The 141,411-nt window shown below is 50.0% G+C and overlaps 2 protein-coding genes across 8 annotated transcripts; one reads left to right on the forward strand and one right to left on the reverse strand.

The window, feature by feature from the left end:
• Nucleotides 1–579: 579 nt before the first annotated feature.
• SCMH1 (Scm polycomb group protein homolog 1) lies at nucleotides 580–60,346 on the forward strand. Of its 7 annotated transcripts, XM_068172691.1 has the most exons (16): nucleotides 582–785; nucleotides 15,065–15,171; nucleotides 18,948–19,032; nucleotides 21,633–21,701; nucleotides 25,893–25,963; nucleotides 27,196–27,430; nucleotides 29,940–30,028; nucleotides 30,584–30,827; nucleotides 41,608–41,840; nucleotides 42,398–42,524; nucleotides 43,536–43,736; nucleotides 44,381–44,566; nucleotides 50,473–50,604; nucleotides 56,264–56,467; nucleotides 57,483–57,625; nucleotides 59,902–60,343. In XM_068172691.1, the coding sequence occupies exons 3-16, from the start codon at nucleotides 19,008–19,010 to the stop codon at nucleotides 60,025–60,027; spliced, it is 2,085 nt and encodes a 694-aa protein (XP_068028792.1). In that variant the 5' UTR covers nucleotides 582–785; nucleotides 15,065–15,171; nucleotides 18,948–19,007; the 3' UTR covers nucleotides 60,028–60,343. The 7 variants fall into 7 exon arrangements, with proteins under 7 accessions (XP_068028797.1, XP_068028794.1, XP_068028796.1 ...); XM_068172696.1 differs by lacking the exon at nucleotides 56,264–56,467 and having other exon boundaries at nucleotides 580–785; nucleotides 59,902–60,345; XM_068172693.1 differs by lacking the exon at nucleotides 50,473–50,604 and having other exon boundaries at nucleotides 580–785; nucleotides 59,902–60,345.
• A 2,021-nt stretch (nucleotides 60,347–62,367) lies between these two features.
• On the reverse strand, nucleotides 62,368–80,051 carry CTPS1 (CTP synthase 1). Its single transcript, XM_068172699.1, has 19 exons — nucleotides 79,911–80,051; nucleotides 79,287–79,463; nucleotides 78,774–78,944; nucleotides 78,028–78,128; nucleotides 76,741–76,857; nucleotides 75,712–75,795; nucleotides 75,391–75,471; nucleotides 73,583–73,734; nucleotides 72,003–72,135; nucleotides 70,490–70,578; nucleotides 69,594–69,688; nucleotides 68,992–69,054; nucleotides 68,161–68,204; nucleotides 67,331–67,427; nucleotides 67,025–67,080; nucleotides 66,844–66,940; nucleotides 66,424–66,568; nucleotides 65,316–65,406; nucleotides 62,368–63,990 (listed from the first exon to the last, which is right to left on the reverse strand). Exons 1-18 carry the CDS (start codon nucleotides 80,005–80,007, stop codon nucleotides 65,322–65,324), a joined length of 1,884 nt encoding a protein of 627 aa, XP_068028800.1. The 5' UTR covers nucleotides 80,008–80,051; the 3' UTR covers nucleotides 62,368–63,990; nucleotides 65,316–65,321.
• Nucleotides 80,052–141,411: the final 61,360 nt, after the last annotated feature.

A 141,411-nucleotide genomic window follows, 5' to 3' on the forward strand; every position in this document is an offset into this window, starting at 1 on the left:
TGTCCCCGTCCCCAAAGGGTCCAGGGATGGCACAGGAGAGTCTGTCCCCAGGCTGGGGCTCACAGTGGGGGTCTGTCCCCGTACCCAAAGGGTCCAGGGATGGCACAGGGAAGTCTGTGCCCAGGCTGGGGCTCACAGTGGGGGTCTGTCCCTGTCCCCAAAGGGTCCAGGGATGGCACAGGGAAGTCTGTGCCCAGGCTGAAGACCATGGGTGGGGGTCTGTCCTGTGCCTGAGGGGTCCCTTGAGGGCACAGGGGTTCCTCCCCAGGCAGGGTGAGGACACCGCGGGTCTGATCCGTGCCCACAGTGCGGGTGGGGACATGGGTCTGTCCCTGCGTGAGGACGGTCCCGAGCGGGCGCAGCGACGGTGGGGGGTTTGTGAGGGCCGAGCCGAGCGGAGCCGAGCCGAACGGAGCCGAGCGGAGCCGAACGGAGCCGAGCCGAGCGGAGCCGAACCCGAGAGGAGCCGTGCCGAGACACGCCGAGCCGAACGCAGCCGAGCCCAACCGAGTGGAGCCGCACCGACCCCGCCGAGCCTCGGCCGATCAGCTGCCGAAGCCCCGGCGCTGGCCGGAGCCGTCCCGGCGGCGGGGGCGGCGCGGGGCCGAGCCGAGCCGGGCCGGGTCGGGCCGGGCCGCCGGTGCCTCCTCCCCGATCCCCCGCCGCTCCCCCTTCGCTCCTTCCCGTTCCCTGCCGTTCCCTCCCCGCCTCCCTGCGCAGCACGAACATGGCGGCGGCGGCGGCGGCGAGGGACTGAGCAGCGCCAGCGCTCGGCAGCCGCGCAGGTGAGGGGGCGGCCCGGGGCGGGCGGCTCGGCCGGGCTCGGTCCGGCCCGGCCGGGGAGGCGCGGCGGGGGTCGGGCGGGAGTCGGGCCCGCAGCCCGGCCCGGATCTCATCCCTCCTGTCAGCGCGGCCCGGCCGCCACCGCACGGTGCCCGGGCCGGGGGCAGCTGTCACCGCCCGCACCTGCTGGTGCCCGTCCGGGACCGGCCCTCCCGGCGGCCGGGCAGCGCCCCGGGGCTCTCTGGCCCCGCGGCTGCCCGGCCGGGCTGTGCCTCCCGGGGAAGCTTCTTCCAGGGCTTTGTTGTTCTGCCGGGTGTCCCCGGGCAGGGCCTCGGGCAGCCGCGGTACCGCCTCGCCCCCAGGCCTCGGAGCGGTTCTGGCTCCGGCCGGAGCTGCCCCTCTCCCGGACGCGTTTCGGTATCAGCCGGACGCTCCCGGCAGGAAAGGGGAAGCAGGACCGAGCTGCCGGAGGTTTGCAGGAGGTGGCCCCGGCTGCGGGCTGTGCCCGCGGGGGTTTGTGCCCTTCCTCCCCCACGAGCCCTTCGGGGCTCGGTGACACGCTCCTGTCACCCCAGTGTGTGTGTGGAGCTGGTGCCCGGTGCTCCGAGCGGGTCCCCACGAGATCCTGCTGCTGGAGGTAGCAGGGGTGACCCCGGGGAGCAGCCGGAGAAATCCCATCACCACCGTGCCTGGGGAAAAGCTGCACCCCCTTCGCAGCCGCCCCGAGCCGAGTGTTGGGATAGAGCTGGGAGCGAGACAAGATCTGAGCGTTTCGTGCACAGTGAGATGTTTAAAAATAACCCCGGTGACGGCTGGCTCCTGCCGCGCAGGTTTAATCCGCAAGCTCTTTGAAGCTCCCGTGTAAAACTGTGGCAGCACTTTGGAGTCTGGATGACGGAAGGTAGAGCTGGCAAATCCGAGCAGGCGGCCTGAGTTTGGGATGCACTGAGCAGCTTGGCTCCCTTGGGCCTCGGATGGTTTAGGTTCGACAGCTGAACATGGAGCTATTTCTATGGGGAACATCGGGATGTGGAGACCCAGCACCGGGGTCCCCGGCTTTGATTTTTTGGCTGAGTTTCTGTTTACTGTTGTTGTTTATAGTAAACAGCGTGCACTGAGTGGCTGGGAACAGCCATGTGGTCGCTGCAGTTCGCAGCCAGTAATATTGGGGGAAAATGTTCTCCCACCTCGGTTCAACGCCTGAGCGCCGGCTGCGGGCTGGGCCTCCTGTCGCCTTCCTCTCTTACTCTCAGCTTCTGCTGGCCAGACTGTGCTGTCCATATGTGTTTACTAGGAATATTGGGAGCATGGGGTGGTGGTTTCATTCCTTTTGCTTCATCTCAGGCACCGGCGTGTGGCGTGGTGTTAATATGGGGAACAAAACTCGGCTCATGGGGGTCTCAGCTTGGGACAAGCTGCTGTGGTATGCAGCCCTGCATGTGCTGGTGGGTAGTTCAGCATCTGCCCAGTAGATGGTATGAAAATGCAGATGGAAATCAGGGAGTCCCTTACAGTGGGCACAAGGGAAATGCAGGTATTTCTGTGCTATTTAAAGTATTTATTTAATTAAAAGTTTTGAGTGTGTTCTGTTTGTGAGAGATAGGCTGAGTCTTGGTCCTCCTGGTTTGGTATTTACATCTTAGCAAGCAACAATTCTGCATCTTGATAATCTGCTTTTCTTGGGGCACTTCTGTGGAAACCTGATGAATTTGTCAGGACAATATGGTATCTATAAGTAAAAGATGCTGTTAGGGTATTAAATTATTATCTTATTCATCAAGTAGCTGTGCTTCAGTCTAGACGGGAATGCTGCGGGAGCTGTGTCCCTGCCCTGTGTCTAATTTAAAGGAATGTCTGAAACTTTGTTTCACAATCTCAGACATCAGGGACCTCCAGAGATGTCCTGGTTGTTTCCCAACCCTGGGTAATGTCAGGTAGGCTTCTAAACCCTTCCTGAGTAACAGTTCTTCTTTTAAGCTCTTCATGCTGGCAATTCCATATCCTGTGCAGGTGATGTATGCCAACATTTAGGCCTCCTCATCATTAGAGAGATTTTCAGGGTGTTTAATCTAAGTCTGTGTCTTGCACTTTAAACCCGTTATTTTTCTGATGTTCAGAGCTCATGGAGAGCACCCTACTCCACACATCACTTCCTACATGTCTGCAGCTCAGTTAGAAGCATTTGAAGACTTTTTTTCCCTCTCCCTAAGCTGATCAAGATCAGTTTCTCCATTCTTGTCACGTGGACATGTCAGCCTAGCTGACCTCTGTCTCTGACTTGGGTTCTGCTTCCATTCACACTTCACCTAAAGTGCCATGCTCAGTCAGGGTAGGACTGTGTCAGTGGGGCTTTTGCAGAGCAGTTGTAATAAGCTGGGCCCAAATGACCCCATTTTGGGTATGTCTCAGCACTGTTATGTGACGAGGAATGCAGATCACGTGTTTGCCTATTTGTGCTTTTAACTGTGTGTTTGTGACAGAGGACTTGGCATGCTCGGTGAGCTCCTGTTTGCAAATCTGGAGTAGCGTGCTAGCAACGTAAGCTCAGAGCTGTGTTTGGGGCTCTTGTTTGAGCTGTAATGTTTGCATCTTCCACCCTGTCTTTTCTCATTTTCTCTTCCTTGCCTGCTACTGCAATTCAGTTTTTGATATGAGACAAAGAGATTTTGAGTCGTTTATGCATCCTTTTATGTTTGAGAAGTTTCCTGACAAGGAAGGGTCCCTGAGAAGTGAGGGAAGATGCCTCAAGGACAGAGCAGCAATTCTGGCTGCCAGCTTCTCTTGTGAGGTGGTTAATCTCCTACATATATGTAATTCAGAGACATGCCAAGGTAAAAATCATCTCCACAGTTGAACTCTCGGTGTAGCAGAACTGTAACTGTGACCCCTCCTTCAGCCCAGCACTACATCCAGGTGTAGTACCTGCACTCCAAGATGGGACATGAATGCTTTATCCCACTTTATTTGCAGGATAGCACAGCCTAATCCTAAAGGAAATGCTTTTTCTGGGTTTAATACAGTTGTAAAAAAATCCTTTCTTACCCAGCTTAAATATCTACCAGTGACAGCTGTTATAAAACATTTGTACTATGTTTAACCTGATAGTGCAAGTCTGAGAGCAGCAGGAAGCACAAGAAATCTTCCCTGTGTATCACCAGCTCTCACTGGGCTTGGAGTGAACAAATCCAGTGACCTGAACTAGTGGTGTCAGAATGGTGTCTGGTGGGGACACCTGAGCACTGGAGACCAGCACCTCCTCGTCTTTGCAAAGCTGTGCTCTGTCCTGGGTGGCAATCTCCCTTAGCAGGACACTTCAGAGGTGGTGTCAATTGTGAGCTGAAGGAGAGATCAGTACAGGGACATCACTGCAGCCTGGGTGGTGCTGAAAACACTTCATTCCCAGAGTTCTCTATTTTCATTCAATTCCCTTAAAAAATAGAGTAATCCTTAGCCCTTTTACTAAGGTTTCTTACATATACCACCTCTAGCAGATTTAGGCACTGTGATACACATTTTGCAGTCTGCATGGTTCACTCAGGCACCTACTAGGTGTTTCTGCCTCTCTAGCAGGGATTTAAGCAGAGTTTTTGTGTGCTTCTGCTCTTACTGGGCTGAATCTCACACTTTTATGCAGACTCATCCTGAGCAAAAAAATCAAGAATTTGGCTGAGAACTGAAGGAAAAGATGAACATCTGTTTTGCTGCCTCTGCTGTTTGCGTGGCAACCTCGTCCAACAGGCCAGATGGACAGGTGATGTCTGAGCCTCTGCAGAGGAGTCTAAATCACTTGGCTTCCCGAGAGCTGACTTGATCAGCAGAGGGAAGTGACCCCTGCAGCTCCATGGCCTGGTTGGTAATATGTCACTGGAGATGAGGAAACAGAGCAGAGTCGATGTGGTCATTGCCAACACAAGGGAGCTGACGTGGGAATTCAGGCAGGACTGTTTTTCCCTGGCACAAGCTTGTGCTTCTGCCGCTCTCCATTTCTTGCTCAGAAGTTTTTCTGTTTGTATTATAAATTGAATAGTGTTATCACCAGTCAGACAAGAAACTCCTGCTGGAGGTGCCTCCTTCCAGCCAATGTGCTTGGAGTTACCCAGCTCCAATTAGCTTGTACATTTTGCAGACGGCCACAGTGGGAACAGCCCAGAAACCGCCCTGTGGCTTGGGTTTGTTTTCAGCAACGGAAACTGTAGGAGTAGATGCCAGTGGAAATTTGCAAAGTTCAGTATTTGCCCATTGTATATCCTGCAATTCCTCCCCTCTCCTGGCCCTTCCAGGTTTCACTGGACACTAGTCCAGGTCCATTCTCCTAGATATTGTGGCAAGGGAGCAAGTTTGGTTCACCCATATCTGGAGTGACATCTGCTGCAGTTTGCTTGGGGGTGGATGGAAGTAGGTGCAGCCTTTTGATTCCTCAGAGTGCTGCTGATGTTTGACCACAGGAAAAGGTCCTGCCAGGAAAAATGGGTTTTGTGCCTGGGGGGAACTGGGGGACACTTAGCAGTGTTTGAGTTCAGTGTTGGCAGGGGCTGCAGAGGGTGAAGCCCATCTGTCCTCACTGAGTGAGCCACCATCCCATCAACTGCTGCTTGCCGTCACTCCCTGTTGCCTGCCTGGACAAGGCAAGGTGCTGGAACACCTGCTGCCAGCACCTGACTGTCTTCCATCCCCTCTGCCCTCTCCTGTGCCACTGCTCCTGGGCCTCCCTCCATTCCCGTCTGGAGCAGCCCCTGCCTCTTCCCCCCACGGCGAGCCCTCAGCAGTGGGATGCGCGTCCAGCTGTGTCTGCGGTGAGCGGGAGGGCAGCCTGTGTTCCCTGTTCCCCCTCGCTCCCTCCTGGCTGTGGGAGCCTCCCTGGGCTGCTGCCAGGGCTTGCCTGCCCTCCCCGTGTCCCCGCAGCTGCGGGGAGGCCAGGCCAGGCCAGGGGCCAGGCTGGGCCGCACACACCATGGGGACACAGGCGAGCAGCACTTTGGGCCAGGAACCCGGGCTTGGCTCTGGCTCTGGGTGGCACAAAACGTCCCCACAGTGCAGTGGAATGTCCCTGCAACCAGCTCTGTCTGCAGAGGTGACAGCTCAGGGTGAAGGCGGCTGCCTGAGCTCAGGCTGAATGCGCTGGGGAGCTCTGCAGCGTGCTGGGCATCTCCCAGCAGTGCTCTCTCCCTGCACTCGCTGCTGCAGGGCCCCTCGCTCCCCACTTTTGCCTTTTCTGCCCAGCTGCAACACATAAGGTAGGAGAAATTTCTGCTCTATACTAGTTAGTTAAGGAGTAGAGAGCAGGCAGAAGAGCTGATGGAGTCTGATGTGGACCGAAGAGGAAGTTGTACCAATTCTACTTTCTAAAAATAAGTTGAGTGGCTGTTCACACAGCCCAGAGACTGCTGTTCTCTGTACGCTGATAGTGGTTGCTTTTTGGTTTTTTTTTTCCTTGTCTTGTTACAGCAAATCTTTAATGCTGCAGTCCATTAAAATTGTGCAGTTGCTGTGTGATCAGGGAGGTGCCTATGGAGAAAGTCTTGTGGTTTCAGTGTTTCTAGAAGTGACCTTGAAGGATCACCCATACATAATGTTTCCTAGAGGTTTCTCTAGGGTGTTCTAAGATTTCCAGTGATGGTGATTCCTGCTTTCCTCAGCAGTTCACTCCAGTGCCTGATTATTCTGAGATTAAGGAGCTTTGCTTGATTTCAGGCTGATACTGCTGTACTTTAACACCATCATTTTGACATTTCACCTTCTCTTCTGGCAAGCTACCAAGAGAAGAAAAATGCTGTCCTGCTTGTTATGTACAGTTGACATTATCCAGAGGATATTGGCCACTGATGGGCAGCAGGTATCAGTTCCACCACCTTCCTGCTCACCTTAACTCTTACCACAAGCAGAGTAAACCGTGGCAGCTGGCTGACCTCCTGGCTTGTCACACGACTCCAGAGGTCATTTGTCATTGCCACAGCCCCACACTGGAGGGTTTTACGTGGCTGTACAATGCCACATCTCCTCCAGCATGGCAGGAGGTAGCAGCTCACTCGATGGTGAATTGCTATGCCTGGAGAGGGCAGGAGGAATTTGTTTCCCTTGGGCATTATCCAAGCCCTGCACTGTAGATCTGGGCAGTCCCACTGTTGTTCCAGCATTATGGTGGAGTTGAGGGATGGCTTTTGACTCTTGGCTTCTTTTCTGGCTCCTTTTCCATCACCATGAGCTTTGGTCACGTCTTGCACACTGCTGGCAGAGTCTCCAGCTCTGTGTGTGTGTGTGTGGGGTAGTCTGTTCAACATTATCTTGTCCCTGACCAGAGGACTGGGTGTGTTCTGGGGCTGCTCAGTTATTTCATATTGTTGTCAGCTGGAAAATCTGTAAATGCCCTGTGATATTTTACGGCTTTATAAGCTGTACAAAATGTCCAGCAGGTACTCAAATGTCGAGCAGATACCGTCTGTAAGAGTGCCTTGTTTTCATTAGCTCCTTGGCAGACACTGAACATACTTGCAGAGCTGCAGGATGGACTTTTGGTTGCTTGTGGTCATGGTTGGGGTTTTTTTATTGGCGTCTACTGTGTGCTGCACAGAAAACAGTGGAGGGCCTCACAGTATATTTTTTAGTTGTCCAAACTCTTGGCCCTTCAGGAATGTAAAGCAGCCTAACAACTTTTTCTCTACGTAATTAACAGGAATCTGTTCAGGCTTTCCTGCAGGAACTGGCTAGTGATTTTTCCTCTCTGGGAGTAATTCTCCTGAGCTAATATTTCTATCTATGTCTAGATTGTTCTTTTTTTTGTTATTAAAAATGAGTGTAATTTTGATGGGCATGTTATACTTTTTCTGTACCCAGACTTTGTACCCAGTAGAGGATATTTCTATTTGAATAGATACATGGTTTTGAATACTGGGATTTTATCTTCTTAAGTCACAGATGAGACCAGAGTTATGCACAGGGTAAAAATAGCAAGCAGTAATTAATACCCATCCTCAGTGAGCCTGGCTCTTCTGGTTTCTCTTGACATGTTGCACTGCAGCAATTTCCTTTCTTTTTCCTAAGAAATACATGAATTAATATCTCTCTACATGAGTGAGAAAATAAAACAAAGATGCTTGTTTCCTGCCCTGGCACACCATTCCCTTGGGGTACAATGAGTTTGTGGGAGCTCTTCTCCTGGGCAGCCCTTTGCTTTGATTGGGCTGGAACAGACCAGGCACCAGGAGGAATGGCTTCCTTTACTCTCCCAGACATCCTCCTTTCCCTCTGTCAGGGCTGGATTATCTCTGTCTCAGTGCTCCAAGCAGCAGAGGCTGACTCCTCTTCCGCTCCAACAAGGGTAAATCCAGGTTTTGTGGCTCTGCTCCATACCCTGAGGGTTTGGAGATTTTATCTTTCTCATTTCTTTAGCAGATGGGGCAGATCAGTAGGAACTATTTCTCATCTGTCCTTTGTTTGCATAAGAAGAATCAGCTGCTGGAAGGTTTGGAGGGGAGTCTGGCTGTGCTTCCTGCCAGGGAGACCCTGAGTTTTGTCACTCTAAGGGTAGATTCTTAAACATACACACACACACACACACACACACACACACACACACACACGTTAAAGGGATCATTCTACCTTGCCATCTCCGAGAGAGCAGGTTCAGGAGGGCCCAAGGAGTTGCACTTGGAAGGTTTGGGAAGGTTGGCTGTATGGATGTTGAGTCAGGGACAGGGATTTGTATGTGGATCTGTGAAGGATTTAGTCTTGAGTGTGAGTGGAGTTGTGCTCTCCTCCCTCCTTCCCTTTGTCAGTAGGGACATGTCTGTGCTGGTGCTGGACCTCAGGAAGGTAAGAAATGTTTAACTCCATGGAAGGTCATTCCTTTGTACTGGATGAGGAAAGGGAGCACTTCAGGCTTTCCAGTAACATGCTCAGTGATGGCTTTGATGCCATGTGAGGCTTGAGGATGAGTTTTCATCCCGTGTTTTTTTCCCAAGGGATATTGCTAAGCATTCAATTTAATTGTTAGGGTTGGTTATAGAAGGAAAGCAGAAGGAAAATGCAATTTTAGGTGTATGTAACCATGATCATCCCCCATGTCTCAGTATTTAGCTCTTTAGAGAGTGGTGATTTTGTCCCTCACCTTTTCTTCAAGGCTGGTTTGTTCTTCTCTGCTCCCTGAGCTCTCATCTCCCTCCCTGCCATTTCAGTGGAAACCCTTGCCCCGTGTGTCTCTCCCTGAGGATCACCCTCCTTCCTTGTGCTTGTGAGGTACAGGGTACTTGAAGGGATTGGGTCATCTCCTTCGCCTCTCTTTGCAAGGTTTTCCTCATTTACATTTCTGTTGTGTCCCCTAATTACCATCCCTTTGGTTTTTTATTCCCCCTCAAGCTGCCTTTCCCTGCTTATGGTCTCCTGAGGATGTTCTGCTGAAACTTTATCAAACTTACATCACTAGAAATAGTTAATGCAAAATTTTCTTTGAGGAATTCTCACATCCTGCTTGCAGCATCACTGCACAGTCTGTTGTGACATTTCCAATAGAGACACAACTGGAAGTCAGTCCTTTCCTTCTGGATTGCCTCCTGTTTCCCCTTCCATAGGGACATAAGAATACATTGTCCTCCCGTATCTTCCATCCCATAAAGAGTTTATTTTTTAATAGAGTCCAGTAGAGAATTAAGTATAAGGTTGATTAAACATGTTATACTTACATATATCTACTGGGTGTCAACCAGAGACCCGTGAAGAGTTTACACACTGGATCCCATTCTGGGGCCACATCCATCACCCGTGTAACTGCTGTCTGGGAAAGCAGCCACAGCTGACTGTGCAAGGGGGGCTGTACTAGCCTGTCTGGGGGTGGTATGGAAACCATGCACTGGTTTTTAATGTACTCCTGTTTAAATTCTTCTTTAAAGACTTTGAAGCATCCTGTTGTGTGCTTTTGTGGGGGGTGACTTTGTAAGTGCCCTGGGCAGAATCCCATTTCAAGGTCTCCTGTAAGCCATCTGCTTTCAGTAATAGCTCTTAGCTTTGGCATGTGGCTCAGTGCAGGCTGAAATAGCCACATTGCTGCAAAACTTTCTCTACTGCCTGCATCAGTTTGGGCTTCCCACTATGCCTGCACAGGCTGGTGCACCCTCAGGATGCCCTGCATCAGCCCTGTCCTGGAGGTTCACCCTCCAGCTTGTCCCCAGGCAAGCAGGGCATGACCCAGCACAGGAGTGTGGGGTTCACCATATCCTGCACCTCTCCATGTTCTGGGATTGCCATGAAAGGAAACCCAGGTACCTGCAAACCTAGCCTGTGGTCTGGTTCCCAGTCACCAGGGTGTCAGGGTACGGTCAGAATATGCCAGAATCGGGCTACAGAGCCCAATGTGTGATAAATCTTTTCTGTTTCACTGGATTGGGTACACTGCTGTGCCAGTCTATAACCCAGGCCATTCCTATTCTAAAGTCAGGAGACTTTAACTTTTAGCTATGGGAGTCCTGCTGACACAAAATAGCTGTAACACAGATGGTTCAGTGTTAGAAACGGCAGCCTTGGGCACACAGATTCAGTTCCTTGCTTTGGTATGTTCTTCCCATATGGCACTGAAGTCCATCAGTCCTTTGCTTTTCTATATGTAACGGGCACCTTACCTGCCCAAAAAGCAGATCTCTGTGTTGAGTTTTGTTACAGTGCATTTGGGAGAGCTCCGTGGAGGTACAGGTCAGAAATGTCTCTGCTTAACACCCAGAAACAGAGATCTGCAGCATTTCCCAGATCTCCTTCAGAACAGCCATGGAGAGCAATGGTGTTGGTGGCATCTTTCACACTGGGATGTAGGACATGGGCATTGCTCAGCTCAGAGGGAGAACCTCAAAGTGACTTCAACTCTAGGACCAGCCATGAAGGATTTGCTGAAATGATTCTGGAGCACAGTGAAGCTTCCTTACCCCCAGCTGTTACCACAGATTAGCTAAAGTCTGCGCCACATCAGCACGAGTTCAAGGTGGGCCACTCTCTGTCCATGGCAATGGGAGGCAGCCCAGGCCTTGGCTGCAAGCCTTGGAGGTGGTCCTGTCTGGGGAGAAGCTGCACAGAATCCTCTGCGTGCTGTGAATCCCTGCCCATGTCAAGGGGCTTGGAACAAGAGGATCTTTGAGCTCCCTTCTGACTCAAACCATTCCATGACTCCCTGCTCCCTGCATGGGAAGGCTTTAGGTTTTTGTTTTCTTTCTATTTGAGTGGGTGTGAAACCAATACCAGTCTTAGAAGCAGCTCTGATTTTTCAATAGTGTGTGAACTTCTTACAGCAGTCAAACCCCATCTTTCCAAGGAGGGTTTGCAGGGCTGGTGGAGTGCTCACCCCCCCTCACCACAGAAATGGCAGCCACGGAGCTGTAACTCCCAGTTCATCAGTAAACATGTCTGTACTGAGAAAACTCATCCTGTTAAGGGGCTTCCTTTAGCAGACTCAAGTCAGATTATCTTATTTGTCTTTTATTTGAAGCCCTTTCATCTCTCCATTTCTTTCAGCCTGGGTATCCTGTTCCTGGAGTGTGCCAAATATGTTGTCTTTATTGCAGCCTCTTCAGTCTTTGTGGAGAGCAAGGTCTGCTCACAGTGATACGTGTCACGATGTTTTTGGTTTGATCCAAGGCCCATGCTGTTTTGTTGGGTTTTTTTGTTTTGTTTTGTTTTTTGGTTTTGGGGTTTTTTTTTGTTTGTTTGTTTTGGTTTGGTTTTTTTTTGTGTGTGGGTTGGTTTTTTGGGGTTAATTTTGGATAGGGAAGGAAATCTTTATTGAAATCCTGTAAGGTTTTATTTAATTTCTTCCACAGTCATGAGCAGTGGTAACTGTTCTAGCATGCTCACAGTGGTGATTGCTCTCACTGGTCCCTGGTTTTTGTACTCACCCTCTGAGTGATCTCTTGAGCTTGACTCAGCAATGTCTGGTGGTCCAGCTGCCATTTCCTGGGAGGCTGAGTTATCTCCTCTCCCCACCAACCTGAAGGTGTTCAAAAGGAAGTCATAAAATCAATATTTTCATTGTAGAAACATGATCTATCCAAGTTTTTCATGTGTTTTTGTCTTTTAAAATATGTACTCCTGTGAGACTTGGCTCAGGGGCTGAGGAATTGTGTTACTTGTGATCACATCTTCGAGACACCTCAGTGTGTTAACACAAGAATGTGTTTGTGAGGAGCCTGTCATGAAGTCTGGAGTTCATCAGTCCACTTCTTACATGATAGAAGGATCAAATTAATTCCAGAGAATGAGAGATGTTGGAAATGACAGAAAATCCTTCTGGTAGAAAGAGTTTATGAGAGAATGGTTTACAGCCATCAGGTATTTCAGATCACACAAGGGGATCAGTGCTGCAGATGGAAATACTAGCATTCATTGTACAGTGTTACTTAGAAAAATTTCCTGGCATGAATGTAAGGACTCTCCTGACCTGATGAGGGGAGATGCTTCCAAAGGTGCTGTATCTTCATCAGCCTTTGTTTGGAGCTGCCAAAAACGTGACTTTGCACAGACAAGGAGAAATAAAACTCCAGTCTTCATCAGGAGGATGGTAACAGGGAGGTGGAAGGAACTCAAATCATTATTTAAGATAAATTCTGACTCACCTTTTCAAACTTGGAAGCTGATCACTCCTGAGAGTTTAGTCCACGTTCCACGTAAGCATTCATTTGGCATTTTGGTTTAGGACTCCTTGCCTGCATGTCTGGCTCCGAGAAGGCTGGTGCTCAATCCTTGGAGCTGGTCTTTGGCCTCTGCCCAGGAAAGGGGTCAGTCAGCTGGCTCATCAGAGAGTGCTTTGAGAGCAAAAACTGTGGTTTAGACCAGCAAAAGTTGTGGTGTCCACAGGTCAGGCAGAAATCTGAGGAGCCAAGTCTGGTGTGAAAACTAAAAGAGTCAGATTGTGCTCTGATTTCTCAGGTAGGCTGAAAGTGCTTTTCTTTCTGCACCATAGAAATTAAAAATGGCAAAAATAGCTGTTAAATGAGCAAGCAGGCTGAGTTTGGAGAAGGTTCTTCCCTTAGAGGGTTGTGGGGCTTCCAGGGAATGGTCATGGTTCCAAGGCTGCCAAAGCTCAAGGAACATCTGGAAAATGCTCTCAGGGACATGGTGGGTTTGTTGGGGTGTCCTGTGTGTGGTCAAGAGTTGGAATTGATGATCCTTATAGATCCCTCCCAACTCAGGATATTCTGTAATTCACATGATCTGCTTTTCATATGCCTCATTTTCTGCTTGTGTTGGGATGCCACTGGATGTGCCTGTATTACCCATGGTCACATAGGGGCTTGCAGAATGGAGCTGAAACATTCCAGCAGGGAGGCTGGAATGGCAGTGCTGCCATCACTCATGACTAGCAGGAGCTTACAGTGCTGCCCTCACATTTCCTGGGGGAATTTGTACAGGACAGCTCTTTACTGCTGGAAACATTGATGGTGTTTGATGGAAACATCACTGTGAAGAAAACCTCAGCTGAAGCAAAGGTTACATGGAAGGGATTTTTAGTGGCTGCAGTGGTCGTGGTGCTCCAGACCTGTGCTTTTGTGGGGAACAAATCAATGAGTGCAAGCACTTTGCATCATGAGAAACTGTCAGGATTCTCTTGTGGCAGCCCCATGGGATTTCCAAGAAGCATCATTCTCACAGTCCTCTGTCAATATGCAGAGTTTCCTTTTTTTTGTCCCAATCCTAATCTGTGGAGTATGTATCCAACCTAATAAAACCATTTTTCAGCTTCACTGTTGGTGGTTTTCTTCCTCTTGTCTCTGAAAGCCTCCGGCCTGCTGGCAGCGGCATTGTCCAGCGAGGTTTGAAGCTTGGCACGCTGTCAACAAACCTTCAGGTTCCCTTTCAATCAAACATGGTAGTGCTGAGATCCGACTTGGATTCCATCCCAAGGTTCACCATAATCATCCTTGTATAATAGGAAGTCCAAACAACCCCAGGAAATAATTCAGATGTGACTGGTGCCTTGAGTGGAATAAAGAAGTGCCTAGAAGAGATGTTAAGAGCCTCAGCTCTAACTCTTTTCATAATTATGCACTCCGAAGGAGCGGAGGCTTTGGAGATAAAGGGATTACATGCATCTCATGAGGTCTGGAAAGATGGGACAGCATCTTCCATCCACATTTTCTCATTTTTGTTTTACTGATCTTGCAGTTGCCACATTTTGTGGAAGAATATTGCAGAGTAGGCTCCCCTGTAACCCTGCAGTTGCCTTCCAATCTGGCACAGGTAAATTGAATCTGACTGCCCTTAGGGATGAGCTTTTGGAAGAGCCTGTTGGCAAGAGCAGTGGGGGGAGAACTTAATTAGATTAAGATGCATTTCCGCAGTGTTGCTGCGGGCTGTGCGGCGCTGGAGAGAGCAGCGCTCGGAGCTGGGGATGCCCTGGGATGCTCTTCCAGCCCTGCCTGCCTCTCTGCTGCCTGAGAAAAAGGAAAATGCATCAGAGGTGTGAATCTCAGTGTAACCCAGCACAGGGCTCCCCAGGGTGTGAACAAACCATGTCCTGAGCTGGTGTCCTGCCCCGGCTGTGAGCTGGAGTCCGCAACCTGGCAGGAGGGCAAGGGCTCAGCTTTCCTTTGCCACAGCACAGCAGCTGAGGCAGTGATGTGGAGGGCAGGGTTTTGCTGGGCACCCAACATTCATTCAGCTCTTGCTTGTGGCCTGGGTGCTGATGGCCCATGGGTCTCATACTTTGATATCCTTACAAATGCTGGTTTGCTTTTCAATGTCTGTGTCATTTCTAAGGTTACTTGTTTACTTCTCTTGATAATTTCCTCCATAAGGAAGTTGCATGTCTGTTAATTTCCAATGAACTGTTCCTTCTCCCTGGTATATACTTGGGAGTTTTTTACTTTTGTAGGTTTGCTCTGCTGCACTGGGAAGGGATAATTTGGAGTCCCCAGTTCTCTCTCTTCATGCTACTCATTATTTTATATGCCTCTCCTGTGGTCTCTCTCCTTTTCATTACTAATCAGGTCTAGTCTTTTCAATCCCCCTTTGTGTGATAGTTTCATTTTACAAAAGCTGAACTAGTTTCTATCAGCTCAGTTGATGTGATCTTACTCATATCAAAGGTGTTTAACAGCCGCAGTCCCGTGTACTCACTGCAAGCTGAACTTAAATTGTGTCAAGTTCTGTGCTGCTTTGCGAGTGCAAGTGGGAATGTTTGTTACAGCTGTCTTTAAATTTAAATTTGGATGTTTTAAATGAATTAAATATGAACATGAATAATGCAGCTGGTAACTTAGCCTTTCTGCAATTAAATGCAAACTTTTTCATTTTGTCTCTCTGCTTTCAGGTTTTGCTATGCCGCAGTGTTTGTACTGACTCTGCTGTCTTGTAGGAGTGATGGGAAACTAGAGCCCATGACAGTTCAGTGGAGCCCTTGGCACTTTTGATATCTCGGTGAGTGAAAGTTGTTTGAAACTCTGGGAGAGGCACTTTATCTGCTACTAAAGGCAGAAAATTAGTTGGTCTTTTTACGTTTTTAAGGTAGCATCCTGCTGAAATGAATTTGCACATTGATCTGTCCTTTCAGGTTATAAATTCTGGAAACCAGCACTCTGTAATGCTGTAGTTCATGCTTGGGAGATTATCTTCATCTCCACAAGCAGGAGAAACACAGCTTTTGAAAACAAGGGGAATTTTAACTCTGGTGTGCAGCTCTGTGCAAGTGTCAGGCTCTGGAGATAGAGCATTGCAGGGTGTGCTGGGCTGTGGAAATCTCAAAGGCTTTATTTGATACAGCAGTAAGACTGTGTCCTTTGTGCCATGGATCCAGCCAACAGGTCCTCATAAGGGGCATGTTTGTGCCTGAGGTGATTCTGGAAGATCTGTCTCTGTGGGTAGCCCAGTTTTGCCCCTTGGATACCAGTCTGTACCTTCTGCTATTTATTACTTTCACATTTTTTCAATCATCAGTCCCTGAATGGAGTAAAGGCCACATCCATCGGTATCGTGGTGCTTCTGTCCACAGCTGCCTGTGGGCTTGTCTGTTCTGCCTTTGACTTTCTTCTCTCTACACTGAATTCTCCTCACTGGGGCATTTCAGCCTTGTCAAAACCTATAGAGTGATTCCTCTTGCCATGCAATCTGTTGTCAGTGAGATAAAGTCCCTGGGTGTTTCAGGTTGGAAGGAGCTTTTGGAGGTTGTCTGGTCCAATGCTGTATGCAGAGATGGGCTGACTTTGAAGTCAGAGTCAGCTACAAGGTTAGATTAGGCTGGCAGGGGAGGGAGCTGGTGATGTTTGGAGTATCTCCAAGGGTGTAGATTTTACAGCTCCTCTGGGCAGCTATAAATTGCAGTCAGTGGAAATCATAAGTTCTCAAGCCCTGTATTAGTAAAGCCCAGGGGCAGCAGAGGGGCAGCTCCTGCCTGTGCTCCCTGTGAGTAGGGACAGGACCCAAGGGAGTGGCTGGAGCTGTGTCAGAGGAGGGTCAGGCTGGATATGAGGAAAAGGTTCTTGCCCCAGGAAATGGTCATGACCCTAAGCCTGCCAGAACTCCAGGAGCATGTGGACAACACTCCCAGACACCTCCAGGGTGGGACTGTTGGGGCTTCTGTGACAGGCCAGGAGTTGGATTTGGTGATCCTTGTGGATCCCTCCCATTTGTGATTGTACAGTGTCTGTCTCCATGGCTGAAGAAGGGCATCCCTGCATCCTAGGGCAGGAACTGTCCCTGTCCCTGGAATGCAGTAAGGCTGGTGGCTCCCATCTGGCTGTGTAGGTCGAGCTGCCCCTGGGGCAGGCAGGCTGAAGCTGTGGATCGTGGAGGTTCACTCTGCCTCTTCTGTAGGCATTACATGACTGAGCACACAAATTATTTTGATTTTTTTTTTTCCTTGAGGTAGGATTTTGCAGGATTAACCCACTTGTTGCTGTCCTGTGATGTGAGATGTACAGGTGATCTGGGTGGTGCAGAGCTGTGTCAGAGGCTCATGAAGACTGGCAGGAGTCAGGCTGGGGCTGTCACATTTGGGCAGTTTCTGGGAAGCATATTTTAGACTGCAGTGTCCTTGAGCTGGCACTCATGTGGCTCTCAGCAAAGTGGGATTCCCCATGCAGCTTAAGTCTCCTCCTTTGGGGAGGAGTCATCGTTTGTTTATTTATTTATTTAAATGGGACATTTACAACATCTGATTCTCTTCCATGACATGAGCTCTTGCTGAGAGCCTGCTGCAGTGTTGGCTGAGGGATACGAGCAGTCAGCTCTGTGCTTTATCAGTACCACAGAATTATAGAATCATTAAGGTTGGAAAATACCTCTAAGATCATTAAGACTGAGCACCACCATGTCCACTACACCAGAGCACTACTGCCACGTCCAGTCATTTCTTCAGTCCACCACCACCTCTCTGAGCAGCCCATTCCCATGCTTGACAACCCTTTCCCAGAAGAGATTCTTCCTGATGTCCAACCTGAACTTCCCCTGGCACATCTTGAGGCCCTTTCCTCTTGAACTGTCCCTTGTTCCCTCAAAGAAGAGACTGACCCTCACCTGTCTGCCCCCTCCTGTCAGGGAGTTGTGGAGGGTGAGAAGGTCCTCCTGAGCCTCATTAGGGTTATTGGGCCATAACCTTTCACAAACCCTGTCTGAGCAGCTCAAACACAGTCACAATTTTTTTTCTTCCAATACTTCTGAAGGGAGAGGGTCACACATCCCTGCCAGCAGTGCTCTGAGGTGCTCAGGCTGAAGCAGCTTTTCAGAAGCCCTCAGAGGGGCACAGGAACTCCTGTCCCAAACACATGAGATTTATGTGTGTGGCTACTTGAGAAAGTCCCACAGACAGCAGAGGGGCAGAGCCAGAGATGGCGAAGGCTTGTCTGGTGCCTTTATATATAAACACCTTTCAGCCTGGGTTTTTATGTCTAGGGGACTTTTCCTGCCAGGACTGCTGGTCTTTAATAAAAATGACCGAAGAAAATTATGAAAAGAAGCTTTAAAAGTTGTAAATAACCTTTCACATGTAGGTTACCTTCTGCCATTGAAAGGGAAACGAACCTTACTCCTTTCACAAGTGTGTACAGACACACACACACTATTTAGGAGAGAGGCAATAAGTGACTACTGTGCACCTTTTGAGTTGGATTAAAAAAACAACCAGGATTTTTTTTCCTTTAGTATTTAATATTCCTTCAGTGTTTTTCTTCTCAGAGTATTGCTCACTGTTGCATGTAAAGAGGCTGTAGTTTGTAGAGCTGTTATAGAAAATTAAACTCTATTTCTCTTACATTTAGAAAAAGCCTTGTTTTCAAAACCCCAAATTCTTGCCAAGTTGGATCTGTAAATAACCCTTTAAGCAGCTACTCAGTGCTGTGTCCCGAGACAGCTTCCTCCTTCTCCTGACTGCCCCACTGTGAACAAAATGGAATTATATTGATACAATTAATCTTTCATTAGGTAGTGGAGTGTCGAAACATGCTATTCGTGGCTTTCCCAAGGGCTTGTTTGTGGCTCAGCCATTCATTTGGATGTTTTCTGGCAGGGCTTTATGGGTGTGGCAGGCCCTGCCTTGTGAGAGTGGTTGTGCTGGAGCGCTGGGTCCCCTACATGTGGTCCCTGTACACCACACATCTCCCAAGAGCTCTGAATTTTCAGGAATATTTCTTTATAACAAGAATGCAAATGCCTTTGCTTGTTGGGCACAGTCCAGCAAGTTTTCCTCCAACCAGGAAAAAAAAAATGCAGCACAACTTGGACACTCATGGCAGTACTAACAGCAAAAGTATTTCCTGGGTCATTGTCCAATTTCTCATCCTTATTCCCCAGAACTGCTGTGAGCAATTTGAATTGTAAGTGGCAAGCTGGGGGTTGCTGTGCTGCTTTGCCAGAGTTAATGTTATGTTTCCATGTGTTTTCTTTCATAAATTCCAGCTCTGCCTCCCTTTGTTAGTGAGTGGGAGCAGCCCCTCCCTCCACACACATGCTCTGGACCCACTGTAGGGTTAGCACAGAGACAGGCATGTGCTCCTTGTGCTTTTTTATGCTGCTCCTGCTGCCATGAATTTAGTGTTGTCCACAAATTGGAGAAAGTCTTGTAGTTTCAGGGGGTGAAATGAGTTGTGTGTGTTCTGTGCTACCCCAGGTGACAGAGCATGGTTTTCCCCCACTGTGTGATGAGCAGATGACTGTGTGCTCCAGAAGGGGGAATTTTCTCATCTTTATTTCTTTTGTCCTAGACATCTTCAGTTCTGTAAGAGCAGCCCAGTCCCAGGATAAGGACAGCAGCAGGTGGTAGAATGCGGAAACCAGGCCCTCAGAAAGGTGAGCAGTGATGCTTGGCACAGCCAAGGGCCCGGCAGTGAGCTGGTGTGGCCTGGAGTGCCTCAGGGGGCTGACAGCAGGGTGGGAGCTGAGGGGATCTGGTTGGAAGCCCAAAACAGAGTTGTGTGCGTATCAGTCAATGTGCAGAGAGCAGTTCATCAGTCCACCCCTGTGGCAGGAAGAGGAGAGTCCTCTTTCGGGCCATCCCTGCAGCTCGTGGGGCGCAGTGTCGGCAGCGAGGATGCCCTGCAGAACCCAGGGCACCATCTGGCAGAGCTCCCAGCATGAGGCAAACTGCCTGTGCTGGCACAGGCCTCCCCCCTCTAATGAGGCATGAAACCAGAAACCAGCCTGCCTTGCGGAGAGGAAAGCTGTCAGGAGGTTACCCTGCCAGAGTCCCTTGGCCCCTCACACAGCACGTGCTTCCTGGGTCCTGCATCCCCAACAAAAAGGGTGAAGCCAAGCAGGCTGCCTGCAGCTGAGCTGCTCTGGCTTCTTGTGCTTAACAAAAATATTGATTTCCTTTAGTGCTGTGCCATGCATGTGCGTCTGACTGGAGTGATCTCATCAGGGAGGAGGGGGAAGGGAGAAGCGAGAGGATGAGCATCCTCCACAGCTCTTTGTTCACATCTGCTCCACACTCCCAAGGTTTATTGCAGGAGATTTCTATGCTCAATTTCTCTCCTCCCTTTATTTTTTTTAAATGTCTCCTTTGCTTCTGTCGTGGTTCATCTTACAGCGGCATTATCCTCTTCCTAACACTGCTTGTCCTTTAATGAAGTGAAAATAAATGAAGGAAAGCAGGGAATGGGGGACCCTGCTGTGAGGCAGCTGGAGGGCTTGGCAATAAAGGAGGCTGGTTGATTAGTCAGCAGCGTGGCCGAGCCAGGGCTGGCTGGATTCAGCCTCACTCTCAGCTTGTTCTCTGTGCTCCTGGAGCCTCCAGCCAGCCTGCCTCTGTGACCTGGGCTCAGAATGCCAGGCAACACCTGCACTGTGCACATGTGGGTTTCTGTCCTACTTACCTGCTTTTTTAATAATGCATTGAACTTGCACGGTTTCTTTATTTGTCTGCAGAAATTCTTGTTTCGCTCTCTTTCTGCTGCTTGTGTATCCTGCTTAATGAGGATTTTTACATGTTAAAGGTTAAGAACAAAATCTACCTTCACCTGCAGAATATGGTGAGGAGCTCCTTTGAGTGCATGGATGCTGTTAGAGCTGTCCTGCAGCACTGAGGGGAGCCTTATGCACCCGGGGGGCTCTTTTGCTTCTGACTTAAATACTTTATGTTCTTTATTCTTGCTTTCTTAGGGACATGGCACAATACTGTGCCTCGTGGTAATGCATTTATTAGGAAGGGTGTCCTTCAATCCTTTTCATTCATTTATGTCTCTCCAAGGAGGCTCTTTGTCTGGCCCATGTCTAGTGACGCTGTGGCCACACTCCATATGTCCCTGGTGTTCATTTAAGGGATGCTGATCTGGCATCTCTCTGTTGGGCTGGAGGCTGTTGGAGGCAGGGTGGGCATCCCCCACTTCTTGCTCTGTCACTTTCCAGAGCAATAAAACCTACATGCTGTCCTGTCCATTGTGCTGAAAAGAACGTGTCAAGAAGAGAAGATTGTAAAAATGATTGTCCCAAAGCAGCTCCAGACACATCAAGACACCCGAGGTCACTTTAGAAGCAGCTTTTAGCCTGCCTCTTCCAGCTACTTGTCAGGAGATTTCAAAACCTTTCCTTTCACAAGGAACTGTTTTTCATGGGGGCAAGGCACATTTCACAGGGCACTACCAAGCTGCTGTCTACAATAGCCCTAAAAATGGTCTGTAAAATAAAGGAGCTGGAGTGCAGCAGCACTTCCAGGGTGCCCAGCCTGGCAGCAGCAGGTTCAGCAGGTTGAGGAGCTGGCTCAGCCATGGCACAGGACTGGAGGCCAGGATAAGCATTCCCCACTTCTTGCTCTACCACTTTTCAGAGCTGTCTTGAGAACATGTTTTTTTTGGAGCTCTGAGACCTGAAGCTGTCATGAGAAGCACAGCTCAGGTGAGCTGCTCTGCAGAGCTGGTGCTGCTTTGCTGTGCTCTCTTCTGAGCTGCAAGGGACATAAGGAAACCCGGTGTTGTGTGTGGAGAGGGCACTTGTGCAGATTTTCAGAGAAGTTCTCTCTCTGTCACCACAAAGGTTTGAGGTTGCTTGTGTGGAATAACCTGGAATAGATATACAAGGAGCCGTTCTGCACCAAAGATTCACATGAGCCATTTTTAGTGGCTGTTATTGTTCCTCTCAAGCCCTTCTTCTCATAGCTAAAATGATGGAGCTCTAGCAGTTTGCTGTTCTTTGTTATTGCTTGTCACTGAAGGAGAACAGTTGGGAACTAAACAGGGACTGAGGTGCAGATGTAGATCCCTCCTGTCAGGTACCTGCATGAGCTGTGGAGAGCAAGGGAGCACACCCCAGAGATAGAGGCAAATCATCCATGTTACTGGGGTCGTGATAGGGAGGTCACTGCTCTCCTCTGAAGTGCCTGGAGCACAGATAGTGTAGAAAGGTGCATTATCTGGCTCCTGTGCCTGACACAAGTGCTCTGTTTCTTGTCTCAGCCATAGACTGGAAAGATGGTAAAAAGCACAAGTACAGCCGCCCGTCAGAGTCTCCCTCCCAGTACCAAGGTAAGTAAGGTCTTCCTCCCTGGTTTTTTTTTTTTTTTTGCCCTCCCTTCTCCCTTTTGCAGTTTCTGAAGATTTTTTTTTTTTTGACAAGTGCATGGTGCAGCAGTGGATATTGGTGATCACCTGCAAGAAACTCTGAGCAGCTCATCACTGCCCAAAGCTTGGGCACATCCTTGTAGGGTCTGGGCCTGGAGAAGAGAAAGGTCTGAGGAGACCATAGAGCTCCTTCCAGTGCCTCAAGGGGCTCCAAGAGAGCTGAAGAGGGACTTTGGACAAGGGTCTGAAGTGACAGGACCAACGGGAATGGCATCATACTGTCAGAGAGCAGGGTTAGATGGGATATTGGAAGAAATTCTTCCTTGTTAGGCTGGGGAGGCCCTGGCACAGTGTGTCCAGAGAAGCTGTGGCTGTCCCATCCCTAGAAGTGTCCAAGGCCAGGTTAGACAGGGTTTGGAACAACCTGGGACAGTGGAAGGTGTTTCTGCCCATGGCAGGTTGAAAGGAATGGGCTTTAAAGGTCCCTTCCACCCCAACCATTCTGTAATTCTGCACAGTGAGGGGGTAAAATGGCAGCATCTTTCTGGCACAGAGCACCCTGTAATCCAGGCTGGAAGAATTTAGGGTCAAAGCTGCATTGGGACACCTCTGAGGAGAGCAGGACAGAGCAGACAGCACCTTGGTGTCAGAGAGCTGTTGCTTTTTACTCGAACATTGTCACATTTTACTGAGCAGGACAGAGCAATGGGGCTCATGTTAGCGATGGATGCAGCTGGATTGATGGCTGAGCAAAGTGCCTGGATGGGCTGGGGTGGGACAGGCAGGAGCTGTGCCTGTGGGAGAACTGACCCCTCGGGAGGGCATGCACAGACCTCAGGGACAGCCACTGTCACCGGGGATCTGCCAGCCCAGACGATGCTCTGCTCATTTTCATCCCGAGCTGGCTCAAACTGTGCTGCTTTCATATGCTGCCTTGGTGCTCCTTAGCAGCCCCACATATGGGCTGCAGACTCTAATGGGATGCCTTGATCTGGGTAGGGCACGTTCTCCTTCACAGATGTGACCTGAAACACACATGTATTGTTTCAGTTGGATTGACGACCCCTCGGGAGCCAAAATGCTAATGGAGCCCAAACCAGACTTCAGTTAAAGATAGAAACTCCATCTTCATTTAAGTTCTGGGCAAAAGATAAATGTTAAATGCAACATGAAGAAAGTCAAAACATAAGGGTGCAGAGCTGCATTGTTCACAAGTACTGCAGTTTGACCCCTTGGGTTTGTGGAGTGTTCTGTTTGGAGTAAATATTTTTGGAGGTTAAGACATCAGAACCCAAATCTGACTCTCTGCCTGGAAGTAATATCTGCCTTTGGCATGAGCACACGACAAGGAGCTTTCCCAAGGCAAGCACAAGTGACAGACAGTCACCCCAGTGGCATTTCCACAGCCAAGTCACAGGGAGTCACACGGATTCCCAATCCTTGGCTTTTGTTTGGCTCACAGACGGAGTTGCAAAAACAGGGTGTTTCTCATTTAAGTGTCTTTCTCTCATTTCTTCCTGTGAAGAAGATCCAACGTGCTGGAGAGAGGCAGAGAGGGACTTAGGACAAGGGCCTGAAGTGCAGGAATTCCTCTCATCCTAAGGGTGTGATGGCAGCTTCCAACTGCAGTCTGCAGTTTTACCTTGGTCTGAGGGTAATCTTGAAAAAGAAGTGCAGGTTCTACCTGTGCTTGCCCTGCCACCTGTGTGTAAGGGGATGACTGGTAGTGAACACTGCTGTATCAGCTCTATCTTTTCTTAGAAGTCTTTCTGCAGCTCCTGCTTTTCTTTGCAAAATAAATCTCCAGAATCATTAGTCATAGGAATAAGAGAATCACAGAATATCCTGAGCTGGAAGGGACCCCAAGGATCAGCCAGTCCAGCCCCAGGCCCTGCCCAGACCCCTCAGCAATCCCCCCCTGTGCATCCCTGCAGTGCTGTCCAAACACTCCTGGAGCTCTGGCAGCCTCAGGGCCGTGCCCATTCCCTGGAGAGCCTGGGCAGTGCCCAGCACCCTCTGGGAGAAGAGACTTTCCCTGAGCTCCAGCCTGACCTGCCCTGGCCCAGCTTCATGCTGTTCCCTCAGGTCCTAGAGAAGCTGCAGTTCTAGTGCTGTGTGTGTCTTCATACAGTGGTTGAATCCCAGCAGGCTTTAGAATTAATCTCAAATAAGTTCCATGTCCAAACACTATTTTTAGAGGCCTGCAGCTGTGTCAGAAATTCTCTGCTCCCACTGGGGTTGTGCAGCGTGGATCTCAGCGGTGGGGTGAGCTGCTGCAGGGAGCAGGATGGCCTGCTTGGTGTGGAGGGAGTGAAAAGTGGAAAGATTAAAACCATGACAACTTTTAATAGTGGTGGATTGAAACCAGCTGAAGGGAGTTTGTGTTTTTTCTAAATAAACTTGTCAAGCACAGCTGATCCTGTTCAGGCTGCTGGCTCAGGGCCTGGGGCTAAGACTGACACCGCTCACCCAGTACTGTCACCTGGGTATCCTCTGTGCTCTGGGGACAACAGCCTCTGAGGGCCACCCCAGCCTGAGATGAGCCCAGCTCAGCCACCAGAGTTAAGGGGTGGGATGCATAAGGCATTTCCAGGCCAGGAGTGCCCAGCTTTGCTTTGCCTGTGTGTTTACTCCACATTATTCATACAAAGAGTTTCATTGACAGAACCAAGTATAAAATCGTATCTTCAATTAAAGCAAAAGAATTTTTGTTTTGTGAGAGCATCATTGCAGTAACTCACTGAGTTTCTTCATTCACCCTGTGTGAGACTGTGGCTGAAAGAAAATATGTGCTAGTGGATGGAGCTGAGTACTCTGGGGCATGGAGAGTGCTGTCAATCTGGAAACAGCAATATTCAGCCCCTGTGGCAATGAAACTGTATTTTTTTCTGTTCATTTTCCCCATTTTAAACAGTGTACTAGTCATCTGCATGGGAGGTGGTGAGAAAGCAGCATTCCTTGTACTTATTTGAAGCTTGTAGATTATGAAGGCTCCTCTGTGCTCGAGGCAGGACTGAAGCAACGTGTTCTGACCTTACTGCCTCAATTTTCAGAGGTGTGGTGTGTACTGCAGTAGCTAAAATGGCTCTTAATGTAGCTTTTGTTTTGAAAATAGACTGATTAAGAACTTGCCTGACTCGGGGAAGCAGTGGCTGACTTTAATTGTGCTGCCACCAATGCTCTTGAAATGCCTTGAAAACAGTGGTCTCCAGGGAGCTGTTTGGATGAATACAAGCGAATGTCATGCTGGAAGGTTCCTCTCCCAGCTGCTCAGTTTAAATGGCAAAAGTCATGATTTGCTTAGATCACAGGAGCTTTTAATTCCTCATTTAATAACAGGTTTCCCTTGGTGGCATATTGCTTTTACCCTTCCTGCTGTACATGAGGAAGGTGGAGGGAAGGATGAAATGCACTTCCCCTGGCAGCAGCACTCAGTGGAAGGGGGCTTGAGGTTGGGTGTGAGGTATTGAGCTCAGTAAATCCCTGTTTGGAGGATCCCTTCTCCCATTCTACCCATCCTGTGGATTTCATGGCACTTCAGGAAGTTAATTGCTGACCTGTCCACTTACTGCTGGGGTTGGGCTGATCCCTGGCTCATGGGGTTGGGCTGTGTCTGTGCTGGACCAGAGAGACTATCCAGTCACCACAAAGCAGATTCCTGTTCCAAAACTATGATTTAGAATCATGGGATCACAGAATGGCTTGGGTTGGAAATGACCTTAAAGATAATCTCATTCCAGCCCCCAGGCTGTGCTGCTTGTAGCCCACGGTGACTGTTTGCAGTCCCCAGACTGAGTGATGTGTTTAATGAATGGTTTTTAAGGGACAGTTGTCTGGAGGACTCAGCAGATTCCCATCTGTGCTGGGTGTTTTCCATTAAGTTGTAGGTTGTTATCCTGACTCTGTGCAGCCCCTTCTCGGCAGCGCCGAGGCAGGAGGATGCCGAAGGCAGCGCTGTGCTTTGTTCTGCCTGTCAGTTGCAGTTGTAAATCTTCTGTGCTCACAAACATCAGAGGTTCTTGGTGAAAACATGTTGCCTGTGAGCACCTCCTCTGTGAGAAGTGCAGAACTGCTGGCTTAGGAGACTGGCCAGTTCTTTTGCTGAGAATTTTGCTCATCCATTCCTATTTGAATCCTCTTGTTTTTACTTCTCAGGTCACTTCACCTGGGAGAAGTACCTGAAAGAGACATGTGCCATCCCAGCTCCTGCCCATTGTTTCAAGCAGGTAAGAGGGTGAAAACAAGAAAGGTCAAGGGCTATGGTCTACTGGGGGCCCAGAGTTCTGTGCCTGGGATAGACCCCTGGTTTGGCAAGGAAGATACTTAAGGATATTGGAGACTTAACAGAAATCCAAGTGCTGAAGCAAAGAGTAAAAAGATATATTTAGAGTAGCACAGAAGATTTTCCTCTCAGATGTGCATGTTGGGAGCACGAGTGTGCTATTAACTCTGTCAAGTATGGGCCCTTGGAGAAAGTGTTCTGAGTAGGCTGGGATCCAGCTTTTGGTGGATCCTGCTTAATCGAGTTCACCCAATTGTTGTGACAGAATAGCAGCCCCTGGGCAGCAGGTATTGAGTCCAGAGGTGGTTGTGCGAAGTACAGGGGGTGCAGGAGTGAATCAGTGTGGGACACCTGGGTCTGGGCAGAGGGGAGCATCAGTGTCTGTGTGGGTCTGAGGTTGTCTGGGTGAGTCTTCCCAGGAGAGTATTAATCCCCTATACTGGGCACTGGTGGGGCCTCAGATCCTGGGATCAGTTTTGGGCCCCTCACAACACGGGGCTGGAGCACGTCCAGAGAAGGGAACGGAGCTGGGAAGGGGCTGGAGCCCCATGAGAGGCTGAGGGAGCTGGAAAGGGGCTCAGCCTGGAGAAAATAAGGCTCTGGGGGACCTTGTGGCTCTGCACAGCTCCCTGACAAGAGGATGGAGCCAGTGGGGTCGGGCTCTGCTCCCAGGGAACAGGGACAGGATAAGAGGAAACAGCTTCATCTTGTGCCAGGGGAGGGTCAGGTTGTATATCAGGAAAATTTCTTCACTGAAAGAGTGATCAGGCCAAGCAAATGTATGTCCAGGGCACTGGTGGAGTCTTCACCCCTGGAAGTGTTCAAAAAACATGTAGTTGTGGTGCTTAGGGGTAATGGGTTAGTGGTGGGCTTGGCAGTACTGTGGGAACAGCTGAAGTTGATGATCTTAGAGGTGTTTTGCAACATTAATGATTCTGTGATTCCAAGAGAACAGGCTTTAGTTGCCTCAATGATGCAGGATGGAAGGATGGGGGTCTGTTACAGACATGCCAGGGCTTGCTGAGTTCTCTGTGGTGCCTCCATGCTGTGCCTGGAGGGGCTGTCAGCCTTCAGCAGACTCGGTTTCAATACTCCTAGAGCTGAAAGCTTTGTGCCTGAGCTGGTGCATGTATTGGCAGTCCTGGCTCTGACTGGCCCCTGTTCCACTCTTTTCAGTCCTACACTCCACCTGCAAACGAGTTCAAGATCAGTATGAAGCTGGAGGCCCAGGACCCCCGGAACACCACGTCCACGTGCATCGCCACCGTGGTGGGGCTGACGGGCGCCCGCCTGCGCCTGCGCCTCGACGGCAGCGACAACAAGAACGACTTCTGGAGGCTGGTGGACTCTGCTGAGATCCAGCCCATTGGGAACTGTGAGAAGAATGGAGGGATGCTGCAGCCTCCACTGGGTGAGCTGGAGTTCAGCTGTCTAGCAAGGGTCAAATTGATGGTGGGGAAAGCTTGGGGGTTTTTAAAGATCTGCGCTTGGGACAGAGGCTCACGACCCACCCCTGCCTACTCTGGGATACACACAAGGTCTGTAAACCACACCTGGTCTGTATTTCCACATAGCACATGGACAGGGAGATCCTTTAGAGTGTAGATGAAAGAGGTCTCTGCACCAAGGTGAGCTGCTTGCCCTGGTTGCAGCTCAAGCTCTGGATTGTTGCCCAGAGAAGCTGTGGCTGCCCCATCCCTGTAAGTGTCCAAGGCCAGGTTGGATGGGGCTTGGAATAACCTGGGATAGTGGAAGGTGTCCTGGCCCATGGCAGAGGGATTAAACTGGTTGATCTTTAGGGTCCCTTCCAAGCCAACCTACCATGTGATTCTAGGATTCAATACCAGGTTACCTGGACAGGAAACATAATATCTGAAAAGGTTCACAGACAATAAAGTCCTGTCTCATGTGAAGGGACACTTGCAATTGTTCATACTTAGATTTATTTAATTTTGCTTGGATACAACATTATAAATAGTCTGGACAGTCGAACACTTCTTCCAGTCTTCTGTTAAATACACAACACTTTCCTTTTTCTGTGACACTAGCCCAGTGACAAGCTGATTTGCTGATTCTTTCCTGCAAAATTAACCTGCTTTTGCATTCTGCTGCCCAACAGTTTTAGTGTCTTCATAAATCTCTCTCTCAATTAGCATATCCCCAAATAATATTTTCAAGGCCAGGATGGCCAGGACTTGGAACAACCTGGTCTAGTGGAAGATGTCCCTGCCCATGGCAGGGGGTGGGATGAAATGAGCTTTAAGGTCTCTTCCAACCCAAGCCATTCAGTGATTCTGCTGCCCATCTCTTCCAAAGCCCTGTCCCGGCCGCGGTGCCGGTGCCGGTGCCGGTGCCGGTGGGTCGCTCCCTCCCGTGCCGTGGCCGGGTGTGGCCGGCAGAGGGCACGAAGCGCAGGTAGAACAGCCCTGGCTGTGCTCAGGAACAGGGCGGGGAGTGCTGCCCCGTGTGCCCGGCTCTGCTCTGTGTCACCCACATAACCTTGTGCCAGAGGAGAGGGCACGGTGAGGTGGGATAGCAGGAAAAAATTCTTCCCTGTGAGCGTGGTGAGGCCCTGGCATTGTGGGATCAGGGAAGGTGTCCCTGCCCATAGCCAGGGAGTGGAACTGGATGATTTTGCATCCAGCATGAAGACAGGTAACTGAACTAGTGCTGCAGTTGTCCTTCCTGCCTGCAGAGTTCAAGGGCCTGGAAAACCCAGTAAGGGTTTTCTCTTTCCTGCAGTATTTTCCATGTGCACACTGCTGCTGCTGCTCTTTCTTTACATAGATAATTCCAGTGACAGCAGCCAGGGGATGGCTGGAGCTGGGCCAGGGCAGGTCAGGCTGGAGCTCAGGGCAAGGTTCTTCCCCCAGAGGGTGCTGGGCACTGCCCAGGCTCCCCAGGGAATGGGCACGGCCCCGAGGCTGCCAGAGCTCCAGGGATGCCCAGGGTGGGGTTGGTGGGGGGTCTGGGCAGGGCCTGGGGCTGGACTAGCTGATCCTTGTGGGTCCCCTCCAGCACAAGATAGTCTGTGATTCACATAAAATGTTTTCTTTGCCACTGTGGGACCTGAGCTCTCCCATCCCCTGTGGCTGTGGCTATTTAAGGTTGGTTTCCAAGCTGATCTGACAAAGCTCAGGGCTGGCAGTGTGACCTGTGCTGAGCGCTGCAATCTTGGCAAAGTTTTGCCATGTTCTTGGTCCAGGTCTGGTGCCAGGATTACCTTCAAAACCCCTCAAACCACAGACCAAACACAGCTGAGCAGCAGAAATTGCCTGTGAAGGAAGATGCACGTTTAGCAAAGATATTCTGTGATATCCAGAGCCTTCTGTTGGTTGTATAGTCATAGTCAGTGCCACATACTTCAGAGCATGTGAAATTGCTTTTTTCTTCCCATAAGCCCCCTCTTGTTATTTCTCCACTTTTTTCACAGCAGGTGTTGAGCCAAAACCTGACATCCTTCCCTATAATGTTTTCTAGCCAAGTCACAGCCCTATTTCTTCAGATTAGCTTGCCTGCAGCTCACACTAGAGGTGGAGGAGGCCACCCAGATGCTGTGATTCCCTGTTGAGGAAGAAATTCCATAGCCTGAATGTGCACTTGCTGATTCATGTCTCCCCTGCAGCAGGATCACTGCAGCTGGCAGCACTGATGCTGCACAAAGTGCTCTGTCTGGATGGTCAATGGGATTGTTGTGATAAGTGAATATTGCAGTCAGACAGCTGTTTCCAGATGTTTCTTTTCAATAACACAAATGCTTTGCATTCAGAATATCTGGATAAAGTCCCACCTGACTCCAGCATGGGAGGAGGGTGGTATGGGATCACAGTTGTGAGAGTTCCCATCAGAGCAGGCATGTGCTGCCAGATCCATCAACCCCCACGTTCTAAAAGTCTCCATCTCCACTTCCCTCCCCTCAGGCTTCCGGCTGAATGCCTCCTCCTGGCCCATGTTCCTTCTGAAGACTCTGAATGGAGCAGAGATGGCTCCTGTCCGGATTTTTCACAAGGTATTTCACTGTTTGTGCAGATCCTTCTGGCAATGGCCCCTTGGCTGCAGAGCAGCAGACTCAGAGCTGGTGTCTCGTGAGAGATGTGCTGGTCCCGTAGGAGGTGACATTGCACAGCTCTGCCTCGGGGCTGCTCTAGGACAGACCTGTGTCCTCTCCAGCTGTGCCATAGCAATGTCAGGATGTAGCCAGAGGTCTGCCAAGGAAGTGCCTTGGGCTTCAGGGCTCAGGCTTGAGGCAGGAGCTGGTTTTTCACTGGAGCTGCAGGTGCTGCTCAAAGTGGGGAATGCAAGGTGGGAACATCAGCACCTCTCTGGAATGTCCCACTCCCTGGGTTCAGTCCAGCAGCGAGTAGTGAACTTTGCTGCCTCTTGCTTAAAGAGCAGTGGCTGTGTAGCCCAGCCAGTGTGTGCACACCTATTATTGGGGTTCAAATCCAGCCCACTAACTCCCTTCAACTGCTTGTGAAGGTGAGTTTGCTGGTGAGGGCGCAGCCCTGGTGTGGGGAGGCACTGCCATATCCCCTTTGAGCATATATTCCACTTCTTCTTGTAGGAACCACCATCTCCTTCCCAAAACTTCTTCAAGACAGGTATGAAGCTGGAGGCAGTGGACAGGAAGAACCCTCACTTCATCTGCCCGGCCACCATTGGGGAGGTGAGAGGTTCTGAGGTCCTCATAACATTTGATGGCTGGAGAGGTGCCTTCGATTACTGGTGCCGATATGATTCCCGGGACATCTTTCCCGTAGGCTGGTGTTCGCTGACTGGAGATAATCTGCAGCCCCCTGGTACAAAAGGTAAGGCCCACGTTGTTTTTTAGCTGTCTTGCTCCTCCACTCAGCTCTCGAAGAGCAGCCAAGCAGGCAGAGACTGGCAGCAAGGACACCTGGGTGCCCTGTCTGGTTTTTGTGCTGCTTCATGCGTGGTAAAGGTACAGGTGATCAGACATATAGCACTGAAACAGCCTGGCACCAACGTGCTGAGGAGTGGCTATCCATAAAGATGGGCAGGATGATGGCTCTGGGGAAGGATGGTGCTGTACAACGTTGCTGAGGTTTGCTCATCTCCAGGAATTTCCTTGAAGTTTTTCCTGCGCCTTTGAATCACATTTTCCTGTGCAATTTTTCTCAGGGGGCCTGGAATAATGAGAACTGTGAAGCTGCAGGGCTGCGCCTCTTTGTACTTTGGACAGTTTTCTTGGTCTGCCTTTGCTGTGATCGTGGACAAAGCAGGTGTGGAGCAGGTTGTACCTGCCTTGTTCCTAGGGCTGTGATTGTTGGGTAGGAGCTGTGCTGGGGAACTTGCTGCCTTGCAAAGGCCTGAACAGTGGCTGGTTTGATTCTCAAGACATGTCTCAAGCTTTCTCAGATCACAGTTGTGTTTGGGCCCAGGGGGGCTGTCACTGTCCCCAGGCACATCCCTCTGGCATTTGCTGGCTGGCAAGTCCTGCACACGGCTTGTCAATGAAATGAGGGGCAGGAGAACAACCTCTCTGCCAGAGCTGAAGGATTGCTTAGGAAATGCATTTCTCTGACAAGGCTGTTCCTCTTGGAAGTCCTGGGTCAGCTCATGCTGCCCTGGCAGGCTGGTGCTGCCCTGTGTCCCTGGCATGGGCCAGGTCTGTGCTCAGGGCTGCAGGGCTGGTCTCGGTGGATTGCCTGAGGTGATCTCACATGAGCTGTGTGCAAGCCAAGCTGTGAGCTCACCTTGGCTGAAGATTGCTCTTTATCTTGGATTTCTGCATTTTGCCTTGATGTTCCCAGCCTCTCCCTCTCTTCTTGCTGGTTGTTTGTGTCCCTCCTGCTGCTGCCCTGCAGGCTGTGCAGAGCACTGGGGCCCTCTCAGGCAGTGGCTGATTCCTCCAGTGGCGCCCTGGAGTCAGGGGCTCTCACCAGGCACCTCCAGGGTGCCTCTCAGGTACTGCATGAGTGGCTCAAGACATGTTTGTGTTTGGTGGGAGCTTTCCTGGCAGTAACCTGGGGGTGGAAGGTTTCAGGAGCATGGTGGAAGCTGCCTTCTCAGGAGAAGTGGGAGCCCGTCTGACCCTCAGCCCCAGCACAGGCAGCTGTGTTCCTCCCCAGCCTCCTCTTGCCAGGGGCTGAAGCTGGGAGTGGGCAGAGCCCAGTGAGTTATCCAGAAACAAGATCCCATTGTGCCATCCTGGGAAGCTTGTGCTTCTCCCTTGGCAGGTGGCTCTGATGGCTTCTCCCTTTCCCATGAGCTCCACGTGCAGTCACTCTGCACTTCCTGCTCGTGTACAAAAATAGTGACCCCTGAAAAGTTACATCTCCCCACTCACAGGCAGAGGCAGCCCTGCTCTCTGGCAGATTTCTGCTTTCTTTGTCCTTTTTTTTCAACTCCTGGGACAAGAGCAGGGGTTGGCAGGGGTTGCATGAGCCATGCAAAAATGCCAGGGAGTTGAGATCAGCCTTGTCTTTGTGCTTTTACTTCTCCCTCTGTGACTGTCTGCTCCCTCTCCTGACCAAGAATTCCTGACTTGCACTTTGTGGGATTAAACTAAAAGAACAGAGTAATGGGAACTTTCTCTAATGAAATTCCTTCCATGTTTCCTCAGCCCTGCTGTGGTGGAGGGTTGAGCACAGGCCTCTCAGACCTGAGAGTGCTGCTCTTGGCAGGGTGGGAGGATGCATCACCACAGAGGAATTGCCCCTTCCTTGAGCTGCAATAAACCTTCTCCATGTGCCAGCCTGCAGCCTGCAGGACCATGTGGTGGAGTCAGGCAGTCTCCCTTTCCTGGTGGGAATTCCTCTTAAAGAGAACTGGAGAGACATGCAGGCAGTCAAGTGCTGCTGTGGTAAACTGGTCTGTGCTCATGTACTGGACAGACTGTGTGAGGCCCTTGTGGAAGTTGGGGAATCCTGTGAAGAGTTAACTCCATGGAGAATGAGTAACCCTGTGGCTTCCTGGGGCTGAGCAAAAAGAGGCCTAGTGGAATGAGCTCATGTTCAAGGGAAGCAGAACTTCAAAGAGGGCAGCATGTTTATTTAATGCTGGTAACTCCAGTCAGCTCTAATCTGTCTCTGCTGCTGGCTGCCAGCAGAGGTGGAGGAGTGCCTTGCTTCTCCCAGGCATGGTCCTTCTCCATCTCCAGGGCCTCCCACTCCCAGCAGTGTTTGCTTAGCTGGAGTGGCTGGGCAGGGAGCTGGTGGAGCAGCCAGCCACTCCATGGAGCTTTCATTAGGCCACGTGTGTGTTAAAGAAGGAAAGGAAGGTCAAACAGCAAGGAGGAGCAGCCTGCGTGCCCCCTTGGCAATTCCACTGCTGCCTGCTGGCTGTGCAGCAGCCTGCTGGGAGACCTCTGTGGCCAGTAGCCAGATGGCTGTGGGCTCCTGGGCATCTCCTGGTGCTCCTGTCTGCATGCTGCACACCTTGGAGCTGGGGGATCCAAACCAACACACCACGTCGGGGACATGTAGCTCTGGGAGTGCCTGTGGTGGGTCCTGGTCCTCTCTCCACGCTGGCCACAGGCCGGGGATGGATGTTGGCTCTGCTGGGCTACAGAGCAAGGTAGAATGTGGAAAAGTTCATCCTGTGCACCCACAGCTTCTCCACCTCAGCCTGGCAGCTGCTGGGGGAGGCAGGTCCCCAGTGGCTGTCCCAAAGGAGGGGGAGCTCAGTGTGTGTGCAGCAAACTTCCCTCAGCATCCCACCACACCAGTGGGGTGCTCCCAGGAATGTCCATTGGCCAGGAATCCCAACTCCACTCCTCATACGTGGTGTACAGCACCTTACATGTCTTTTCATGCCTCTTATACATGGACTTTTTTACCCTTAAATACATATCTGGGCTTTTAGGAATATAAGGTGAAGTGGACTTTCTGTTCAACTGAGTGCTGGCTGGGAGCCTGGAGCTCTGCTCAGAGGGTGTAGAGTCAGAGAACATCCTGGGCTGGAAGGGATCCACAAGGATCATCAATTCCAACTCCTGGCCCAGCACAGGACAACCACAATCAAAGCAGCCTGTGACAGGACTTTGTGACAGGACTTTGCCCACACACACATACAGACACCAGTGTCCCTTAAGTCTGCTCCCATGTTTTCTGTGTTACTGCTGGAGGGCAGGGAAATGCTGTCACCTTGAACACAGGGAAGCAGGGACACACCTGCCCAGGGACACAGGTAAAGCCCTCAGTGTCTGGATCTCAGAAGTTGGCTGTGCTATTCCTCCATTTGGGCTGTGCCCTGGCTGATGCCGGGTTGCTCTGAAGTTCCTGATGGGTTTGCAACCCCATATTGCACCCTTCTGGATGCTCTGTGACAGAGAGAGGGGTGACTGTGCTGTGGGAGAGGGGCAGTGGTGAAAGCGTTAAGGTTGGGCAGGCAGAGCTGGAAGCTGCTCCAGCTCTGGAATCTGGAGGACTGGAATTGCTGCTTTGGCAGCAGCCCAGCTGGCAGAGAGCCCCAAGCCCAGCCAGGCAGGGCAGAGCTAACACAGAGCTCATCCTCTGCCACCGTGCCAGGGCTGGTGGGAGCTGGGCGAGGGCACTGGGGACACTGGTCAGTGCCTGCACAGGTCTGTGTGTGCTCCCAGACCCTGCTCCCTCTGCCTGGCCTTGGCTGCTGCTTGCTCTGCTTGCAGAGCGAGCAAATGTGAATAGTTTTAGGTAGTTACCATGGGGATAGGCTGAAGGGGAGCTCCATCCACCCTGGGCTCACAGCTCTGCGTTACCCTGGGACCAGAGCTGCCTGCCTTGGCTGCTGCACTGACTCCAAGATGCTGACCCTGGACAGAAAGTTCATGAAGTTCTTCATTTCTCATTACCATTGCTGCCATGTGATTTGTTGTTTAACTGCTTTGTCTCCTCAAAGGAAGATGAGGATCAGCTGCTAGGTTTCCTGCCCAGGGGCAAAGGTAATGTGTCTTTATTATTTTATTTTGGATATTGCCTGGTTTCTCTTCCTTCTTCAGGGTGAGAACATAGTGGTGGGAATAGGAGCCTGATCAGGAGTAGTTGGCAGGGTAACAGCTCAGGTGAGTTCCTGTGCATTCCTGCTTGGAGGAGATGGGAAAATATTAATTACTGTCTCTTCAGGACTGAGCTGGGCTTTGGGGCTCACACATTAAGCTGGGTGATATTGCTTTGCACTGGCATGGCTGGTTTGGGGACCACACAGGTAGAGCTTACACACCAACAGCAGGAGGAAGGAGGGTATACAGAGGAGTTCAGGTTTTTATCCACGAGTATAACACACAAGCAGTCCTGGAACCTGGGTGGTGCTGCCTCTGAGGCTGCTGTTGGAAGATCCCAAGAAAAATCTCTTGAGCTATTTGGATCACACATCCAAGGCTCTTAGCAGTGACCCTGGCTCGGCTTGGATGTGTGTCCTGGAATACACCTGGGGTTTGGGGACTTGGAAAGGAAGTCCAGCACTGCAAGAGGCTGTGGGGTGCTGACAGTGCCTGTGGCTCAGTAAATACCAAGTCTGTGGCTCAGTGGGAACCATGGCATGTCAGAGACGTGAGGTTACTGAGTGATGTCTTGAGGCTGGCAGGAGCCTCTGAGAAGAGGAACTGACCTGGGAAAAGCAGTTTCCTCTGGTCTCCAGCCTGTCCTTACTCTCAGTGTCTAGACCTTCCCCTCAACTTGAATTTTACTCATGTTTTATTTTGAAATATTTCATATCCCAGAGAATCTGGATTTTGTTTAGGGTGTTTCTTTCCCTTTTCCACCGTGCTTCCTGGCCCAAAACAGAGTTTCAGTATCTCAGGGTGTTACTGAGTCTTGGCAGGAGGTTTCAGCAGGACCCTGCTGTTGGAACCTCCCTCTCTTTGGCTGAACAGCACTCGGGCCATCAATTCATTTCTGTAGGATCTCTGACCAGTAACAACACTCCTATTCACTGGGACATGGTGCAGGGGTGTGCCTGTGCAGGCTGGAAGTGCTTTCAGGGTGGAACTGAACAACCTCAAGGAAGAAGAGTGTTCCAGGTTATTTATAGGGGTCTAAAATTCCTGACTGAGCTACTGATTGCAGGCAGGGCTGGTGGCTCTGCCCAACCATCCTCTGCTGTGAGGTTTGGAAGCAGAGTGAAGTCAGCCTAAAGTGTGCCCAGGGTGACAGTTTGTGTAGGACAACCACAGGGAGAGCAGAATTTCCCATCAGGATGAAAGGGTCCAAACACAGTTTTACAAAACACTTCAAGGATTTCACACTCCACACCTTGTTTCTGCTTGTCACTATATTCCAGCCTTGGTGACAGGAGCTTGTTCACCCTTTAAATTCCAGGATTTGGAGTCTTGTTCTTAACCCCTGTCTTTGCAAGGAGCCTATGTCTCCCACCCGTGCTCCAGCCCTTTGTCCTGTGTTGTGTCTGCCATGTCTACTGAGAGCTCAGGACAGTCCAAGTCTGGAGCCTTCCCAGGACCTGTATTTCTGTCCCAGTCATGCTCATGGTGGCCAGTGATGATGGTCTCTGGTTTGGGAAGAATCACTGGGCTTTGAAGCTCTCACATTTTACTCTGGGACAGGCAATGAGCTCTGGTTCCTGTCCAGCTCCAGCCTTCAAGATGTCTAGGATCGAAGTGCCTCACGCAGGGAAGGATTCAGCCGGATCTCAACAAGATTTCTGCTCTCTGGCAGATTTGCTTATCTTAAATGGGTCTGTTTAACCCACCTCTTTGAGTGCTGCTTCTGCCTGGGAAGTGCTGAAGATGGACGAGGGGCAGAGAGCACCAAAGGACACTGGAGGGGTGGCCTGCAGGACGTCTGTCAGAAGGGCTTTGGAGTGGGCATGAGTGGTGTGCTCAGAAATCTCCCCCTGCACTTCAGGACACTGCAGGGGCCATTGCAGAGATCTCCAGGCAGAAGCACATGAACTACAGCTGCATCTGAGAGTACAGAGCCCTTGGCACAGAAAATGGGAATTTGGGATTTGTGCTCCTGCAGCTCTTGGTAAATGAACCTTGTAAATATGAGAGAAAGGCAGGAAACCTTTCTGCAACTTCAGACTTTTATGTTCCATACTTTTCTACATGTTTTGACTTTGTAATTCTTGTCCCAAGGACATAATTTTGTCTTCTTCAAGCTGTGACAAGTATCAGATAAGCTGATGGGTGACAAATGTTGCTTCCTAGCATTGACTAACCCTCAGAGTGTGGATGGCAACTGAGCAGAGTCTCCTGTAAGCAAGAGTTTGAGTCACAGTGTGGTGGGCAGCTGCAGGTGCCCTGTATCAGCTGACAGGATATTTTGGCATTAGGAAGTAGAGCCTGAAATCAGGAATTCTCTGTCAAGTCTCTTTGTTTCTGCAGAAAGCTCAAACCTCTTGTTTAAACTAATCCTTCATTGATGAATAACATCATCAGTGGTGCCCAACTTCTCTTTGGCTCGGAGTTCAGCCATGTTTGAGCTGCATCTTCAGGGTGATGTTTCTCACTGTGCCAAATGGATCCAATCCCAGCCAGCCCAGCAAGGACCCAGCCTCCTCCTCCTCCTCCATGTCTGCCATTGTCCTGGATGCCTGTGTGACCCAAAACAAGACAGTTCAGCCAGCAGAAAATTTCCTATTATTAGTTTTCTGTCTCCTTAATGAGCTGAAATAACCATGAGTTCAGATTCAGGTCAGAAGGGATCTCAGGGTTGCATGGCTCAACTCCTCCAAAGCAAGGCCAGCTTTGGATGGTTAGATTGCTCAGAGCTCAGGTGAGCAACAAAGCTGTGGCACAGACATGCTGCTTTACTCGGAAAGAGTTGATTGTTTAAGTAAGAGAGGCCCCACTTGATTTTCTGAAAATGTGGCTCCTCTTAGTGGCTTGTACAAGGAAGAAGGTGAGGATGTCTCTGGCAGCTGCTGTCTCTGTCACCAGCTGAATCATAGAATCACAGAATATCCTGAGTTGGAAGAGACCCACAGGGATCATCCAGTCCAGCCCTGTCCCTGCCCAGACCCCCCACCAACCCCACCCTGGGCATCCCTGGAGCTCTGGCAGCCTCGGGGCTGTGCCCATTCCCTGGGGAGCCTGGGCAGTGCCCAGCACCCTCTGGGGGAAGAACCTTGCCCTGAGCTCCAGCCTGACCTGCCCTGGCCCAGCTCCAGCTGTTCCCTGGCTGCTGTCCCTGTCCCAGAGCAGAGATGGGAGCTGCCCCTCGGGAGGAGCTGCAGATCCCTGAGCTCAGCCCTCAGTGTGCCCTGCTCCAGCTGCACACACCAAGAGCCCTCAGCTGCTCCTTGTGTGCTCCTGGCCCTTCAGCATCTTTGTGGCCCCTCTTTGGACACTCTTTGATAGCTTTAGATCCTTAATAATTAAGATGTAATAATAGTAAGAATAAGATGCAGTAAATTGAAGCTTTTGGCAGTTAAAGAGACTTGTGCAGTGCTTGAAGCTGTGAGATAATCCTGCTTGCTGGGCACAGCTGTTTCCACCTCTGGAGCTCTGTGGGTGCTTGGGTGGGTGCAGGCAGGGCTGAGTGCTGAACACTGATCCCTGCATAGCAATCCTGTGTTTCTGGACCACTTCTGCATGACAGCAGGGGCTGAAATCCTGCAGGAAAATAACAGACACCTGAAAAGAAACTACAGGCTCCTTTAGGAAGCATCCGGTCACTGGAAGTGGTGCCTTGGAGATGAGGCAGAGTGTGGCCAGCTGTAACCCTGTGTTTTGGAGGCTGCACCATTGATGTGCAGGTACAGCTGGTGGGAGGACTCTGCTCTGGAGCTCTTGGTGTCTCCTCCTCACAGAGCTCAGTGCATCTGGTAGGGCAAGAGAAATGTATTAGCACAGGCTGGTGTTTGCTCAGATTCTGGTTCAAATCCAACAAAAAGCCAGGCAAGTCTGCTGGATCGTGGGAGGATAAGACCTCATTTCATTAAATCACTGCGGGTCAGAAAAATGTCTGTGCATTGCATCAGTCTGATGGAATCAGCCCCAGGGAAAACATCAGTGCCTGTCCAGGGCTGTGCTCAGGGCTGTGCTCAGGGCTGTGCTCAGCAGCACTGCTGGGCACAAAGCACCAATCTAGGTCACAGCCTGTGTCTCTCTGGCCTGAGCTGGCTGCACATTTAGATGTAATTTAGCCTGTTTCAGTGAACAGCCCCCCTTGCTGTGGCAGCTCCTCCATCCCTGCAGGAGCCATGGCTGTAGCAGGGACCAGGGATGTGCTGCCAGGGGCACAGGCACAGTGGGAACTCCTCTGGGTGGCTGAATGACATGATGTGTCCCATCACGGGATCTGCATGCACCTAGTTATGGGATTTTACTGCCCAAATCCCAAAACCAGTTCTTCAAGCCTGGCAAATTACTATTACATGTACTGTCTTTAGAGCTGAAGTGGGCAACAGATTTTTCTTGCATTTATTTCACCAAAAGATGAAATCACTTATAAGATTATACAGTGCACCAGGACTTCATCTGACAGCAGTCTCCTTTTTCCTGACAATGAGTTCCCAGTGATGTGGTCCCAGCCTGAGAGCGAAGGGTTGCAGTCCAGCTGCTCTGCCTACTGCATGCCAACTTCCCAAATGCACCGTTTCTCTGGGTTTGTTACTAGTAAAACTGAGAACATGGGTTTGCCTCACAGCTTGTTTGTAGAATTCTCAATTTTTCCTCCACCTTAGAGAAACTTCATTGTGGTGCAGCTTGGTTTAGACACTTGAGTGTTGTGCAGATCTCAGATTAAATGCTCCCTGCCCTAGCTTCCACATCCCTTTGATATTTAACAGTTTCTTTGAAGTATGGAGAGTTTTAGAATCATGGAATCATGGATTGGTGTAGGCTGGAAGGGACCATAAAGCCCATCCCATCCCACCCCTGCCATGGCAGGGACACTTCCCATTGTCCCAGGCTGCTCCAAGCCCCATCCAACCTGGCCTTGGGCACTGCCAGGGATCCAGGGGTAGCCACAGCTGCTCTGGGCAACCTGTTCCATTTGATCTGTGTTTTTCCTTGTTCTGTCAACCTGAGGGATTCTAATAAATAGTTTGATACAAACATTCCTCTGCTGAGATCAGTCATTGCACACCTGAAGCCAGAGGCCCCACGATTCCATGATCAGCACCTGCCTTACCTGTGCCATTCCTCCCTGCTGCTCAGTGCCAGATGTCACCTGGAGCAGGTGACACTTCTGGAGTACCATCAGCTGTAAGAAGCACCTGAGCTATCACATTCATTCTCCTAACAGCAAAATAGTCTTGCTTTTAACACTAACAGCTCAGACAAAAAGTAGTAAAACCCTGCTTCTGCCACATTGCCTGTGTCTGCCTGACACAAAAAAGTCTTTATTCAGGAAGTCAGATAGATCCTGATGACTGTGAGCTTCTTCCCAGCTTCTGATACCGATTGCTAATGCACAAAAGCAAGGAAATAAAATTAAAACTAAACATGCCCACATGGCAAGCAGAATGGAGCTGGATCCTGGATGCACTGTGTGATTTGGGTTGGAAGGGACCTTAAAACTCATCTCATTCCAACCTCCTGCCATGGCAGGGACACCTTCCACTATCCCAGGTTGCTCCAAGCCCCATCCAGCCTGGTCTTGGACACTTCCAGAGATCCAGAGGCAGCCACAACTTAATTGTGCTAGCAGAATAAATCCTTGCTCACAGTAACTGCTCCTAAAAGCTCATTACAGAAACCTTAAAAATCTCTGTATATGCCTACAGTTGTGCCATCCTGGTATCAATCTTTCATTGTCTCTGTTTCCCTGGCTAAGATTTTTTTTCCTTAACTACAAAGCCCCTGATTTCAAAAGTGTTTGCCTGTGTTTTTCCCTAATTCCTTGCCCCTATGTTGAGGTTTCCAGATGTGAAAAACAAGACATCGTAAAGATCAGTCTGCAGTTTTCAAAATGCAGCAGCATTTTGTTTTGTTTCTTCTTAGCAGAAATTTAAAACAGAAGGAAATCCTGGTCTGCTAGGCTGGGCCAGCATATCTCTGGCCTTTAGCAGGCTTGGGGAAGATGACTGAACAAATTTAGGGGATGTGTGGGCAAGTATACCAGAAACCTGTTTTTGTGATGGAAAGGGTAAGAAGATAAGAAGGAACACACCTGCCTCTGGTAGTATGTGGAGGAGCAGGGCAGCTGTTCCAGCAGAGATGAGCTGTTGCTCAGGACCAGGAGCAGTAATCCTTGCAGGCAACGAGGATGGAGCTGGTCCCTTCCACTGCAGTTTGCTGGAAATTTAGGGACAGAAGAGATTTGATGTCAGCCTTGAGAGAGGGGATTTCCAGTGTTTGCAGCACTGGCTCTGTGACTGTCAGACAGGTCTTGGCTGATCCTTCCCTAGGAATGCTCTCAGAGCCTTTTCTGTGGCCATTGGCAGGTCACCACTCACAGAAGGAAGAGCTGTAGGTGCCAGTTATTTTCAGGAAGGTATGGCTGCAAGCATGATCCTTCTGGAGTTCAGCCTATCCAAGTTAAGCCCCAGTGTCCCCTAGCTCAAGTTCTGAGCTGGGGATCCATGTGTTTGGTTTTTACTCTGGCATGGAGAGCAGTCCCCCACCCGGGGGTCTGGGAGTTCTCCAGGATTTTCCATGTGACACTGTATAAAGATGGAGGCTGCTCTTGTTTTGATTCTCACCTGATTTAATTACATTTGCTTTTTCTCTTTTTATTTCAGTTGTGATTCCAAAGAGCCCTTTACCTGCCTCCGAAGTAAACTCGGAGAAACCTAGCATGCACAGTAGCACAAAGACTGTTTTGGGGCATCAACAAGGGCAAAGGCGTCGCAAAACAGGGAAGAAGCGTGGTCGAACGACCAAAGCGCTAATCCACCACCCCATGCCTACACCCTCCAAGTCAGTGGAGCCTTTGAAATTCCCCAGAAAGAGAGGCCCCAAGCCTGGCAGTAAGGTAAAAGCTGATGCTGATGCAGGCGGGTGAACAGCAGGTGCTGCAGGTCCTGCCATGGGTTGGTGCATGCGTGTGTTTGTGCACGTTTGTCTCAGCCTCTGGCTGTGTGACTGCAGCAAGTAGGAGACCAGAGGGGCATGTGGGCTGGGAGTACCCTCAGAGCCCAGCCCCGGAGCTGTAGAGAATGTCTGTGTCCTAAAGATCATTTCCATCAAGAATCCGTGTCTTTGGAAGTGCATTGGCTGTGGAGTAGCATGGCAGATGCTGGGAGCATGACAGGATGGCCAAAGGGTAGAATAAGCTCTCCTGTACTTTGTGTGTGGCTAGTCTGAGTCAAACAGAGGTGGCAGATCCCAGGCTTGTTATTCTTCAGGGTTGTGGTTTGTAAAATACACACGTTTTGATTGCTAGGTTCTTGAGACACCCCGTCATCACCATCAGAAATGTGTCATGTTCCACGGTGCCTTGTCTGTTGGATGCAGAGGAGAGAGTGTAGTGATCATGAGTGGTAAAGGAGAGCAGGGGTAAAAGGAGAAATATCTCCTCTTTTTCTGCAGAGGAAACCTAGGACATTGCTGAACCCAGCACCCACCTCTCCAACAACCAGTACCCCAGAGCCAGACACAAGCACTGTGCCCCAGGACGCTGCTACAATCCCCAGCTCTGCCATGCAGGCTCCCACAGGTAAGGAGGGTCTTGGACCACATTCTTGACAGGATTGCACAGTTAGGAACTGCACCAGGCAGGCAGCAACACCCTGAGAGAGTCCCATTTCTTCCTAAGTCTGCAAGCCAGCAATCCTTACCACTCCAGAAAGGCTGGCCTGAGAGAGGCACGTGAGTCCAGAGCAGCTGGTCATTTATCTTTTTGTTGGAAATAATGAAGGAGGAAGATTGCAAGCACACCTGTTGAGTGCAAGGACCCCTTTCCCCTGCATGCTGGTGACTCCACAGCTCTCCAGATACATTTGTGGTCCATTGTGCCCCAGGGCAGTCAGGTGTGCAGCACCTCTTGTGAGCCCCACCATCTCTCCCACACCATGCAAGGCACAGCTGCTGGAACTGCACAGGGGGCAGAAGAGGTGCTGAAGGACTGTGATCTGCCCAGCTGCAGCCAGGATATCGAGGCACACAGGGACAGGAGGGAATAGGGGAGGAGGAGGAGCAGTAGTGAAGAGTGTATGCACTGCTACAGCTGAGGATGAATCTGGCCAGGAAAGTCTAATGCAAGGCTGCTTTTGACATGTTGAGTCAAGCACTGGATATGGGCTGAGCCCTCTGTTTCCCTAGAATGTAATTGGCCAATTTTCAGAGGAACCTAAAGAAGCCAGTTTCCCTAAAAAGGAAACACTGTGGGAACCCCTAGAAAGTGGGGGCTGCATTCCTTCTTCCCCTCTGAACATCACAGTCACCTTACCTGGCTGGCATGGAAACCACTTTACAGGCTGACTGCAGGGGAGAGCATGGGAGAAACAGCAGCAGTTTGGAAGGTGAGCATGAGGCAGGAAGATTTTGGAGGTGATTCCCCTCTAGAAGCGGCTCCACTGTGAGGATGCAGTCAGGCAGTCGTGGTGGATTCCACTTTGTGAGTGATTGGACAGTCTTAAAATCTCAGCATCTCTCAGGTTGGATTTTAGGCATCTGTTTCTTGCTTTCTTGAGTGGGTTAACGGCAAACACATTTCTCATCTTGGCAGTTTGCATTTACTTGAACAAGAACGGCAGCACTGGGCCCCACCTAGACAAGAAGAAAGTTCAGCAGCTGCCAGACCATTTTGGACCAGCTCGAGCTTCTGTTGTCCTGCAGCAAGCAGTACAGGCCTGCATTGATTGTGCTTATCATCAGAAAACAGTCTTCTCCTTCTTAAAACAAGGCCACGGGGGAGAGGTCATCTCAGGTGAGAACGGGCCCGCAGCACTTTGCCTCCAGAGAGGTTGTTGCAAGAATTCTCTCATTGGAAGATGTCTGTCCTGAAGCTCACTGCAGCCACAGGCCAGGGGCAGACAGAAGAGTTCTGTCTTCTCTTTCTTGCCACACATCTGTGTCAGTGAAGCAGCAGCTGGCAGCTGACTCAGAGCGGAGCAGTTCCCATGGCCCGCGGGCACAGCTGCTGGAGCAGGCAGTGCTCAGTCCTGGCATCAGCCTGGGCAGCAATCCTGCCCCACCGACCGGCCCCCCGCACTGCCCCAGCCCTGGGAAGAGCCACAACAGGGGGGATTCCACAGCTCCTCACGGAAAGACAAGAAATACCCCGGGTTTTATTTCTCCTTTAAGCCCGTGCGTAGCTGGATCTGCGAGCGCAGGCCCCTCCTGGAATCTTTTCCGTGCCCTCGGACGCGGCTCCCCGGCGCTGCCGCCCCGGCCCCGTGCTGGGTGCAGCAGGCTGGTCCTGGCCTGCCCCGGCAGCGGAAGGCAGTGGCTTTGTTGGCTCTCAACAGCCCAGCGATGCTGAGATCCAGGAGCTGGCTGTGCGGCCCTGGGCGTAGCCTCCCGCCTTGGCGGGGGGTTCACGTGTTGGGCTCTGTTTGTTTCTGTCTCCAGCTGTGTTTGATCGGGAACAGCACACTCTGAACCTGCCAGCAGTAAACAGTATCACCTACGTCCTCCGCTTCCTGGAGAAGCTGTGCCACAATCTGCGCAGTGACAACCTCTTTGGGAACCAGCCTTTCACTCAGAACAGCCACATGCAGCGCTCACACGAGTACGACCACGACAGGTATCTACCAGGTAGGAGCTGGGGCGGGGGCGGCACTGTAGGGACCCAGGTGCTCCGTGTCTTAACCCAGATTTTATCTCTATCTCTGAAGGCAGGCTCCTGTTCCAGAGCCCTCTCACAGGGTTCATTGCATCACACCCAGTGTCGTGCACATGCCCACAGGGCTCTTGTTGTGTAGGATTCCAGGTGCATTTTCTGCCTGTCAGTTTGGTTTCCATCTCCGCTGTAGGTTTCTGCTCATCCGTGCTATCACCTTGTCTTCCCTCGTCCCCCAGTCCTTCCCGCTTACTGTGATCTGATTATGGTGACTTCATACAGCTAGGAATTCAGGTGAAAGACTGCTTAGGAAGGGAGAGTGATAACATGCAGCAGATAAACTGTAATTAGACATGAATTAAAGCAGAGTGGTTTCCACGCTGGCCGTGGATCTGCTGGCAGCAGCCAGGGCATCCAGCCCTGGCTAACAGCGTGGCCTGTTCAGGGGTGATGCTCATGCAGCAATCCAAGGCAGAGGTGATTTTGTTTTCCTTGGCATGGCATTGAAGCAGCTCACCCCAGCAAGACAGCTCATGCCACAGTGCAGATTATTAGGCTGCAAAACTGCTCTGAAGTAGAAGAAGTGGAAAACGAGCCCCGTAGCTCCCCCACAGTGCTGGGCAGTGACAGCAGGCCTGGAGTCCCCTCAGGCTGTCTGGGGCTTCTGGGGGAGCTCCTGCTCGAGGAATGTCAGTTGTGGAGAGGATCAAAGCTGTCTGCACCCTCTTAGGTGGTTGACAAGTGCTGATCTCCTCTCCTGTCTTGCTTTCTTCCCCCTCTAGTCAGCAAATAGCTGTGGTGTTGTTTGAGGTCTTTCCAAAGTTAATCCTTTGCATAATTATGGTTCTGGCAAGAAAAGCAAAAGTTGTATGAATGTAAAAGGATGGGCACTTCGGAAGAACTGTTTAAGGAGAAGTTGCTAAGCACGAAGTGTAGGAGCAACAGCCAAATGCCACAGTGCTTCTATTCATTGCACCTCACAAAGCACCTTAGGCAGAGTCTAGAGAGCAAGAGGATCTTCCCATCCTCTGCCTCCTCCTGGCTGGAGCCAGCAGGGCCAGGAGCAGAGGAGCTGTAGGATATGCAAGGACAGGAGCAGCATGACTAGTTACTGGGACTGGAGGCTTTCCCCTGAGGAACCCTCAAATAGAAGAAATCCTCATGTTTCAGTACCCTGTCATCATGACAGAGAGCAAAACCTGAGTGGGAGGGAAAGCACCCAGCTCTGGGCATGGATGAGCTCACACACAGAGTTTCCAGCCTCCATGAGAGGTCAATGGTGGTTGTGCCAAGAGTTGGGCTGCTGGGCAGAGTGGAAAAGTATAAATCAGAATTCAGGGAAGCTCAGGCAGAGCACCAGATCTGACACAATGCTGAGACCTGCCCATCCTGAACTCTGATTCAGAGTGTTTGCAGCACTTAAAGAAAAATTAACCACAGTCAGAGGTGTGACAGCACCTAGTCCTGCAGTTCATCCTGATGTCTGAGCTTGTTGGGCATCTGCTCATGTAACACCTTTCTCAGGCACCTGAAAGAAGGTGGTAATCTGTACATTACAGTGGCTTCTGGTGAGGGCAGGGAAACAGTGCTGGTGATTTTGGGAAGTTTGAGCTGGTCATGGAGGAATGAGGGTGGAGTTGTACATCCTTAAATCACACCGGATGTCAAGGCTGCTGTGGTCTCACCTTCAGCTCTGCGTGTCCTGCCTTGTTTCCTCTGCAGTACAGGAATGTATTGTATGGGGCTGGTTCTTCCAGTAAACGGCCACTGGTTAGGACTGGGAGCTGGTCTGAGTTCCCAGAACGAACTGGCTTTGCAGGAGCACCCCTGTGGGTGCCAGGGAGATTTGGGGGGTGTGCTTGGGGCAGAGGGAAGGTCTGCAGCAGCCCTTAGGTCAGCAGTGTCCTGCCATTCTGCCTTACTAGATGTAAGTAAATGGAGTAAATGGAAATAAGGAGAAACAGACTGAGCTGTGCATCAGGAACAGCCCTTTGCAGGGAACTGGGCAGCTGGTTGCTGTTCATAGCAGCATGAACATGATATGATCTGGAGCCATCAGAAAACATGGGACTGGAGGGACCCTCTGGGCCACAGAGCCCTGGCTCCTGCTGCTACAGCACCGCAGCACATGGAGTTTCTTGGATTAGCTCTGGAGTTGTGGATTTTGCTTTTCCACTGGAGACTGCTCCAGGGTTTTATGCTGAGACTTTAGAAACTCTGTTGTAATTTCCAGCCCTAATTTATTCTTGGGCAACTTGGTGTCTGTGTCTCCTGGTCTTAATATTGTCTTTTAGCTTAATTTGGTTCTCTTTCTTCTGGAAGTAGTTGCAGAGTAGTTGTAGCCCTCAGAGGAGTTCATCTTTTGACTGCTTTTCACTCTCCTCAGACAGTGTTGGTTTGACTTAAACTTCATGGGGTGGCCAGAGTGCCACCCAGCACTTTGGGGAGGAGCTCATGGGGACCTGGTGCCACAGCACTGGCACCACCATGGTCACTGCAGTCTCTGCAGTCACTTTGAGTCACTGTGTCCTTGTAACAGTTCCTTTAATCAGCCTGTCCTGGTCACATACGCCGTTCTTGTCATCCACTGTTGTCACCTGCAGGTCACCAGCTCATGGGACAGTGCTTCAAGTGCACATCTGGATTTAGCTGCTGGATTTTCCTCCTTGCTGGTTCTTGGTTATATATATATATACATATATATATATCCTTCCTGCCTGATTTTAAATGCTACTTTGTCTGACCTGACATGGGAAGGCGTCAGCAGATTTCATTGGTAAATCTCTAAAATTTCTGCCAAAGTTATTACAGTGATTAAATGACCCTGGGCTCAAGGATGATCCTCAGGCAGATTCACTGGCAGTTGCTCCCAGTCTCATGTTCCTTCTCAGTGTACTGCCAACAGCTTTACCTCTCAAATCAGTTTTCTGTGCATAGAACAAGGCTCCTGGTAATTCATGTTCTGTCTCAGCTGGCTCTCTGTGTGGAACATCTTGCTGAATTCCAGGTATATGAGGTTGGTGTCTCTTCCCTCATGTGATCGATCGGGATTTCCCATCGCAGGGAGGCTGTTGGGTTGGCCTCCTCTGGGAGGCTGTTGGGTTGGCCTCCTCTGATGAACACCTGCCATAGAATGTGCCATGTGTATTTCCTGCCCTTTCCTTCAGAGCCTGCCACAAGCCTTGTGGTGCTGCTGAGGACAGGCATAGGCATTTTGTTGTAAAAATTATTTTTTCCACCTTTTTTTTTTCAAATATTGGCACCACATTTCAAGTGACTCTAAGGAATGCAGTGCTGAGTTCTGTTAGAATTTACTGCAGCAGACCCAGAGTTTCAGGTGCACTGTCATTCTTGGCTTCCTCTGCACCCTTAAGTCTCCAGTTTGAGGACATTCAGTTGTCTGACTTAGACAGTGGTGGATATTTTGGTTCCTGTCCTGTTTCTTTTATCCTTAGAGCCTTGCCCCCAGTGCCCAGCATGGCTGCAGCTGGAAGTGAATCCCAGAATGGTTTGGGTTGGAAGAGACCTTTAAGCTCATCTTGTTCCACCCCCTGCCATGGGCAGGGACACCTTCCACTATCCCAGGTGGCTTCAAGCCCCATCCAGCCTGACCTTGGACAGTTCCAGGGATCCCAGGGCAGCCACAGCTTCTCTGGGCAACCTTCCCAACCTCAGGGAAGACTTTTCTTCCACAAATCCAGTCTAAATCTACCATGTCTCAGCATACAAGTGCACTGAGTGCAGGTGGATGTCAGAGATGCATCAACACCTGAGCCAGGTGTGCAGGTGTGCTCTGCAGCCAGGGGGGAGGTGCCAGTGCAGTCAGTGCAAAGCGCATTGTCCTAAAAATGAGGTGAGTGACTGTCACTGCTCGTAAAGGTGTCCATGCTGATGGCTTTGGGATGGCCCACAGCACCATCCAGGCACAGCAGGTGAGCTGCACTTCCCCCAAGCAGCCTCCCAAGGCAGGGGAGGTGAAATATCCCTCCCAGCTGTCCTGTCATTTGGAGGCAAGGACAACCTTCTTTCCTTTGCTCCCAATCCTCACCTTTCTGCACTGGGTCCCCTCACTCTGTTCCTTCTGTAGCTGAAACACAAGCCCATCTTTGCCTTTGCACTGTCTCAAAACACAGAATGAGTTAAAAACCTCCCTTCATCCCTGCACTCCCCACCCTGAGGTGCACAGCTCCATCCTGAGCAGGGCCTTGGATAAACAAGTAAATGATCTGCTTGTTTTCAGCATCCTTCTCAAAGTGAGCATTTATCCACTGAGACTGGGGGTCCTTCTCTCTCAGATTATTTCCTCTTTGGTGAGATACATTCATGAGGTTTATGTCATTTTTGAACTGGAGACGTTTTCCTTTTATTCCTGATAATCTGAGTACAGCTCTGTCTGTTACTCCATTTCTTTATTTTCTTAAAACTTGTCCTTTAAAAACAGAATTCTGTTTTTGGTTTATCCTCTCATTAATTTACACCAACCTCACTTTTGATTCCTAGAATTAACTTTTATTACCTGACTCACTGTTTTTTTAACATCTGTGTTTTTAACTAAAAATAAAAAAAGCCTAAACCAAAACCTGATGACACCTTTGTAAAGCATCACCTTGTGTTGTTCTGTGGCTGTTGGGTGAAGAAGGCCATGCAGTTTGACACAGGGCTATCCAGACACATTACCAAGAGCATGTGTTCCCCCTCTGGGCAGTGAGCGTTTCTTACAGGGATTTGTCTTGAGGATGGAACTTGTTTCTCTGGCAATGTCACAGTGAATTTTGGTGATACTCCTATGGAGTCCCAGGGTCTCAGTGCAAGCAGCTCTTTCATTTCCCTGAAGGCTACTGGTTGAACAGGTACCTTCTCTACCTTTGTGTTTCTCCTTAATCAACTCAATTGTGCCCATCTGGTGCTCCCCTCCACCTGTACCTCCGTTTGTTGGGCATTCTGCATCTCCCTTGGTGTCAGTCCCGTCGCTCCCCGCCGTACCTGTTGCCCCTCCTGCACTTGTTCCTGCCCTGTACCAGCTGTCAGGGCTGCTCCTGGGCTGCTCCTGTGCCAGCTGTCAGGGCTGCTCCGGGCTGGTGGTGGCTCCTGGCATTTGTGCAGGAGCATTCCACCCCTGGGTGCCCACCCCAGGAACGCTGAGAGCTCTCAAGTGTCAGCCGTGCTCAGGGTGGCTGCAAGGGCCCAGCTGGCATCTGCTGGCCTGGGTGGGCAGGGGGCAGCAGGAGGGTCACCTCAGCTGGGACAGGGTCTGCCACCCCTGTGTCACTTGCCTGGCTGCTGTCCCCATCAGTGTCAGTGCTTCCATTCCTTGTCCATCCACCCAGTGACGCCGTGTGTGCAGAGACGTCTCAGCCCATCCCGATGTCCCGTCTGCTGCACAGGGTGTGGAGAGTCCCATCCTTGGGATGAGCTTGGAGAGGAGCAGCAGTGACAGCGCCTGGGGGCTCCACAGAGGGAATTGAAAACTGGAGTAGAGTTTAATCCAGCACTGGGTATGGCACAGAGGGGTTGCAAATCATCAGAGGCTTGTTTGCCAGTTGTCCAAGGGTTACGTGCATCTGAAAGGTGACTGTGGGATGAGCAGGAATTGTGTGGGATGAGCCATGAGGAGAAATGGAATTAAGTCAATTAGAGGTACTATTTGGGTGAAATACGGCAAAACATGGCTAAGATTCTTTGTTAGTTTTCTCACCAACCCTTTTTCTCTGATAAAACCTGCAAACTCTGCTCAGCTGAGCCCTGCAGATGTGCTGGATTGCAGCTTGAGCAGGTGGTGGGTGCCCAGGCTGGCGGTGCACGCAAGGCTCAGGGGACTCTGTCAAGACTGCATTTCCCAGGACGTCTCCACTCCTAAAGAGGGCTTGTTCTCTTTTCCTAGACAGAAGCAGTTCGTTAGACGGCTCTCTGCAGGGACCAGGCCGGGGTACAAAGCGCTTTTCCCAAGATCCCCCTCCATACAGTGCTCCTCTCTCCCCCAAGTTACCAAAGAATGACCATCACCCTTTGGAAGGTGAGCACAGCGTGTCTCTTCCCAAAGCTGGCTGTTCCCAGCGCCCTGTCCCAGATCTGCCGTGCCGAACCGAGCCGTGGCTTCAGGGAGCTGCTTTGCTTGTCCCTGGCATGGGTTGTGCTTGGTATTCCAGAGGGGAGTGGATGAGCTGCTCTGTGGTGAGACAGGTTCCCCACACAGATGTGTCAGGCATGTGGAATGCAGCGGGAATTCCTCCTAACCCTGGCAGTCATCATCTCACACTGTATAATCTGGTTTAGCTTCCCTCTGGTTTAGCTGTGCATGGGATTAACATTACTCAAACTGCCCAGCTGCCTCAGTCAATCTGCCCCTGGATTTTTGGATTTTTCCCTGAGGGTTTGCTGCAGCCTGTTGTGCAGATGCTGATGTGCAGCTGTACAGCCAGGAACTTGCTGCCCTTTCCCAGGATCTCATCTTGTTCCTCACAGGCCTCCCTAAAACAGCTGGGGGGTGTCACTGGCTCCACCAGCTCAGCCACACCATTCCCATCCCACACTGCTGCTCCATCCCAGAGTCCCTCGGGATACCACTGGTGCAGAAGCAGGAATTACTACTTTTATTCCTTACTAAGCACAGGGACATGTAAAACCCTTCACAGCTGGGATGCAAGTCAGCAGCAGAATTCATCTTCCCAGGAAAAGGCAAAGTTTGCCCAGTTCACTTTATCATGAACTCAGTTATTTTAGCTGTGGGATCCATAGGTGACCCTTGCATGCACAGGTGGGAGATTTCCTGAAGATCCAGGTAGCTGGAGGACTCCCTGAACTGAGTAATCCTCAATAAATACACCCCCACTTTTGTTCTGAACTGCAAACCCTTTGTAATGAAGAGTGAAGATTTAATCTTACTGAGGCTTTTAATTAATGGATGGTGAAATCTGCCAGCGTGTTAGTCACAATTCCCTGAAAAATTGCTGGAGGCTCCTGGGCAGGCTCACAGTTCAGTGGCTTCATGCTCTGTTTCTGTCCCTTTAGAATCCCCATTTCCCTGGTTTTGCTGGGGTTGCTGTTCCCAGGTGTGAGTGCCCAGCCTGGCACCACTGTGGGTGATTTTGGCCTGTGCCCATCACTGACCCTGTGCTCTGCAGAATCACTGACCCTGTCTCTAAGCACAGCTGCTCTGAACTTGCCCAGAGCAGCTGTGCCTCCCCCATCTCTGGAAGTTTCCAAGGCCAGGTGGACAGGGCTTTGGAGCAACCTGGGATAGTGGAAGGTGTGGCATGGAGTGGAACTGGATGGGCTTTGAGGTCCTTCCCAACCCAAACCATTCCATGATTCTCTGGTGGCCTCGTTATCTGCAGTGATTAAAACTGTACATTTGTCACAGAGCTGAAGACAGAGCTGGTGTGTGGCAGTGCCTCATCTATTCCAGCATAGTGACAAGTCAGAAACTGTTCCCACAGGCCCCTTCTGTTTCTCACCTCCAAATGGGTGCTGGTCTCCTTGATTCCCCTCTGATGCATCAGCCACTGCATTTGGGTAACTGTTGGCACAGCCCAGCCCCTCCTCCTTCCCCAGCAGGTGGGACATGCAGTGTTCAGCCTGTTCTTGAAGAACTGGATTGCTGCAAAGGTTCAGATGCCTTGGTTGGGTGGTGAATATTGCCCGCTCTGTATTGTCAGTGAAGAGAGAAGGCTTTCATAATGGGTAATTCCAAGGAGGAGCCTTCATTAGGTTTCTACAAGAATGATTCTTAGTCTGCTTCAAAGTCTATTCAGTTATCCCTTGGCCTTGGAATGGGTTGTGCCATCTGGATGCCAGAATTCTCCAGCCTCTTCCAGAAAAACACAGACAAGTGGGCAGGAAGTGTGTCTGCATGTGAGGGGTGATCCTTCCTGCAGCAGCTTGGTCTGGTTCTGTTCTTCGTCCAAGCAGGGAGAAATGAGGTGCAGTTTCAAATTCCATTTAGAAATTCATTCTTATCCCACAGCTAACAGCTTCAGCTGTAATGAATACATCCTCCTCCACCATGAAATTGAGGTTCAGGCAGGAATATTTGCATTTCAGAGGATATATTTTAAGAATATGCACCTGAAATACCCAGATATTGAGTATTCCTTGAGCAAGGTACATCTTCTCATGGGAGTGAACTCTCTCTTCAGATAGCAGCTCCTGAACACATCCCAGTTTGCCATATGGAAGGCTGTGAGCAGGAGTGGGACATCTCTGTTCACTCTGCATTTGGCAAGAAGCAGAGACATGAGGAAGGGATCTCACATACTACATTGTTTTTCCTCTTGCATCCAGTGGTGTTTGTGTGGCTTTTTGCTGAAACACTGCAGTCCCAGCACAGTGGGGACCTGCCTTCACAGCCCATCACTTGCTGGAAGCAGTGGGTGTTCAGGAGTAGTGCAAATCACATTTGTGCTTGTGGCCAAACTCCTGTGTTTTAGCAGTAAAATGACACTGTTGAGTCTATAGCACTATTTGTTTAATTAAACTTTAATTATCTGCTCCCTGCCTCTCCACCACTAATTGTGGCATGTTTCCCTACAAAGTGCCAACTGCCAGCCTTTAGTTAAATCTAACAGTTTGTGTAAGGAATTCTGCCTAAGGATCAGCCACCTCCTCTTCCCATTCTGGTTATCAAGGGTGAAGGATCCTGGATCTTGCCTGAGTGCAGTTGTGCCCTGCCACTTGCAGAGTATCTCATCTACAGATGATTCCCAGGGGCAGCAGTCATTCCCCTCTTGTTTCATGTCCTTCTCCCTTCCCTGAGGGATGAATACCCTGAGGTATTCATCAATGATGCCCTGAGGTATCATTCGTGGAGCAGCTCCCTGTGTATTTGTATTTTTAGGAAAACCCTCACTGCCTCTTGCACTGACCCTGCCACAAAGCCCCGAGCTCTGCTGCAGTGTTACAGCCCAACCAGGCACTCACCTGTGCAGGGATAGGGAACCTGGGGATCACTGTGTACCTTCAGTTTTACCTCCTGGGCAAAAACACATCGTGCCCCCAGGGCTTCACCCTTGGCCATGTGAGAACAGGATCACGTATTTGCAGAATGCATCACAGCATATTCCTGTCATGACACTGTGTTAATTGTTGATTGAAGTCATTTCTGAGGGTGAGTTTTGGATGCTGAGCCTTGCATCGACAGGAACCTGTGCACGTGCTCTCCCAGCCTCCCAGATTCCTTCTGCTGACACCAGTCCCTGCTGTGAGAGCTCTGGGGTTTTTGGGAGCACTCAGACACGTGTTTGTGTGACCCAGCACATCTGGGCGAGTGTCCTGGGACTTCCTGGCAAGCTGAAGCTCCCTGTCACTTCAGAAGGTGCTGGGATTCCTTGGAGGGCTGAAATGCACAGCTTGGACCTGTTCCCATGCCCACAGCCACTGTCCTGTGACAGCTCTGAGGGCTGTGCCCACTGACCCCTCTCCTGCCTTTGTCCTTCCCTGGCAGTCAGCACCCTTCCCCAGATGTTTAATGGGAAGTGTTTTGGGATTTAAACAGAACTGTCCTGTTGAACAGGAGACCAAATGTTGTTGCTTGGAAGCAGCTACAGTGGAAACCCACTGGTGTAAGTGACACCCACCAGTGGGTCTGGCTGGGCAGGGGATCTCCACCCAGGCCAGGGCAGGGCAGCCAGCTCTGCTTTGCATCCAGTCTGGGGCTGAAATGCAATGGTGGGAGTGCAGGAGGGGTTTGAAGTTATCCAGGAATAGCCATGAGTTATTCAGGAATAGCTGTGAGGGGTTTGAAGTTATCCAGGAATAGCCATGAGTTATTCAGGAATAGCTATGAGGGGTTTGAAGTTATCCAGGAATAGCCATGAGTCAGCAAACCATTTTCTATGCATCCAGAGCAGGTGAGAACACACCTGTCCATGCAGGAAGCCAGTGGCAAGTGGGCCAGCACAGCACAGATCACCAGGGGTAACAATCTTCACACCAGCAGTTTGTACATGAGATTTTAAGGCTGTGCTACTGTTTCTGAGCACATCCCAGAGACCTAAAAGCAAACAAAGGCAGCAGTGCCTCAAGTGCAGAGTGGCAAAGCCCTGGGTGGGAATTAACCAGTGATAACCCCACATGGGGCTGGCCAGCAGCCAGACAAGGGTGTTCCCATTTCATATCCTTTCAGTGTCAAGCCCTGGAAGGTCAGGGCTGGACCAGCTGAACTGGCCTCTGGATCTCTGCTCAAACACAGGCAAGCAGGACACGAGACCGGAAGATCTCACAATAGTGCCACAGTTCATAGAAACCAGAGCAAATAAGGTGTAGCCAGCCAGGAGAGGCTGCCCCAGTCGATGGTACCCAACGTCTGCAGCACTTGGGAACCACTTCAGGCTCTGGCATCAGCTCAGCAGGGAATTTGGGAAAATTTCAGCAGCTTCTGTGTCTCACAGGCTGCAGATCCTGCACCCTCACCATGATCCCAGCTCAGCACAGCAGTGCTGTGCTGGCTTTTACCTGCTGCTCCTGGAGTCTGGGAAGTGCCAGGGAAGAAACCCAGGGCCAGTGCTCAGGCTTCTTCAGCCTTGTGAGCTGCCGTGGTGTTGGAGTGACAGCAGCTCAGGGCTGAGAGCTGCCCTCAGGGCCCCTCAGATGCTGGTGGAGGAGCTGCAGCTCCCAGCCATGTGTGCAGCTCCCAGCTGGCAGTGCACAGGCAACGCCCCTCGCTGTGGGGCTGATTCCCTCCTTGGCAGGTGTTTCATCAGAAAGAACACAGGTATTTGAGGGTGACTCATGAGGCACAAGGACCACCTGGGCTGAGACTCAGTTGTGCAATAGTAAAACCTGCAAAGGTGGCCCTGCAATGGAGCTGTCACAGTGTAACAGCAGAGGCAGATCTTGCTGCCTCAGCCAATGCAACCTGTCACCCTGGACAGTCTCCTCAGCCCCTCCATCCCAGTAGTGCCAAGGAGAGCTGCAAATTCAGGGCATTTCTGAAGAAGGTGAGGAAGCCACCATTGCTCTGATACCCTGCCTGGGGAGGCTATTAGAGGCCCAGGCCCTCCTGTGCATGTTCCACACGGGGAGTTGGACTCTGTTGTGGTTATGCTGGAAGAGAGCCCAGCAGGAGGCCAGGAGGGATGAGCAGCTCCTCACCAGCATGTTGCTTTTGGGGCCAGAGGACCAGCACGGTGTGGGAGCATTGCCTGGCCCCGATGGCACAGCTCCCTCCTGCTCGGCATGTGTCTGCCACCCCAGTGCAGACAGCAGGGCCGTTCCCTTGCACGCTGATGCTGAGGATGTGCAGTGTGTGACCCCTCGGGGAGCATCTCCTCCCCTCCCTGTTCAGGCCTGTCTGTGAGTCCTGTGTCCATTGGCATCCAGAGGGGACAGCCCTGCCCTACCCCACGGTGCCCCTTGGCCACAGAGGGGCCCAGGGCAGTCAGGCCTCAGGGCTGGTGGTGGCTTGAACAGAGCAGCTGAAAAAAGGAGCTGCTGCTCCAGTCTGGCACCATTGTCACTACACTGCTTGGACTGGCACTGGCAGATGGTGACACCATTTGCAGATTGGCAGCTGGGGAATCCCAGGGCTCTGGGAGTGCCTGGTTTGATCCCTGTGCTGGGGAGAGACCAGCCAGGGGTCAGACCCAGCGAGCGCTGCTGCTGCTGCGGCTCTGCCCCGCACGGGAGCGTGGGGCCGTGGCGTTCGGGTGCACTAACTGCAGCTTGGTGCATTCCAGGTGAAACCTTTGTCCTGGGAGATGGCCTCCCAGGGCCCTTAGAGCCTCGCCTGGACCCCATGGACTCTGCCTTGAACTCTGTCAATTCATCCAGCCACAGCAGGAGCTCCAGAGACTTTCGCCTGCCAGGATACAGGCACCTGCACCAGCCCTCTAGCCTCAGCCAGGGCAGCACCTCTGCCCTGCGCAGGCCTAGCTCTGGGGGTAAGAGCTCAGAACAGCCCTGCAGCTGTAAATTGGGCAATAAAGGGCTATTCTAACTCCAGTTACACCTTTCTAACTTCAGCAAGTACCAGAGGCTGGGCTCTGCACAGCCAACCAAGTCTGTTAGGTGTGATAACACCTGGCAGGTGGCATGTGGACAGGTGACATTTCTCCTTTGGCTGGTGACTGGGTGGACCTGGAAGTCAGTGGAGAGACAGGAACAGGCAGGAGCTGAACTGTGTCCAAGTGATAAATGGGTGTCTGAGTCCTCAAGGATGGGTTGGGAATGGCTGGGAAGTCGAACGTTGCCTGGTGGGGCTGGGAGGATGGTCAGATGCATGAGTGGCACTTGTCTGTATGGGGAGAGAAGGACAGGAGAGCTGAACTGCTCATTGCAGCACGTGGGGTTGCAAATAGTGTCGTTTTAGGTGCATGGCATCAGTAAAAGCCTGTGAAAAGCTCAGGCTGCTGGTGCCTCCCCCGACGTTTTCAGGCAGAGCTGAGACAAGGGCCTGTGCACGCTGGGAGCAGGACTTGTGCCAGCTCAGGCTGTGCTTTTGGACAGTGGGAGGTCACCTGTGGGTTCAGTCCATCAGAAGATGCAGCCAGTGAAAACATAAACCAGCTTTGCCGTGTTAAATGTGCTAAAGTGTTGGAGGGGAGGAGGAACCGTGCATGGGGAGAGACGTGGGAATGGCAGGGGGTGTTCTGCTGAGGTGGGAAGTGTCTGCCCATGGACAGGGAGGAGTGGGAGCTGGGGCCAAACAAGGGGAGTGGGGCTTGAGAGAGGTGACAAGGGCTCGGTATAGAAGGCTGCCTGAAAAGTCAGGCCTAAGGAGAGGGAATAAGGCTGGGGTGCCAGACCCGCGCCACAGAAGTCTGGGGCATGCGTGGGCCGTGCCCCTTGCTGTGTCTCTGCCCTGCTGTGGGAGAGGAGCTGAGTGGTGGACTGAGGGGGAGTGACCGTGGGGCGGTGCCAGGGACCCCCAGTAACGGAGCTGTCTGGCATCCCCAGGGTCGGACAGGTACCCCTGCTCCCGGGACGCCTCCCGGCTCAGCAGCCGTGACCCCTCGTCCTGGACGGTGGAGGAGGTGATGCAGTTCATCCGTGAGTCAGACCCACAGCTGGGCCCCCACGCTGACCTCTTCCGAAAACACGTGAGTGCCACGGTTCCTGTACAGGGTGTGTGTGTTTGGGGGGGTGTTACATCTGGGAGGGGGCAAATCACACAGACAAAATCCACTAGAGTCGGAACACAGCAGCACTTCAGACCAGATGGAGTTCTGTGCTTAATGAAAAGATCCTGATAAATCCTGCTCGTGTCCTGTCCAGGCTTGGATCCTCATTAGAACCCCTTGGGGGCAGCCTGGGTGCATGCAGAGCCTCTGCAGTGAGTCCCAGTGCTGAAAACACAAACTCTGCTCCTCCTGGAGTCTAATACTCAGCTCGTGGCAAATTTCTTCTGGCAAGAAACACATGCCAAGTGGGATTCGCAGAGTGCATTGCTGCTCAGCTCCTGTAAGTGGGAGTCTCATAAGGCTGTGGTCCCTGTGCACATCTGTAAGTGTAAAACAGCTGCAGACACAGCGTGGAGTTTGTATCATTCCAGCTACAAGAGAGGTTTGGCAGCTGCATGTCCTGAGCCCTGCAAGAGCTGTGTTCCCTCTGCCTTATCATAAAGTCCATGTTCTGGAGGTGCTCATGAAGAGCAGTGGGAGCAAACACCCAGCACTGTCCTGCTCTGGCCTGGCCTGACCCAACATTTCTTTTTTTAATTTGTTCTATTTTAGAAATACCAGTAATTGAGAAATGTTTGTTTTAATTATGAAAAGCTGCCAAGGGACAGAAGTGCCCTGGGTTGTCAGTCCTGAGGAGAACCTTGCTTTTATCTGTGGAAGGGGAAAACAGATCAAACCTGGTACTGGAGATCCCTGAAGATCTCACCAACCTGAAAGTAACTGAGCATTGACATAGGACAGGATTTTCTGTTGTTCGAGGTTGTGACTTTTATTTTTCACTTAGAAGCCAGTTAACATTTTCTTCTTGGAAAACTGTCCAGCGCAAAGCTCTGGACTGGGTCATGGACAGGAGTGCTGCAAGGGACTGGGAGACTTCCACAAATGGCAAGAACAAAGCTGTTTTCTGGTTATTCTAAGCTTCACAATCCATCCCCTCCTTAGTCTCAGGAGGGACACATCTGGCTCTGCTGTAAAGCATCAGATGCTTTGAAAGCTGCTGTGTTGGAATCGGCCCCAGTGGGGATGAGGAGCTCCACCACTCTCTGCCAGTGGCTGGCAATGTGCTGTGAAGCTCCAGAAACAGAACCACAGAATCATTCAGGTTGGAAAAGCCCTCTGAGGTCATACAGTCCAACATTCCCTCAGCCCTGCCAAGGCCACCACTAAACCATTTTCCCAAGTGCCACATCTACATGTTTTTTTGAACACTTCAGGGATGGTGATTTCAGCTCATGCCTGTGCCAGTGCCTAACCACCCTTCCAGGGAAGAAATTTCCCTAATATCCAGTCACAGAGCACAGGCTCTTTGGGTTTCAGGATCTGTTCCCTCACCTCCATCTTCAGCTGTGACTTCAGGGCTGTGTGTGTCACAGCAGGGCTGTCACCATCAACACATCCTCTGCCAGATTTCTCCTGCGCTGGGATGACAATGTCCTGGAGTGAGCCATTGCTCCCCTGCATTGCCACTGCCTTTGTCATTCCTCTGTCAGGGAAACCTCCCTTTCCCTTCCTCCCCACCTCCCTTCGGGATGTGCTGGCTCTCTGGAAATGGCTCCTGGATGCTGATCACCCAGCAAAATTGCCGTCACACACGTGGGTCCAGGGCTGCAGCAGGGTGGATGTGGGGCTCCCTGTGCTGTCCATATTGTGGTCTCCATGCTGGGATGTCCCTACTGGGGTCTCCATACTGGGATGTCCCTACTGGGATGTCCATACTGGGGTGTCCATATTGTGGTCTCCATGCTGGGATGTCCCTGCTGGGGTCTCCATACTGGGGTGTCCATATTGTGGTCTCCATACTGTGATGTCCCTACTGGGATATCTCTACCCGGATGTCCCTACTGGGATGTCCCTGCTGAGATGTCCATACTGGGGTGTCCATATTGGGTCTCCATACTGGGACCTTATGCTGGGATGTCCATATTGAGGTCTCCATGCTGGGATGTCCATACTGGTGTGTCCATACTGGGGTGTCCATATTGGGTCTCCATACTGGGGCCTCATGCTGGGATGTCCATATTGAGGTCTCCCTACTGGGATGTCCCTGCTGGGATGCTGCTCTCTCACCCAGAGAGAGCCCAGCTGAGCAGGGCTCTCTCTCAGCCAGCCCTGCTGTTGCATTCTGGGCCCAGCCTGGCTCAGCCAGGGCTGGGGCTCCCAGGTGCCATCACAAGCACTGTCGTTGATCCTTGCAGGAGATCGACGGGAAAGCCCTGCTCTTGCTGCGGAGCGACATGATGATGAAGTACATGGGGCTGAAGCTGGGGCCAGCCTTGAAGCTCACTTACCACATTGACAAGCTAAAGCAAGGCAAGTTCTGAGAGGACTCCTGGCAGGATGGATCCTGGAAGCTCCGCTCCCGGCCGCCCCACCCGCGCTCACCTGCCGACAGGTTCGCATGCACACACCCCCTTCCGCCGCAGCAGACGGACACTCCCGACGCCCGGCCGGGCCCTCGGGGCCCCGCCTGCCCCGGCCAGGCCCCGACAGTGCTCAGGAGGAGCCCGGCACAGCTGGGCTTTGCACCAGACTCGAGCTGTGGGCGTTGGAAGCGGAGGGTTTCTTCCCTGCTGCCCAGCCAGCACTTCTCTGTGAGCTCACGGTCCTGCTTCCCTGGGATGGAGCAGCTCCAGGCTGTTTGCCTCAGCTCCTCCTGCTCTCACTGTGGCTCAGCGCTCCTGGTGGGGCAGCCCCTGGGCACTGAGGCTGCCCAGCCTCAAGGGGCTCAGTGCCCCCAGCCTGCCCTCAGCCCTGCGGCACCACAGCGAGCTCAGAGCCTTGTCCTGTCTCCAAACTGGGGGAGTCCATCCACCCAGCTCTGCCTGCCCCCAGCTCCTGACCTGGCTCCAGCTGGGCACACCGGGCCGAGGGTGGAAGCCTTCATATTTATTCCAGACTGGGGAGACCATATGGGAGCATGGAGAGAGCTGGGAGAGCTGAGGAGCGGGGCTGGGCCTGGCATGCCCCTGGCACAGATGGGTCTGGGCTGGTGTTGGAGGCTGCCTGGATGCTGCAGGACTCAGCTGATCCTTCTCGCTTTTTTTTTTTTTAATTTGGATTTTTTTTTTTACTAAGGAGTCGTCTGTTTCAAACGAAGAGATGATTTTTCTACCTGTGTTGAACTCGCAACTCTTGGTGATTTTTAGCCAGAGCTGCTAAGGTTTGTCTTCCCAGGGGCACTCCTGCTCCTCTAGAGTTTCGGTCTGTCCCAGCTCAGCGTGTGTGAGGGTTTTGGGTCTGGCCAGAGCATCTCAGAGTGGTGACCTGTCCCGGCATCGCTCTTCCTGTGAGGGCTTTGCCCTTCCCGAGGCACCTGTTGGTCTCAGGCAGTTTAATGTATTTATTTTTGATGGCACTTGAGTGCTTCCCGTGGTCCCAGATACGTTTCTGCAGCTGCACGAGGAGTGTCGGAGTGGAGGCACCAGCTGTGTCACCGCAGTGTCCCCTGGACAGCAGCTGCCAGCTCGGGGCTGCCCAGACTCTGGAGCATCACTGGCACCAGCCTGGCCTGAGCTGGGACAGGGCTGACGGTCCCCAGTGTGTGCCCACACACGCAGCTCAGCACATTTCCTCTGCAGTGACCAAAGGGCTGGGACGGAATCTCCACTCTAAGCACTTCCTTCTCCTGTCCTCAGCTCACCCTCTGCATCCGGAGCCACAGCTCACACCCTCCCTGCAGCCTCGAGGGCCTGGCCAGCAGCAGGACGGCCCCTGTGGTGACCAACCCTCCAGGCTCTTGCACTGAGTCAGGTTTACCCCTAAGGGGCAAAGTTGCAAAAAAAAAAAAAAAAAAAAAAAAACCCAAACCCCACAGTAATAAAAAGGCAAAATGGCTTTTTGTCCTGTAGTGCAGCCTGCGCTGCCGGCCCGGGGCTGGGGGCTCCGGCTGCTCACGGCCCGGGCAGGGTCAGCCAGTGCTTTCCTCTGCACTTATTTTACGTTGATTTGTTTATAAATAAAAGGATGCCAAGTTCCTCCCCGCGGTTTGTGCACTGATGGCAGCGCCGGGCTGAGCTCCGGCCGCAGGGTGAGCACAGGGAGGGCAGTGGGTGCTGCCCCGGGACTGACCCCCCGGTGGGGAGGGAGAGCAGGGCCAGGATGGGGCTGGAGGTTGATTCGTGAGGCCAGCAAGGCACATCGTGTCCTCCCTGAGGCACCCCCAGGAAGCACAGGGGGCCCTTGAGTGAATGTGCTCCCAGGACTTGCCCCAGGGGGGCTGTTCCTGAACCCAGAGCCAGGGCTGAGGCTGCTCTGGGGAGAGCAGTGGTGGCACTGACAGCCCCACATCACCCCAGGGCCCAGGGACACAGCTCTGACCATGGGGCTGGTCCTGCATGTCCTGCACTGGGCAAGAAACACTCCCAGCTGTGGAGCAGCGGGATGGGACAAACCCTCCCGGGGCAGCTCAAAGCCACTGGAAACCCTTTTCTGCCCTGCAAAGCCTGCAGGCTCAGCCCAGGCTCCCCAGGTTTCTCCAGGGCTGGAAGGAAGCTCAGTAACTTCAGACTTTGGAGCTCCATGTCTAAACCCACTGTGAATACAGCTCACAAGTTTTTGCTAGCTCAGAGGGGATTAATTCAAGATTGGGCATTTTTGTGCTTCAGTCCTTCCCTTCCATCCCTCCGAGCAGGCAGGAACAGAACAGGCTCAGGGCTCCTTACTCAGTTTGTTACAAATGAGCATTTAATGACCGAGTCAGTTGCACGGTTTTGGCCAAAACAAACATTTCAGGAGAAAAAAAAATACAGTTGTGCTGCGGCTGAGGGAGGATCTCACCCTGCCCCAGTACAGCCAGGCCAGGGCAGGACTGGGCAGCAGCAGAGCACTGCAACTCGAGAATTCCTGCACAACAGCTGGAACTGGCACATGAGGAATGCTCGAAGCTCTCCGGGCTCACAGCATTTTTACAGGGAATATTTAAAACAACTGAGGACTACAGCAAGGGGGGCTGGGGAGGAGATCGCTGGGGAGGGAACAGGGTTTGGTTTTGTGGTTCAGCCAGGTCTGACCGTGCAGCTCTCCCGAACTCCACGGAGCTGCTGAAGTCTGAGTGTACAACATCAGACAAGGGAGAATGCTTTCCTTCCTTTCTTCCTTCCCCCTCAAAGGCCACACAGGGTGTTCCATGGCAGCAGCAGGCAGGGAACCGAGGCAGTTCAGCCCCCTCAGCACCACGCAGCTGGACAGCAACAGCCACCACCCGAGGCAGGTGACACCCAGGGGAGGTGAGCCCCTCCCTCAGCAACAGCCCTTGGAGGAGGAAGGGCTCCCATTGCAGGAGCCCAGGACACGGCTCCAGCGTGGACAAAAAGGCAACAAAAGGCTCTGCTTCAAATCCATGAAAAAGCACCAGGAGCTGCTGTGTCCCAGGCCAGGGACACAGTTCAAGGCAGCAGTGGAAGTGGTTCACTGTTCTCACCTCCCCCTTGATGCAAGGGGTCGGAGTTTCCCAGCCCCTGGAGCAGCTCCAGGAGCACAGGGAGGGCTCACATGGACCCCTGGGGTCAGGGCTTCCCTGGCAGCTTTGTTCTGCTGCCACCCCACCTGATCCCAGTTAATCACATCCCTGCAGTGACACGTCAGCCAGAGCTGAGCATGTCTCAGAGTAACACTATTCCAGGAAGATCTTCCTGGTTACAAATTCAGTGACAGCGAACGCACCAAGAGCGCCAGTGCCAAAGGTTTGCAAATGCTACTGGAAAAAAATAGAAACAAACCAAAAATCATCCCCTTCCCCTGGAAAAAAAAAAAAAAAAAAAAAAAATCAAACCAAACCAAAAAGGCTGCATGAAGCTGCCCAGAGCCCTCTCTGCAGCACAGCCCAGCTCAGACACTAAGCCAGCCCCCAAAATCTTGTGCCATCCATAATTTCAGTAAGTGCCATCCATAATTTCAGTAAGTAAAGACTGAGGAGGGAGTAGAAAGACTGGAGAAAGCAACTCCACTGTCAGTGTTCAAGGCACCCTGATGCCAAGCACTCCCTGCACTGGGAAGGACATGTGCCATGGATTCCCCTCAACACAGCAAATCCCACACCCCAGTTTGCTTTGACCTCCAACTGAAGGAAGTCTGGAGGGGCCTCTGTGAACTCTCCTCCACAAATAACCTAGATCTATAGAGAAAATAAAGGAAGGACAGAAGAGCTGAGGAAATAAGGGACAGGATCTCAGAATGAAAATTATAAACCCATAAGTTAGGAAAGCCCAAAGCTGAGGGTGTTGAAGCTACTGCTGTAAGAACACCTGGAAGCCTAATGGAGACTCCTCTCTGCAGCACGGACACACCTGGAGAGGGAGAAAAGGAGCAGGAATTACTGACAGGGAAGAGCCACAGGCTGGAACTGCACAGCACTGGAGGCAGAGTCTGACATGTGGGCCCTGGCCAGAGCCCTGTGCCCGGCTCAGGGGTGTCTGCCAGCTTCACAGGGCACTGTGGCACCTCCAAAGGCACTGAACTGCTCCCCTGGACACGGGCTCCTTCCACACAGCACAGGGAGTGAGCACAGCTCAGCCAGGATTGAACCCCTGCCCATGGCCAGCGCCAAAGCAACATTTTCACTGTGCTGCAGCCCTAAGAGAGCTGTGCTGAGACAAGTCCCAGGGACACTGCCACCCTCCCCCCAGCTTCCTCGTGTGGGGACAGCCTCCAAGCCACCAGACCTGCCACATTAGGGAACACAGGGAATACTGTCAGGGAGACCAAGGTTCAGAGTATCTTTAGGATCAAAATTTACAGGGAGAATTCCTCAGCTCTCGGTGTTGTGGAACAGCCCAACACCCAGCAATCACATCTGGCCCCAGTCCTGTGCCCAGGGATGGGGAGCACTCCTGTGACAGACTGGGGCTGAGCCTGCCTCCCCTCTGCAGGCCACTCTGGAAGTGTCAGTAACACAAAGGGAAGGGGCAGGAGGGAAGGGCTGGACCTCTTCAGTGCCCTGGCACTCAGCAGTGCAGCCCTGCTGTCACCCCACAGATGTGTGCAGATGCTGCCCAACTCCTGCAAAACCCCCACACAAACCAGCCACGTCTCACATCCATGATCACCCCCTGCACAGAGGAAGAATGCAAATTTAAAATCTGCCTGCTTTGCTGGTGCAGTCTGAGTGCCAGGTTTTAGTGTCTTCTCCTTCCCATGACTGTGTACATCCAGTTTTCACATCCCTGTAACACCTGCAGCCCTTACAGAGCAGAGCTTGAGCCCTAGGTCTGACAGGATCTGCCGTGCCAGGAGATGGACACAGTGGATACTTCCAAGATATTCTTTTACTATGGCGAGGGACTGCAAAATACTGAATTTACTAAACCCAGGAACCCCTTGTGCAGCTCTGCCCTCATTGTCAGGTGTGCTCCACGAGTGCTTGTATCCAAATCTAACCCCAAATTCCTCTGTTTGTATTTTATTGTGTGCCACTTTACTGCGGGGACACCCATCCCCAGCTGCTGCACAGGCAGAGGCAGCACCCAGCCCTCAGCACAGCTGGAACACGTGTGAGCACCAGCACATCTCATGGTGTCTTTCTACCAAATAACTCTTTGCTCAGTTGCCAGGAGCAAAGACTGGCCAAGAATTTTTTTTCCAAAAGGAAGAGGCTGAGATCATTAAACATTACCAGGAATCAGTCGTGATTTGCTGAAGGGAACTTCAGCTCTGTTATCTCTAGGTCAGGAGAGCTGCTGCCACTCCGGTCGCTGTAGGTGTCCCTGCAGGAGTAAAAGATTTGGGGTTAAGGGAGCACAAGTGCTTTAAGGACAGAAAATTAATGTGGGATGCTGCAGCACAGGGAAAACTTCAGCTCCTCTGCTGCGAGGAGCCATTTCAGACTCAAATGTGCAAAAGCAGAGAATTAAAATATCCCTCCACCCTTGGAGGCACTGAAATGAGAGTGCCTCACACATGAAACCCTTCTGGACCACACCTGACCACTCTGATGTTGGCACCAACACAGGAATCTCATGGTGCAGCTGCACTGCAGCTCAGCCCACAAAGCAACACTTTCCTTTTGGCACTGCATTTGCCTGGGTTTGACACAGGCACTGCTAATTCTCCTCTGCACTTGGTCTGGGTTTTGTTTAGTGCCTGTCAGCACTCAGCATCCCCTCGATGCCCTCTGTGAGGAGGAGAACAGGTCAGTAGCAAGTGTGTGTTGCACAGTCCTGAGTGCCAAAGGGAATTGCAGGCACTGGGGAACAGCAGCACCAAGTACCTGCACCATTAAATCCACCCAAAACACCACTTGCTTTCCAAACTGCAACAAAGAATGCTGAAGTCAGAAAAAAAAAAAAAAAAAAAAGAAAAAAAAGAGGCTGCAACCACCAGGGCCTGTTCTTCTGTTCTTTAAACCAGCAACAGGAACAAGTTTCTTATGGACCAGCCTGTACGTGGGACTTGTCTGAGGAATGTAGGGAAAAGCCCATGAGGTCTTCAGTCATGTAAAAGAGCAGGCCCAACCTCAGTTCCCCCAAAGACCCTGACTCTGACACAGCACAAGGCTGCAGATCTCCCCTCCCTGAAGCCAAGGCCTCTCTGCAGGACAGCTCTGTGGCCCCACAATCAGCCTCAACACACCAGATGTAAGCTTTCAAAAGAAGAGTGGAAAGAAGGGGGGGTGCAATACCAAGTTATCCCCAGGAGCTGTGTGCTAAGAGGATGCTCTGGGTTATCCTGCAGGAAGCAGCACTGTTCTGTGACAGCTCTGACTGGGACAGTCTTAAACCCACCTGGGGGAGAGCCTGCAGCCCTTCTGCAGGTAGTGTGTGAGTCTCCCTGCAGATGCCAGGAGGAGCCCAAAGTATGGGGGTGATGGCTTGATGGGCCTGGAGAGGAACTCGGGGTGATACTGAACACCAACGAAGAAAGGATGGTCTGCGAGGAACAAACAAAACATTCATGTCAAGTCTCTCAAGCTTGTGGCTGAGCTGCAGGTGAAATCCTGATTATGCTGAAGCCTTGAGGATGGGGAAGTATCGTTTCCATTTTTGTCCATAAATGGAGAGCAACATGGGATTTTATTTTTAGCATCATTTTATGGATGGAATTGAGACATTCTGAATGGGTCCCCCATGAAAACCTGCTCCATTACCCTCCAACACTTTCCCTTGTCCATTCCACACCCACAAACCAACTGCTTAAAGACTAACCTTCCAGCTCAACCACTTCCATCCGCTCTCCTTCCTCATCCTGCCCCACAAACTTCAGACCTTGCTCTTCAAAACACTTTTTCAGTTCTGGATTGACCTAGAAAACCAGAAGCAAGACAAGCCATGATCTCTGGTGTCTGGATTACACAGGAAAGCTCAATACCTACATGAACATTTTTACCTCAAATCTGTGTCTGTGTCTCTCTTCCAAGAAATCGTGATCTCCATAGAGCTTCCCTGCAGCAGAAGGAAGATGTTCCTTAGAGCAGTATCACAACTTTTAGCACATTCATTTGATCAGCATCCTTCAGAATGTGCCACTTCTGGAGGAGATCAAATTCCCTGATCCCCATTCCCCACCAGAACAGTCTGTGAACACCTGCCATTCAAGGATGCTTCAGCATCCCCAGGTCTCACTTCCCCATCCCACACACATGCAAGAGCCATTCCCAGGAAACATTTCCAGAAGAGGCAAGAAGTGCCTTACTCATGATTGAATTCTTGGTTTGGAAAAGTGTCCTCCTCTTGCCAAGCCTCATTGTCCCACCCATTTGCCCAGGATTATGTTCTGGCATGTCTATGACCTGTGGAAAGAATTCAGAGGGAGGTGAGAATCAGGGAGGAATAACAGGCAGACTCTGACACATAAAAGGAAAAAAAAAAATCCCACCAACATTCATGCAAAAAACCAAGGAAACCAGCCCAAGGAACACTGTCCTGACAAGGCAGACCAAGAGAACTAGGTTAGCTGGCTGAGTTGTTCAGTACAGGCTGCACAGTACCTATGGGAGGTTTGTGGATATTCAGGGAACTTTCACAGAGGAAATGGCCTCAGAGTTTACACAGATTGCACACACCAATACTGTGCTGTTTACTGAACTGCATGTTAAACAAACAAGTAAATTTACGGAAAAACCCAAATCAGAATTGCTCACTCTTTGATAAATAACATCATAAGCTGTTTTCTGATAACTTCCTCACTTTGAGTAGCATTTTAAATTACAGCAGAAGCCAATCATGATGGCAGACCCTGGACCAGAAACACAGAGCCTTTTACAAATGCTCCCAGGAATTCAGGTCTGTCTGGAGCTATCATACAACAGTTCGAGTGGGAAGGGACCTTAAAACTCATCCAGTGCCACCCCTGCCATGCAGGGACACACCTTCCACTGTCCCAGGCTGCTCCAAGTCCTGTCCAACCTGGCCTTGGGCATTCTGAGGGATCCAGGGGCAGCCACAGCTTCCCCTGGCAATCATGCCCAGGGATGTGCAGGGAAGTCAAGTAAGGATATCACAAGTAAATCACCATAAACTCACCACTGGATGAGAAGTTTTGGGGTCAAACTCTGTTGAGTTCGCATCTGCAATGTTAACGTTCAGCAGTCAGGAACACGGAGTGGCTCACACCATGGCATCACCTCAGCACCTGCCCCAGGGACAGCTGCTCCTCATCCCCAGCTGTGCTGAGCCCCCCTTCAGGCACACAACACCCCAGGCAGCAGGAACAGGGCTGTCAGCACTGTTCAGTGTCAATTAAAAGGCTGCAGTTGTAGGATAACCCACCCTCATTCAGGGAAAACACACGTTCAACAGCTTCAAATACAGAAATAAAGGCAGGGAGGGGGAAAGGAGCAGAATGGTCTGAGAAACACCTTTTTCCCCACCCTCATTACGGGAGAAAGTCAAAGAGTCATGCTGAGAACTCAATTTATCACTCTCTGAAGGGAGTTCTGTTAACAGGAACCTGCTCAATCCAAGCAGTGGGGCTCAGAAGGTAACGCCACTCACTGAAGGAGCTGCAACTGCTGGCTGACTGAATTGCTTTTTGGGTTTATTCCCACTGGCTGCAGTGGGAATTTAGCTGCCAAGGTGTTTCATTCACGAGCTAACAACCTCATGTTGAGCAATAGGAAGCTTTCTGTCATTTATAAGCATGGCTTACTCCATTAATTTTTATTTAAATAGTGTAAGGAAATTACTCTTTTTACTTTGAATCAGTAAAAGAGATAGGGATTTTTACAGGTCTAGGTAAAAAATTAAACCTACCTATGAAAAATTTAAAATCACAGGTATCTAGAAAATCACAGGTATTAATTACTCAAGCAACCCAAGAAATGACCAGAGGCAGGAAGGGTTTTGTGCCATTACCTTGCCAACCAAGGACACTGCGAGCAAACTCCACCACTGCCAACTGCATTCCCAGACAGACGCCTGTGGAGGAAAGGCAGGACATGGATCAGGTCAGGACAAGGACCTCTGAGCCCATGTTGCAAAGCACACACACCCTCACAGAGTATCCTGAGTCAGAGGAAAACCTGCATGAGGGAGATCTTTGACTGGGACTTAGGGGTCTGCAGTCCTGACAAGCTTTACCTCCCTCACCCTCTGCTCATACATCAGCTGAGTCTCTCACCACAGACGCTTCACTGAAATGCAGTCTCGTATTTCTTGTGCCAAGATCACCACAGCCTGATCTGAAACATCCCCAGACTGCTGACCTCTCATTACAGACTCCTCCTCAGCACATCCCAGCCAACTCTGACCACTTCAGAGCTAACCAGGGCTGAGGCTGCATTCCCATTCCCTGCTCAGCTGACACAGATCACTGCCTTCCTCACACAACTGCCTGCAAAACTGCTCATCCCAGACACCAGTGATAATCAGGGGAGCTCCTGCTGCACACCACCAGTTAGGCTGTTGTTCAACTTCCTTTCCTATATTCCTTCTTATGGATGAAACATGTTTCTCACCTAAAAAGGGTTTTTTCTGTTTCCTTGCCCAGGAAATAGCTTGAATTTTGCCTTCCGTCCCTCGAACACCAAATCCACCAGGAACCAGAACTCCACTGCACGAGGATGAAAAGATTCCATTCAGCATGGCTGCCCCAAACCACACACCCACAATTCACCTCCCTCCCATAAAATCTTGGCCTTGCAAGAGCTCTCCCCTGAAAAGGGCTCTGAAGTAGCCACGTGGCAAGGCCTGGCTGCAGCACTTTCCACATGACTTCACATGAGCTGTCACATAAAGAGGGGGAAATATTTCATAAACACCAGTTTTACCTTCCCACAGAGAGATCCCAAATCTATCACAGGTTACCATGCTGAAATGGTTCATGCTGTGAGACTCACACCAAACTTGTTTGCAAACACATCACCCAGCCAGGCCCATGCTGAGGAAACCCCTGGCTAAATGTCAGGTTGTCCTAACACCAAACTCTGCAGGAGGTTCTTTCTCCCGCTCTCACTCAAATCCTGCTGCCCTGAGGGGTAACAGGCCCCACTTGTTCTTGCTTTTGTGCTAATTCTTGGCACTCCTCTGCATACTAATGCTCTTTCCCCCTCTCACACTTTATTTCTGAAGAACTTGTTACCCCATTTACACCTTCCATTCTCACTCTGGCTTTAACAGCCTTCACCAGTGCCTTTCCTTTCTCCTGATTTCCTCTCACTGTTTCCACCTGATCACGCAGGTGTGCATATCCTCACCACCATGATCATTTCCCCCACCTCCCTCACTTATTTAACAATTCTCCATTTAATACCTTATCCTAAATGCCTCTGAGAGGCATTTGGGGCCTTGTCAGAGTGTGCTGATAACAGGTTTATCAGACATTCTCCAAGGAAGGGGCCACAGCAGAACTTACTCAGCACCACAGAGCTTCTGCCACGCCTTGTGGTACCTGACAGGCTCCTCCTGCAGAGTGTCTGGCTCCAAGTCAGCAGAGTCAATGTACTGGGAAGAAATCCAAAAAAAGGATGATGGGATATTGCCACAAGAGTGTACAGGACCTCCTGAATCCTCATTAAATTAAGACACCATCATTCCTCCTGGACAGCTCTGGATTTGTTTCCTAATGGATAGTTTTTTCTGGGCTGATTTCCCATCTGTTAGCCAACAAAACTCCTTTCCTCACCACCCTGCTCTTGGTGCACAAACAGAAGCCATGATTTCTCTGTCCTCCCCTCTCTGCAGCTCACACCAAGTCCCTGAGCCCCAGCCTGTAATGTTCAACACGAGGTGTTAATGCAAGGTGGGAACATGGGGCTGTGCAGACACAAACCACCACAGAGAGAGGGGAAAAAACTATCCCTCTCTCATCAAATAAACATCTCATTCAAGAGGCATTGAAGAAATAGGCTATGGTGAAACACAGGCTGCTGTAATTAAAGGGTGTTATGACAATGGGAAAAAACCCTGCAATTTTTCCATTTTCTCATCTCCAGCATTCCAGTACCTCTGAACTTCTGGATGTTCTGGCAGGCTGCTAACCCTTTTAAAGAACCATTTTGTCCTTTTTTGGTTTGTTTTTTGGAAATTGCAAAACTACCCATCAGTTCTCTAACTAACTACAGCTACTCAGTTCTTCAGCACGAGATCTCCCTGCACAGGGCTCACAGAGCTCACTTCACTTCTGAGCCACTCAGACACAGCTGTGCCAGGGAATACCCACAGATGCATGTGCAGGGTCTGCACTTTACCTCGCTTGTTTTGCTTACTTTCACCTCTACTGATTTTGGAAGTTGAAAGGAAACCCTGACCTAGATCAGTACTGTTAAAAAGCAACCACCTATTTCCATGACTCACTGACATCATGGGACTGCTGGACACTTAGAAGTCTATTGAAATGAAAATAAAATTTCTAGCAACAGGTACATATTTCCCCTCTTCAGAGCATTCAGCTACGGCCAAGACCCCTGAAAGCATCTGTGCATCCAAACCAGCATGAGAACCTTAATAAAGCCTGAGGCAGGAGCATCATAAAACCTGAGTACCACAAGGTTAACAGCAGCAACCCCCAAAAAGAATCACTTGCAACAAGTGTCAGAGAAATGAAAGCAGAGAGTGCCCCCCTCCAATCCATCCACCACTGTCACAGCTCAGCACACAACACTGAGCACCAAGGAGTTTCCATCCACTCCGGCTCACAGGAGGAGAGGCTGGTTTGCTCTGAAGCTGGTTCAGGCCTGATAACAGCTCTTTTAATGCTGTTATAGTCAAAAGAGCTGTTTTGATGCAAGGATGATTTGGATGCTCATTGACTGAATCGCTTCTCCCTTTCTGTCTATGAGTTTGTGAAAATCTGAATTAGGATGGGCAGCACTGCAGGTGAAGTGGTATGGGTGGAGATTTTTCCCCACACACAGACCCATCCCTACCTTAATGTCAAGTTTGTGGTTGATGGCCAGGGCAGAGTGCTCCAGGGCTTTGATGACAGATGCATAGGAGTCAGAAAACTTGGTGTATTTGCCCACCAGTGCAATGGAACATGTTTCCAGCAGACGGTCGTACCTGCAGAACACCAGAACACACAGGTTATTCCAGCAGAAACAGGAGAGGGATGGGAGTCACTTCCATTCTGTTCAGCTTTCCAAGGAACAAACAGCTGTGTTCTCCTAAGTGTGTCCAACAGAGCTGACGTCTTTGGAAGAGTGACCTTTTATAACAATTATGATTTAGGAACATCAAAGCAAGATCAAAACCAGAACAATGACTGAGGAAAACAGTTGCAGAAAGCCACACATAAATTAACTCATCTCTCCTGATGATGAAAAGCCATTCTGAGCAGATCCAAACTGCCTTTTCAGGAAGCTGTATTAGATTCAAAGGCTGCAGTGAACTCCTAGGAGAGGATCAAAGCACAGCTTGGTGTATGGTTGTACTGCACAGCATCTTCCCACACTGCTGCTGAGCTCCTATCAGCAGCTACAAACACAGAAAGCATTCCTGCAGTCCTAAGGCTGTGCTGCCTCTACTTTCAATCCCCAGCAACTGGCAGCACAAGACTCACACAGCATTCCTGGCCACAGCCAAGAGTTTGTTTAAAGTTTTTCTCAGAACTGCTAAATACCTTCAGCCCAGCTGGTGACAAGGGCATTCCCCATCAAAAGGAAATGTTATTGACAGGGCTGGCTTACATTAGGCACAGAAATCAAGGAAAGCATCTAGATCTTGAAAATTATTTTCTTATAAGAACAAACATATTTAAAGCTTCAGCTGACATTCAAGCCCTTTCTGAAAAGACTCTATTTCCCCATGAAGAGTGAGTCTATTCCCCACAAGACAAAACCCCATTGTCCAAGGAGTCTCAGAATAGATACCTAACACTTGTCTCACTTGCCTGAAAGCACACTCAAAGATATCCTTCGACACTCCTGACATCTCCACATAGCTACAAAAGGATTTCAACACTTTGTAATGTTACTGAGAGGTTTTGTAATAAAAAGGGAGGGCAGAATTGTTCAGCTTTTAATTACTTGAAGCTGAGTTTGTCTCGGACAGTACACTTCCAAGATAAGATAAGGATCTCACTAAGCTTATCTCAAAGGATTTTATGGAGAAAGGCTGAGGGAACTGGGGTGGCTCAGCCTGAAGAAGAAAAAGTTCCAGGGAGACTTTATGGCAGCCTTCCAGTAAGAGGATTTATGTGAAACATGAGGACAGACTTTTTAGGAGGGTCTGTTGTGCCCAGACAAGTGGTGATGGTTTTAATCTAAAATAGGGGGGATTTAGGCTAGATAGAAGGATGAAATTTTGTACAGTGAGAGTGGTGAGGCACTAGCACAAATCATCTACAGCAGCTGTGGATTCCCCCCTTGGAAACATTCAAAGTTTGGATGGGGCTCTGAAAAAGGAAAAAACCTATGTGAACATGTAAGAACACTTGAGGAATAGGAAATAACACTCATCATCTCAAACAACCAACAACCCAAGAACAGAAATCCTGAAGTGTGCTCACCTGTCAGCCATCTCCTTCCACTTCATGAGCATCCTCCTGGGCTGCCTCTCGATGGGAAGGTCCAGCCTGTGCCTGAAGTAATCCACAACTCCCTGCTCCTCTAACAGCAGAGGAACCCGGTAGATAGAGGAGACATCATGAACACAAATGACCTGTTCATAAAATAGGGGTGTCATTAAAACACAGCCATCCAGTGCCTGTACAACCATTTTTACTCAGATATTCAGAGTTCCTGTCTCTAGCAGAAAACCATATGACCACCTAGACTTCCAGGCAATAACGTGTTGAATAACGTATCAGTAGCTTAATACTGGTTTCCTTATGCTTAAAAAAGCCATTCTTCAGCACTTCCAAGGCATTACTGCTCCCTGGAGCCCCTTGGGAAGGGCTATAACACAGTAACCCAGCAGCAGGACAGTCAGCTGCCCAGCACATTATGTGAGCAGCACTCAGCAAAGTTCAAAGAACACTCCAGAGAGACTCCTGTGATACAGAATCCCAAGTGAAGCTACAGTCAAACTGCCACAGGCACAGCTTCCCCCTTCCCACCACTGTCCTTCCTAACCAGGGCTTCCAGTCTGAGTGAAACCCAGGGAAATCTGTGACCCCCATACAGCAATACACTTTACAGGGTGCCCCTCATCCAATTTGGGATTACATAATTAGGAGCAAAGAATTCTTAGGTCAATGAGGAAAATCTACATCAACAGCTCTAGTTCACTGAAATGGGAAAAGATGGCTCAGGACAACTGTCACCTGTCCATTAATAATGAGCCTGTACTTTAAGGATCCAAAACACACTGGCAAAACTTTTTGAAATCCTCATTTCTACTGACTCAAATGAAAGCAGAGTTCAGTACTGCACCAGTCAAACCTCCTTGGCTGCACATCTTCCTCTTTTACCCTCAGTGCTGTTCACTTCTCAATCCAAGTGCAACAGCAGTCAGAGCAACAACTACATAGAACTGCATTAAACTTCCTGGAAAGGGACAAGAGCCAACTTATTTTGAATTCCTAGGCAACAAGAGGTAGATATTTTACTAATGACACATCAACATTATTGCCAGCAGTGCAGTGCCTGAAATTGCAGGACTCAAGTTTGGTCTTGCTGTAGAACAGATTAATAAAAATTACTTGACAGAACCTGGGATTGCAAAGTTATATTCAGTCTTTCACAAGAAGACAACATTTTTCCAGCTCCAGCTGGATTGGAAAGTGCTAAAACTCAGTCTACATACTTTTGACTGTTTTCCAAGGTCCACCTTGGAATGTGTTACAAGTCTCAGTATAGAAAGGATCATGCAAAAGTGGAATTTGTGCATATCACAACCTTCAAGTGAAGCAATGCTTCTCCCAAACACCATTTCAACCTCCCTGTGAAATCTCTCCTCAAGAATTCTTGAGCAGAAGAATAATATTGTGAAAAGAGCAGTGTATGAAGTACAGTCATATATCCTTTACAACTAATTTAAGGTAATGTTTTCACCTCTAAATATTGGAAAATTTCATTCTTCTATGTTCACAGAAGTAATGTGGAACTGTAATTAAGGTCAAAACAGTGATTCAGAAATCACCTTGGATACCACAGAATCCTCTAAGCTTACACCAGTCACCTTACAAGAAAACCTGTGTGCTGGCACAAAAAGAATTGGTCCATGTGGCAGGAAGGGAGGCAAGACAAAGCAGCAAATGAATTATGCAGCTACCAAAACACAGAGCTAGAACTGCTGCACTAGACAAAACTCCCCTCAGCATCTGACAAACAGCTCCAGTATTTACTGCAAGGAAGCACAGACAGCAATCCTTACCTGTTCTGGTTCAACATGACAGAACATGGAAATCTTTTCTTTTACTGAGGTATCCAGTGGAGTGGAGCACCTGCAAACAATCTAACAGAGCAGCAACATCAGGGCTGTGATGCCAAACAGAAACACTTAGGCATTCATAAAGCAAACCTCTAAAAGAGCTGTCTTTGTGCAGTCTCTGTGATTTGAGAATAAACCCCCACAACTCTGTTTCTTTTCCTTATTTATCACCGCTATACAAGAGCTTGCAAATCAAGCATTACTTAGACAAGACTGCTGTTGCAACATGCCAGATTTTTACATTCAAAGCCACACAAACCTTACCAGATCTGGAGAGAGCCCAAGACCTCTGAGCTCACGAACACTGTTCTGGGTGGGTTTGGTCTTCTGCTCCCCTGTCGAGCTTGGCTGGTCAGAGAAGAGCAGTTGATGCATCAGATTGTGATAAAAAGCAGCAATGATTCAGCAGGTTAATCAGGACTCTCAGCCATCTCATAAAAACTTTGACTCAGTTCTTGGACAATTCACATGAACCTCACGTAGCCCATTTTAATCCCCAGAACTGAAAGCAACAGCAGGAACCCAAGTTCCAGTCTGCCCACTGGAGTGCAGGAAGGAAAGGAACAGAGAGCCTAAGGTTTATCCACTGCTCCCTCCAAATACATAATGTTCTGTATTTCTGATTTTTCTCTATAAATCACCTGGCCTGGACAGAATGCAAAAAAGGGAAAAGAGAACAAAGACTGATCTGCACTCCATAATTATCAATTTGCTCTGTGAAATCCAGTTCAGTCTGACACAAGGGATGCTCATGCTGCATTTCTGCAACTCTGTCGCCCTGATTTCTTAGGATTTTCTAAAGCCTTCTGAATTTACATTCTTGAAGAGAACTTTCTCACGCAACTTTCTGTAAACAACCTATTGTTTTGCATTCTTTCATAGAGGCGGAGAAATTTGATAGACTGGTGGTTTGTCCAGTATAGCTGGAGAGGTGGCACGTTCACCCTCCAATCCACTGGCACCTTTTGAGAACTATAAATGATTGGAGTCAGAGGAAATAAATTAGTCTCTTCATAGTGACCAAAGCTGTGGTGCGTCGTTTTTCCTTGTGTCCTCTGGTGACACAACTCCCAAGCCTTTATTACATGTTTACACCCTTTGAAGAGTTCCTGTTCAATTCCTGTAAAACTTTTTAAATACATAAGCATATAATCTCTGCATTTCTGCCAGAAGTTTACAAATACAAAAAATTACAAAGTAACAGCACTTAGAGATACAGCATTTCAGAAACACCTATTTAGGAAATTTTGGACTGAGGAAGCCTCTGACCACCAATATGTTTCAGGTCCTTACCTGGGGAACCAGACTGACGTGAATGTTACAGAAATTCTCTCTTTTGGCTTTGAACTGGAACTGGCGGAAGGCCTCGATGAAAGGCATGCTCTCGATGTCACCCACGGTGCCCCCGAGCTGGCAACACACAGACACTGGCAATTAGTTACTGCCAAAACAGCACCTGCGGTGTACACTAGAGACATGAAAATATACCTAACAACCTACTCCAGGTACTATTCTACCTTCACAATTTCCCTAAAAATCAAAAAGCCACAAGAAAAACAGCTTACCCTATGGGCAGCACCTCTCCAGAGACATCAGCTTGACTTCTATTTTCTCTTCAGAGAGAAGAGTTAGATGTGAAAATTATGATTTATGAACATTAGGTGGCACTGAGAAGCAAAGTTTTAGGAACTACATAGAGTGGACACATGCAGGAACAGATGCAAGACTATACTTGGAGCCTCCCAGGCCCTGTCAGACGGTGCCTCCTTGGTACTTGAGATCAGGGCTTGCAGCCTGGCACAGAAACTGGCACTCAAGCTGCAGGCAGAGTCCAAGTCACCATGACCCGGGCTCTGTGACAAGCTCCCTCTCCTGTGTTAGCATATCCCAGCAGCCAGCTGAGCAGTGTCAGAGCCTTCACCCTGCTGCATCTCCTTTTGGCAGCAGAATGTTCCATAAACACGCTGAGAACTGCCACCACTAACTTGTGCCATTCCCTGTGGCGTGTCTGTGCTTCAACTGGCCACTTGGAGGAGGAAAGACAACTGTTTCCAGAGGGGGATTTACCTCCCCTCCCTCCACACACCAAGGAAGAAGAGGGCACAGCACAATTAACTCAGACTGGAATATGGAGTTACAAGAGCTAAAAAATTCATTCTGTAGGTTGATTCATAGAATATCCTGAGCTGGAAGAGATCCACCAAGTCCAGCCCCTGGCCCTGCTCAGACCCCCCAACAACCCCACCCTGGGCATCCCTGGAGCTCTGGCAGCCTCGGGGCCGTGCCCATTCCCTGGGGAGCCTGGGCAGTGCCAGCACCCTCTGGGGGAAGAACCTTGCCCTGAGCTCCCCTGACACAGCCCCAGCAGTTCCCTGGGGTCCTGTGGGGCTGCCCCTCATAAGGCAGCTGCAGGCTGCAATTCAAAAATTATGGAGTAAGTGAAGTTAACCAGGGAAATTTTTAACCCATTCAATAACACACAAAGTTGAACATTTCTGTAAAGAAAAATGCAAAATATGCATACAGATCAGTTTACTGCATAAAAGAAACAAGACTAAGTACTTTTTAAAAGTTACAAACCTCAATCACACAAACTTGGGGTTCAATGCCATCTTCATCCACAGGAATCTGTGCCTGCCTCATTACCCATTCCTGTATGGCATCTGTGATGTGGGGAACAACTGGAAAAGAAACCCAGGCAAGGGTTAAAGCCCCCACACATGTTTCTCCCTCTTAACTCTAATATTAGAGAGCAAATTAATGACAATCACTAGCCAGTGCTTCCCATAGGGCTGGAGCAGGAATTTTAGTCTTTTAAAGAACTATGCATTTTTGAAGCAATCATTCTTGGCTGTAATTTTCAAGTGCCTTGGCAGGAAATTGAACCCTGCCTTAATTTAAACACACGTAAGCAACATTTCCTTTAAGCTGAAAGATTCGAGCACAAACTGTTCTTTGCTCTAAGCAGAGAAAGTTACTCTGTTTTCAACTGTCTGTAAAAGTCCTAATGTCAACCAGCTGTGGAGAGTAGTTGAAAAGGGAAAGGACTGATCTGATACTCACAAATCCTTTGGGTTTTCTAATGACATGAGTTAACAAAAGCATTTACCACTTTAACCAGCTAACAAACAACCCCAAAGTGTATTAGTCTGAAGTCTGTTCGCATTTATCACTGGGTACATTAGACAGCTGGACCCAAGCCCAGCACAGTCCAAACACAAGCACGATGGTGCAGAACCTCAAGCAAAGATGAAAGGCAAAAGCATCCAGCCAGGACTGAAATACAGAATGCACATCTGAGCACCAGGAAAGAAGTTTTGCGTCACCTTGGACCGTTTTGCCAAGATAATCTCCCTTCCTCTCCTTGTTAATGACATACTGATAGATCTTCCCCGTGGTCAGGTTGTTGTCTTTGGTGAGTCGGATATCGAGGAAGCGCTCGTAGTTCCCGAGGTCCAGGTCCACTTCCCCTCCATCATCCAGCACAAACACCTCTCCTGCAGGCACAGAAACACACACAAGCACACGTGTCAGGCACGTGGAAGAATTCAACCTAAGGAAACTCCTTCCCTGATGTTTAGGAGCGGCGAACAGAACCAAAAGCCTCCCATAACCGAGAGGACCAGCGCACAGGGGGGGACTGAACCCCCTAAGGCAGCGGCGAGGACAGGCCAGAGCACATCTGTGCTGTGGGCAAAGCAGCCGCACCAGGCAGCCCGCAGTGCTGGCAGGCTCAGCACCAGCCACAGAGGCTCGTACAAAGGAGATGATTCACGGCAAGCCGAGACAGCCCCGGCGCCCCCCGGCAGTCCCGGACACCGAGCACGCGGGGCACTCACCGTGCTCGTACGGGGAGAAGGTGCCGGCGTCGATGTTGATGTAGGGGTCGATCTTGATGGAGGTGACACGCAGCCCGCAGGACTTGAGGATGGTGCCGATGCTGCTGGCGATGATCCCCTTGCCGATGCCCGAGATCACCCCGCCCGTGACCAGGATGTACTTCATCTGCCCCGCGCCTGGACGCGACAGACACCGGCACCGCCTCAGCGCGGGCTCCGCGAGCGGGACGCGCCCCGGGCGCTGCCATTGCTGACAGCGACCCGCAGGCCGCTCCCCGCCCGCCGCTGAGGGCCGGCGCCCGGCCCGCTCCTCCCGCCGCAAATTCCCGCCACCGCCGGGGCCGCGGGGCCCGCGTGCTCCCGCTCCCGCTCCCCCCGCGGGGCCGCGCGGATCGTCCCGGTCCCGGTCCCGCTCCCCCCGCGGGGCCGCGCGGATGGTCCCGGTCCCGCTCCCGCTCCCCCCGCGGGGCCGCGCGGATGGTCCCGGTCCCGGTCCCGCTCCCCCCGCGGGGCCGCGCGGATGGTCCCGGTCCCGGTCCCGCTCCCCCCGCGGGGCCGCGCGGATGGTCCCGGTCCCGGTCCCGCTCCCGGTCCCGCTCCCGCTCCCGGTCCCGCCGCCCTCACCCGGGGCCGCCGGGCGCGCGGACCGCGCGGGGGCGGCGGGCGGGAGGCGCGGAGCGCGCGCGGCGCCGCTCCCGGCCGGCTCGGCTGGGAACCGCATGAGGCCCAGCGGCGCCTCTGCGCCTGCGCGGGGCGGGCCGGGCCCGGGGGGCGGGCCCAGCGCCTGAGGGCGGGGGCGTGGCCGGAGCCGGGATAGCCCCGCCCTCTGCCCCGCCCCGGCCCTCAGCGCCTGACGGGCAGCGGGAGCGCTGCCGGGGTGGCGGGGTGACCTCGGGTGACAGCGGCCTTAGAGATCCTCCAGTCCAAACTATGAGCTAACACCTCCTCACCATGTCCCCACGTGCCGCATCCACACCTTTCTTGAACGCTTCCAGGGATGGGGGCTCCACCGCTGCCCTGAGCCGTCTAGGCCAGGGCAGTCTTTCAGTGTAGAAATTCCCAATGTCCACCCTGAGCCTGCCCTGGCCCAGCCTGAGGCTGTTCCCTCTTGTTATAAACGCCAATCACTTGGTTTTTAAAATTTTAAGAGTTTAATAATAATAAAATGGTTATAAAAATAGCAATACAATTAGAGTAATGAAAATTTAGAGTTAGGACAATTACAAGACAATAAAAAGCAAAGAATTACGGACGTCCAGATGCTCTCGGGCACTTAAGCCCAATAAGCATGCCTTGTGAACAAAGGAATAATCTTTAAAAGCAGTAGCCCGTTGCATATTCATACATCTCATACATGATGCATAAATTCCTTGCAAATTAAGAACTTTTCTGGTTTTTGTCAACTTCTTCCCCTTAATCCTGGTGGTTCCATACAGACGGAGAGAAGGTGGAAGAATGTTTGTCTTTTCCGATAAGGAGGCCGTAATTCTTTATGGGCCCCCTTCATTGTCATCTCTGTGTGAAGAGTTTCTTCATTATCTCATCTCTTGCTTGAGTTAGTAAAAAAAACCCCCACATACATAGGCTCTATTTTAACTACAAAACTACATATACCATACTATTAAAATGTTAATACAGCACTTCTAATTAATATAACATAATACATATAGTATTCAATTTAATATTTGCGAAAAGCCAATCATAAAATATGCATTTTTCACACTCTCCTCCTGTCCCTGTTCCCTGGAGCAGAGCCCGACCCCTCCGGCTGTCCCCTCCTGTCAGGAGTTGTGCAGAGCCACAAGGTCCCCCCTGAGCCTCCTTTTCTCCAGGCTGAGCCCCTTCCCAGCTCCCTCAGCTGCGCCGAGGTGGGTTCTCTCAGCGCTGGTCTCATTTTCTGCTGTCCGTGTGTCCTGCCAGCACATTTTCCCCTGGCCATGGCCCCTGGGTGTTGACAGCTCTGTGGGCAGAGATGTCTCTTTGCCCTCCTGGGCTGGGCTGTCCCCTCGCTGCTGGCACAGGGTGACCCTGCGCAGGAGTGCCCAGGAGTGCCGTGCCTGCTGCCCTCTCGGAGGAAGCACCTGCTTGCAGGATTGCCTGGACATGCTGATGTGTTCCTCCACGAAGGACTGTGGCAAGCACATTTCTCTCTCTCTCAGGATTTTTATAAAGGTGCACAGAGAGAAGTGAAAGCACCTGCTTGCAGGATTGCCTGGACATGCTGATGTGTTCCTCCACAAAGGACTGTGGCAAGCACATTTCTCTCTCTCTCTCAGGATTTTTATAAAGGTGCACAGAGAGAAGTGAAAGAGAAAACACTTTCTATTTCTGCTCCTTGTTTTTCTCATGTGGAATGTGTTTGGAGAATTGTTTACCTGGAGCGAATACCTGGTTGGATCACGGTGGATTGTTTGGGCCTGATGGCCAGTGGGATCCACCTGTGTCGGGACTCTGGCGAACAGGGTCACGAGTTGTAGGTGAGTTAGATATGACAGCTAGAGAGAGTAGCATGTAGTTTTTAGTATCCTCTTTTATATAGTATATTAATGTATCATAGCATAATTATAATAAAGAAATCATTCAGCCTTCTGAAATAAGTCAGACATCATCATTCTTCCCATTGGGTTCGCCGACATCTACAACAAAGGACTCTTCTTCTTTTCTGCTGTCCTATGAGTAGCTCCTAAGTGGGAAATTAAAAAAAAAACATTCCCAGCACCTTTTCTGCAGAATGGTGGCCACGGGTCTGGTGGCAGTGAGATGGGTGACAGCAGGCAAGGGCTGTGTGTGCTCGGGCTGTCACTGTCACTGCCTGGTGGCACATCCCGGTAAGGCACAGGGAGGCTGAGCATTCCCTGGACTGCCTTTAGACATCCCAGCTTTTCCCGTTTCATGAGTGGGGCACAAGACACGTGTCTTGTAGCCGAAGGGAAGTCCATTCTTTTGGAGATGTGTGTAACCTCGATGTGAGCATTAACTTCAGCACACACAAATCCTTTTCTCAGTGCCTCATTAAAGGCCTCAGGGGCTGGACATCCCGTGGTGCTCAGGAGAGAACTGCACTCAGTGGGAGCTATTGTGAACATTAAATGGTGTGGAATAACAGTGACCCAGAAAAGTCAGATCACAGATATCTCAAGTTATGCAAAATTACACCTGCTTTTTGCAGAAGTGGGCGAAGGTGTGTGTGGGTACGTGTGTTTCACCCTTAATTTTGCCATCAGTAAGTTTTGCCCTTGCAGTGCCTTTTCCTCAGCTCTCAGTAAAATACAGACTAAATATTCCCCTTTCAGAAATGTGAAATGAGATGAAATGGATCTGCTCTGTTTATTTAACAGGACTTGATTCACAACAAAACAATTTAACTGGAAAACATTGCTGGGAGGACTGGCATACCTCTGGGGAATGTTAATGTGTTTACTGGGATTATGCAAGGAATGAATAGACTGGAATCCTCAAACACTCACTTGAACTTCCTTGCAGTTTAGGGGTCCATTTGTACAGGGAAAGGCTTATTGTGATGTTACACGTATATGATGTTAATGACAGTGATAATAAATTATATCATATGCATTTTATATATATATATATGCAGTCATTCCAGTCAGGACATTCACAGCCTCCTCTTACATGGTCCCTCCTGAAGGTGACAGGATGACCTGTTGCAACAAGATTTTGAGACTGAGATACCGTTTCCAGGCAGTGACTCTTTTCTCTGTGACCGGTGAAAGAAAGAAGTGGCTAAAGATGGCCCTGCACTGGAGTGTTCCTGACAGAACATCCAGGAGCTTGCAGACCCCGTGGGGCCTGCAGTGTGGGCTGGCTGCCACCCCACCACTGGGCAGCACTGCAGAGAAAACACTTTATTGTCTTTATTGTTACCAGCACTGCTTATCACCACAGGTGTCTGATATGTACACTTTGCACCTGTCTCACTCACGTCATGTTGGGTGGCTGTCAGCTCATGCTCTTCTGACTGATGCCTACTCCAAATGCCCTGCACATGCCCCAGGTGGCAGCAGGGTGGGTGAGGACATCCCTGTCACCATCCCCATCCACCCTGACCCCATCCCTTGTTAGCAGCAGAAGGCTTTGCAGGAGAGGTCTGGTATCACCAGGGACAGACAGGACACTTGGAATCACAGAATCCCAGAATGGTTTGGGTGGGAAGGAACCTTAAAGATCCTCTTGTTCCACCCCCTGCCATGGGCAGGGACACCTTCCACTATCCCATGTCAGTCCAAGCTCTGTCCAATCTCGTCTTGAACGCCTCCCGGTAGAGCATCTCATGTGCTGCTGAAGTGCACTGTCTCTGAGTGAAAAGCTGCAAAATATTGGCTGATTTTTAAGTACAGAATATTGCAGACAGCTAAAAATCAAGGCATGAGGGTGATTGTCAGCTGCCCTACTCTAGATTCACCCTCAGTTCTTACTCTGTGACTGCTGAAGTGGTGATGAAATAGTTCATTCTATGATCCAAATGTCTTCTGAAATTCTTCTTCAGTGGTTTGGGGTGGAAGTTCTTCCTTAGTAATGCAGTTGTGTACTATCTGAGGTAGGATACTGGACTTCCTTCTATAGAGGTGACTGTAAAAATCCCCATTTTTAGGTTCTCCTAACCAATTCCCATCAGCACGTGGTTCAAAGCCAGGATCCAGTGCCAGTCAGGCCTTGGAAAACACTGGGAAAGCTGTTGTGTGTTTGGTTTCCCCTGTGTGCTGATCGCTGATCACCTCGTGATTAATATAAACTTCACAGGGGTGATGTGAAGTCACTGGCAAGTGTCAAGCACTGTCCAGTCCCACTTCCACACAGCAGGATGCTCCCTGTGAGCCTCTGTATGGCTCCTTGCGGTCTCCATTTGCAGGATTAATCAGGATTTGTGTAAAATGTTCAAATCCTTTTACTAGTCTACACTTGTGCTCTGAACTTGATCAAGTTTTCATCTAAGTGCAAAGTAAACACATCTGTTACCCTGAGCAACCAAAGGATCTGGGCAGATCTTGAATAAGATACAAAATTATGTAGGAACAAGAGCTGTTACTACATGTACAGTGCTCTGGAGCACAAATCTGATGAGGAGCAGCTGAGGGGATGAGTGACAGAACAAAGGGAAATGGCCTCAAGTTGTGCCAGAGGAGGTTCAGGTTGGATATTGGGGAAAATTTCTTACTGAAAGAGTGGGCAGGCATTGGCACAGGATACCCCGGGCAGCAGTGGAGACACTGGCCCTTGGAAGTGTTCAAAAAATGAGTAACCATGCCACTTCATGATACATTTTGTGAACAGGGTGGGATTCAGGCAGAGGTTGCACTTGATGATCTTGGAGGTCGTTTCCATTTTTAGTTATCCTATGGTTTTGTGTCCTGTGGCAGCTCCTGCCCTCTCACCTCTCTGCACTCTGTCCTCTCAGAGATCTCCACTAGATGGTGGAATGGACCAGTGAAAGATTTTGTGCAGTGACAAAGGCACATGATCAGGCTGTGGTGACACCCGTGGGGATCTCGGAGCTGCTCTCAGGACCAGGTCCTGGAGCACCACACGTGCCCTGTGTGTTAGGGGGCATCTGGCAGCACCCCTCTGCATCAATCTCTGCAGTGCCATCCCAAACCCGCTGGGACTGAAGAATTGCAATCCTTCCACAGGTCTTGATTCTTTCAGGCAGGGGGGTTTCACCCTCAGGCCTTTTCCTCTCTACTTCCTTTTCTCCATGGAGAAGAGCTGCCTTTTTCCTAGGGGGCAAGTAGTGAACCCACTGATGTGCTGCAGAGCTCATCCATGCTAGGAAGGGAATGTTTTGGCTGGAGGACTGTGAATGAGAATGGGACAGCATGTCACCAAAGTGACAAAAAAAGTTCTGCAGGTGCAGATGTGTGTGATGGGGATTAAAGCTCTCAAGCCTGTCTGATAGAGCCAGTGCTGGCCTTGGACAGAGTGCTGAACTGAGACCAGCTCTCAGTCCTCAGCCCTGAGAGATCATGTCACAGTTCTGTGCCTCAGTTTCTCTGTTTAAGATGGAGTCAAGGAGTCTGACCTTTTGGGGACAGTCTTTTGTTATCTACAACGAACTGGGCATCAGAGTTCTCTGTTTTCATTACTGACTCTGCTGGTGACTTGTGGGATTGTGCCCTCTGTACCTGGAGTCACAGGGCGTAGAGGCTTTAGCTCCACTCATGACACTGTCCAGAGCAGGGGGCTGAGCCTGCACTGTCCTGGTTCCCTCATTTCAGTCAGAGCTGCAAGTCCTGCACACAGCAAAGGGAGATCTGCCAGAGCCAGCTGCTGCTGAAGGGGTGACGGGTGCTGCTTGAGCTGCTGTCACTGTTTGCCCAGCCTGGTGAAGGTGTAGGCTGCAGGCCTTCATGTCTGCAGAAAGACTCATGCAGATTTGATGAGTGGAGAAGCTGTAAAAACAGAACGAGATGTTTTCCTTTAACAAGTGAAGTTTCCTTCCCTAAGGGGACTGTGCTGGTGGTGGTTTTGTCACGAGATAACCTGGTCTAGGGGGAAGTGTCCCTGCCTAGAAGGCTTGGAATGAGATGTCCTTTAAAGTTCCTTCCAACCCAAACCATCCTGTGATTCTGTGACAAGATTCTGTGAAAAGATTCTCTTTTTTTCTGAGGACAGAAACCACACAGAGCATCTGAAGCCTAAGGAGTGTCCTCAGCTCCCCCAGTGCTCTGCAGGAGCGCATTTCCAGCTCGTGCATTCTGGAGAGGCCAAGCCAGCTGCCACGGAATGTGTTACAAAGACATGCAAGGACAAGAGGCAGGATTATCAAGAGCTGCTTCTCTCTATCTGCATGACTGAGCAAAATTTAATTACCTCTGCTCTCAGGAGAGCTGCCTGGCCCTTGTACATGAACCATGAGATTTAGGTTTCTAACGATTTGCAGTGCTGCGACAGGTCTGTGAGCCCTGCAGCCTGTAAGGTGCCTCTAGCAGAGACCAGGGAAAGCTGGGACAAGGACACTGTAGTGAGTCATCCAATAAAAAGATTGGTGTAGGGAAAGGAGACCTGCTACCCACAGGAAGCATGCTGGTTGGCTTTTCCATTCAATCATCTGCCTTTCTTGTTTTTAGCCTGTCATATTTCCATAGGTCCATTTTCACCTGCCTCTTTGATGCTGTGAGCTTGACTGTCTGTGGGTTTTCTCTGGTGCCCAAATCTTCATTCACTGACTGTTGTGTTTGTATTTTCAAGCATTTTCAAGTCTTGTGTTTGTATTTTCAAGTCTTAAATTTTATCTGCTGTCAAGTAACACCTTCTGTTCTTATTGGCCAAGGAGACTAATTGTTCCCTTTCTGTCTAGCAGCAACAAGGAGCCACCATAAAATTATCTCACAGAGCTGCTCTTCAGTCATGGTTGTGGTAATGAACCAAGTGTTTAAGAAAAGGCTTAGTCCAGAGAGCTGAAAGGACCAGGTGGTAGATCTGCAGGAACATTTGTTGAGATTACTTCACCCTGGGATGTCAGGGTGTGCCTGTAGGTTCTACAAACAAACCCAAGCCATCCCTGCTACTTGTGACCGTGTCAGTCATACATGTTTTGCTGTTGTGATAAAGTGCAGGACAGGTTGCCTGTCTGAGCATTTGATAAATGGGCAAAATTGCTGTGGTGGGACCTGCATGGGGGCAGGAATGTCACTGCCAGGCACAGAACAGGGTCTCAGTGCTTAGAAAAATAACGCCGTCACCCAGGGAGAGTCAGGTTCAGCAAACCTGAAGAGCTCTGCAGGGCAGGAACACTCAGCAAAGCACTGAGGTGCCAAGAGGCAAAACAGGTTTTGGCCTATTTGCCACGTACCATACATAAACAGAGTGTGGTCAAGGTTTACATTAATGCCAGCCAGGTGTGCCAGGCCCAGGACAGGAGGTGAGGCACTGCACAGACACACAGTGGGGAGGGGTCTCATCTCTCCTAGAGTTCATATTCTCAACAGAAAAGTCAGGGAAAAGAATAAATGTGATTCTCTGTAGCATTTTTCCTTGAATTAAAATACACACCAGGGTCAGTGTTCCCCCAGCACCTTTTTGGCTTTCAGCACATCTTAACCTTGATCCATGAGGGACATTTTGAGGTATCATATGACAAACTCCAGGACAGAGCTGAGCCCTCTCCAAACACAGGGACTGTGAACCACCTGGTCAAGTCCAGGTTATCACACACAGAGGCCACCATGGCTAGAAAATCAGGTGGGACCATCCATAGGAGACCAGCAAACCACTATGAGAGAGCACCAGAATCCCAGAGGAGCTCTGGGGATGTGAAATTATACCTGTCCCTAATCCAGGATGCTTTTGTGGATGTGTCAAAGACTGGAATTTTTTTAAATACTGTTTCTCTGCCACTACTGTGAGTGTCCCATCAGCTCACTAACCACACAAAACAGCCCAGCTGGAGTTCATTTAAAGCTCTGCTCAAATGCTTCATTTTTCTGTCTTTAAACCTATACTGACAATATTTGCATTGTAATGATTGAACTCTGCTTTCACCTCAACATTTGCCTGGTAGCAAAGATGAATTCTGCATAACCAGAGAACATCTGAGTCTTCCCATTCTTCTGGGAGTAGTCTCACCTCAGTGTGGGACTCAGCTCTATTCAAGGCATAAGTGAGCTGCTTTTTCCCAATACTACACAGGAAGTTTTGGAGCTGCAAACAGGTACCAGGGTGCAAGAAGTAGATTTTAGGGACTAGGATCAGCCAGGAAGCTCTCAGAAAATGTTAGGTTCTCCCAAAAGTTTGTAGATGCCTCTGCAAAAAGAGAGAGGAAGATTTTTTTATACAGGCATATAGTGACAGGGAATGGGGAAATGGTTTTAAATTGATAGAGGGAAGGGTTAGATGAGATATCAGGAATAAATTGTTCCCTGTGAGGGTGGTGAGGCACTGGCACATGGTACCCAGAGAAGCTGTGGCTGCTCCATCCCTGGAAGTGTCCAAGGCCAGGTTTGATGAGACTTGGAGCAACCTGGGACAGTGGAAGGTGTCCCTGCCATGGCAGAGGGTGGAGCAAGATGAGCTTTCAGGTCCCTTTCTATCCAAACTATTCCATGGCTCTGTAATTCTGTGATCTAGGGATGAAGGCACTCAGTGTTTTGCTGGGGATCCCATAGGATTTCTGGCAGAGTTAAGGGGTGAGAACAGATCTCCATGTTTCACTCTGCAACACAAATCTGACAAGATCACTCTCGTGCGCAGAACAGCTGACAGACTCACAACCAATGTCCATTTCCCTCATTTTTGGGGATTTTTTTGTCTGTAAAAAAAGGTGGAATCCTTCCATTTTAGGAGCAGAGCATATGTGATCACCATCAGGAGAGAGTGTGCCACCAGCACAGCACAGGGATGTGTGGGAGCCGTGGGACCTGGCCTTGGCCTGAGAGCAGCAAAGCACAGCTCAGCACAGGCAGAAGGAGCTCCACTGCCAAAGTGTTAAGCAAACAGAGGAACTGGTGTAAGGAAAGCAGCATGAGCAGAGGGTTGGGTTGGAGAAGTATGGAGCAAATATGCAGGCAGAAAAGTTTCCAGGGCAGCATTGCTGGCTGAGAAAGATGAGGTCCCACAGTGTCACTCCTGTGAGTCTCTTCCTGGAAAGCTCGGTGAAAGAAGGAAAGACACAAAGGCGCCAGAGAGAGGATGAAGAAAATGCAGTTTGACACAAAGCCCTGGGAGAGGAGGAATGCCCTGGGGGCTTCCTGGATGGACTCCTACAGAGGTGAAGCTAAACTGGCAAGGAAACCTCACAGGGCAGCTGAGCTCATGCTCTGCCCCAGCCACGTGCAGGTCTGCTGTGCCACAGGGGAGATGGCAGTTCCCCGGGCACACCACGGGGCCAGCATCCAGTGGGGAGTTTTGGTCAGTGGCCACAGTCAAAAAAATCCAACAAAAAGCTTTGCCTCTAACAGGCAGCCTCTGGCTGCAGCAGGTAACAGGAACAGGGTATCAGCAGAACCCAGGTGGTTGTTTCAGGAGCTGGATGGGCTTTGAGCCACCAGATCAAACACATAAAACCCTGAGTAGAACATTTGGGTGTGTGCACTGCAGGTGTAGCACAGCACATGGTATGACTGAGCAGCACAGCCCCTGAGAACAGCCTGTCACCACCGGTGACATCCCTGAACCCACCCGAAGGGACACAGCAGCTCCACAGTGCAGGGACGTGCACTGGGATTCACAACAGTCCAAAAGGTCTTTTACTCCCTTCTACTGATTTTCTTGTACTCCTACACTTTGAACCTGATTCTGCAGGTGGCCTCTTCCTCCTGCTGTGTCGTTTAGTTTCTAATTTTGAAGGGGGAAAAACTTGAGGGATTTCAACCCTTTTTTGAGTGCATACATGCTTTGTTGGTTGGTAGTGAGTGTCACACAACCGGTGTGAGATGTCTCAAAAGGCACTTCATGAAAAAGGACAAATCACTCATTGTCCATGCAGCCTTAAGGACACAAACCCCTGCTCTAAGTAGTCTTTAAAATCTTTACGAAATGTGTGAGAAATACAGTGACATTCAGTTAATTCAATTGCAGGATAATTTCAACTTCGATTTAATTAAAACAAAACTCCTGAAACAAAACCATTTGTATTCTTGACACAAACCCATTTGCACTCTAGTTCTACTGGGCTGATGGAGATGTGATGAGTTTTTCACTTAGAGACCACTTCACAGCTAATTTTTATACTGTTTTTGCTTAACTGACAATAAAGAAATACTCACACACTTGTGCTACAAATTCCTGCCTTATTTATAACATTTCCTTGCACAAAGTGAGTCATTACAGAATAAACGCTCAAGTACAGAAGAAACCCTCAAGTCAAAGGTGTTGAGTGCTCTCTCCTGCTGTGCTGCAGCCAAACTAAAGCTTCCAGCTCCTTTTGTTGAACATTCCTGTGCTGCAGACGGGACCTTGTGAGGTGTGAGCAGGTTGTAAACCCAAATCCTTGCCGAGAAGAGGCCAACATAGTGAAAGGCACAGAAGCATGAAGAGCTCGAAGGGGGTGAAGGTGTGAAGAGAGAGGCAGTCCCTGCGTGCTGGGCTCCCACACCGGGCAGGGGCAGTGCAAGTTGCACAACCCTGACAGAGCTGAGTTTGGGCGGGGGTAAGGATTTATTTTTTTTAGTCAGGAGTGGGAGGAGCTGGGTCAGGAAGAGAGGGAAGCTCTGCACAAGCACACCTGGGTTGTTTGCAGGTATAAACAGGTTCCATCCATTGCCTGTGTTTGAGAGAAGGAGTAGTGAAGTCAGCAATACCCACCCCACGGGGAAGCACTTGCCATTTTTATTTGTTCTCTCCCTCTTGATCTCTCTAGCATAAGGCCGAGCATGTCCTCAAGAGTCCAGCAGCAGGAGGGGATGTGCCATGAGGGCAGATCAGGGAAGCTTTTGTCCCGGCCATCACCCTGGGGCTGTGGTCCTGCTGTGCTTGCACAGGGGCAACTCGATGGGCCAGAGGAATTTTAATCCTAAATGATTTCCACATTCCTTCCAGCCTGGCAAAGGATTCTGCTGAGGCATCAACTGCCTTGTCCAGCTCAGCCTGTCCTGTATCTGATAAGTTAATTGAGGATTTAATTGAGGAATTAATTGAGGCATTCTGCTGGTTACCACAACATTATCAGTCAGCTTCCCAGAGATGGAGCTTTCTAGTTCGTTTGGATTCAGCCCTGTAAATAACTCAATACCATTAACCTCTTCCAAAATCCCTGGAGTGGTGGCTGCTGGAAATTTGAGGGATCAGTACCCTTTTTGCCAGCCTTTCTTTGAGTGCTGTTTTGCTCAGCTCAAGGAAGAAAGTTCACTTTGGAAGCAGAAGTGCTGAAAAGTATTTTTTCCTTCATGTCCTGGTTCTGCAGCTGCAGCTGGTTGTGCTGTTCATTAGCTCTGATTCTGGCATTTGTCTTGGTGGTCTAGGAAGATGTTCAGCTTTTGTTCTCAAAATCATACAATACCAGAGAGATTTCCACCTCTGTTCAGCGCATTTGTGCACATTGGAGAGGTAAAATGTAATGCATCTGGAAGGTAATAACAGCACTTCTGTTAAATTTGAGTTCCTGAACTATAACATTTTAAAACAAAAACTTGACATGATTATCTCTAACCCTTTGGGACCCATTCTGGTGTTATTCAAATTGGTGTGAATGGGAATAAGCCAATGGGACAGTCATGGGATGAGGAGGCAGAGGCAGCTGTGTGTTTTCTTAGAATAACAGAGCAGCTTGGGTTGAATGGGACCTTAAAGCTTATCTCATTCCGTGGACACCTTCCACTGTCCCAGGCTGCTCTGAGCCCCATCCAGCCTGGTCTTGGACACTTCCAGGGATGGAGCAGCCACAGCTTCTCTGGGCAGCCTGTGCCAGGGCCTCACAACCCTCACAGGGAACAATTCCTTCCCAATATCCCATCTAACCCTGCCCTCTGGCAGTGGGAAGCCACATCTCTGTGTCCTGTTCTTCCAGGCCCTTGTCCAAAGTCTCTCCAGCTTTTTTGTAAGCCCCAATTTGCCCTTGGCAAACCCATTTTGTGGGTCACTTCTCCATCCTGCACACATTTGGATAAGGACTCCAAGAGGATGTGCTCCATGACCTATCTTTGCATAGACAGGTGACTGGCCCAGAGTTCCCAGTCCTCTTCTTGCCCCAGCTGATGCAAATTCATCAGGAATGTAAAACACTGCCCAACGTTATTCCTAGGCATTTTTACTGGCTTCAAATCATAAAGGCATGCCACTGTGATGAACACAGGCAGAGTATGGCCACAGAGCTCTTCTGGGTCAGAGGTGCTTTTCACTCCTGTTGTTCTTCTGCCTCTTCAGCTGAGCAGCTGCTGCAACTGTGCTTGTTCCAAATTGCAGCATGATGTTAATTTTCTCAGATCTGTCTATCAAGGAGGATTTCATTTCAGTTGGCAGAAGACAATGCACTGAAACAGCTACAGCCAAGACAAAGACAGAAATTAACATTTGTAAAGAAAGAAAGGGACAAAAGAAATGTTGGTGACAAGGAAGAAAGTGAAACAAAAATGAAATCATTGTCATTGTCTGACTACAAAGGAAAAGGGGTCCAGAGATGAAGATTCCTGTCATGCCAGCCTGCTGCCTGGGACTCATTCTGGAGGGGGAAACAGTTGTCCGTGAAGAGGACATGGCTGTGAGCCCATCACCCACCATCAGTCCAGGAGAAGGGATTCAGTGATCCATGGTACTCACTGTCAAAGCTGTGCATACCCCTCTGGTAGGCAGGTTGTTTTAAAATGTCCCCCCAGGAGGAGGGAAGATGTCCCAAATGACTGCCAGGTTGCATTGCAAGCTTCTGACTGATCCTTAACCTCGCCCCGCTGCTGGTGATTAGTCAGGAGCAGTCCTAACCCCTCAGCTGGGAAAGGTCACTCCTACCCTGCACTGCTGTCCTGGACTGGATCAAGGGATGGATGGGTTGAGCCCTAGAGACCAGGAGCTGCAGTGTTCAGGGACCTGCCCACACCCACAGGGGTCTCCAAGAGTTCAGTCTGGGGCCCGTGGAGGAGGCTGTGCCTGTCCTGCTGTGGATAAGTCACACAAATCCTGGCGAGGCTTCTCCCACTCAGAGCACGGTGACCGGTCCAGAAGAAGCCAGTTCTTAGTGGCCTGCCCATCCCAGCCCGTTCTGCTGCCCTGGGTGACAGGAACTCACCATATGCACTGGAGCAGGTGCTTCATCTGTTCCAGAAGAAACAGAAATTTTGTTGCAATCTGCAATAAAACCCATGTCGCTGTTGAGCAGGATGAGAACAGACAGACTCCAAGTTAGAAGGCGAAGAAATGAACTCTTCTTCTGGTTTATTTCAAATGCACCGCTCTATATATACAGAACATCGTGCAGATTAATTTCATTGGTCTTAGAGTAAAAACATCTCACACCACTGGTGTGCAGTGAATGACGCACGGTGGCAGAACCTATCTATAAACAATGTGAACAATAAGATAGATTAGAGAGTTATTTACATTCTTTTCCAACTGTCTCCCAGGCTCTCGCCTGGTTAGAAAACCTTCTCTTTTTCTCTCTGACTGAACTGAGAATATCCACAAACCCATTTTTCTGGTCTGGGTTGGTTATCGTCTGTCCATCTCAGGTGACAACAATCACTGCTCTAGTTCATCTAAAGGTGATGCTTAAATTCCTCTTCCCAGAGACAGGATTGGGTTGTGCCTGGGCACTGGTGCTGTTTTGGTTAGGGGGAACAGTTGTGGCCAGGATCCACCCTGGACACGAGTGGACTGATACGGGGTCACGGTGAGGTGCAATTGCACTGTTTATTTCTTATTCCCATCTCCTGTCTGGAGCTGACTCGAGGCTCTGCCCTGGAGCTGTTGCCCAGCAGGGAGCTCACTTCACAGCCCCGAAGTCAACAGAAACTTTGGGACCTCCAAAAAAAAAAAAAAAAAAAAAGTCTTTTTTTTTTTTTTTAAGAAGATGAAACTATTCTTCAAATGGCAGCTAGTACCTGTAACGCGGCGACAGTCAGTTTCCCCGGCAGCAGGCACAGGCGTGAACAGGGAAAGCTCAGCCAAAGGACAGATCTGAGGGGGTTGTGAGGCTGGGAATCAGCTTTGTGGGAACCGCAGGGACTCATTTACAAGTAATGAATCATGAAACAGCAGGAAGCGAACGAGCCAAGAGAAAGTGTGAGCTCTGCAATTAACTCCGGAGTGCTGAGGTGAATAACAAAGCGACGCGACACCAGGGCAGAAAGCAGGTCTCCAAGCTGGGAGTGTTGCAAGACTAATTTCTGTAAGCCACAGTTTTTCCAAGCAACTTTTAGTCAAAGAAATTGCTACTTTCTCTTGAACTAAAGCAAATCCCATGTGCATGTATTTATCAGGCAAAACAGCTGACAGCTTTTAACACGAATTTAAATTTATGAGTGGCCCAGATCAGTAAAAACCAGGAAACCATCTCCTTGAGTAGTCCTGCTGGCAGGGACTGTGCAGAGCCAAGGTGAGCAGCAGGTATCAGATAAGCCCTTGGGGCAGGTGAAGGATGGGTTTCCACTGTAAGAGACACTGGTGGGTTATCAGTTTACAATGAAGATGAAGGAAAATATGTGTTATTAATTATCCCCTGGATATGAGGAGGGGTTGGAAGTTCAAGTGAGGAGGCAAAGGACCCAGGGCAGTAGAACGTGTGTGTGGCAGAGCCACCACGAGCAGGGCCTGGGGCACAGGACAGTGTGTGCTCCCAGCCCTGTTATGGGCACATGTGTTACACACTGCCTGGGAAGGGAGAGTTCTCTTTGTATGGAGCCTGGAGATAGACAAAACTCTTCCAGGACAACTATCTTTTATTAACATCCCCCAGGTCCCAGTAATCCATCCTCTTTGTCTGAGGCATCGTGCCAGGAGCAGCTGTGTCACAGCAGCTGGCTCCCCCTGCAGTTCCTGGTACGGTCGTGTGGAAGTGAGGAAACTTCTCCAGCAAACATGAATTTCAGCTGATAAGCCCATGTTTTGTGTTCCTTTCTCCCATTTTATGTAACCACTGAAATCCAGATGAGCATAAACCACACCGTCACCTCTCCTGGGTAAGTTAAAGTTCAGTGTTACCAAACTGTCTCTGGGTGAGGCACCAAGCACCATCACCCTCCGGACAAAGGCTGCAGTCCAGCAGGGACACCACAGCCTCACTGGATCCAACAAAGAGCCAATGGATCCTGGAGAGCCCTGAAAGCCCTGCCATCAGACATGGCCCAGGGCTTTACCTGCTGTCCCTTTCCTCCTGGTCTGTATTCACAGAGTTTGGGTCACCCTGGCCCTTCACGTGCCCATTCACCCTTCCACTGGCAAACATCAGAGGAAATGCTCTCCTTCCTCCTGTGCCTCTCATCTGGAATATCTGGAGCAGGCACAGGAGGAGCAGAGACTGTTTCTTTTTGTGTCCCTGGTGCAGCATCCCCTCTGAGAGCTGTCAGTTCACATGTGCAGCTCTGGTTTTTGCCTGGGCTCTGTGAATAACCACAAATGCCACTTGGCTGGAATAATTGCTTCCAAGCATGCAAAGGATGGAAGGCACAGCCAGAGGCATGGCTGGAAACTTGTTGGAATAAGTGTTCAAGAGACCTGAGCAGAAACCCTGAGTGGAGTCAGCATTTGTGGCCTCAGCCATGCAGGGATGGCAGGATTGTCACAGAGAGTCCTTCACAACAGCTCGTGCTGCTTTTGCACTGTCTCTCTGCCCCAGTGACCCCACCATGCTCACCCCGATCTAGTGACTAGAGCTGCTGCAGGACAGCCACTGAGGGTGGGAAATGCCCAAAGCAGTGGTGTCCCACACCTGGCATCTAGAGACCTTCATTCTTTTGTGTGTGTTTTTTCTCTCTGCTTCTTCTCTGACCTCTTTTTGTTTTCTTTGCACCCCTTACTGGTTTCCCAGACCCATGAAGAGAGCAGATCAAACAGAGGGGTGCTCTGGGCTTGTCTCCCAAGCGTTGGGAGAGCTGAGTTAGGCAGAGCAGGGAAGGTGGTGCCTGTCAGTGTGAGGCACCAAACCTCTGTGCAGATGCTGTCACTGAGCAGCAAAGCAGCGCTCACTCCCTGTAGCTTAATCCCCTGACCCCAGACCTGCATCACTGCAGCCACAGGAGTAATTCTTGGTGTTTACATGGGTCAGCAGCCAGACAAGGACTTGGCTGGGATTTTCCCAGCAGGTCACACGGCTATTTGCTAATCAGCAGTAGCATAAACACTGCCAGGCTCCTCATGGGTCACTTGCTAGGGACAGGCTAAACAAACCATCACCAGAAGAAAAGCTGCATGGCTGAGTGGATGGGATTTGAAACAACTGTATTGGAGTCCCGAGTCTGTGCCCTGGAGGGGTTTCAGGGCTTGTGAAATGGAGAGGTGGTTGGCTGGGAGGCTTGGAGCTCAGCCTGAGTCCTGGAGGGGGCAGGAGGGTGTACATGAGATGGGCCCCATGCGAGCACATGAGCTTGAACCCACCAGGGATGGGAAAGAGTCTCCCCCTCCCTCAGGCTCACTGTGCCAGGCAGTGCTCCAGGGAGCTTGGTGATAACTTCATTTCAACAACTCCTGTGTGTGTCTGTTTACCTGGAGATACAAACTATGCCTGGAAATCCCACCTCAGCTGCCCTGGCAGAGGGCAACAGTTGTGGAGGCGTTCTGTTCCACTCCCCTGCCATGGACAGGGACAACTTCCACTGGACCAAGTTTCTCCAAGCCCCATCCAACCTGGCCTTGGACACTTCCAGGGATGGGGCATCAGCAGCTTCTCTGGGCAATAATAACCCCTGTAAGAAAGAACTTCCTCTTTTCTTCCCTCTGCAGCTGCTTCCTACCTTCATACCCAAGGATTTAGGGTTTATATTTGTATATTGCTGTCAAATAAAATCATGAAACACGTTCAGGATATGTAGCATCTTGATTTTATCTTTTTCTTTCTGCAGAAATCCTGGGATCAGTGTGGTGAGAGGTGATGGATCTTTTTGCTCTCTCTTCCATGCTGATCCTTTCTGGCCTGTCCTGGTTTTGCTGCATTCCTTGAGCCACTGTTGTACTGTGCAGCTCGGCATTCCACCACTAAGAGCAAACACAGAAGCAAAATGCTCCCCAAATTCAGGTTTCTGGAGATGATCCCTAAGAACTTTCCCAGAATGTCTGTGGTGTGAAGGAGCAGGTGAACGAGGCTGTGGCTAAAGCAGGCTGTGAACTCCCTCAGGGCTGGCAGCAAGGTGGGAACAGCAGCATTAGGTACCCTTGTGAATGGCAATGTGGATTTGAAACCAGATCTGGTTTACCTCTCAGTAAATCTTCCTGTGTGGGGCTGGGGAAGCAGGAATGTTATTGGGGATGGAAAGCATCTGAAATCAAGCAAGTACAAAGGGGCCGAGAGTCCCGTACACACCCAGAACCAGCTGTCCCCATCCTGCGTCCCTTGCCGCCCGCCAGGACCTGCAGTCTGCAGTGCAGGCAGACCTCGGGTTTCCAGGCTGAATCTACAAGGGCAACATTGACCTAATTAGTCTCTGAAACAAACGGGAGAGAAAGACTTGCTGCCGTATGGTGCAGAATGAAATCCTCTCCCTCTCCTTTTGCTCTCCTGGCCCCGGGGATCCATCCCAGGCAGGTGCATCTTTGATTGCAGCAGGTTTTGAATCCTCTTCCCTCTCCTCGCGGGGATGCCACATGCTGTCTTCTGACCTCGTTAGCTTCTCCTCCTGTTCCACTTCCCGGCTCTGCACTCCCAGCCCCACCGATGTGCTAATTACCACAAAGCAATCTGCAGGAACGCACTCCCAGCGAGCGGGGAGAGGAGGGAGACGCTCCCAGAGACTCGTGGGGGAGGGAGCAACTGGGGGAGAGGAGCTTGGCTTAGCAAGGCTGATGTCTGAGCCTGTGCCAGGCTCTTCCCCTTGCACGGGTCAGTGCCAGGTGTGGCCCAAGGTCAGTGCCAAGCGTGGCACTGGGGTGTGCAGGAGACAAAGTGTCCCACCTGGGGGTCCGCAGAGCGGGCTGTGCTGCCTGCCCACAGGGCCAGCTGTGGGCTCCCACATCCCCACAGAGCTTGTGTGGTCAGGGGGCTTGGTGTGCCTCAGCTGCATCCAAGGCATGGATGTGCTGTGCAGGATAACCTGACCCTCTAAGGCTGATTAACCATCTTCCCTCAGCCCCAAATTCCCCTTGGACAGACTCCTGCAGCAGACAAGGCAAGAGCTACACACTGTCCATGGGCCGGCCTCGTGCCTCAAATTCTCCTCTCCCATCTGCCACAGAGGGGAAGGGAAAAGAGGGGAGAGAACAGGGCTGGTGATGTCTCAGCTGCATTAACTCAGACCCAAAACTCAGCTCTTCAGAGGCAAAACACATCTGGCTAACGTGGATCACATTGCACAGAGAAGTCAAAGTCCAAAACGTGAAATTCCTCCATGAAAATTTGTATCTGCAGGAGGCAAGTATCCACCAGTGTTCCTCCACTAAAGGATCAAACAGACATTCATTAACACTTTAAATTACTGAAACAACAATTAGTTGACCATTTTCTACTGTTTTCTAGTAGGAAAATTCATCCAGAAGTTAAAAATGGCTATTGTTCATGGGAACAATTTGTGAGGAGCTGTTGTGTAGTGGATACCTCTCAGTACTAAGAAGAGATGAGAAAAGAGTTAGAAGGTTAAAAAATGACAGCAGATTCTTGTGAAGTTAGGAAATACTACAAGGTATCATTGATCTTCCACCCAAACCCAAAAGAGAATAGGAAAGGATGTCTTTTATGGAAGTTCTTCATGTAGGAATAGTTGTTCTTAGGGTACCCAGGGGTGGGGAGCAGAATAAATCCCCCATAACCCAAGAGGAAGTGGTCAGTGTGCTGCTACTCCACATGGACACACACAAGTCTCTGGGGCCAGAGGGGATGCAGCCAAGACCACTGAGGGCTCACTGAGGGCAGAGGTGCTCACTGAACCACTTTCCATCATGTACCAGCACTCCTGACTCATTGGGGAGGTCCCAGCTGACTTCAGATTTTCAAATGTGGCACCCATCTACAGAGAGAGATGGAAGGAGGAACCTTCTCTCTCCCTACAACTCCCTGAGAAGAGGTTCCACCCAGGTAGGGGTTGGTCTCTTCTCAGACGAAAAAGAATAAGAAGAAATGACCCAAAGTTGCACCAGGGGATGTTTAGACTGTACATTAAGGAAAATTTCTCCATGAAAAAGGCGGTCAAGCCCTGGCACAGGCTGCCACAGGTGGAGGCACCATCCCTGGAGGGGTTGAAAAGGTGTGTGGATGTGTAACAGTCTTAAGTTCAGGGTTGAACTTGGTGATCTTAACAGTCTTTTCCAACCTAAATGATTCAATGAAGCCCACTGGGTCTGGAGAGGTTTCATGTGAAGTGGGTCAGGAAACTGTTTAAGCCAAGCCAGGGCAAAAATCTCATTTCCAGGGCAGACGGGGCCATTTGGCTGGGATCAGCATGGTGCAGTGCATTTCAGCTATGCCAACAGGCCTGAACAAGAAAAAGAATTCTTTCTTCAGAAGAGGTTTCTAGCTGCACCGTCTGGACCAAATTCTGGCTAAAGTGTGCTATGATCTTTCCCTGGCATGTCCCTGTTAGCCCTTTGCAGTTGCACAATCATTTAAGCAGATATAAACTCACATAATCATAATTTACCCTGTAAATTATGGTGGTTTTATCAATACCAAATTCAGTAATTGTTGAATGCTAACAACAAAAGTGTTGTCATATTGAAGAAGTGAATTTCAGGGAAGCTGGACAAAAATGTTTTTTCAGCTTATGTGTTTTCTCAAGAAAATACATATTCATAGTAGTTTGAGATACCAGCTCACATGGGCAAGCATATTTGCATAAATACTCAAATGAGAATATTTGCACGAGTAATTAGGACGTGTTTGTTTTTCACGAGTGCTTATTTAGAAGGAAGTGTTTTCCTACCAAATACTCCTATATAAAAGAGGTCATGAATGCAAACAAAATGATTCATGGGGATTAGTCTGAAGGAGGATTTTCCTGTGTGTCTGTAATATTTCCACTCACCTCTTGCTATGTAGTAGCCAGTCATCTGCAAAACCTGATGAGCTCTGACAAGGCCTCTCCAAGCCTGCAGGATCATCTGGAGCACGGATGGAGGCATTACTGCAGGTTCCCCAAAGCACCGAGCTTCTGCCAGTAATTAACAATATAAGAAATAAGAATATTAATTATAATAAAATAATCCTCCCTCAACATGAGACCCTGAGTCTGGGCTGACACCTGTTCATTATCCCCAGGATGCCATTCCCAGTTAATGCTGCCTGAGCCCATTAAGTTGGATCCAAAGGACAGGGTGCTGTTGTGTGTCCTGCAAACCCAGGAGACTGACAGCAAAGATTCTGCTCAAGGCAGACCCACTGAGTGGGAGCTGCAGCAAGGCAAAGTCAACCTGGAAATAATTGTTAAAGCCACCAAGCCCTGGCAGGTTCATCACGCCTGAGCTCGACCTCAGGACACGGCTCTCAAATCTGTTTTGATGTCCCTTGCCCAAATAATCTGGTTGGATGCAAAGGGAGCAGGATCCAACCTGGCTCTTCACTGCTCCTGCTATGCAGCTGCTCAGATGGGCCTGGAAAAACTTTGCTGATGCAGGCAAAAGCATCCCTATGGGAATGTAACTCCCAGAGTCTGGCCTTTGTTGTGCAAAGAAAAGTGAGTGAATGCTAATGATGCCTAAGATTCTGCATTAGTTTGTAACTCTGAACTTCATATAAAGTGTTAGCAAGTTCTCTTCACAGTTCAATCAGATAAACCAATCCTTTTCCAGCCTGAGAACCAAGGACAACGCTGCAGCTTCGGGCCCAAAATGTGTAAATAACAAGGAATTGAGGAGAGCAAACTGGGAGGATGGGACTTCATAACCTGAAGCTGTAATTGGACAATTAGCCCCAATATGTAAATGGAACAAAACTTCTAACAGTGTGAAAACTCGTGACTTGGAGTCCATCTTGGGTGTAGCCATGGCTAGACTCTTGCACTGCCCAAGCTGCATCCTTTGTAGGCTTTTTAATAAATACTTTATTCCTTTAACACTGTCGAGCCTCTGTTCTAGGTAACCTCATCACTAACAGAGATGTTAGTGCCCAGGTGCAGCACATTCTCCTGGTGCAGAAATATTCCCAAAGCATCACAGTCTTGGTGCACCTGAGCAGCTCCTGGGTGGCTGAGGTGTCACTGTCCCCTCCTGGTCCCCCATGCCATTCAAGGGTCAGTGGGTGCTGCAGCTCCCCTCCCTCTGTGCCAGCTCCACTGCTCTCCTGAGCCACCTGGAGCAGCTCCCCACGGCAGAAATCACAGGCAATCCACTCCAGTGGCCCCCCCAAATGCGAGCAGAGCCCGGCCAACACGACACGCCTGCAGGCCACGGGAGATGGAGGCAGCCTGGCATGACCTGTCCCTGCTGTCACCCCTGCTGCCCCTTCCCGAGGAGCTGTGCTGCTGTGCCAAGACCTCTGCCAGAGAGGCAAAGTCCTTGTGCTGTTCCTGCAGCCCATGGTCATGGATTAATGGGAGTTACTGAAGTTTACCTGACTCGATTCCCTTTCCAAGGCAAACCTCCTTTGCACAACAGGAAGTTGTAGGTTTGGGGCCATCAATGGTTTTAGGAATTGCCAATATCCTCTGCTAATGCCACCAGCACCTCACAGCTCCTGGGAGAGCAGCTCCAGGAGAACGAACGGCCTGAGCTCAGCAGGGTGAATGGGTGATCTGTGCCCTACTTAGCTGGGGTATATATTTGTCAGTAAGTGGGGCACTCAGTAACCTCAGATCTGACAGCCTTCAGATCCTGTATGGAGAGATGTCAATCATTCTGGCTTACATTAAACATCTTCCCAGGCATCTGGACTATATTATAATATCCTATCAGTGCCAAATTATAAACATGAACCACACATGCTAATCTCTTGGATTCTGGCTTATTTCCCTTTCAGACAGTCCATGGAAGAAGGAAAAAAATGTCTTTTGTCAGCATAATAAAATTATAAACCATGTGTGAGGGAGGGTGGAACCATCACCTGGTGTCTCTCCCGAGCCAACTATGGATTTTTGCAATAAATTTAATAGGTTTGGCCATTTTGACTCTCTGCTCTTGTAATAATCATAGTGAAGACACCCAAGAACCAGTAAATTAAATCACAACAGAGGAAACCCTTTGATGTTTTGTGTGTGCTTCTTAGTTTGCTCTATGACATGGTCCCACCTGATGTCCAAGAGGGACAGGGCAGTGACCACAGACAGGGCACTGACCACCACCTTGTCCTGCTCTGGGGCAGTGGTGGGAGCTCTTCAGGAGAATGTGCAAATCACTTGGAAGCTCTGATCAACTAACAGGTGACTTTTGCATTTTAAAGTAGCTTCTGGTTTGTTTATTTATTATTGACTTGTTGAGGGTCAGTTTGTGAAGGTAAAGAACATTTTCCTGGAAATCCTGGGGGTGGGATTCTTTGCATGCAAAACATGTTGGATAACTCATCCCTTTTCTCCATCCAGCTCTGCTCCAAGGCCAGGAGCCCAGGTCAGCACAGGGGTGTGAATGTCCTTGGAGGCACCCACAGCTCCATCTCTTCTCAGGTGAGGACAGAAAACAAGAGGAATCTTCTTGCACACCCTAAGGACACAGAGATGGAAGAGCTTAGCAGCACTTTCTGAGAGATGCTCAGCATCCCCAGGAGCTCAGGCAAACCCAACTATCTCTTTGGGAATCTTCTCCAAGGAGCTGCTCCTGTCCCATGGAGCACCAGAAACTGCCCACTGTAGATCACAGTCCAAGTGGGATCCAACAGGAGGAGCTGGACAGGCCCTTCCCAAGGAGAATGTTAGAAAACCATAGGTTTGAGCCCTGCCATATCAATTTTGCCACAGTGACCTTCAGATGACCTTGCTTCCCCGTGTGAGAGGAGCAGCAGAAGTGGTTTCAGTCCACTGCAACTGGAATGGACTGGGCAGTTTGCCAAGTGAGTATCTGCTGGGTTAATCACTGTGCAAATCTAATCAGGAACTGGAATGTGCCAGGCTCATTACCGAAATTAAATTCACCTCAAATTAAAGAGAGAGCTACAAGCTTCCATCGTGCAGAGGTGCCCCCAGGCTGCCGCTCCCAAAACCAACATCAAATCCAGTCCTGCTGAACTGCAGGTTTACTGAGCTCTGGAGGTATTTCCAGGTGTGAGAAAGTGAACTGCTGCTTGTGATTTCCCCCAAGGCTCTCTAAGGAGTTTACTGATGCCTTTAATAAGTCACCTTGCAAGTCAGGAGTCACTTCAACGATAGCATTTCCAAGGAGCACTCGCCAAGAGGAATCTGGGGACGCAGTAACTGGAACACCTCCCATGGTAGGATTGTTCTTGAGAGCACCTTTACAAATTCTCACCTTCACATGCTGAATCTTTCCATGGGACCTACGCACCTTATGTCTACACTGTGGAGTCCAAATTAGGAAATTAAGTTTGTGCTGAGAACAACAAGGCTGCAGACTCAAGCAGGCAAAGTGTAGAGATGCTGACTGAAAAGTTGTTCAAGCTTCATTTGCCCCTTTGGCTTCTACATTACGCTTGCACAGCCTAATCTCATCATCACTGCGCATCACATCATCTCTGCCTCCATCTGTGATTTAGCTGGGCATTATCTGTTTGCAGGGAAAAACTTTTAACATCTCAGGTCTAAATATGTGCCTATAACTGAAATCCAGCTCTGAAGACTTGGCAGGACTGCAGATGTAATTCCTGACCGTCTTCTTTTCTCCTCCAGTACTGGAAGAAAAAACAATCCACTAGGATTTGGGACTGGCTTTCACCTGGAGATGGCCAACACGGGTGCAAAACTTGAAGGTTTCCTGCACACATGTCCTTGGTCCACTCACACCTTCCACTGCCTACTCTAAAAACCACAAGTACATCCAAAAGTATTGCTGGGGTCTGAAGTCCTTCATCCTCGTGCCCAGAAACCAGCAGTAGATAACAGCATGAAGAACCACAGACTGGTTCAGGTTGGAAGGGACCACAGAGGGTCATCTGGTCCTACCTCCCTTGCTCAAGCAGAGTCCTCTCAGAGCACATGGCACACACTGGGATCTTCCTGGCTGGTTATTGCTTGGTTACCTGTTGGAGCCTCTCCAGGTTTCAGTCCTAAACCCAAGCTCCACACAGCCACTGTCCAGGTCAGACCTCGTAGGGTCGGGTGCTCCTCTGCTTCACGAGTTTGTGCCTCAGTTGTGCCGTGGAGCTCTCAAGGAGCCACTGGTGGGACAGCTGGAGTGAGGGGCAGGGCTGTTCCTGCTCCCTGCCTTACCCTGAAGTTCTGCTCCCGCTGCCCTGCATTAACAATTTCACATGCAATTTCCACAGTCGCTGGAGCTGCTCAGGAGCTGGAAGCACAAGGAGCAGCAAGGCAGGCTTGGATGAACTCCTTCCACGTGTCAGCAAATAGCTACTCCAAGAGCCAAGCTGCACCACTCGCCAGCCCCTCCCCAGGGCTGCCGGGGGAATCCGGAATGCAGGTTTGAGGTAGAGCCCGACCAGATGCGAGGGATGCAAAGCCCTTGTTAGGGAGCAGAGAGCTCAGCGCTGCCCCAAGGGTTAATTAGCCTTTGGAGGTGCTCATCTAAGCACTTCCTCGTGGAGGGACAGCCGTCTGTGTTGCCTGGATACTGCCTTGCCGCGGCTTTGAGGAAGATACCTGGAGCTTCATTAGAAGAGAATGTTAGTGGGATTTTCAGGTTTAGCTGCTCTATGTAAATGATTACCCGGGGCAGCCCCGAGGCAAAGTGGCTGCCGGTTACTATCAGCCACACATCACATCCGTGCTCTGACAAGACAAATAAGGGTAATTGTCTCTCTCCCCTTAATCAGGGGGATGTGATTAGCTGGAGGAGGCCTTGGCCAGGTGCTCACCAGCATTACCCAGCTCAGCAACCTGAGCATCCCTGCCGAGTGAGGACCAGCCAGGTCCAGCACCCGTCAGCTGTAGGACGTGAACACCAAACAAGCAGCCATCTCTCATGGCTTGGAGGAAGGTTGCAGAAAGTATAATAATTAGAAAATAACACCTGATGAAATGGTGACTTGTTCCTGGTTTTTTCTGTTACGTGGGCTGTACCTTTGCTGCAGTTCACCTCTCCAGTCTGAGCTGTATTAGATGTTGCTGAGGCAAAGCAAAGGATCCCAAAGGGACTGGGAAGGATTTGCACCCAGTCTGGGAAACTGAGCTCAGGAACTGATATGAGGAAACAGATTTTCTGAGGTGGGAGCCGTGTGTCTTCAGTGGCTTTGTCTCACATTATCTCTTCATCATGCTTCTGTACCCATGATGAGTGAGATGCCCTGGGAGATTTCCCCTAAGTTATGGAGCAGGAGGATATCCTCCTCCTCCTTCTATTTTAAGGATAAAATTCCAGTTAAACTGGGCCTGAATTCCTTGGATCCTCCCACACTCTCCAGTCACCATTTCTGTTCACCACATGACCTTAAGTCAGACCAAAGGACATTAGGCAGAGCCATCAGCAAAGTAAATAACCAGCCACCCTTTTCCTTGCCAGCAGGACACAGCAGCCTGTCGGGGTCTGACCCTGTCGGGGTCTGAGCAGGGGGAAGGGCAGGAAATGAGGAGGATGGAGCAACAGCCTTTTAACTGGCAGTGCAGATAATTGGGATGGTTCATGTTTTCCTTAGAACAGAGGATGTTGTACAGTGCCTGTGCCAGAGCATTTGGAAGCTTCTCCTGGTCTGGGAGTGAGGAATCAGTTGTCCTGGCTTTGCTGAACCCTTTCTTGTGTGTCCTGAGGTGGGGAGTCCCTGCCTAGTGCAGGATTGCCTGGAAGTCAGCCCTGATGGCCGAGTGTCACACTGGGGGTAGATGCTGGTGGAAGGGTTTGCTGTGGCCTGCAAAGGACCTGACTTCAGAACTCTGTCCCCCCCTGCTTGAGGGAGCAAATCTGTGCATCCGCCCCTACCACAGCAAAAGCATCTGCCAAGGTGACCTTCACTCAAGTGCCTTCCAAAGGTGCAAAAATTTTCTGAGTGTATAGAGAAAGTGAAAACCCCTCTACCGAGAACCTGAGATTTCTTCCCATGCTGCTTTCTTCCCTGCTGCCCCCTGAGGCACAGCCACAAGGGTTGTTCTATGCAGCAGAGATGGCCCAGCTGGAATGGTTCCCACTGTGAAAGCCTGGGAGATTATGGGACTTGGGAGTGCCAATTTAACAAGAAATATGTCAATCACTGGAAAGTTACTTGATTTAGAGATGGAGAGTCTTGGCACCAGATTTAACATTTTGAAATGCATTTCCTTTCTCTTGTTGCAATGTAATCATAGAATAGAATCACAGAATCATCAAGGTTGGAAAGGACCTCCAAGATCATCAAGTCCAACGTGTGACCAATCCCTACCTTGTGAGCCAGACCAGAGCACTGAGTGCCATGTCCAGACATTCCTCGAACACCTCCAGGCATGGGGACTCCACCACCTCCCTGGGCAGCCATTCCAGTGCTTAAACACCCTTTCAGTGAAGAAATTCCTACTTATGTCCAACCTGAACCTCCCCTGGCAAAACCTGAGGTCGTTTCCCCTCATCCTGTCAATGGATGTGTGGAATGGCTCTCATTAATTATGTAGCACAAGCTCCCCAAACTCCTGCACACTTATGTCCATGCACGTCTCTGGCTTCATCAGAATATTTTGATGCAACTAGAAACATTTCTACTCCTTTTCCCTGGAATACGAAATACTTGTTCCAGATTGATCCCTGGCAAACTGGCTAGGCAGCTGGTGGTGGTTACAGGGGACACTGATGCTGCAAGTTGTCTTTCAGATGTGGTTGATGGTGCCATTTCCAGCTTCCACCCACTGCTTTCCTCCACCAATTGATGGTGGTTTCATCTCCTGCTTGCGCAAGAGTTTTGTGATTTGTTGTTGTGAATTAAGGTGCGCAGCTGCAGCTGTGTGTCCTCCATGCTGTGGGCAGTTTTTCAGTTTTTTGGAGTGAGGATGTGTTCTGTAGGGTGACTTGTCCCAACACCTTCCTCCTGCTTAGAGAAACCATTTTGTAGTAGGGTTCTGAACCTCTGGACCAGAGGTGTCAGACTCATGAACCAGCCAGGCCAGCTGACAGCAGGATTGATGACAAAGTTACTGCTCTCTGAGTGTCCTCTCTTCTGCTACACATCTGTCAGTGTATTTCACTTTGTTGTAACTGTACAACACACAGAATGTACAAGGCAGTGACTCATTACCAGCCCAACCATCCATCTGCTGGGAGTTCAGTGAAGCAGAGACCTTGTCCTTCCCACCATGAGAGCCAGAGCAGCTCTGACCTGGAGCCTGGGTCTCCTTCACCAGAGGAACTGGGTGACACACACTTAAGCAGATTCTTTCCAACTCTTCTCTAAACTCCACCTTGCATTCTGTGAGGCCAGCCTGGGTGACTCCCTGATTCTAGGAGAGATTTCAGAATGCGTAAGGATAAATCATAGAATCACAGAATCTCATTTTGAAGGGACCCACAAGGATCATCCAGTCTAGCCCCTGGCCCTGCCCAGACCCCCCAACAACCCCACCCTGGGCATCCCTGGAGCTCTGGCAGCCTCAGGGCTGTGCCCATTCCCTGGGGAGCCTGGGCAGTGCCCAGCACCCTCTGGGGCAAGAACCTTGCCCTGAGCTCCAGCCTGACCTGCCCTGGCCCAGCTCCAGCCGTTCCCTGGCTGCTGTCCCTGTCCCAGAGCAGAGATGGGAGCTGCCCCTCGGGAGGAGCTGCAGATCCCTGAGCTCTGCCCTCAGTATGCCCTGCTCCAGCTGCACACACCAAGAGCCCTCAGCTGCTCCTCCTGTGGCCCCTCCTGACCCTTCAGAATATTCCTGGCCCTCCTCTGGACACTCTTTGATAGCTTTAGATCCTTTTTACACTGTGATGCCCAAAACTGCACCCAGGACTTGAGGTGAGGCTCCAATGCAGGGAATGATCCCCAGAAATCAAAGGAGTGAGTCTGAATGTCCCCTTCAGCTGCAGATCCTTGAGGAAATGCAGGAACTATTAAGTAACAACAGATACCCCATGAAGGCAATGCCAACACACCTGAGTGGTGTTACACTGAGAGCAGCAATGCTCAAGAGTGCACTCGGGAGGAGATCACAGAACAAGACAAGAAAAACTGGCAGCAGTTTGGCAAAAAAACTCAAGCCAGACCTGCACTATATTAACTGTGGAGCTGAATTCCCTGAAATGAGTCCTGCAAACAGGGAATTCTGCAACAACTGCCACAGAAAGGAGCATTAAGCAAAGATATGCAAAGTTATCAAGGCTGTGTAATCACAGTAACAATGCAGAGAGCAGGGAAGGTCTTCACTGTAAAGATGTCCTAAAGAAAGGAAAGAAAATAGTGGAGGAATTAAAAAGCAACATGTACACACTCAAATCAAACTCAACCAAGGCCCTCAGGTGAAGTGTGGACAGAGTCAGGAAACCCAGGAGTGTGAGAATGTGAGCCAGAGCATAAAACAAAACACTGAAATACCAAATCATGGGGAAAACAGAGAAGTTCCCAGTGCCAGGGACATGGTTTGCCAAATGTGTGTGTATGTGGGGTGGGCTCACTTGGCTGTAGGATCACTTTGGGGATTGGGAAGATTTAAGGCCAGGAAACTCTCAGACATTTGTTTAGTCAATGAGGCAGCTGGTTGTGCTCTGCCCTTTGCACTGAAGAGATCAGGTTTTGCAGGAACTAAAATGCAGAGGGGATGGCATTGTTCCATGGCTGCTTTATGGTGGCTGGATGCGTGCAGGGATGGCATTGGGAAAAGGTTGTGGCCCTCGAGAATAACCTTGTGCAGGTATAAAAAGGTGCTCACTCTGGAAACACTAAGGCTGGGAAGAGCTGCAGAACAGCAGCTCAGTGCTCCAGATGTCCAGAAAATATTCTTTTCTTATCCAAGTACCAGTTACAGAATCACAGAATAACGAGGTTGGAAGAGACCTCTAGGATCATCAAGTCCAACCTGTGCCCTAACACCTCAACTAGACTATAGCACCAAGTGCCATGTCCAGTCTTTTTCTAAACACATCCAGAGATGGGGATTCCACCACCTCCCTGGGAAGACAATTCCAGTACTTTATTATTCTTTTGGTGAAGAATTTTTTCCTAATATCCAACCTGTACCTTCCCTGACGTAGCTTGAGACTGTGTCCTCTTGTTCTGTCAGTGCTGCCCGGTGGAAGAGACCGACCCCAGCTGTCCACAACCTCCCTTCAGGGAGTTGTGGAGAGCAATGAGGTCACCTCTGAGCCTCCTCTTCTCCAGGCTGAACAACCCCAGTTCCTTCAAACGTTCCTCACAGGGTTTGTGTTCCAAGTTACTCTATATTTGATGGGTCTCACATCCTGAAATGGCCCCTAGAGTGTCCAGTTCACCTGTGCTTCAAAACCAGCAGCTGAGGGCTCTTTGAAATTACTTTTTTGGAAAAAATGGAAAAGTCATGGAAAGCAGTAGCACAGTTACATAACCAGTCATCAGCCCAGGTTTGGGGTCAGCACGAATGACTTCACACACACAATTCTAGAGGTTTCATCAGTGAGGACCAAGAAACTTCCATCAGGAGTAATAATGGACCCTCCTTTAAAAGCAGATTTATGGACAGAGTGTTCACATTTTTGAGTCAAAATGGTCTGAATCGAGCAGGGAATTTCTCCAGGGGTCAGCCCTACCACTTCCAGTTGAAGCACACCCCAGACTGGGACCAGGGCAGTTGTTCTCACAAATTGGTCATTGAAATAGGCCAGTTATGGAGAAGGAATTCTACAAACCCTTCATCTGGAGGTGGGATGACATGATCTGACATTCTCAGCACCAGGCAGAGCGTCAGCCTTGGCAATCAGTTACCCTGGCCTGTAAACAAGTGTGTAATCACAGCCCTCACTGCAGCATTCATGGCAGCACACCTGGGAAGGTGTGCTCTTGAAGAGAAATCCACCAAAGAGCTTTCAGCCTGGCAGATTTTGATTGCACCTCCACAGATGTAATTATGGGATGCCTTGGCTTCATTAACCACCACAAGGTTTCATTAACATCTTGAAGGCTTCCTTCCCCATTTGTCCCAGGTAGTGGATGGCACAGAGCCTGTGCAGGGACAGGTCCCTCTGACCCACCTGGCAGCTCGTGACTCAGAAACACTTCAGTGCCACGAAGCAATGCAAACATGTAGCCCTTTATTATCTCTTTTCACCCAGATGAATGAACCCTGAATCAGATGTCAATAAGTGCTTGGCATTCCTGGAGATCTCAGCATGCTGGTGAGTTTATCTTCCTACAATTTCCTTTTTGAGAAAACAACAAATGGCCTCAGCACCCGCTGCTCTTTGCAATAGGAAGCTGTGGTAGAGGTTGAGCAACCCAAGGAATGCTTGAAACACCCACTTGAGTTTTGGCTCTGGATCCCTGTGCTTTGCATTTCTCCATGTTCTTTTGGGTAGATGCATCAGTTTCTCAATTCCTGCCGCTTGGCCTCAGTGTTAGCAGAGGATCCTCCTCTGCTTGCCAGAAGCCATTGTTGTGTTTATGGAGCAGAGTGCACAGGGTAGAAGCAGAGGAACGAGCACAGGAGTGGCACATGAACACATCACAGCTCTTACTAGGGCAGGAGAAAGGCTGGGCGGGGACTGGCCATGGCATGGAGTTATCAGGACAAACCCAACATCCTCCTCATGACACAGTGTTGGGTTCACGCCTTTTACCTGCACAGCTCACTTTTGGTTCCTGCTGAGCCCTGGGAAGCTCCTGCTCAGCTGTCCCATTGCTGCACCTTGCTCAGGAGCAGCTCACCCAGAGCTCTGGTGCTGCACGTGGTGACAGTGCGGGTGGCAGGTTGTGACACTCACATTCTCTGGACAGAGAGACATAACTCTGTCTCTCAGGAGAAGCACAGAGAGAAGAAGAGAAAACAATCTTTATCTCTGCTCCTTTGTTTTGCCCATGTGGAGTGTGGTGTGGAGATTGTTCACCTGGGGTGACTGCTGGGTTGGATCCTGGTGAAGGTTGTTTGGGGTCAGTGACCAATGGGACCCAGCTGTGTTGGGCTCTCAGCAGAGTCACGAGTTTGAGTTAGTTAGACAGGTAAGTAAGAAGTATGTAGAATAGTACAGTATCCCTTTAAATAGTATATTAATGTAATATAGTATAGTTTTAATAAAGCTATCCTTCAGCCTCCTGATCTGGAGCCACACATCATCATTTCTTCCCGCCTCCGGGGTCGCCTGATTTGCTATAGCAGGTGCCTCACTGAACCCATCACCTCTGCAGCAATGGGAAGTTTAGCTCCCTGCCCAGCCTGCCAGGGCTGTGCATGGCTCTGGGTGCTCTGGTACCTCAGCCCAGAAACCCCCACAAGCACGGGCCACCCCTGCAGGTGGATTTGGGGAGTCAGTGTCACCCTGTCATTGTCACCCTGGTGGGCTGCTGAGCCACCCCTGAGGTTGTTACCGCCACCCACCTTTCCACAGGACACAGACAGGGGACAAGGTACAGCTTGTGACATCCCCCAGCAGTTACACTTTGAATTCCCCATGTCAGAGCACACCTGGAACTTCAGGAGTCTCCATCCCCTGTGTGTTTGTGCTTTTCTAACCCACAGCCTCAGCTCCAGACCACAGGTGGTGGTCTGGATATTCTCTGGGCTGCACTGGGTTTGTCACAATCCTGTCCTTGGTGCTGTGAAGAGAGACTTTTTCCTCTTGGAGATACAGGAGAGGAACTGACTGATGTTACAATTCCACCTGGGAAGTTTATGAAGTCCTTCCTACCAGTGTCTGGTGGGAGCTGAGTTATTGCTGTAAGTCCTGTACATCCTCCCTCTCCTGCTGCTTTCCCAAATGAGCACCTTTGACTGCCAGAGGGAATGAGAGATCCCAGACTTGTGTATGGACATGTGCTAAGAGCTCCAGGATCAATTCCCTGCTCCCCAAGAGGAGAATATCTCCTAGCTCCTTGTCTGGATGACATGGAAGAGCTTTCTACCCGTTTCTTACCTGCCTGTGACCTAAAGGAGCCATGGTTGGGGCTGTATTCCCAATCTGACCAGCCTGGAGGACATCCAGCCCTGGGTTGTCAGCACCCCTGGGAGCTGGCTGAGCTGCTGAGCGTTGCACTGACACACACCACAGGCAGAAAACCCCTCAGAAGAGCAGTTTGCTGCACAAACTACTCTTTTCCTTCTCTCACAGAGCTCTGCAGGGGCTATCTCCAGCGTGCTGAGTTCCTGCAGCCTCTGCACATTTCCTGTTTTCATTCCAGTATCTGCAGTGCTAACATACCGTGTGCCTCAAATTCCAGCCCTGACGCACCAGGAAAAAGGGACAGGGGCAGAGTCGTGGGGTTCTCAGAGTCTCTCGTGCCTTTTCTGCAGCCAGCCTGGGGATACTGATGACTCCCTGACTCCTTCCTTCTTCCTTTTTTTTTTTCTTTCTTTCTCTCTTCTAATTCCCAGACATGCTGCTGTCCCTCAGCACTTTGATGCTGCAGTATTCTGACAGGGAAGGGCATGGATTTGGCCTCTTTTCCTAAAAGCAGCAGCTGGGAAGAGCTGAATCAGAGCTGCTGGTCTGGTGAGAAAGTGTGCACAAAAGACTGCTCTGAGGCCTAAGACCTTCTGCCAAAATGTAAAACCATAAAAACCATATTCTGCCACTATAAAACCATCTCCCCACACACCAGTAACTTTCTAATTCCTCCTCCTAATGGCATAAATCAGGCGTAAACCCCTTAAGCCACTGGAAGGATTGTCTTGGCAAATATTTGATAACTTTGCTTGGAGTTCAGAGTCAGCCAGATCCATCCCTCCTGTGCCTTCCCTCAGCTCCCAGACAGCACTGAAAGCAGGACCCAGGACACACTGAACTTGGCCAAAAACTTGGGACAAATTCTGTTCTTTTTAATCCCATAGTTAGTTGAAGCCTGATGCTGACAGCAGAAACAGAAAGCTGAGGCTGGTCTGAGACCCAAGCTCTGATCACCAGCACAGGAAGGTATTTCCAGCCCCAAGAATGGCAGCTGCTGTTGGCAGGTGATGCCATGGGGGATCATGGATCAGTCCATGGATGGGCCAGACATGAACCTTCAACTGCACGAACTCCGAGAACAAGAATTTAGGAAGACTCATAAAAGGAAGTGAAACTTTTTCTGCACACGAGGAATACCCTGTTGTGATAATAGACAGCAAAGAGAAACGCAGCAGGGATGTTCAGGGCTTGAGCCAACCTCGTTTAAGCTGATCCTGAGAGACTGGGCTGTGCTTGGCATAGAGGGAGGTGTCCTGGCATAGAGGGAGGTGTCCTGGCACAGAGGGAGGTGTCCTGGCACAGAGGGAGGTGTCCTGGCATAGATGGAGGTGTTCTGCACCTGCTGCTGCGAGGCTCTGGCACTTTCTGGCCACTGTCACCTGGAGCAGCCAGGCCACACGTGTGGCACTTGCTCTGAGGAGCTCCAGTGTTCTCACAGCCCTCAGGGGAAGGCATGGGGACAGCAGGAGTCCATTTCCTGGACAGACTGGTGCTTGTGGAGCAGGACCATGGGGCTGTTCTCAGCTCAGGGGGTCCATGGGCAAAAAGCAGATGCAGGGCTGAGTCCCCAGGTGGGTGCAGGACACACTCACCTGCTGAGCACACACTCCCCCCACACAGCCCTGGGTGGGAAGGGGGTGAGCAGCACCTTTTGAAAGCTTTTTTATTTCATCACACACTGAGGCTTTCCCAGTGTTTTAAGCAGGGCAGGCACGGTGCAGTGTGAGCCACTGCTGCCCTTAATCCCACAAAGCTCCCTCCACCCCAGCCTTGGTCTCACACAGTCCTGCCCTCCCACTGCTGCCTGTCCTGCAGGCCAGAATCTGTGTTCTGGGGAGGAAGGTGGGCAGCACTGAGGTTTGTGAGCAAGAGAAACCAGGAGGCTGGAGCTCCTGAGCCATCTGTCTCACCCTGACCGCTGTGCCCAGCCTTCCTGTCAGCCCCTCTGCTGCTGGCAGCACTCCCAGAACCCTCCACTTGTGACCAGCCAACATGCCCTTCACTTTTCCCTCTCAACCTTAATTTAATGGGTTTGGGAGTCCAATCTGAGCACTGCTTCCAGATAAAACATCTGCTCCAGATAAAAGCATCAGCTGGAGGCATCAATGGGATTTGTAAGTACATGAGGAACAGAAGGTGCCCTGAGAATGGACCCAACCTTCACAGGCAGAAGCCAACAGGACCATCACAGGGTACGGTGTGGGCAAGGCTGGGGGACCTTGATGGAGGAAGAGGAGGCACAGAGGCCCTTCTCTTGTGTCCAGCTGGGCCCAGCAGGCTCTGAGAGGGTTTGGTGAGGAGCAGGTCACTGGGGCAGTGTGGGGTGAGAGGAGTCACACAGCAAGGAGAGGGAGGAGGTGGAGGGGCAGAGGCAGGGAAAGGCCAGTGGGAGCTGTGTCAGGGTTAGTGATGGTGTGGGAGCAGAGGAAGGCTTCTGCTGACTTCCCTCTCACTGGCACCGTGGATGTGTCCAGCCCTGGTGCCTCCAGTGGGAAGGAAGAGTTCCAGCCCTGGGGTGCCCTTGAGAAGGAAGCACTGCTTTGTCCCTGCCTCAGAATCCCATCCTATAAACCAGTGCCTGCACTGACTCCTCCCCAGCACAGCATTCCCCGTGAGCTCCAGGGCTGGAAGAGGCACCAGGGTGACCCCCCAGCCCAAGGGTGTCCAGCCAGAGCTTCTCTTCAGCCCTGTCCAGGGGCAGCTGCAGCCCAGCCCAGCCCTCAGAGCTGCCTGGGGACACTTAAGGACACAATGATGCTGCAGGATGTGATGCCTTACATTTTAGCTTTTATATTTTTCAGATCCTGTACTGCATTAGTGCATAACTCCAAATTCCATATAAAGTGTTCGTTACTGCCTTCACATGTTGGTCAGACAGAACAATCCCTCCAGGCCTGAGAACCAGGGACACCCTACAGCCTCGGGCCCTGAAAAATATAAACAAAAGTGAATTGGGGAGGGGGGGAGCAAACTGGGGGTAAATGACTTCATTACCTGAAGCTGTAATTGGAGAATTAACCCCTGATATGCAAATAGACCCTGAGAAACTCGTGACCATTGTCCATTCCGGGTGCAGCCTCTGGGAGGCTTTGGCTGCCCAAGGTGTATCCATTGAAGGCCTTTAATAAAAACCCACTTTATTCTCTTAACTCTGTCCAGCCCCTGTTCTAGGGAGCCACTCCAGGCATCAGGTGGAAGATCCCTCCTTACTGGAAGAAGGTGAGGTCTGGGTTTGTCACTGAGATCTGGGAATGTCCCAGTTCCCTGGGACCTGCTGGCTCACCGTGGGGACCTGTGAGACCAAGCCCTGCCTCTTGCTTGTAGCAGCACCAGGGCCCTGCAGCAGAGCAGTAGATCTCCTTTTTTTTTTCTTTTTCTTTATGTCTTTCAAATGAATCCTACCCCTCTGCTTCTCTCCCAGCACAGGCAACGTCACTTCGGGGTGTCAAAAGTGTCAAAAGCAAAATCCAGATTCCCTCTCCTGGGACACAGCTTCTGTAAAAGTCCTGGAAACTGGAAGAAAACAGCAGGGAAAAGAGCAAGGAAATGCCACTGTAGGTGAGTGACTGTGAATAATCCCCATGCTCACATTTTCTTCTGTGTTATTATCCTTTTTAAAAATTAAAGATGGTAATAGGTTACTGTAGTGGAAAGTGAGATAATGGGGAGATTTTAGGGAGATAAAGTTATAATGGTATCCAGGGAGGGAGGGCAATAGGGACAGAAAATTGAAAGAGATTCATTATGAACTTATCCTCCCTTATAAATATTCCCCCAGGTTAGGACTATGGTGTTAATAATTAACCAGAATCTTATGAAGGCTAAAATAACTGCAGCATGCACAAAGCTCCTCACTTCAGCACTCACCATGTGCACAAGCCTGGCCTGCCACTCATCCAAGTTACTGTGGTAACTGTACATCTGCTTCCCACAATATCCTTCATTAATCATTTACACACGGGGGGAAGAATAAAGTCTTGCAGGAATGATGCCATGGGAGCTATTTCTGCTCACCTGCACTGGTGAGTGAGACCAGCTCTGAACCTCTCCAGCCCTCACAGGCCCCAGTCCCAGGTGCTGGCTAAAGGAAGGGAATGCACATCAGTCCCATCTATCAGGTGGGAGGAGATATCTGTGTGCTGAATGTGCCCAGTCCTTGTCCAGCATGGATTTCAGACTGCTCTGGTTCTTTGGTGTCTATTGTATATGCAGGTGAACCCGGTGGGAAAAGTCCTGATGTCTGACTCCAGTTCAGAAGGCGGAATGAATTCTTTATTATAACTATGCTATAATACATTAATATACTATATAAAGGAAGATACTAAAACTACAAACCTACTTGTTCTAACTACCATATCTAACTAACCCACAACTCGTGACCTTCTCTGAGAGTGCAGCCACAGGTGGATTGGATTGGCCACCAGGCTCAAACAATCCTCACCAGAATCCAACCAAGCAATCACCCCAGGTTAACAATTCTCCAAGCACATTCCACATGGGAAAAACAAGGAGCAGAAATAGAAATTGTTTTCTCTTTCCTCTCTCTGTGCTCCTCTATGAAAAAATCCTGAGAGAGAGAAGAATGTGCCTGCCACAGGTGTCTTTCTGTAAAGCACTAGAAAATGAGCTTGAGCACTATGGCCCTTCTCACCGGTGCTTCTTTCCTTCTGCTTCATGGCTCTCATGGCTCCTGTGCTGTTGGGAAGGGACCTCTAGAAGCCTCCAGTCCTCCTCCCACTCAGAGCAGGACCATCTCCAGCAGTGATCAGTCACCCTGGCTGTGTTTCTGTCCACTGAAGATGCATGTCCCACACTCTCTGACCCAAAAAGTCCAAGGAGTCAGTGGGAGGAGGGCTTGGAGGAGTAAGAAAATTCCTCTGGCTGTTGCAGTGCAATGGCTCTTTGGGATGTCCATGCCATAAAAGCAGAGGAGCACGTGCCATTGACCAGGAGGTGAAGTGCCATGTGCACACAGAGGTGACAGTCAGAAAAATCCTTCAGAAAAGCCTGCTGAGACCTGCAGAGGAGCCTCTCGTGACAGCAGAGCCCATGACTGAAGGAAAGGCTGATGGTGTGGAACAAAGGGACAGCAAATGTTCCTCAAAGGGTTAATCTTCAACCACACTGTGGCACAGGTCAGGCTGCAGGAGGTGAATCACAGAATCGTAGAAACATGGAATAACAGAATCACAGAATTATTTGGGCCGGAAGGGACCTTAAAGTCCATCTCATTCCATCCCCTGCCATGGACAGGGACACCTTCCACTGTCCCAGGGTGCTCCAAGCCCTGTCCAGCCTGGCCTTGGACACTTCCAGGGATGGGGCAGCCACACCTGTGCCAGAGCCTCTCCACCCTCTCAGGGAACAATTCCTTCTGTGTATGTCACCTAAACTTCCCCCCTTTCAGTTTGAAGCCTTCCCCCTTTGTCCTGCCAGGGTTGTGGACTGTGGGGCTGTGGGTGTCCCTGTCCCACAGGCCTCACCTCCATCTCCCGAGGGCACAGCAAGGACCACATCCAGCACCAGCACAGCCTCACTGGAAGCCCAGTGTTCCCAGCAGCAGAAAAGGCAGGACCCCTCTTCCCCATGAACTCCTGTGCTCTGTGCCCTGGATAAAGGGAATCTGACCAAAGCATCCTAAAGAACAGGACAGGACCAGGACGTGTGTCGGAACCCAGAATGTCCCTTGGACACTCTTGGATGTTCCGGGGCCAGGTCAGAAGCATTTGAGACCCTGGAATGCAGCCGCAGACCCCTGTGGCTTTGAACCTGATCCATGGAACAATTTACCAACCTTGCAGGAAGAACAAGAAATCACAAAAGTTTAGATGTTATAGTAGAAGTAGTCACAAAGTGAAAGGAAGAATCTTTGAGTGCTGTACAGCAGGGTTTTAGGCCTTGTACAGAGGAGTCTGAGTTTTGTACATGGGGGTCAGAAGTTCTAAGATGGAGGGACTTGGGTGTGCCCTGTCCTCTTTCCTTCTTCTCCCTAACCTCCATGTTCTTGGTGATGTTGGCACTCACAGATTGGTTTAGAGTAGAAAGTCACTGTTCAATATAGGTGATGGGCGTTGGGGAAAAACCATAAACATTTAATACATAATGTATGATATAAAAGATGGCACCAGCCCCCTGGGAGTCAGTGTGTGCCTTTGCCTAACTGCTGGATAGACCGCAGCAGTTCAGGGAGAAATCTTTTAGATAACACACAATAAACTACCTTGAGACTGGATGACTGAAGCCTACTGAGTCTTTCTTTGGAGGCACGGGTTGGAGGAGAGACTTTTCCACCTTTCTGGGCCACCCCAAGCAGGGAGTGAGCCCGGACAGACGTGTCCCTGGGTTTCTCAGCTCTGGGAAGAAGAGTGAGCCTGCCCCTGCAGCCGGGTGCAGAAGGTGTCAGTACTGAGTCACTGTTTTACAACCTCAGTGCCAGGAGGAGGCGAGGTGAGGAGGGGCTGCTGCAGAGGACTCAGCATGAGGGAGTTACTTGCTCCTTGCAGGAGCTGGGCTGCAGTGCCCCTTCCAGCTCAGGATATTCTCTGATCCCCATTTGCAGCTGCAGGAGTGTGCCTGGAGAGGGGAGATGTCGGGAGCTGGGAGTTCAGCTCTGGGAACTCACAACCCCAGTGCTCCTCCAGGTCGCACAGGGCTGCAGCACACACTCCAGGAAAGCCTTGACTTCCCAGGAATATTCCAGAACATACTCGAACCATGGGTACCCAGTCCTGGCAGGGAGTTTTGGCATCAGTGGGGAACTCATGCTGGAGTGATTCCAAGTCTCTCTGCAGCACGGGCAGAGCCGGCCCTTCGTTGTCCTTTGGGTGACAGCTCAGTGACAGAGCAGCTGAATGGGAAAGGGGGTTTGGGGCTGCCTGTCCTGCATCCCACAGGGCTGTGTACTGCTTGCCTCAGGCTAACAGTCTCCCTGAAGTTTTGGAAGTGATCCAAGAGCAGCACAGAGGAACCCCTTCCCTTCCACAGGCGAAGGGAGGAGATGATGTGATTCACCTCCTCAGGCACAGGAGGTGCTGACCCTGAGCAGGACCAGCCCTGGGCTGGCAAGGAAAGAACCCTCAGAGCAGCCCCGGCAGCACAGCAGCCTCTGCCCAGCACCACGCAGCCCTTGGTAATGAGGACAGCAAATTAGAGTTCTTTAAATAACCAAGACCTCTTCGGGAAAGGGAGTAAGGTCCTCAGACGGCCTGATCTTCACTTAATCCCTGCAAACAGACACCTCTGATTAGGAGGATTGGTTTCTTCTGGAGGGGAGCAGATTGAGGGCTTTGCCTGGCAAGAGCGAAATAACATCTGGCGCTGTATTTCCTAAAAGCAGGGAGCCCCCGACTCCTGTCCCCAATTTAATGCTCAGCATCCTCATTCCTCCTCATCCCAGCACCAAACCCCCTTCACTGGCATCTGACCGAGAGCAGGAGCAGCCCGTGGCTCAGCAGAGCCCTGGCACACGTCGTGCCAGGGTCAGAGAGGGGCCCTGAGCCCCTGGAAGGGCTGGCAGGACGGGCAGTGGTGGCAGGAGCTGCCCTCGAGGACTCGGTGCCAGCTCTGTGGCACGGGCTGGGCAGCAGCTCTGCTCCTCACCCCCTGTGCCACTCAGTGACGCAGAGGTCTCCGTTAATGAGCAGGGACGCTAATGAATCTGTGTGTTATCTCCGTGTATCCTCTGCCTCCAGCACAGCCCCAGGGCGCCTCAAGCAAACAAACGAAGGAAACACGAAGGAAACATGTCTATTAGGGCTTGCCAGCACCTGGGCTCTGCACCCCTTCCCCCGGAGCATTCAGGGCAATGTACATTCACAGCAGCAATTTCTACAGAGCCACAGCAAATATTTTTGCTGATGGGTTTCTGCTAGATTTGCCAGGCTTTTTTTTTTTTTTTTTTTTTTCAAAACCAAAAGTGAGATTTCTTTTTTCCTTCTTTTTTTAATGCTAATTTGCATAATGAGAATCTGAAAAGTCGCCCCTCCCCCAAGATATACACAGTTTTCTGTGTTGATGAAGATCAGATTTGGCTGAAAATAATTTTGATGGAAAATGTTCAGCTGCCTCTGCAGCAGGATAAAGCCCTGACAGAGCCCTGCCACGCAGAACTGCTGGCATGACCAAATGACTTTGCTTTAAGAGGCAGCAAGAGAACAGCCCCTGGCAAGGAGGGAAGAGCCCTTTCCATCCCATTCTTGGAGAAGCCTTAGAGATGTAGGAGACCCACTGAAGTGTTTCAAAGCACCCTGGTGAGGAACATGTCTTTTTCTGGCTGTTTTCTTTCCATGCTGACCTGAACACACCTTCCAGAGGAATGCTGGCCAGGGGGAGGATGCTGAGGAGATGCAGGGTACCAAGAGGTTTGGCACCTGGACAAGGACACGGCCAAGGAGAAGGAAGGGACACCAGCTCTATATTTTCCTATCCCAAGTCATTTTTGCAATGGTCCACTCCCAAGAGGTTTTTTGGGTAGCAGTAGCCCCAAAGTTGGGTGCCAGCAGGGAATTCCAGCACTGACAGGGAGTGTGGGTGGAATGCTGGATCATGTGGGATGGCTCTGCAGAAGAGGTGAGGTGTGTGCTGGAGCTGCCACAACTCCCTGCAGGAAGAGACCTCTCCAGGTGCCAGGGAGGTCTCAAAACTCCGAACTCTTTTGGTCCAGAGGGAATTCTGCCTGCTGGGAGTGAGAGAGCATGCTACAGAGCAGCACATCTACAGGAACCCAACAGGAAGGGCAGTGGAGCAACAACAAGGCAGTTTTGTAGGAAACACTGGGCTGAACTCACTGGAGCCCTGAGTGTCAGCTGCCAACAGGCAGAACATCTCAGGTATCAGTGCTACCGCAGGCCTACACCTGAGCAGTACATCAAAGAGCTCTGGAAATATGTTCAGGCACTGGGACCAAGCACTGTGAGCAGCCCACGCTGTCTCATGAAACTCCCTGGTCCCTGCAGCAGCATGGATCCATCCAAAGTTGTAATTAGATGATCTTTAGGGTCTGCAGGTTGGGCTCTGCTTTTGGTGAGGGTGCTGTGCAAGACAGGCTCACTCTCCAGGATGCTGGAACCAGGCTTGTGCTGGATTTTCACCCAGGGTCCCATGGCCCAAGCTGGGGCAGGGGCTGGGGACAAGTGGGGGTGGCAGAGGTCTCCTGCTGGCTGGCTGGACCTCACACACCTGGCAGGGCTGGCTCTGGAGTGCTGCTCTGCCTCATCTCACTGCACCCAGCCATGGTGAGCAGGAGGGAGGAGGGAACTGTCTCTTTGTATATTTTGCACTGCAACCTTTTGGGGTGGAAAATAGCTCTAAGCACCAAAGAAGAGAAGGAAAGTGCATTTTAATGATATGTGTCTTACATCTGAATGAGCATCTCAGATTACAGTGTCATTCGGCTCCATGTGAGGAAATCCAGCCAGTGAAAAACCTCCCATCATCTCCTTCTACATTAATACACATATTTATGTTTTACAGCTTAATTTCAACAGTTACATTTTTTCAAAAGTAATTAAACTAGTTTTCAAATGGAGAAATAACCTAATGTACTCCCTGCTCACCAACTACACATGAATACTAAAGAAAGTGGTCAGGAACGGATCTATTTGTGAAAAAATATATAAATTAATTAGATGCAGTTTTTCTTCCCTGCAGCTTCATTCAACCTTTATATCAAAAATGACATGAAATGCATCTGGGTTCATTTGTTTAAAAATTTCCTTTGAACACATCTCCATCTCCATTTAAATTAAAAAATGACTTAGCACAAGGAATAACAAAAAGCCTTCTGTGCAGGAATACAATGAGTAATGAACTTCAAATCATATCTGCATGAAAAATTGTCAAGTTGGATATTGTTTTTCCATGTGACCTGTTTTTTTCTAATTATTATATTTTTCCTGGCTCTGATTTTATAAACAGTGGCACCTCTCCCCTTAGCTGGCTCTAAAAGAGGTTTGTTTAATCTTTGACATTTCCTATTTCACAGGCTGCTTTGCAAGTGTCACACAATAGAGCTTTGTTGGTCTCAGTTTAATTAAACACCATTTCTTTGCTTTAAGTAGCAAAGACAGTGACACTTTAAAAAGTTCCTTTTCTGCTTGAAAAATAATACAGTGTCAGTGAGTAATTAAAATATACAAATCATCAGAATTGATTAACATCCTGACCACTTTTAAGTGCTTAAGTGTCTTTATTTCTGGACATTTCATTTGAAAGGGTTTTTGGAGATTGATAGAATTAGCAAGTATCATTTTGGTGATGCTCTCCAGGGTCATGGACAGGGACTCTCCCATTTCCCAGCAGCTAGATGAGGGACTCGAGGTCACTGGATATGGAGTCCTGGTCTCTGTCTCCTCTGAATATGCAAAGCCCCTGCTCCAGCACAACTCCCCATGCCAGGGTGTTGCAGCACTTGGAAAAATGAGGTCTGGAGGAGCCAACAAGATTCCAGTGCACTTAAGACCTTTTCTGATTTTCTGGTTTCTTCAAGAAAAAAACAGCTGTGCCTAATTTCCAAAGAGTGCTGTACCAGCTGTAGCTGGGAAGGCCCAGAGAGGGTTCTCTCATCACCTCACCCACTCTGCATGGACTGGAGACTCCCAACCCCACTCCCACCCTGTCTGCAGAGCACCTTGGGCTCCCAGACCCTGATTCCCGAGCAGTTCACATGTGCCTGCCCAGTGACCCACCAAAACTCAGCGTAGCCATTCCCATACACCAGCCCATCAATATTTATTGGGGTAATTTTTACCCATCTGAATAATAGAAATTGCAGATGAAAAAGCCAGGCAGTGGCAGTGGCAGGAAGGAAATTGGGTGTTGCAGCTCTCAGTCGAGTGCCTGGAAGTGGCTGCTCTGGTCTTGAAATGAAGCTTTGAGCCTTTCATTCCATTGCACCTACTTGCTCCAAACCGGTTCTTCTTCCTCTTTCATGAGTGCACTTTTCAAATGATAATGGGCTGGTGTCACGACCTTGCTGAAGCAGAGACTGCAGTGCTAAAAATATTAACGCTTTTCATCTTCGCTTCTGAGTCCCAGACGGGTCTGCTGGTTTTCTCTGAACGTTTTAAACACATTGATGTCACTATAGGAATGAACTTGCCCCTTTGTGCCTATAATATGATAATCCACCAGCAATCCATGTGAATTTTGATTTCATAACCATCGGGGCTGTGCCCATCAGACTGGTGGAGCATCAGACTGGGATGCTCCACCAGTATCCCAGACTGGGATGTCTCCACCAGCTCCAGGTAATTCCTACTGTGTGTACCTGAAACTGCCCCCACTCCACAGAGTCCTGTCCTGAAGAAACAGGCTCATGCACAGATTTTGAAGGCAAGAGAAGAAAAACGATCAGCGTTGGGAGAAAAATGAAACAGAACCCAAAGATCCACCAGATTGCTGGAGCATCAGACTGGGATGCTCCACAGCAACCTTGGGCAGCACACACACCACCAAGGGCAGAGACTTCATCTTTTTCTACTTCATCTTTTTCTACATGTCCACCCTCCACTCTGTTTTTCCTCTGCCATCCCTGGCACAGGAACAGGAAATCCCTCCACCTTTGACACCAATGATTGACTTTATTACCTTGAATTGGGCAGGCTCCTGAGAACCCACAAACCTGTGTCAGAGCACATCCCAACCTACAAAAGCTCGGCAAATCTGCCCCCCAGACACACCCAGCTCTGACCTCTGAACAGGTTTTCCAGAAAGACTTCATCCCCTGGGAGGGGTGGTCTCGCCATCAGTAATCACAGCAGGAGTCCTTTTCTTGTGGTACTTGGTGGAAATCTCAGCTTCTCAGATAGGAAAAGTGGACATTAACACCTCAGGGTAAAACTGGTGATACAGAACCAACAATAAAGTTCTTGTCTTCCATAGTCTGCAGCAAAAAGCTCTGAAAAGGAGGCAATGTTTTCCTTAGATAACTGATAATAGTCTGGGTATAATGTGCAGCCAATTTAATACTTAACCACTTTCTGCCTATAGCAGGTGTTTGTTTAAGAGAGATTTCACGGTACAGAGAGAGGTAAATAGCAGATTTCTTCCTTTAATGGGCCTCAGGCTCATTAAACAACATTTCACTTTCCCCTGCACAAGGTTTTTATTCATTAAAGGGATTCACTCTATTTCCAAGGGTGTTTTTTTCTCCTTTATTGACAATTCACCTAATGTGCTGAAAGTTGTGTATCTGAGTGGGGGACAGACAGCCACAGTGCCTCTGCTCGCAGCCTGAGCGCACTTCTACCTCCACAAGTGGCTCCTCTCACTCTAAAAACAAAACTTGACAAATTTCATGTTTCCTGGATTAATTCTTTTCTGAAAAACAAATTGTATCTTCAAAAGGCTGTATTTTGCAACCTCAGAACAGTCATGTCAGCAGCCCCAGAAAGGCATCGAGTTTACTTTTGAGATGGACCAACTCAAATTCAAACTGAAAAATCTCCACCAAATCTTTGAGTTCTGTTTCATTTTTCTCCCAACACTGATTGTTTTTCTTCTCTTGCCTCCAAAAACTATGCATGAGCCTGTTTCTTCAGGAAAGGACTCTGTGGAACGGGGGCAATTTCAGGTACACACAGTAGGAATTACCTGGGCAAGAAAGAGCTGTGAAGTAAGGAAACCATCAAACACTGAAGGAGGCTATAAATGGTCTCAGGTGTGTCATCTGGGTGTTTTATCTCTTCAACTGACAGTTCTTCCTCAGGAGACTGCCCTTGCCCTCACCTGGCCAACCTGAGCCGGTCTGTGAGCCCCCATGGGCATCACACGTTTATTTTCACACACACAGATGTCCAGGCCAAGAGGACAGTGGTGAAACTTTATTGGAAAATCACAGAATCACAGAATCTATCAGGTTGGAAAATGCTTTTAAAATTATTGAGGACAAGCATCAGGTAGCACCACCACCATGTTCACCACTAAACCATGCCCTCAAGGGCCACATCCACTCACTTTTTGAGCACTTCCAGGGATGGTGATTCCACCACTGCCCTGGGCAGCCTGTGACAGGGCTGGACAACCTTTCTGTGGGAAAAAAAAAAAAATCCTAATATCTAATGTAAACAACCCTGGTGCAATATGTAATATTTTGCTGGTTATCAAAATTTATTTTACTGCCAAAGAATTCAGCCCAGAAGCCTTATTCCCCTGAAACCTGTTTCATGTCTTCTCAACTGACTCATGATGCAATAATAGCTCAAAATAAAACCCCCAAATCTCATGTGTGAGCACTGCATGAGCTGAGGACAATTTGCACCCACCTGGGTTCAAAGGTGCAGCTCCTGAGCCACCACGGGACTGTGGAAGCAGAGCTCCTGCTCAGGAGATGTGCTCCTGTGAAGTCCTTGGCTTCACACTGGAAAGAATAAAAGGTCAGATGCAGCAGCTCACCCACACCATCCACAACTCCATCCACTGGGATAAAAGGTGTTTCTTCTGAGGAAAAGAAAAGCAGTGAACCAGAAAAAGAGCTTTGAATTAATGGCTATATAATTTGGCAGTGGGATTTGAAAGTTCCCAATCAAAGAGAGATTAATGGTCCGGATAAAATATAAATACCAAAAGAAACAGATGCTCCATGTTTGCACACCTGGCAGAGCAGTGGAACAAGGCAGGAACAGCCGCATCAGCCCAAGGCCTTGATGGGGCTGGTCTACCACGACCTCCACCACCAGCAACTCAACTCAGCAGTCTAATCAAAAGCTCAAGCAGCATTTCTCTTGTGTCCTTTATGGAAGAGTTTAGGATTAGTTTGCTGTCTAAAGTTCTTCACAACATCAGGCCTGTGGAAGTAAACAAATAGTGGAGGAGACAAATTGTGATGGCACCATCACTGCTGGTGGGATGCTTGGCTCTTTCCCACCAGGTGCCAGCCTTTCCCAGGATCAGATTTCCTGCACTGAACAGTCTTGCAGGTCCTTTGTGATAGCAAAAAAATAACAAAAGTTTGCCCCATTCTTTTTCCTGAGGAAGGAAGGCCTGGAAAAAGCCTTGTGAGAATGAAAAGGTGAGACTGAAGAGGATGCTGACTTAGCTCTTCCAGCTAAAGCACTTTCTCATTTGAGCACATTTGAGCTTGCTTTTTCCTTCAAAGCTAAAAAAAATAAAATTAATGATTTTTTGAGGGTCAACTAAACCATTTATTTCCATTCACCCCTGAAACTCTCAGGTTTGTGTCAAGCAGTTGACAGTGATGGCAAATCGAGAAATATTTCATAGAATCATAGAATATGTTCAGTTGGAAGGAACCCAAAGGATCAAGTCCAACTCCTGAAATAGCATATTGGTGTTTTTTTAGCACAGATAAGTCAGCACAAACTCTGGGCTGGTCCCTCCCTCACTCCCTTCTGTGACTTTTGCTGAAGGAGGCAGTGCTCACACCTGGTTTGTGTCCCTGCCTGACCCCTCAGTGTTCCCCCAGCTGAGCTCCACCTGCCTCTCTGAGCACCATCTCAAGGGCTCCAAGGAGTTGTGAACTACAGGCTTTCAGCTGCTGGAAAAGATGGAGCACACCAAGCATAAGCCTGCACATGTCTGTGGATTCATCAGTCTGTTTAAGTTGAGAAATCACATGAAAACTCAAGAGAATACAAGGATTTGTTGGGTTAAAGTTAAATTCTTCTTTTGTTTTATTTTTGGCTTTTTGGTCATGTATTCAGTCAAATCAAAATTATTTTTTCATGTTTTAAACCTCAGCCAAGACAATGAATTCCTAAAACTCTGATTATTTTCACCTCACCAAAATGCTTTGATAGAGAGCTGAGGCCTCAAGATGAGGGATGCTCGGGGAATCAGGGATCTGCCCCTCCCCAGGCAGCTCCTGTGAAATCCCCCTTTTTCACTATGACCCCCTCATGTGACAAAGGACCTTCTCATCAGTGGAAAACACATTTCTTACCCTGGGAAGCACAGGTGTCTTTATTGAGGAAATCTAGAGGGGCAAGAGCCTCCACTCTGGAGATGCAGAGCCAGCTGTGATCCCAACTGCCCCCATCAGGATTCATGCCTGGAGCAGGTCATGGGGTCTTCACGTGGCCATCGCAGCTTCACAGGCTCCAAATTAGAAATCCAGTGGCAAAACCATGGAATGCATTGTAAATTCCCCCTGTGTTTTCCCACGCCTGTCCCTGCTGCCGTCTGTGGGTACGGAAAGCACTGCAAGGCTTTGGCTGCATCGAGGAAAAGCCCACACCCACGGCATGGTGACACAGCCAGGGTGGCAATGTCACCATGGAGAGGATATTGCTTCACTTGGAAGGGCCTCCCCACTGGCAGGGTGTTACTTCAGAGTTTCTTAGGAAGTTGGGCTCTGATTTTAAGAGATAAAATACTTGAAAAAGTGAAAAAAAATCAGGAACCAGAACTTTAAATAGACACAGAATGTCTGAAGTGATGAAATCACAGGCTGAGACACAAAATCATCAACTCTGACCAGTGCCCTTGCACCCTCAGTGTGAGTCAGGGGAGCAAAATGATTTCATATGTCACCCAGTGCCCACAGCAGCAGCCACAGTGTGACAGTGTCTGCACTGCTGTGAGTCACTGCGGGGGGCACAGGAAAGGCTGTGCCATGGCTGGGGACACAGGAAAGGCTGTGCCATGGCTGGGGACACAGGGAAAGGCTCTGCCATGGCTGGGGACACAGGAAAGGCTGTGCCATGGCTGGGGACACAGGAAAGGCTGTGCCATGGCTGGAGATACAGGGAAAGTCTGTGCCATGGCTGGGGACACAGGAAAGGCTGTGCCATGGCTGGGGACACAGGGAAAGGCTGTGCCATGGCTGGGGGCACAGGGAAATGCTGTGCCATGGCTGGGGACACAGGGAAAGGCTGTGCCATGGCTGGGGACACAGGGAAAGGCTGTGCCATGGCTGGGGACACAGGGAAAGGCTCTGCCATGGCTGGGGACACAGGGAAATGCTCTGCCATGGCTGGGGACACAGGGAAAGGCTGTGCCATGGCTGGGGACACAGGGAAATGCTGTGCCATGGCTGGGGACACGGGGAAGGCTGTGCCATGGCTGGGGGCACAGGGAAAGGCTGTGCCATGGCTGGGGACACAGGGAAAGGCTGTGCCATGGCTGGGGGCACAGGGAAAGGCTGTGCCATGGCTGGGGGCACAGGGAAAGGCTGTGCCATGGCTGGGGACACATGGAAATGCTGTGCCATGGCTGGGGACACAGGGAAAGGCTGTGCCATGGCTGGGGACACATGGAAATGCTGTGCCATGGCTGGGGACACAGGGAAAGGCTGTGCCATGGCTGGAGATACAGGGAAAGGCTGTGCCATGGCTGGGGACACAGGAAAGGCTGTGCCATGGCTGGGGGCACAGGGAAAGGCTGTGCCATGGCTGGGGACACAGGGAAGGCTGTGCCATGGCTGGGGGCACAGGGAAAGGCTGTGCCATGGCTGGGGACACAGGGAAATGCTGTGCCATGGCTGGGGACACAGGGAAAGGCTGTGCCATGGCTGGGGGCACAGGGAAAGGCTGTGCCATGGCTGGGGGCACAGGGAAAGGCTGTGCCATGGCTGGGGGCACAGGGAAAGGCTGTGCCATGGCTGGGGACACAGGAAAGGCTGTGCCATGGCTGGGGACACAGGGAAAGGCTGTGCCATGGCTGGGGGCACAGGGAAAGGCTCTGCCATGGCTGGGGACACAGGAAAGGCTGTGCCATGGCTGGGGACACAGGGAAGGCTGTGCCATGGCTGGGGGCACAGGGAAAGGCTCTGCCATGGCTGGGGGCACAGGGAAATGCTGTGCCATGGCTGGGGAAACAGGGAAAGGCTGTGCCATGGCTGGGGGCACAGGGAAGGCTGTGCCATGGCTGGGGGCACAGGGAAATGCTGTGCCATTGCCTGGGACATCTCCCTTTATACTTGATGTCACTGGAGATGCTTGCAGGACAAGCATGGCTTTCTCTTATCTTCATGTAGTCATGGATTACAAGGCCAGAAGAGACTGGCTTGGCCAGCCAGCCTGACCTCCCACTGGCCCAAGCTCAGAGCTCTGGGTTCAGATTTGATAATCTGGAGAAGTGTCCACATTTGGTTTACAGCTGAGGATCCAAGGGGCAGTGCCAGGCTCCTCTGAGGCACAATTTGAAGTATAAATGGATGTGAAGGAGAATTGGAGTCTTCCCTGAAGGGAAGCTTTGGGTAGGTTTGAAACATTTCCTTTAGTCAATCAGGAGTAAATTGGTCTTAATTTCAACAATCAAAGGTTGGCATGATCACAGATTATTTTAAAATCCAGGTTTTATGTCCTTTTGGTGGCTAAGAAGGGCTTGAAAGCCTGAAAAATTAATCACAGACTCAAGTGTGAAATAAAAGTTGTTGGATCCCTGCCTTAACAGGAACAATCTCAGCTGACTCCTGGCTTTCAGCCTGGGTACTGGTAACACCTTATGGGTTGGGAAGGATAGTGTGGACTGAAAATAAAATCCATTATGAGAATGCATTCAAGAAACTACAAAATAAATGGAGATGGAACAGGCACGAGGATAAGGACAAAGACCTGGAATTGTTGAAATACATCAGAAGGAAATGTACGGGCTGAAGATGCCACAGGCCCTTCACTGGATTGAAAGGATCAGGGATTAACACAGCTCCGAGGAATTCACTCACTCTTTTGTTAATATCTAGAAAGATAGTGGGAGAGCTTTTCCAGCAAGCTGAGATAACACACAAGTGTCTGCTGGACCCCCAGGAGAAGGAGGGTGTTAAATTGCAACCAGAAAAAACAAAGTTTAACTGACTGCTAAGAAACTTCAAAGGTAAACACCTCCAATAACCTGAAACCAAGGGTCTGGAAGGGGGGTCCTCTCATGGCACGATGATATTTTTAATAAATCTAGGAATGCCATGAAATATTTACAAGACTGGGAAAAAACAAACGCTGTGGCATCCTCCACATAAGAGCAGAAGGGAGGCTATTCCTTTTCCCTGTGGAACCAAGATCAGCACGCCAGGTTCCTGATGTCACTTTGCAGGCCGTGCTTGGGACTGCCAGGGCAGCACACGTTCGAGGTGGGGGCACGTTGGGTCTGGGACACATCCTGCGGCATCCGGAATTTCAGGAGGCAACCACACACTCAGGGCCACAGGCCCCTGAACATGAACACTGGCCCTTTTCCCTGTGAAACAAAACTCACCAGCCCACGTTCCTGATGTCAGTTTGCAGGGCGTGCCTGGGACTGTCATGGCAGCACAAGTTCCAGGTGGTGGCACGTTGGGTCTGGGACACATCCTGCGCCGTTTGGAATTCATGGAGGCAACCGCCCATTCCAGGCCACAGGCCCCTTGAACGCGAACGCCGGCCCTTTTCCCTGTGAAACCAAGCTCACCACCCCAGGTTCCCGACGTCAGTTTGCAGGGTGCGCTTGGGATTGTCAGGGCAGCCCGAGTTCAAAGTGGTGGCACGTTGGGTCTGGGACACATCCTGCGTCGTTCGGATTTTTTGGAGGTAAAAGCCCATTGTGGGCCACAGGCCCCATGAACACAAACACTGGCCCTTTTCCCTGTGAAACATAACTTGCCAGCCAAGGTCCCTGATGTCAGTTTGTAGGGTTCCCTTGGGACTGTCAGGGCAGCACAAGTTCCAGGTGGTGGCAGGTTTGGTTTGGGAAACATCCTTCGCCGTTCGGATTTTTTGGAGGTGACCGGCCACTCAGGGCCACAGGCCCCTGGAGACAAAGACCGGCCCTTTTCCCTGGGAAACAAAACTCACCAGCCCAGGTTCCTGATGTCAGTTTGCAGGATTCCCTTGGGACTGCCAGGGCAGCACAAGTTCCAGGTGGTGGCACGTTGGGTCTGGGACACATTCCGCACCATCCAGAATTTCAGGTGGTGGCCACATACTCAGGTCCACAGGCCCCTGAGCACGAACGCCAACCCTTTTCCGTGTGAAACACAACTTGCCAGCCCAGGTTCCTGATGTCAGTTTGCAGGGTGCGCTTGGGACTGCCAGGGCAGCAGAAGTTTGAGGTCGTGGCAGGTTGGGTCCAGGACACATCCTTCGCCATTCGGAATTTCGGGAGGCGGCCGCCCATTGTGGGCCACTGGCCAGGAGGTTAGTAGGTGGCTACTGCCCTGCTGTAAACACCTCTGTAAGCTGAAGGAATGGCTGTCACATACTCACCGGCTGTGGAGGTGTTCACACCCCAGTGTTAAAACAGCCCAGTGTTAAAAACAGCTGCGAAATGGGGCTTTCAAAAGAATGCAGGAAGGTCTAGGAAATCTTCCTAGTGGTGAATAAGGTGAGGTGGTCAATGTGTTAATTTATCTCTGAAGAGTTGCTGGGAAATGACAGAAATCGAGATCTGCCTGTGAGTGGATGCTGGAAAAACTCAAAGTGGAAATAAGTTGAAAGCAAGGAACCTTTGCTTAAGCAGGAGCACTTGATTTTGGCATGGGATGCATTTTCCAGCAGGTAATATCTGTATACAAGGATTGCATTTCTGATGCATTTGGCTCAAGGAAAGAAGTGGAGGAATCCATGAGCTGATATCCAGGCAGACACACAAGGAACTGCAGTAATCTCTGCTGGTCTTACTGTCTGTGAAGGTCTTCCAGAAATGTCCTCCACTAGAGATTCAGCAGCTCTTCAGTAGATCCACAGCAGATTCATGGCAATACTTGGGAAGTGAGTATTTGTCCTCCATATCTTCATAAAACACTAGCTATAAAAATAAAGGTAACTCAGTCTTTCTCAAATAATTATTTTGTCTCTCAAAACATTACAGAATGCAGAGAAAATAAACTGCCTGAAATTAGCTGCTTACACAACATATTTCACAGAAAAAATAAATAATTTAAGCTGACAAGAAACTGGAGAAATTTCCTAAATCAGGCAAAAAGCACTAACTACATAAGTAAAAATGAATCCTGCTGAAATTGTAATTTTTTTGGAGCATGTTTAGTCAGTTTGGCTGTGGTGTCCATGGTGGCACGAGGGGGCCACTGCCTCTGTGTGTGGGAAGGGGAGAGGCTTGGTCTTGGCTCCGGGTTGTTTTAAGGCCTCTTAGCCCATGAAACTGCTGATTGCTCTGGGAAACGCTGATCCACAAAGCCCCACATTTCTTGTTGGAAATGTCTTCATTTGAGGACGATTTTGTAGCTCACACCTGAACTGGGGCTTCCAGAGCAGCAGGCACAGTGAGAACAGCAGCTGGCCCCATTGCAGGCACCTGGGTCACCTCTGGCTGGGGACACTGGGACTGGAAACAGCTGGAAACAGCTGGAAACAGCTGTTGTTCTCGGCAGTGATGCTGATTGACAGCTGTCTATCTTGGAAACATCTAGAACATTCCCTGTCCGAAGAAAACGTTGACAGTTTCAGCTCATTTCAAACTGAAACCAAATTTCAACTACCCCAAGTATTCATTTTCTTGGAAATCACACTTTCCAACCAAGTTTCAATTCCTTTTCTTAGGAGATGTCTAAAACTTTTGTCTCATGGGGATCAGCAAACAGGATTCTCCCTGTGGCTGGATCCAACCACAGATGGACCTGGCTGTGCTGGATCCCTGAGCAGGTGGAATTTAGAGCTATGCCCAGGCTCCTACAAACAAGAAACAAAATATTTGCATAAGATCCATTTCCCCTCCACCTCTGTTATTGCTTCCCTGCATGATGAAACACTGGCCTATTTCCATAACAATCAAAATGCCTGAAGAAATGGCCCAGAAGTGCTCAGGACTTGTGACAGCACTGATAGGATCGGGAGTGCAGAGAAACCCCGAGGCTCTGAGAAGAAATGGAGCTTTTCTATGTATATTTATTTCTGTTACTCCTAATACCTTTGCTGCATTTCGCCACCATGAGGACAAAGCTATTCATAGTATTAAATCTTAAAAATTTAATCTTAAAATCTTAAAAAATAACTCTTGAATGTTACTCGTTATGTGCTCCTATGCAAAAAAAAAAAAAAAATTGCAAAATCAGGGGGCATTTGAACTGCATGGACTGATGTTATTAAAGCTCCAGGCTAAAATTATTTTCAAGATCACATGAGAAATACATAACAAGAGAAGATGGGCTCAGGTTAAATTCATTTTTGCTGGGGATACACTGCACAGTAACTGCAGAGTAGCTGCTGCAATCCATGGTTTTTCGAACAGTTACTTTATTTTCTATGGTGTCATTTGTTTAGCTATCCTATCAGATGTGCAGGCACACTCAGTTGTGAGCCCCAGGAGCAGGCTCCAGCACTGCCTTTGCTGCCTCTGCCTGCCCTGGTGTGTTTGCCAGCAGTACAGCAGTCTGCCAGCTGGTTCCCAAATGGCTTCGAAATTTTCTCTTCTTCTTTCTTGTGTCCCTTCCCCAAGCCTGCAGCTGGACGCTCTCGGGTGCTACGTCAGGGAAAGTAGTGCCAAATTAGCATTTTCAGAAGTGCAGAATAATGTCACTGAGAGGATCATTGCGTTCAAGGGAAAAAACTGAACCACAGGAGCAGCAAGACATGACAGAACATGGTTTCAATTCAGCTGTCTGAGCAACGTGAACTTCCACTTTACAAGAAGCAGGAAAATATTGCCTCTCTACAAAGGCATTACGTTGATGTTTCACCTCCTGAAGACCCTGTTTCCCTTCTTCTGACGTGTCCCTGTTTCAAAACTGAAATTATGTACAAAAGGATCCATAGGAAAGAAAGCAAAACCTTGCTGTAGCACAGATGTGCCTGGCCAGCCTCGTAGATGCCTACAAAATATGAATTCAATAAATTTACTGCCATTCCTGCAGCTGAGAGGAGGAGCTGGACCAGCTCTGCAGACATGCAGCAAGGCAGGTGAGGGGGCAGTGTGCTCCCTGGGGCAGGGGACATCCAGCTAGTGAGCAGGGAAAGGACAAGATATTCCCAAATGTCAGGGCTGAAGGATGTCTGGTGCTGAGTCTGAGCCTACTGAGCAGAGTCTTCCATCCCTTCCTATGATGGAGGGGTTGGAACCAGGTGATCTTTAAGAGCCATTCTGTGATTCTACGGTTTTCCTGTTCTTACATCGTGTTCTGACTGTGCATATTGAAGCTGTGCTTGGGCCTGAGCTAACAGGTCAGGTGTGAGCTAGAGGAGAATTTTACCAGCATATCCAAGCCTCAAACACTGTCAGTGAAAAGTCGGTTTATGTCACAATTCTATGATTCTGTGTCCCACTGCCAGCATCAAACTTTCTCTGCTCACCCTGGTCCTTTGGTTTTACGGGGGAGTGGAAGAGACACTACCTAGTTCAGTGCCTTGTAAATTGGCTGGAATAAAAAATAAATAGAGAGCAAAAAACAACTGCTTTTGGATGGACAATCTCATGGGCACAGCTTCAGCTCATAGCTCCAATCGCTGGAGAGAGACCACAGTTCTGCAAAGTGGGAATGCCACGGCGGGGAAGGATCATGGGATGCATAGATTTCCTTAGGAGAAAGTCACTGAAGTAGATAAGGAGGCACCCTCAGCCTGTTCCCTGCAACCCAGGTAGGACACGTTGATCTGCATTTTCCTGCGGGAAAACAAATGCATTTGGCAAAACTTGGGTGTATTTTGCATATGGCAATGTGGGTTTATGCAACCAAGCCCCACTCCAGAGCTCTTCAGTAGAAGTTTTCTGAATAAATACATGGGGACTAATGTTTATTTATCAGAGTTAATCCTTCTGTGAGATAGGCACATCCCATCTAATGCTGGCCCTTCCTGGGACCCTCCTCCGGTCCTTGTAGCTCCAGGCACAAGGCAGGGCTGTCACACAGCCCTGACTGTGTGGGTATCCTCAAAACAGCTCAACCTCCCTTGCCCCATCCCTTTCCTTCCTTCTAACTAATCAATTTAGGAAATTTAAGGTATTTACAGCTTGGGATCTCTTGTTTGTGGCAATGCAAATGAAGCGCTGTCGGAGCTTGTTGGGCCTGGAATCCACAAAGCCTTTGTGATATGCTGATTGCTCACACCAGGCTCACCCTCCTGCCAGGCAGCTGATTGAGTTGCCACCTTCCCAACTACCCTTTTCCCAGGCAGCTGGAGGGTGTGGTGCTACCAACATTTTTGTAGTGGCAAAGCCAGTTTGAGAAATTCCTGCCCCCACCCCTCCAGTTGTGTCAATACAGCTGGCTGGGGAGCTGTGTGGCAATTGGGATGGCTCACACGGGCACACAGAGGGAATAATTGGCAGGAAGTGTTTGTATACACCTGGCTGATGTCAGCAGTGTGGTCAGAAGGAGCCCTGTGCAGCAGATTAAACAGTTATTGGGACTGATACCAAAACTGATCTCTGGTTTTTGTTGGCAAAGCTTAGGTACATCCTGATGGACAAGGGGCTCGAAATCAAAGAGTTCAGTGTCACATGCATGTGTCAAAAGGAGAAGCAGCTGGGATCTGCACAGAGCAATGGGTTAAAAAGCTAATTGGTTTCTCCAGGGACCAAGAAAATTGTGCCAGGAGTTTTGAAATTAGCGGTGAAGATAAAAAGAGAAAGATGAGTGAATGAGAGAATCCTGCAAGCAGGAAATGAGCCTCTTCAAATGGGTTTTCACACAGAAACAGTGAAAAAGTGAGTGCAACAAACAGGTTTGTAAACGAGCTTTGGGTTCAGCTGCCCACTGGCTGGTTAATGCTTGGCAAAAACGAGCACTTGGGCAGCAATAAATCCAGTTTGATTTGAGAGGAAGGCTGTGATTCATGTTCCTTGCACTTTGTTTCTGTTGAATATTGCCAGTCTGGATTGTAGACGGAGACAAAAAGGAGGATGTGTAGGGATGTGCTTCCAGGGGACAGCCCCAGAGCAGGGACCAGCCGCTGTTTCTTGTTGGCTACAGCTCAAAAAGCCAAAACTCTGCCAAGCTAGCCCCGGTTCAGCTCTGAAGATGCCCCCCATTCATAAGGAATGCTGGTTTATCACAAACTCGACCCACATGAAGCCATAAAAAATTTGAGCTCTGAGATGGATCTGAGCAAGTTGCTCTCAGTTTTGCACCAGACCCAGGGCAAGGACTTCCTAAGTGAGCACTCAGGTCATTGGCATGTGCCCTGCTGTCTGTGGGGCACAACTTACATTTCTGATTGTTCCAGCATGTGCTGATAGCTTTGTACCTATCCTCACACACCATCACACATGGTTTTGCACCTGAAAATTAATTTGAATACACTTTTTGTTTGAAGCGAATGTTTTGCAGCTCAGGTCTTTGAGGCAGAAAGATAATTGGATTGTATTTTTAGTTGAAATTAAAAGTATTTTAGTTCCTTGTCATCCAGAATTTCCTGCCAGTGACCACATCTGATCCACATACACTTATAGAAGCCAAGTTAGGCTGCAAAACACAGACTGGCAATCACTGGGCCCAACAGAAACATCTCCCAAACAGCTCCCTCTGAACAGTGACATTTGCTACTAGATTTATTTCCCATTAGCTGGCTCTGCTGATGGGCTATCATCTCCATTGATTTTTTTTTTTTCCATTAAAACCACAAGTGCACAATCCTGCCTGTAGGAAGCATAAGCAGCCTGGCTATTCCCAAGCCCTGGTTGCTCAGGGCATGGTCCTTGCTGTGATGCCTTGGAGTGGCTACCTAAAACAGAGAATAGCCAAAATTAGAAGAATAAAAACAGGTATTTATTGAAGGCCTTCAATAGATGCACCTTGGGCAGCCAAAGCCTCTGAGGGACTGCACCCAAGATGGACAATGGTCACGAGTTTTTCAGACAATTTTAGGTTTGGTCCATTTACATATCAGGGGTTAATCCTCCAATTACAGTTTTAGGTAATGAAGTAATTTACTCCAAGTTTGCCTCCCCAATTCACTGTTGTTTACATCTCTCAGAGCTTGAGACAGTGAGGTGTCCTTGAGTTTCAGGCCTAGAGAGGAATTGTTTTGTCTGAATAAAATGGGAGAACAGTAGCTGACAGTTTTAGAGTTATACACTAAAGCAGTACAGGATCTGAAAAATATAAAAGCTAAATCATAAGGCATCAGCTGCACCCCTCCTCGCCGGGTTGGACAGGCCAGGCCTCCATCCTGCATCGCCTCCAGATCCTCCTCCCCTCCTGGCTGCTGTGATGGGGGCTCTGGAGATCCTCACAGTGGGAGATGAAGAGAGGGATCCAAAAGCGTGGCTGGAGGTCCTGCTGCCCTCCCCACACTGCCCTGCCTGCCAAAGAGCCTGCAAGTGCTCCCAGGCCTGTGCAGGTGACACCAGCAAGGGGCTGGCCCCCAGGAGCTCCTGTGCAATGCAGACAGCCACCTCAAAGAGCTGCCTGGTGTTCCCACAGCTCTTCTACACCTTCAGCCTTCTTCTTCAAGCCTCCCCAGCGTGTGCTGGGCAGCACAGGTTGGTTTAACCCGTTTAACAAAACCACCCAGCACGTCAGTGCAGGAACAGGCAGATGCATCAGGCTGAGAGCTCCAGCCATTCCCACCAGCCCACAGCAGGTCCCAGCCAGGCTCTGGAATCTGGCACGGGCAGTGCTGCAGCTCTGCAGGCCTGGGCACACTGAGAGAGCTCATGGGAGATCAGTTTTCTTAGTGGTGACTTTCTTAAAAGCACATATGGGGTTTGACTGGCATCCTGGAACTAGCCAAAGCCATCAGTGTAATGTTGCACTGGCTGCTGAAGAAATCAAAACTCTGGAGGAATTGTTTTGGACTGTGTTAGCACGTCTCACAAGATTTGAATGTGAGCAACCCTAGGAATGTGTTTTTCCATCCATCAGATGTGCTTTGCTACCCTGCTCTTGATGTTGGTATCTCTTGGAGCCAGGCTGAGCAGACGTGCCTGCACTTGTTTCACCAGGATTCTTCTGGGCCTTTGGCTGAGCTGAGCTCTCACAAGGCAGGGATCCCTGCCAGGTTTTCGCCTGAGAAGATACCTTTTCCACCTTCAGTAGAGCTGAACAGAGCACTGGGGCTGGCAGCGTGGAAGAGCTGCCAAGGATGAGTTCTGTCTCCTGCCCTCGAGGGAGCGGGAAGAGATGAGGCAGGGAAGAGCTATCCAAACAAGTTTGTACACACATGAATTTGTAATGTGCTGCCTGGAAGAGACTTTGGAGCTATGGTGTAGAAGAGCCTGGAGAGTTTGGTGAGGATCACAGCCCTGCCCTCTGAGGAGGATGAGGCAGGCAAGCACAATGCTCTGCACTGGCATTTGGCTACCCCAACCCAGCCCCTGCAGATGGGTTTGGGAGCAGCAGAGCCACGCAGTGCTGTGAGGACACACAACCGCTTCAACTCGGTGAGTTGGTGCCTCCTGTATTTAGCTGGCTCTGCAGGAAGTTCCTAATGAAGTGCCAATAAAGCTGCCAGATGTCAGTGACTGCTCATGGAGGCTGTTTTGGATGCATTGAGCAAGGCAGGGGGTGATTTCAGATTGCAAACATTTTATGGTTCCATATCTGAAGAGCAAACCACACTCTTTTGCCAAGAGAGACACAGCAGGTTTTACCAGCACCGAGAATAAAGAAAATGTCAGTAATGACCGTGGTTAGGCCCCAGGGAAGTGCTGCTTTCAGATATGCTGCTGGCTTCTGGATCATTCTGGGAAAACTTACGGGAATGCTAGATACCTCACCAGAAATCAGAGTCCATCTCAGGGCTTGACTTCTCTGAAGCATCTCCCCCTCCCTGACCAAGCCTCACTACTTGAACTACAGCTGTGAGCAGAGAGACCACCTCTAAAGGTACACTGGGGAATAATCAGGTACCAGAGAAAATCCTACCATTGAAAAATCTCCCTGGAGGAGGGAGACACAGAGGATCATTAACAGTGTTCACCTTCCACAGCAGTTAAATTCACATTTGCCATGACCCTGAGGACCAGAGAGTGGACAATCAGCCTTGCTGGGCACCAGCACCTGACACCACCTCCTTTCACCACCCTCACTCAGAGGCAGTTTTGTTTGTACCCTGACAGGGAATCACCTGTGCATGGCACTCCAAGGACAAGCTTGCTTCTCACCTCCAGTGGGACCCCAAACAAAACAAGTTTATTTGTTGTCATGAGTTGTGTCTCCATTACCTGCTCTGCCCCAGAATTGTCCACACCCTCCCTCAGGACCTTTGGTCTTTCCAGCTGAGTTGCTGGCTGATGGGAATCTCACCAGCTCCCAGCCTTATGCCTGCCATAAACTGCTCTTGCAGCCTGTTGCTGACGTTTAAAATGGGACACAGATGCATGCAAGCTAAGTGATGAGTTTACTGTGAAATCAGAAACGACTGATGAAAGAAAACATAGGCTTTGAAGGTCCCAACCACAAGATCAGCTCTTGTCTCCTAGATGCCACCCTCTGCCAAAGCTGTCCAGGGCAGTAATGCAGGGGTTGCCCATGATGCTGACCATGATGCTCCCTCCACTGGGAACTGAGTCTTGCTCTGCCTGGAAACAAATCTGAAAAAACCCCTTGACGACTGGACCAGTCCCTGGCCTGATCCCAGAGGAGCCAGGGCACCTGCACACACCCAGCCAGTGGCCAGGGAAACATGGGCACCCTGATGTGCCATAGCCTCAGCCACAACTTCTCCCTGCCTTTTCTTCAAGTTAGGATCTGCTTTGTGCCATGCAATTTCTGAGCTCTCTTCCCAATCCCTTTCCCCTACAGCAACCAATAGCCTTCTCCTTTTCTGCCTGGCAGTCTGGGACACCTCAGTTTCCTCTCCCTTGTTTTGAGAGCACCATGTGACAGTTCCAAATACAAGCATTTCCAGTACATCTCCCTGCTTTGTTTCCCATCTAGACACTGCCTTGTGGATTTTCCAAGCTTTATCAGCACTTTCTATATCACACAATTTGAGAAATGGTGACTGTTCACACACTGTGTGTTTTCATGTGCTGGTAGCTCAGTTCAGACTTGGAGAAGAAAACTGTTATCAGGGATCACAGAATCATAGAACATCCTGAGTTGGACGAGACCCCAAGAAACAGAATTTCTAGCCCTGCACAGGATGACCCCACCCTGGGCATCCCTGGAGCTCTGGCAGCCTCAGGGCCGTGCCCATTCCCTTGGGAGCCTGGGCAGTGCCCAGCACCCTCTGGGGGAAGAACTTTTTGCTAATATTCAGTCTAAACCCCTCACAACGAGGCAGGTAAGCATCCTGTGCCCTCCTGTTCCCAGAAGAGTGGTAGAACCCAGTGCCATCCTGGGTTTCCCTGCCAGCACCTGTGCCTGGTCCCATCCCACAGCTGGAGCTGTGTGGACCCCTTTGCTGTAGTCTCCAGGGCAGGAACAGCTGCTGCTCCTGTGAGCACAGTGTCTGAGCACAGCAGGGCCTGGTGCTGCCCCGGGACTTGGCTAATGGCAGTGACAGGAGGGAAGGAGGACCTGAAGACACCCCAATAAAGAGGAAATGGCTGCAGCCATCCCTTTAGCTGACCCAGCTCCATTTGCAGCCCAACAAGACTGCAGCCCAGGAGGAATGAGCATGATTGGAAACTCAGCACTGCTCCTGTGGGACTGGCTTCAGCACAAATGGCTGCTGCCAGATGAATTTTGCTCGGAAGTGTGATCTGCTTGAGCTGCCCTGTCCAGGGCATTTGTTCTGCTGACACATCACCCTGGCAGGAGGATGTTCACAAGCAGCTTCTGGCACAAAGGAATGCTCCCACTCTTCCCACAGTGGTGCAGAGCAGAGTAAATCCTCTTTGATCAATGCAAAATCCAGTGTAAAACAGGAGTATCCAGCCCCGGCCATTTAATTCTCCAAGATATAAGCAGGCTGGTAATCTTCATCAGCGTTGCTTCCTGCTTGAAATGCTTTTCATTAGCTGCTCATTCAGTGAACACAACCACTTCTGCTGCCTCAGCAAAACACATGCCACACTTCTTGTTCAGCAGCAGAAGGCAAACATTTTATTGCATTTTAATCACTGGCAGTTTCAGCAGTTGCTTCCTGCTCTCTGTGTTTCTTCCACCCATCCTACTGAGAAGCCTCTATAAACTTTGATTGCTTGGCCAAAGCAATACCGGACCTCCTCAGCCTCCAGGTCCTGGGGGAGCTGAAGGTTGAAAGCTTGGTAATCTCAGTGGCCTTTTGATCCTGTTGTGGAAGAAGTGGGACAGGCTGAGCACAGTTGATCAGCTGCAGAGCTTGGCTGCCCTGCCAAGACCTTTGCTATATCACCAGTCTTGCTGGAAAATTCCATGTAAAATTTTTATTCTGAAAGTAATGATTTCATGGAGATGAAATATTTCAGGGGAATATTTCAATGAACAAGAGAAAAAAGAAAAAAAAAAAAAAAATGGTTTGAATTGCAAAATGAGAAAACCCACTGATGGTGTGCCTTCTCCCAACCCAGCCATTGAGGAAGCAGAAATGCTCCATGGCAGCAGTGCAGCCCATGGTCAGGAGAGCCTTAGGGCCCACAGCCCACTGTCAGGACATGGTTCAGGCTTACTCTGACCCTGCAGTTTCAAGCCAAGAACTGTTGAGTGACCAGAGAAAGGTTGATGGACCCTGGCTGACTGGGACCAGCCCAGTGACTGGCATCTGTCAGCTGCCCAGTGTCCCTGACAGCTCTGCGGGTGATGCCCAGGGCCAGGCTCTCTGAAGTGTTCACTCCTTTCCCCCGGGCAGACCCTGCC

Source organism: Anomalospiza imberbis, chromosome 25 (genome assembly GCF_031753505.1).
Source record: "Anomalospiza imberbis isolate Cuckoo-Finch-1a 21T00152 chromosome 25, ASM3175350v1, whole genome shotgun sequence".
Lineage (NCBI taxonomy): Eukaryota > Metazoa > Chordata > Aves > Passeriformes > Viduidae > Anomalospiza > Anomalospiza imberbis.

Excerpts from the sequence above, each read along its gene's own strand:
- SCMH1 (XM_068172691.1), top strand. The coding sequence starts at position 19,008 with ATGCGGAAACCAGGCCCTCAGAAAG. Across the intron at positions 41,841-42,397 it reads GCCCCAAGCCTGGCAGTAAG|AGGAAACCTAGGACATTGCT; the intron begins GTAAAAGCTGAT and ends CTTTTTCTGCAG. Across the intron at positions 57,626-59,901 it reads CTGACCTCTTCCGAAAACAC|GAGATCGACGGGAAAGCCCT; the intron begins GTGAGTGCCACG and ends TGATCCTTGCAG.
- CTPS1 (XM_068172699.1), bottom strand. The coding sequence starts at position 80,007 with ATGCGGTTCCCAGCCGAGCCGGCCGGGAGCGGCGCCGCGCGCGCTCCG. Across the intron at positions 76,858-78,027 it reads CCCAAGTTTGTGTGATTGAG|CTCGGGGGCACCGTGGGTGA; the intron begins GTTTGTAACTTT and ends GTGTGTTGCCAG. Across the intron at positions 73,735-75,390 it reads GTCATGTTGAACCAGAACAG|GTCATTTGTGTTCATGATGT; the intron begins GTAAGGATTGCT and ends TTTTATGAACAG.